Below are 144179 nucleotides of genomic sequence, written 5' to 3' on the forward strand. Positions count from 1 at the left end.
TGCAGTGCTGGTGTGCAAGTGCAACAAATACGTCAACAGCAGCTGCAATGGTAAGAAATAATTTAAGTTTTCAGTCTTGTGCTAAAGTTTGTTCATAAGATTGCTAGCTTGTACCTTCAACTTGACACAGCTACCAAACACTAAGCAAACCAGAGAGAATAATTGTGAAAATACTAAACAAAATTAAACAATTCACGTCTTTGGGGATGTAACATGCTATCAAAAGTTCTATCTGTCTGCACATGCGTAAGTTAAAGACCACATATCTTTTTCCAGCATTTAACCTTTAAAAGTGCATTGCGTAATACTGTAAAGAACATTCCCATAAAATAACTGATCATAAAACTTAGAAGAAATGATGCAGCAGTGTTCATGTTCCACAGGGATGCAGACGGCATTCCTACCACGTTGGGGAAGAGGCGGAAGCTGCGGCGTGGGTAGTTGTCGTCGTCATGGGTGGAAGCTGTGTGGCCGGAGGAAGGTTCGGATGCTGCAGTGGTAAGATAAATTTGCTGTATGATAAATCTGCTTATACTTGCTGACCTTAAACTTTTAAAATATCTGCATGTGTAACTAAAACATCCTTGTGCATACAAACACCTTAAGAGAACTGCTGCTGAGAGTACGTTCATCTTGCAGGGGGTGAGGAGCTGCCGAGACAGAGCTGTGATGTCGCCAGGATTAGATGAGGGCGGGAGATGAAGCGTCAGCGTGGGCAACTGTGGAAGCTGTAAATGGTAAGATGTGTTTTAGTGTTATCTGACTCTAATTACATGTCTTGGTCAGTTAAATATCTGCACGGCAGTGAAAATAAACAGCCATGTAGAAAAATAACTTGGATGTCTGTTACAAATACGATCATCTTTCAGGCGGATGCTGAGGATCGGTGCCGGAGTACAGACCTGAGACGCCGGGGCCTGTGTGGTTCAGTGCCCGTGGGAGCGTCGTCGGGGCCTGTCGGGGTCTTCGTCGGGGCCTGTCGGGGTCTTCGTCGGGCCTGTGTGGGCGTCGTCGTGGCCTGTGTGGGCGTCGTCTGGCCTGTGGGGGCGTCGTCGAGGTCTGTGGAAGCTGTGGTATTGCTGGCAGCTGCAATGATGTACAGTTTTGTTGACAGTGGTAATCTTGTTGGCATAATGGACTTGGTGCCTCTTCCTAAGTGATTTACTTGTCACTTTAATACTTTTATGTGAAAAATAGATATACTTACGGCATAATTGAAATTGTTAGTGTCATTAAGTACTTTGCAACAATTTCCTTAAGATATCATTGTCATAAGAGGCGTTAATGAAATAGACCAACAAGATTACCGCTCAGATTCCATGTCCAGTTATAGATGGCGAATAATTATGGAAAAAAATAGTTTATGTAGCAGATGAAATAACTGAAATAGCTTATCGGACTAGAGATCTGTCTCTTCACCGACACTGTTATTACAGGGAGGGACGTGTGAGCAGAAGTGCACTTACTGAGGTGGCTAGAACAGCAAAGAAGGTACTACGAGAGGAAGCCAGAGGACGAGATGAGCAAAGAATACAAGAAATCATGCCTATGACACAAGAGGTCAGAGATAAAATGAGTGGATAACTGAACCGGGATGCCAGAGCAGTGTTGGCATTTCATCACGCCAGGTACAGTTTAGTTATGGCTTTTGGTACAGGTATGGCATATGATTGATTATACTGTTTAATATAACGATTATACCGTTGCATACGTTGATCAGCAATTTAGTTTCGTCTCCAAAATGCTTACACGTCTCGGCCTTGACATCAGTCTATCTATTGCCAGACGCTATAATCCCGTAAGGGGTGGCCATTTTACTGAGTTATTTGTTTTACGGGGAGGGGCACTAACCCTCCACCAACCCACTTGACACGTAGGCAACAAGTGTGGTTTGGTTATATGGTTAACACCCAGCGTTGTAAATGGTTTCTTGGCTTACAGGAAACCATTTGGCTTGTCACTCAATATAAGGCACATGTAAAGGAAAGAAAAGCAATAAGAAGTGACAGGAAAGATGGGAGAAATAGGAAGAGAGGAGGGCAGGCACAGAAAAAGAATGATAAAGGCTAAGGAAGAAGTAGGCACCACTACATCAAGTGAATGGATGATGGTCGCCACCACCTACCACAGTCCTTGAAATTATTGAGTTAAATAAGATATAGTTTCAGTACAGTTATTAAAGAACTGGAAGTCCTCGCCATAAAGAGCATTTTCAACGTTCTTGGTCGTTAAATTGCAGTTATTTAGGAAGACTTTGCTTGTCAAATTTCTACTGCTACCTTTAAACTAAATTGCTAGTTTCTTGAATTTGTAGTTTTAATATATTAGAAAAATGTTGGAATCCAGCTGACATAATGAATGGCTGCATCTGACATGCTTATTCTATGGAGACGATACATTAATTTTAGTATGGCTCAAAATTGAATCCCCGTCTTGACTGATAAGTGCTATGGATGTGTAACACCGTAGTACTGTCGTAGTCTGTCTGAGCTACGTAATATGGCCGCGGAAAAAAAAATCTCCCAAATTGACGAATGAACTGTAGAAGTAAATAAAACATCTACTTGGCAGGTGGAGTGAAGGCTGGGATGCTGAAGAGAAGCCGATGGTGGAGGGACACTGGTGATGCTGACCGTGACCGTGGGAGATGATGCTGACAGCGACTGTGGGAGGGAACTCAATAAAGAACGTCATCTGAAGGGAAGATTAGGTAAGTACTTCGCAAAACACTACGTACAATGAGACAGTATAACAAGGGCAAAATATCTAGTACAGTAAGTGACAAAGCCAAAATAATGTAAACATATTTGACGATAAAATAAGTGTTGATATTTTCAACAAAGAGACAGTCAGAAATAACGAATACACTGATGTAAGTCCTGCTAATTTTATATGGCATTTACAGGAGGGAAATCATCCAGCTTGTACCACCTCAACATACTGCTCGGTGCCATTGATACCTCGTCTTGAATTTACCCCTCCGAGGATGCGCTGCCTACCCAGAAGTATCCTCATCTTTCTTATCCGGTAATGTACGAGGACTTTGAACCTCACAATATTTTAGTTGACTTAACACCAATCAGTCGTTAGTCAGGATATAGTAAATTTAGTTCACGACTCGGCTTAGCTCCAAACACTCGGCCTTCAGTTAATCATATCTAGGCTTTGGTCACCCCTTAGTCGTCGTCAGTTCTGTTATAGGGTCGTATCATTTTAAAAGAGCACCAAGGTGTAGACATGACCCATATTATTTACTTCTTGAAACGTAATGAATGCCTGGCTTTTCTGTATCGTTGCTGACTACACTATATCGTGGAATGCAGGCTGATCACATGAATTAAAGGTGTTTCATAAATAACTCTATAACCTTATGGACTTGCTTACACCTTTGTGCTTTTTTTAATAACTCAAGTCGTTTGCCTCTCTTGTCAGTTGGTTAGCTAAGTCCTGCCTCATCACTGGCCCTTTATAAATTTATATCACGTCCCGTCCTGATTACTTAACCATCTTCCCTCTTTGTTAGACCCCCAGCCAGTCAGGCAGTCACAGGCCCAGTCACTCCACAGTCACTGATTCCGCCTATCAGTACCTTTAACCAATTGACTCACTGATCAGCAGTCGGCACATCTAGTCAGTCTACATTCTAGTCGATCACATTCACTCTAGTCAGTCCACACACTTTATCACTTCAAACCCTTACTGATTCAGTGCACATCCATCACTCCAAGCCCTTCATGATTCACCCCACATTCTCCAGTACTCCAAACCCTTACTGTCTGTCAGTCTACAGCTTTAATCAGTCCACAGCCCCACTGACCCAGTCAGTCCACAGCCCTAGTGACCCAGTCAGTCCACAGCCCTAGTGACCCAGTCAGTCCACAGCCCTAGTGACCCAGTCAGTCCACAGCCCTAGTGACCCAGTCAGTCCACAGCCCTACTCACCCAGTCAGTCCACAGCCCTAGTGACCCAGTCAGTCCACACCCCTACTCACCCAGTCAGTCCACAGCCCTACTCACCCAGTCAGTCCACAGCCCTACTCACCCAGTCAGTCCACAGCCCTACTGACCCACCCAGTCAGTCCACAGCCCTACTGACCCACCCAGTCAGTCCACAGCCCTACTGACCCACCCAGTCAGTCCACAGCCCTACTGACCCACCCAGTCAGTCCACAGCCCTACTGACCCACCCAGTCAGCCCACAGCCCTAGTGACCCACCCAGTCAGCCCACAGCCCTAGTGACCCACCCAGTCAGCCCACAGCCCTAGTGACCCACCCAGTCAGCCCACAGCCCTAGTGACCCACCTAGTCAGCCCACAGCCCTAGTGACCCACCCAGTCAGCCCACAGCCCTAGTGACCCACCCAGTCAGCCCACAGCCCTAGTGACCCACCCAGTCAGCCCACAGCCCTAGTGACCCACCCAGTCAGCCCACAGCCCTAGTGACCCACCCAGTCAGCCCACAGCCCTAGTGACCCACCCAGTCAGCCCACAGCCCTAGTGACCCACCCAGTCAGCCCACAGCCCTAGTGACCCACCCAGTCAGCCCACAGCCCTAGTGACCCACCCAGTCAGCCCACAGCCCTAGTGACCCAACCAGTCAGCCCACAGCCCTAGTGACCCACCCAGTCAGCCCACAGCCCTAGTGACCCACCCAGTCAGCCCACAGCCCTAGTGACCCACCCAGTCAGCCCACAGCCCTAGTGACCCACCCAGTCAGTCCACAGCCCTAGTGACCCACCCAGTCAGTCCACAGCCCTAGTGACCCACCCAGTCAGTCCACAGCCCTAGTGACCCACCCAGTCAGTCCACAGCCCTAGTGACCCAGTCAGTCCACAGCCCTAGTGACCCAGTCAGTCCACAGCCCTACTGACCCAGTCAGTCCACAGCCCTACTGACCCAGTCAGTCCACAGCCCTACTGACCCAGTCAGTCCACAGCCCTACTGACCCAGTCAGTCCACAGCCCTACTGACCCAGTCAGTCCACAGCCCTACTGACCCAGTCAGTCCACAGCCCTACTGACCCAGTCAGTCCACAGCCTCACTGACCCGTGTGTCCACACCCTATGTTAGTCCTCATCATCAGTCAGTCATTGGTAGTAGGTCAGTTCAATCAATAAACTCGTCAGTGACTCACACCCACAACCAGTCAGTCGTCCTACACCCATGGACAATACACACCTTCAAAAACTCAAGTAGTCCACAGCCACTATCACCACAAACCCTTACTGATTGACTCCACAGCCTGCATCACTACATACCTTTACTGATTCAGTCCACAGCCTTGTAAACCCCTGTCAGTCCACAGCCTTGTAAACCCCTGTCAGTCCACAGCCTTGTAAACCCCTGTCAGTCCACAGCCTTATGATCTATCAGTCCAACCCCTTAGCCAATCAGACTCGCCAATTATATTTCACTGTCAGATCGTCAGTCTATGCCCAGTGTCACTCAGTCCACACCCTGTCACTGTCCACACCCTGTCACTCAGTTCACACAGTCACTCATTTCACACACCGTCACTCATTTCACACACCGTCACTCATTTCACACACCGTCACTCATTTCACACACCGTCACTCATTTCACACCCTGTCACTCAGTCCACACCCTGTCACTCAGTCCACACCCCGTCACTCAGTCCACACCGTCACTCAGTCCACACCCTGTCACAGTCCACACCCTGTCACAGTCCACACCCTGTCACAGTCCACACCCTGTCACAGTCCACACCCTGTCACAGTCCACACCCTGTCACTCAGTCCACACCCTGTCACTCAGTCCACACCCTGTCACTCAGTCCACACCCTGTCAGTCCACACCCTTACACAGTCCACACCCTGTCACTCACTTCACACAGTCCACTTAGTCCATCCTGTCACAGTCCACATCCTAGCAGCATCAGTCAGTCAGCATCAGTCAGTCAGCATCAGTCAGTCAGCATCAGTCATTTTAATCCTTCAGTCCACAGTCCATCCAGTCAGTCCACAGTCCAATCCAGTCAGTCCACAGTCCTGTCTACTCAGTCCACAGTCCAGTCTACTTAGTGCACAGTCCAGTCTACTTAGTCCACAGTCCAGTCTACTTAGTCCACAGCCAGAGTCTAGTCCAGTCCACATTCACAGTCCAGCTAGCCAGTCAGTTCACAGTTCAGTCCAGTCAGTCCACATCCACAGTCCACACCCTCAGTCCAGTCCAGCCAGTCAGTACACACCCACAGTCCAGTCCAGTCAGTCAGTCCACACCCTAGTCTAGTCTAGCCAGTCAGACCACACCCACAGTCCAGTCCAGCCAGTTAGACCACACCCACAGTCCAGTCCAGTCAGTCAGTCCACACCCCTAGTCTAGTCCAGTCAGTCCACACCCCCAGTCCTGACCCCCCCGTCAGTCCAGACCCCCCAGTCAGTCCAGACCCCCCAGTCCAATCCAGTCAGTCAGTCCAAACCCCCAATTCAGTCCAGTCCACACCCACAGTCCAGTCCAGTCCAGTTCACACCCACAGTCCAGCCCAGTCAGTCCACATCCCAGTCCAGTCCAGTCAGTCAGTTCACACCCCAGTTCAGTCCAGCCAGTCAGTCAGTCCACACCCCCAGTCCAGTCCAGTCAGTCAGTCCACACCCCTAATTCAGTCCAGTCCAGACCCACAGTCCAGAACAGTCCAGTCCAAGCCCACAGTCCAGTCCACACCCAAAGTCCAGTCCAGTCCAGTCCAGTCCACACCCACAGTCCAGTCCACACCCAAAGTCCACTCCAGTCCACACTCACACACACAATCCAGTCCAGCCAAGTCAGTCCACACCCTAGTCCAGTCCAGTCAGTCAGTTCACACCCTAGTCCAGTCCAGTCATTCCACAGCCCTAGTCCAGTCTAGTCCAGTCCAGTCCAGTCAGTCCACACCCCTAGTCCAGTCCAGTCAGTCCACACCCCCAGTCCAGTCAGTCAGTCCACATCCACAGTCCACTCCAGTTAAGTCTGCGTAATCCACACCCACAATTCAGTCCAGTTCAGTCCACATTCTCAGTCCACTCCCGTCCAGTTCAGTTAATCCAGACCCACCGTCCAGATGTTGAGTTAATCAGTTAATCCACACCTTCCATTCCACACACACAGTCCACACCCTCATTCCACACACTCAGTCCACACCCACAGTCCACACCCACAGTCAGTCAGTCAGTCCACACATTTAGCTGATTCAGGTAGACCACATCCTCAGTCTTCACTTCCTGTCACTATTCGTTTCTCCAGTTAGTCAGTCAGTACCTTTGTCAGTACAGGCCTAGTACTTGTATACGTTAACTGACTGTCATTATATTTACTGATTCAGTTGGTCCAGTTAAGCTTTACGCCCACGGAGAGACAACTCTGTGAAATGTTTGATTATTTAAACCATGTACTGAATTGTTATTTTCAGCTTCCTACCCTCCACCTGCCACTTACCACCTGCCACTTACCACCTGCCACTTACCACCTGCCACTTACCACCTGCCACTTACCACCTGGCACCCACCTGTCATCCACCTGCCACTTGCCACCTGCCACTTGCCACCTACCACCTGCCACCTACCACCTGCCACCTACCACCTGCCACCTGCCACCTGCCACCTGCCACCTACCACCTGCCACCTCCCACCTGCCACCTGCCACCTCCCACCTGCCACCTGCCACCTGCCACCTCCCACCTGCCACCTCCCACCTGCCACCTGCCACCTGCCACCTGCCACCTACCTGCAACCTCCCACCTGCCAACCTACCAGCCACCCACTTGCAACCCATTTGCCACCCACCTGCTAACCATTACCCACCTCCCACCTACCACCAGTCTGACTACCACCTACTCTTCCACCATCCACCTACCACGCACCTGCTACCTGCCACGCACCTGCCACCTGCCACTCATCACCACCTGCAACCTGCCACTCATCACCACCTGCAACCTGCCACTCATCACCACCTGCAACCTGCTACCCACCTACCACCACCTGCAACCTGCTACCCACCTACCACCACCTGCAACCTGCTACCCACCTACCACCACCTGCAACCTACCACCCACCTACCACACATCTACCACCCACCTACCACCCACCTACCACACACCTACCACCCACCTACCACCCACCTACCACCACTTGCAACCTGCCACCCACCTACCACTACCTGCAACCTGCCACCCACCTACCACCCACCACCCACCACCCACCACCCACCACCCACCACCCACCACCCACCACCCACCTACCACCCACCACCCACCACCCACCTACCTGCCACCACCCACCCACCACCCACCTACCACCCACCACCCACCTACCACCCACCACCCACCTACCACCCACCACCCACCTACCACCCACCACCCACCTACCTGCCACCACCCACCTACCTGCCACCACCCACCTACCTGCCACCACCCACCTACCTGCCACCACCCACCTACCACCCACCACCCACCTACCTACCACCACCCACCAACCACCCACCACCCACCTACCACCCACCACCCACCACCCACCTACCACCCACCACCCACCTACCACCCACCACCCACCTACCACCCACCACCCACCTACCACCCACCACCCACCTACCACCCACCACCCACCTACCTGCCACCACCCACCTACCACCCCCCACCCACCTACCACCCCCCACCCACCTTCCACCCCCCACCCACCTACCACCCACCACCCACCCACCACCCACCCACCACCCACCCCCCACCCACCCACCACCCACCCACCACCCACCCACCACCCACCACCCACCCACCAACCACCCACCACCCACCCACCACCCACCCACCAACCACCCACCACCCACCCACCAACCACCACCCAACCAACACCCACCACCCACCCACCAACCACCACCCAACCAACACCCACCACCCACCCACCTACCACCCACCACCCACCACCCACCCACCACCCACCTACCTGCCACCACCCACCTACCTGCCACCCCCCACCTACCTGCCACCCCCCACCTACCTGCCACCCCCCACCTACCTGCCACCCATCCACCCACCCATCCACCCACCCATCCACCACCCACTCACCCATCCACCACCCACCCACCCATCCACCACCCACCCACCCATCCACCACCCACCCACCCATCCACCACCCACCCACCTGCCACCACTTACCTGCCACCACCCACCACACAACTACCCCCATGTAACTTAACCACCTGCCACATGCCAACTACCACCCACCTGCCACATGCCAACTACCACCCACCTGCCACCTGCCACCCACCTGCCACCTACCACCCACCTGCCACCTACCACCCACCTGCCACCTACCACCCACCTGCCACCTGCCACCTACCACCCACCTGCCACCTACCACCCACCTGCCACCTACCACCCACCTGCCACCTACCACCCACCTACCACCCACCTACCACCCACCTGCCACCCACCTACCACCCACCTACCACCCACCTACCACCCACCTGCCACCCACCTGCCACCCACCTGCCACCTACTACCCACCTGCCACCCACCTGCCACCTACTACCCACCTGCCACCCACCTGCCACCTACTACCCACCTGCCACCTACTACCCACCTGCCACCCACCTACCACCCGCCACCCACCTACCACCCACCTACCACCCACCTACCACCCACCTACCACCCACCTACCACCCACCTACCACCTACCTACCACCTACCTACCACCTACCACCCACCTACCACCTACCACCCACCACCCACCACCCACCACCCACCCACCACCCACCTACCACCTACCACCCACCTACCACCTACCACCCACCACCCACCTACCACCCACCACCCACCTACCACCCACCACCCACCTACCACCCACCACCCACCTACCACCCACCACCCACCACCCACCTACCACCCACCACCCACCTACCACCCACCCACCACCCACCACCCACCTACCACCCACCACCCACCTTCCACCTACCACCCACCTGCCACCTACCACCCACCTGCCACCTACCACCCACCTGCCACCTACCACCCACCTGCCACCTACCACCCACCTGCCACCCACCTACCACCCACCTGCCACCCACCTACCACCCACCTGCCACCCACCTACCACCCACCTACCACCCACCTGCCACCCACCTACCACCACCTGCCACCCACCTACCACCCACCTGCCACCCACCTACCACCCACCTGCCACCCACCTACCACCCACCTGCCACCCACCTGCCACCCACCTGCCACCCACCTGCCACCCACCTGCCACCCACCTGCCACCCACCCACTTGTCACCCATCTGCCACCTGCCACCTACCTGCCACCTGCCACCTACCACCCACCTGCCACCTACCACCCACCTGCCACCCACCTACCACCCACACCTACCACGCTGTAACCCACCTGCCACCCACCTGCCACCTGCCACACCTGCCACCACCTGCCACCCAACACCTGCCACCCAACACCTGCCACTTAACACCTGCCACTTAACACCTGCCAATTAACACCTGCCACTTAACACCTGCCACTTAACACCTGCCAATTAACACCTGCCAATTAACACCTGCCAATTAACACCTGCCAATTAACACCTACCATTTAACACCTACCACTTAACACCTACCACCTGCCACCCACCCACCTACTACCTGCCACCCACCTACCCACCACCTGCCACCCACCTACCCACCACCTGCCACCCACCTACCCACCAGAGCCTTCCTGATCGCTGACAACTCTACTGATGAAGCCAGCTCAAAATAAAACTTACTTTTGTTTAATAAAATCTGGAAATCTTTTATCATACCTCAATTACCTCTGTCTTTATACCTGAAAACTATTTGATGTGGGGTTGGTGTGGATATTGTGGGGTTGGGATGGTTATATAAGGTGGGGTTGGGATGGTTATATAAGGTGGGGTTGGTTGAAAGGACTTTTATACTGAGGGAAGAATTGGATGTTGTGGAGGGTTGGGAGGGATATCGTGGGGTTGGGTTGGGATGGATATCGTGGGGTTGGGTTGGGATGGATATCGTGGGGTTGGGTTGGGATGGATATCGTGGAGTTGGGTTGGGATGGATATCGTGGGATTGAGTTGTTGGGATGGATATCGTGGGACTGAGTTGAGTTGGGATGGGTGTCGTGGGGTTGGGTTGGGATGGATATCGTGGGGTTGAGGTGGGTTGGATGTCGTGGGGTTGGGTTGGATGTCGTGGGATTGGGTTGGGCTGGTTTAGATGTCGTGGGGTTGGGTTGGGTTGAATATCGTGGGGATGGGATGGACTGGATTGGATACAGTGGATGGGTTGGACTGTGTATTACTGACTACTGGAATGGATATGCTCTATTCCCTATTCCCCTTCTCCCTCTTTCGTTTAGCTGCTGGCTTCTTCCTACTCCCCCACCCCTTGCACCTCCCTCTCCTTTTCCCTATTCTCCCTCCCCTCACCCCACACCCCCCAACCCCATCTCCCCCCTCACCCACTCCCCCCCTCCCCTCCCCCCTCACCCACTCCCCCCTCACCCACTCCCCCCCTCACCCACTCCCCCCCTTACCCACTCCCCCCCTTACCCACTCCCCTCCCCCACCCCACCCCTCACCCCCCTCACCCCCCTCACCCCACCCCTCGCCCCACCCCTCGCCCCACCCCTCGCCCCACCCCTCGCCCCACCCCTCGCCCCACCCCTCACCACACCCCAGGGCCCTCTCTAGGACTATTATAACTGATTCTTTCCTTTTACTCTGAAAATTTCCCACACTTTAAACACTTTCTCCTTGAATATTAAACCCCAGTTGGCTTCAGTACAGGTGGAGGAAGCAGACACTGATGAAAACATTATAACTAAAAACAAACTCTGTACCTGTGCAGTGTGATCTCCTCAGACTTTCTCCCGCAGGTGTGGTCACGTGGGAAGACAGCAGCCAGACCGACATTCCAGAGGCCACACTTCTCGCCACTCCATCCACATCTCCACTCCTCGCCTGTCTTAGCCACTCCATCGATGACACCACCACTACTCGCCTCTTCGCCATTCAGCCGATCAGAATTCGCCACCCTGCCCAGAGAGATGTCCATTTAAGTCCTGGATTATAAGACTTTGAAGAACTTTGGCCAGATTATATATGACATGGGTACAATAAAACTGGACCTCCACACACTGCCTCTCTTCGCCTTTCACCTGATGAGAAACCTGTCCTGGCCAGAAAGATCCTTGGTCTTGGAGGAAACACAAGAATTTGCATCGGATAAGTGACACTTGGGAATAATGAACCAACTAGTTAGGACTACGGTTGCTGACGCTTTTTATCCTATAGAGGAAAACACCTTGTAAAGATTGCCGGAATAAAGGACTGGACTGGTGTTGTTAAATACCTACTTAGGCTGACAACAAACAACAATATGGTATGAACTGCAGAGTTAGGATCCAGAGACAAAGCTTAATTCCCACTGATGTTTTACTTTGAAAATTTAATCTGAATAGGACACTTAACCATGTACAAATACTGTAACTGACCAGCTTATCTATACACATGCAGTAAATAATAGTAATTTTATTCCAGCCATTAGAGGAGATCCAGATACTTTACCTATTATCCCTGGACCTTACCTACCACATGGTTACTAAATAGGGGTGAATAGGACCAAAGGATAGTGACTCAGTACCCAGTGAGTCACACCTCCTTTCATTACCTATGGCATTCAAGCCTTCATATTAACTTGACACTACCTATGGCATTCAAGCATTCATATTGACAGCACTACCTATGGCATTCAAGCCTTCATGCTTTTAACTTAGCACTACTTATGGCATTCAAGGTTTCTTATATTTAACTTAGCACTACCTATGGCACTGAAGCCTTCATATTAACTTAGCACTACCTATGGCATACAAGCCTTCATGTTAACTTGGCGTCACCTATGGCATTCAAGCTTTCGTATATTTAACTTAGCACCGCCTATGGCATTGAAGCCTTCATATTAACTTAAGGTCCGTCCACACGAGCAGGCAATGCCTGACGGGCACTGCCTGCTGAGCGTACATCTCTCGCTTCTTTAGCAGTGTTACCAGATCGAGCAGTTTCTGGCGGCCATTGGTCACTACCGGGCACACTTGTTTTGTTGTCCACACAGCAAGCATTGCCTCAACAACTGGCAAGGGTGTGATAGATAGATTGCCAGTGGTTTCCCTGATTATGACGTCATCTACGCTCGTGCCCGCCAGTCACCTTCTAAATGTGTGAATTGGAATGTGATCTGGTATCAATGTTTGTCCGTCGGGCACTGCCCGCTCGTGTGGACGGGGCCTTAAGCACTACCTATATCCCCAAGCCTTCATATTAACTTAGCACTACCTATTGTATTCAAGCCTTCATATTAACTTAGCACTACCTATGGCACTGAAGCCTTCATATTAACTTAGCATTACCTATGGCATTCAAGCCTTCATACTTAGCACTATCTATGGCCCCACACCTTCATATTAACTTAGCACTACCTATGGCATTGAAGCCTTGATACTTTAACTTAGCTTCTTTGAGAACTGATAGTCTTTAGATCTGGCTTGATGAACTCTGATAAAGGTGCAGTATACCCACTTCAGTACCTCATTTGGACTTTGACGAAGGGGTAAACCTGACTGCACAATAGACTTGGAACTTTCACTGACAGGATGGCAAGAAGGCTTTGATAACAGCACTAGTGAAGGGATACATAGGAGTATCTGGATCTACTCTGAAATAGGACATGGGTAAAGAACACCATTACCTACACTGGATACAATAGCTGGTCAGACTTACATGCAGTGTGTCTGCAGTACACTCATTGCAGGTTTCCTTATCAAGATACCTTAAGTACACATGGGAAAAAACCTGAATGGAGAACACTAAGGTAAGAAGTACTATGAAAACTACCAACCAGCGAGATGACCTGGAGGGCCAGTGTACAGGAGCTTCAGCACCAGAGTATATATAAAACAGTCTGGCAGTAACATGAATAAACTGCAGGCACCAGAGGAAATAACTCTGGAGGATTATAAACAGCCGAAATAAGGCTATTACTGCTAGTCAAGGCAGTGCTAATTGCACTAAGTAATGAAGCTAGTCAGTCTTGTACAAATACTGTAGTTACCCATCAATAAACCATAGCTGACCAAAGTACTGGTTTTGATGTACTGGGGGAGGGGTCTGCACAAAGTCCGAAATAAGGGTTTTGCATCCGTAGATTTTACACAACAGCCCTAAAATATTGTAAGTTGAAATAGGGGTTTTACATCCGTAGAGTTTTTACACAACTCTGTCAGATTCTAAGTTGAAGTAAGAGTTTCTCATCCGTAGATTTTATACCAAACCATAAAAATATTCTAAGTTGAAATAGGGGTTTTACATCCGTAGAGTTTCTAGTTGAAACAGGGGTTTTACATCCGTAGAGTTTTTTAAGGTAAAGCATGTGGTGTACCCCCCCCCCCCTCTTTTGGTCACAGTTCCTGAGTTGAAGTAGGGCTTTTATATCCCTAGACTTTATACCCACTTCTCTGGTGGGTATAAAGTCTAAGTCCGAAGTAAGGGTTTTGGTGCCCTTAAGACTTATACCAGATCCAGTCACTCGAAAAAATCCTAAGTCCAAATTGGAGTGCTTTTTGGACTTAGGATTTTTCGAGATGGTGGAACTGGTATAAAGTCAAAGTTGAATTGTGGGTTTTTATACCCAAGAGTTTATACCAGCAAGTTAACTTGTGCTGGAGTCTACTGTGTACTCTGTTCCATGTCTTTGGCAACTAGAGTATATCACTGTATGCTTTCTTTGCATACTTTACTTTTTCTGTGATATTGTATTTTAGTCATTTGTAATACCATAAAGGGCAAAGTAAAGTTGATATACAGCTGATTCTTTTATTATCTTTAGTGTTTTACAAGAGTTTACAATTACAATACATTTACAAAGTATACAAGTAGCAATGGCAGCAGCTGTTAGGTTACTCTGGCAGAAGATTTTATATATTAAAGTATCTCAAAGTATATCACAAAAGTATTGGACTAGAGCAAATGTTTCAAGTATTATCAAAGTATATCAGTTAAATACGGGCAAGATACCTTTAGCAATTAATATTATGTAGTAGGTCCTATGTCTATCTCCAACTCGCTCCCTCGCTCCTACTCGCCCCTCTACCCTCTCTCCATCACGCTCACTCTAGAACGACAGAAAAAGAAAAAGCGCATAAAAAAAGTAAAGGTGGGGAAGAGAAAGAAGCACTAAAGCAGACAGACACTAACAGACAGACACACCATCCCAGCACGTTCGGCTGCGCTGAGGACAGGCAGACAGGACAGACGGAGAGGAAGATGGAAGTGGAAGGAAGTCCCCCCTTTCCCGCCTCCCCCCACCCCACCTCCCTCCCCAGACCCACCTACCTGCCACACCCAGCCTAGTATGCTGGGAACTAAACACACACACACACACACACACGCAAAAAAAAAAAAAAAAAAAAAAAATCACGCACACACAATCACACCCTAAAGGAAAATACAAAGAAAAATACAACCTGTCACCTGTCCTGTCCGGCGCTCCGATCTCCCTGCAGGCTCTCCGGTCTCCCCTGGTCTCTCGGCCGTCTCGTCTCTCCCTCGCAGCCGTCTCTGCATCGCCTGGGGAAATACAGGAACATCAAAGGTGCCTAAGGAATGCAATGCCTACCAGAGTAACGCTATACAGGTGCCGCCACAGCTGCTGCTACCCTCCCTACCACATCACCTATCAGTACAAGCTACAACACACGCTGCACCAGTTCCTCTGCAGGGCTTGCCATGTTCTCGAGCGGCCATCTCGTCGTCTACAGCTGCCATTTCTTCCGTAGTTGCCATCCCTTCTTCTGAGGTTGCCATCTCGTCTTCTGAGGTAGCCATCTCGTCTTCTGAGGTTGCCAGGTCGTCTTCTGAGGTTGCAACCTTGTCTTCTGGGGATGCAGCTTCGCCTTCCCCCTCGCCTGCAGTTGCCATCTCGCTGGCCAGGGTTGACATCTCGTCCTCCGGCGTTTCCATCGTTTTCTGTGGAGCAAATATCAATTAGGCCAAAGTACGCACTATATGCTACTGCTGAGCCTATGTCCCGTATTCTGGGTGGCATAGGAGGCTTCGTAGCGCATTTCCCTGAGAGATTTATTTTCCATAACACCAACATTATATTGCAAACTTACGTCAATGTCTTCTAACCCCAACTTGTCACCCAATTCCTTCCCATTCCACACATCCTTCCTTTAAGTTCTTCACAGCCATACTGTACCATCACCACACCCACACTACCACCACCACCACCACCACAACCACACTCCATCACAACCACACTCCATCGTAATACAACCACCAGCATAACATTATCACCACTACCACAACCACGTACTACCACCACCATCACAACCACACACCACCACCACCAACACCGCTGACATCACCACCGTCACAACCACCACACAGCTATCAGTGCTCTCGTGCAAAATTTGTCAGAGAGAGAGAGAGAGAGAGAGAGAGAGAGAGAGAGAGAGATTTGTGCGTGTGCGTGTGTGGTGCGTGTGCGTGTTTCGTGCGTGTGTGTGTGTGTGTGTGTGTGTGTGTGTGTGTGTGTGTGTGTGTGTGTGTGTGTGTGTGTGTGTGTGTGTGTGTGTGTGTGTGTGTGTGTGTGTGTGTGTGTGTGTGTGTGAAAATAACTCTTTTAACAATAAACAAAATGCATGACTAAGTGTACGATGTGAGAAAAGCTCAGAAAAAAATATTTCAAATTTCAAAAAGTTTAAAAATGGTTCAAATACCTTTTACTTGGGGAGAAAGCTATTATTTCCCACTCCTGTCGTCTGTCGTGTCGGTGTAAATATCCTTTGCTTGCCTGGCCGTGTAAATATCCTCTGCCTGCTTGGTCGTGCGAAAATCCTCTTCTTTCTTCGTGTCAATGGAAAAATTCAACCTGAGAGGTGGAGAGCAGAGGTGTGAGGGTAGGGGAGGTTTGACTGGTAGCAGGGAGTCGTGGGGGTAAGGGAAGAGGTGAGGGGGTAGGGAAGAGGTGAGGGGGTAGGGAAGAGGTGGGGGGTAGGGAAGAGGTGGGGGGTAGGGAAGAGGTGGGGGGTAGGGAAGAGGTGGGGAGGGTAGGGAACAGGGGAGGGGGGTTCAGGGAAGAGATGAGGGGGTAGGGAAGAGGTGAGGGGTAGAGGGAAGAGGTGAGGGGGTAGAGGGAAGAGGTGAAGGGGTAGGGAAGAGGTGAGGGGGGTTGAGGGAAGAGGTGAGGGGGGTAGAGGGAAGAGGTGAGAGGGTAGAGGGAAGAGGTGAGGGGGGTAGAGGGAAGAGGTGAGGGGGTAGAGGGAAGAGGTGAGGGGGTAGAGGGATGAGGTGAGGGGGGAAGGGGGAAAAGGTGAGGGGGTAGAGGGAAAAGGTGAGGGGGGTAGAGGAAAGAGGTGAGGGGGTAGAGGGAAAAGGTGAGGAGGTAGGGAAGAGATGAGGGGGGTAGGGGGAAGAGGGGACGGGGTAGGGAAGAGGGGAAGGGGTAGGGATGAGGGGAGGGGGTAGGGAAGAGGGGAGGGGGTAGGGAAGAGGGGAGGGGGTAGGGAAGAGGGGAGGGGGTAGGGAAGAGGGGAGGGGGTAGGGAAGAGGGGAGGGGGTAGGGACGAGGGGAGGAGGTAGGGAAGAAATGAGGGGGTAGGGAAGAGGTGAGGGGGGTAAAGGGAAGAGGTGAGGGGGGTAAAGGGAAGAGGTGAGGGGGGTAAAGGGAAGAGGTGAGGGTGTAGGGAAGAGGAGAGGGGGTTAGAGGAAAGAGGTGAGGGGGTGGAGGGAAAAGGTGAGGGGGTAGGGAAGAGGGGAGGGGGTAGGGAATAGGGGAGGGGGTAGGGCAGAGGTGAGGGGGGTAGACGGAAGAGGTGAGTGGGGTAGACGGAAGAGGTGAGTGGGGTAGACGGAAGAGGTGAGGGGATAGGGAAGAGGTGAGTGGGGTAGACGGAAGAGGTGAGTGGGGTAGACGGAAGAGGTGAGGGGGGTAGACGGAAGAGGTGAGGGGATAGGGAAGAGGTGAGGGGGGTAGAGGGAAGAGGTGAGGGGGGTAGAGGGAAGAGGTGAGGGGGGTAGAGGGAAGAGGTGAGGGGTAGAGGGAAGAGGTGAGGGGTAGAGGGAAGAGGTGAGGGGGTAGGGAAGAGGTGAGAGGGTAGAGGGAAGAGGGGACGGGGGTTGAGGGAAGAGGTGAGGGGGTAGTTAAGAGGTGAGGGGGTAGTTAAGAGGTGAGGGGGTAGTTAAGAGGTGAGAGGGTAGGGAAGAGGTGAGAGGGTAGGGAAGAGGTGAGAGGGTAGGGAAGAGGTGAGAGGGTAGGGAAGAGGTGAGGGGCTAGGGAAGGGGGACAGGAGTAGCGGGCATAGAGAAGGTGGGAGTTTAGAGATAGTGTGTACAATTAGCCACTGCTACGACGCCAAATCACAAAAATCTTCCTCTAGAAATATATCAGTGTGGTTGTTTGTAAATGTTGGTAAATTTAACAATGGTATTTAACATATTTTCCATCGGCTGTTTAATTAGCAAGGAGTGTTTGGGACTTTTCACAAACCTCAGGGCACCTTCGAAATAAACAGATGTTAATCAGGATTATTGTATCTCACTTGCCGGACGGGTGTGTGAATAATGAACTTATTTCTTAGTAGGGATTGTCACCGAAAAAAATAGTTTCTTTAGACCCAAGAGCACCAGCATTGTCAACAGCTGGTGTCATAGTGGAATTGCTGTACCGTGTAAATATGTAGTTATAATACGTCCACATCCACGTCATCCAATAGAGTACACGAATTATTTCTTTTAAGTAATTTCTTGGGGGGTGGGGGTACAGACAAACTTCACCCCCTCCCCCCGTAGTTCACACAACGCACGACGTCAGAACGCATGCCCTGATCAAGGAAGGGTGTAAATTACTATCTTAATGCAAATATGTGAACGGTACAGTCATGAGAGCCAACCTGAAAGCCATTATGGTCAAAGCCCCATCCTGTCACCGACCATGACTACCAAAATCTCAGTCAGTTATCGAGAAGGTGAATAAATCGGATAATGTCGGGGCAAATGATCATGTTAGTGCTAACCCATTCAGCCAGGAAACGTCGTTCATTTTATTCTTGCAACAGCCTGATGATTTTATTCAGCTTAGGGTACACTTCAAACTGAAGGAGTCAGATACAGTACTAATAAAATCTTTAGTACGAGAGGCTGCTCGTAAGCTGAAGATAATGGCTTGATAACAATAAGAATAAAATAAGAATGATGTCACTCTGGTTCAGGGGAATAAACGAATCTTTACCTAACCAAGGATTACGTAGTCAACACATATCGCACAGAAATAACAATGATCAGATGGACGTGTAGTTCTTACTTAAATGCTAGGCCTGGGTTTGGGGGGGAGGCTAGGTTTACTATTGACGAATTAAGAGGAGGGATTGGGCAAAAGTGTATTGTTGTGATGAGGAGGGATAGACTGAGGTGGTTAGGACATGTGAAGAGGATGGAGGATGACAACTGGGTGAGGAGAGAGAGGTGTGAACGTCGGAGGTTGGGCTGCGAGAGGCAGACCGGAAAAGGCCTGGGACGAGGTCATAGTGTGACTTCAAGGATAAGGGAGTGAATAGGGAGGCTGCAAAAGATTGTGCAGTGTGGAGAGCCGCCATTATGTGACCAAGGCCGACGACGCATGCAAGCATGTTAGATCCTTTATAAAAAGATACGACACGAACGATTCGATACAGGTGAGGTTCAGGGATCACCATTTTATATAATTTATCTCCTGCCATTTTTGCCTTCCATCTCTACAGTATCCCCGGCCATCCTATCGCGTTGACGAATAGGGGAATTTGGAGGAGGAACACGAACAACAGCAGTCTACCCTCCTCCTCCCTGCCAGACTTGCCTCATGCCCCTCCCCTACCCCCGCTTTCTCTCTCCCTCTCTCTCTCTCAATTTCCTATCTGTCTATCTCCACACTCCGACACGTCAGCTAAATATGACCCACCACCTGTTTAGTGGTTGTGTGTGTGTGTGTGTGTGTGTGTGTGTGTGTGTGTGTATCAGTATGTGCGTGAACTTGTGTGTGCATCATTGTGTGCGTGTTTCTGTGCTCGTATCTGAGTGTGCGTGTATCAGTGCCTGTGTGGATCAGTGCCTGTGAGTATCGGTGCCTATGTGTATCGGTGCCTGTGTGTATCAGTGTGTGCGTATATTAGTGTGCGTGCGTGCTCTGATCAGTGCCTGTATCAGTGTTTGCGTGAATAAATTCGTGCGTGCATTAGTGTGTGCCTGCTCCGTGTGCGCGTGTTTAGTGCGTACATGCCGCAGCGTGTGCGTGCATCGGTGTGTGCGTGCATCGGTGTGTGCGTGCATCAGTGTGTACGTACTGTGTACGTAGTCAAATTGTGTGTGTTCAGTGTGTACTTAGTCAAATTGTACTTGTTCAGTGTGTGCGTGTTTATTGTGTGTGTTCAGTGTGTACGTGTTCAGTGTGTACGTGTTCAACGTGTGCGTGTGTGTGTGTGCGTGTGTGTGTGTGTGTGTGTGTGTGTGTGTGTGTGTGTGTGTGTGTGTGTGTGTGTGTGTGTGTGTGTGTGTGTGTGTGTGTGTGTGTATCAGTATAAGCGTGAACATGTGTGTGTGCATCATTTTGTGCGTATATCTATGTGCTCATTTCTGAGTGTGTGTGTATCAGCGCCTATGTGTATCAGTGCCTGTGTGTATCAGTGCCTGTGTGTATCAGTGCCTGTGTGTATCAGTGCCTGTGTGTATCAGTGCCTGTGTGTATCAGTGCCTGTGTATATCAGTGCCTGTGTGTTTCAGCGCCTGTGTGTATCAGTTCCTGTGTGTATCAGTGCCTGTGTGTTTCAGCGCCTGTGTGTATCAGTGCCTGTGTGTATCAGTGCTTGTGTGTATCAGCGCCTGTGTGTATCAGTGCCTGTGTGTATCAGTGTGTGCGTATATTAGTGTGCGTGCGTGCTCTGATCAGTTCTTGTATCAGTGTTTGCGTGAATGAATACGTGCGTGCATTAGTATATGCCCGCTCCGTGTGCGCGTGTTTAGTCCGTACATGCCGCGGCGTGTACGTGCATCGGTGTGTACGTGCATCAGTGTGTACGTGCATCAGTGTGTACGTGCATCAGTGTGTACGTGCATCAGTGTGTACGTGCATTGGTGTGTGCTTGCATCAGTGTGTACGTGCATCGGTGTGTGTGTGCATCGGTGTGTGTGTGTGCATCGGTGTGTGTGTGCATCGGTGTGTGTGTGCATCGGTGTGTGTGTGTGCATCGGTGTGTGCGTGCATCAGTGTGTGCGTGCTAAGTGTGTACGTAGTCAAATTGTGTGTGTTCAGTGTGTACTTAGTCAAATTGTGCTTGTTCAGTCTGTACGTGTTCAGTGTGTGTGTGTGTGTGTGTGTGTGTGTGTGTGTGTGTGTGTGTGTGTGTGTGTGTGTGTGTGTGTGTGTGTGTGTGTGTGTGTGTGTGTGTGTGTGTGTGTGTGTGTGTGTGTGTGTTTATTGTGTGTGTGTTTATTGTGTGCGTGTTCAGTGCGCGCGTATTCAGTGTGTGCATATTCAATGTGTGCGTGATAGTGTGCGTTCTCAGTGTGTGCGTACTTATGTGCGTGCTGTGTGTGCGTATTTACTGTGTGCGTACACCAGTGTGTAACTCAAACTGTCTGCATGTTTTTAAGAGTGAAGGTATGAAAAAAATTAATGATGATAATGATGATGATGACTGAGGTGTCTGGCAGTAGATAGTAGCAGTAGATAGATGATGATGATGATGATGATGATGACTGAGGCATCTGGCAGTAAACAGTAGCAGTAGATAGATGATGATGATGATGATGATGATGATGATGATGATGATGATGATGATGATGATGACCGAGGTGTTTGGCAGTAGATAGTAGCAGTAGATAGATGATGATGATGATGATGATGATGATTTTTCTAGTTCTTTTTAATCCGGAAACTTTTATGTTATCAAGGAGGATTCTGTACTCTACTCCTTTCACCTTAACTTGGCCCAAATTTTCGTCCATTTGCAGCTTTTCACGTGTCTCAGTTGCGTCTTTGAAAAAGCACTTTTTCGTGACTAGCATAATATTCTATTGTTACAACTCAGCATTCGAGATAAAGAGATTGCAATTTAGGCCAAGTTAGAGTAAAATGAGTCTAGTGAAGGGGATGGGATGGAGGGAAGGAGTAGAGAGGTATACGAGAGAGGCGGGTGTACGTTGGGGGAGGGCAGCGAAATGGCAGTGTACAGGGCGACATGAAGGTGATTTGTTTGTGGCCACCCCTTACGGGTTTAAGGCGTCTGGCTATAGATAACTAGACAATTAAGGCTATAGATATAGGTGACGATACACGACTATTAAAATTACATCTATTTCCCTTATTTTCTACAATTTCTTTGGCCTACAACGCTTCCTGGCTGACCGTAAGATATCCCCGTGTCCTAATTTAGTCACCTTAATGGCAAAAACAGCAAAACCCAACACTTGCAGCAAGAGGAGAGGCCTACACACCATCACTACCCCCTAACCAGCAAAACGACGTCTATTGCCCTCATATGTTGAATCTATTTGACCTATGACACTTCCTGTTGGTAGCAAGATACCTCTGTGTCCTATCTGAATCATGTTAATGGCAAAAACAGAGAAATTTAACCCCAAATCAGTAAAATTTAACACTTACAACAGGAGACGGAGCCGACGCAGCCTCACCCTCTTATCGTCCGAGTACCACTGACTGACCAATGGAATGCCATGCTTGTTCAGCCCAGAAACTCGTGTGAAACTTTACCCAACTACTTTTACAACCGCTAGAGGGCACGGAGGCCCTCTCATCTTCAGGGTAACTCTAGTATTTTATTCTAGCTAATACAAGAGGCTATTATGCACCTGTGAGCTATTTATAAATGTCTGAGAGCGTTCATGCTGTAACTATTAACCCTCCAATGATCGTGACAACTCTAGTACTTTTTTTTTTATTAGACTCCAGACGATTTTATTCAGCTGGGCTTGGGTCTTAGGAGCCTGAGTGCACAAGAGAAAACCGTCGTAGAGGAAGCATCAGGGACCGTAACAAATAAAGTCAGAAATTATTCTTAGATGTTTACCATACTCTATTCACTTTCACTTTGTCTAATATTGCCATTTCCTCACCTTAAATGCTGAGCTGTAAGGATACATTAACACTAGAATATAGAACAATACTCTCTTTTCCCTAAATGGACCTACAATTACCATGTTTTCATCTTGAATGATGAGTTGTAACAGTAGATGAACACCAAAACATGATGCTAGTCACGAAGAAACGCTATATAAAGGATGTAGAGCCATACCATTGTCATTTCCTGGCACTGGGCTACGTGAAATGAGTAAAATGACCTACACAAGGATGGAAATCTGGCCCGTGTTGGAGGAAGACCGGTATAGTCACGAAAAGGTGTTATGGAATGGATATTGAACGTCACTTTAACTTAACCTAAAATTGCCATCTCTCTATCTTGAATGCTGAGCTGTAACAATAACCTGACATTAGAATATGATGCTAGTCACGAAAAAGTGCTGTTGAAGATATGTAGAGCCGTGTTATCGTCTTCTTCTGCCTGTAATTATGCTATGAGAAATAAGATCTCAGCCATGTTAAGTCTGATAAGCTATACATACAGCTTAATGGAACGCTCTGATAAAAATTACAACTATAAACTCATTCTACAACTCCCTAGCACATGTCCCTCGGCGATTTATTATGCTTATTACACCTTGCTCTCCTACTGTGCTGTATAAATACTTCAAGCTTTACCATAATCTGCATAAGAAACGTACAAAAGGATGTTAATCAGCCTTGTCCAAAAATATATCGCTAAGGAAGTCTTTGGTTGACTAGTGGGAGGTGCCTGTGTGTTACCATGGCAACCTCTCACACCACCAGTTACATACACACATTTTCCCACCAGCAAGTTCCATTAGAGAGTATTGTGTGTGTGTGTGTGTGTGTGTGTGTGTGTGTGTGTACAGTCATGCATATGCCTGCACATCTCACCGCAATGCTCCGCCAACACCCACAACACTTTTCTCCTTAATTTCTTACCACAGAGAACTCTTACATTCCTGGATCTTTTCAAAAACTTGGTTCGACGTCGTTCTTACATATTATGAAGGAAAAAAAGGTAACTGTTGATATAAATGTTCGTAAAAAAACATTATATATAAACTGCGGAAGATATATTCTTTTCACTTTCACTTGGCCCAGATTTTCGTTCTTTTGCAGCTGATTTCACGTAGTTCAGTGGCAGAAAGTACAATGCTATGGCTCTACAACCTTGCCTCAGCACATCTTCGTGACCAGCATCATCTTCCAGTGTTCATCTATTGCTACAACTCAGCATTCAGGACGGAAATAGGGGAGTTTTAGGCCAAGTTAGAATAAAAAGAGTATAGTGGACAATATTCATAGTCTTGCCTTGGTTAGAGTGTGTTACACACACACACACACACACACACACACACACACACACACACACACACACACACACACACACTCCTTTCCCCACCATCAAGTCCTACCTTAGAATACGTGTGTGTGTGTGTGTGTGTGTGTGTGTGTGTGTACAATCAGATCAGTGTGACGTGTGCGTGTGTGTAGTCATGTTAGTATATTTCACGTACATGTGTAGGTGTGTAAGTATAAACAGTCTTATCAGTATGACGTGTGTGCGTGTGTGTATGTGACGTACATGTGTAGGTGTGTATGTGCGTGTGTTTGACGTATATGTGTTGGTGTTTATGCGTGTGTATGTACTGTAGATGTATGCTTCGTGATGTGTGTGTGTGTATGTATGCATATATGTATGTAGTGTGTACACATTTGTGATATATGTATGTAGATGTGTGTGTGTGTGTGTGTGTGTGTGTGTGTGTGTGTGTGTGTGTGTGTGTGTGTGTGTGTGTGTGTGTGTGTGTGTGTGTGTGTGTGTGTGTGTGTGTGTGTGTGAAGTGTGCGTGTATATATGAAGTATTTGCGTGTGTGTATGTAGTGTGTGCATGTGTATGAAGTGTGTGGGTGTGTATGAAGTGTGTGCGTGTGTGTATGTAGTGTGCGTGTGTATGTATGTATGTACGTATGTAGGTGTATACACGTTATCTTATAGCTCTACATTTTCATACAATTATGCACTTGAGAGAGAGAGAGAGAGAGAGAGAGAGAGAGAGAGAGAGAGAGAGAGAGAGAGAGAGAGAGAGAGAGAGAATCGTCTAGTGGCAGCGAGAAACTCAAGGGGAAAAAAAGTCTACGCCAAGAGTGAGTTGCTGCTGTAGCGGTAGAAGCCATCCTTGCGAGACGGAAACAGAGGCGGGGAATGAACCAGCCTGACACAATGCTATTACAGGAAGTGAAATTCTGAGAAACAGGACAATGGACACATTCTGGTGACAGTCGGAACACAGGCGGGTAACAATGGCGGGGGCGGGGGAGGGAGTAGGGGGCGGGAATGTGGGCGGAGGTGATGGGCGGAGACGGGGGCGGGGTGAGAGTGAAGTCTTTTTACTCACGATTTCCCTATTTTTTACCTGCAGCATTTTTTTCGTTCCTAAAATAATTACCAAAACTGTTCACCAGGCTGAGCAAAATCATGTGTTCGTCTCCACGTATTTCAATTTGCAGTAGTACACATTATCGCCGCCAGATGCTGCAGTGGCTGTGATGGCGCTGTGTTGTGGACGATGGCGGGGCTGTGTTGTTGCTGATATACGCCTCCCATGACCTGCTGCTCGGCCTTATGCTCTCAGGCTCAGGATTTCACTCTCAAGGGAGATGTTGGTCACCAGTGGGGCCATAACACCTCGCCTCCTACCTACCGTCCGTCATTCCACAGCTCTCTCTCTCATAAACAAAACAGCATCAACCAACTATAACTCCCCGCCCCCGACCCACCACCTTCCATCATTCCACTCTCTCTCTCTCTCATAAACACAGACAAAACAGCAACCAACCATAACTCCTCGCCCTCCACCCACCTCCCGTCATTCCACAGCTCTCTCTCTCTCTCTCTCTCTCACTACCTTCCGCCATCCATCATCTCGTTGGTGCGGCTCGAGAAACTAATACACCAAAACTCAGTCCATTCTTTGGCCCTGCTTCCCAGTATTGTCGTTCTTGCTGAGAGCGTTTGCGTGCGAGTGAGTGCGTGTGGAATTGAGTGCGAGTGTGTGTGGAAGCTCACTGTCCTGGTTCAGAGTTAAGGCCTCGTTGTGGGACTTAATGATGTGGTTTTTGAAGGACTGGGAACTGATACAATGAGGCTAACGAGATATGCAATGACCTGGTTGACGTCAAGTGATGTAGGTCGATTTAACTTGCATGAGTAATTACTGATATTTGTCTGCCTGTCTATCTATCTACCTATTTATCTGTCTGTCTATCGATCGACCCATCCATGCCTCCATCTGCATATCTGTCTGTCTATTATGTATATATGTATCTACAGGCAAGGTGGCAGTGTGTGAATGGCAGGGTGGGATGGAGTGGAGTGGAGTGAAGTGGAGTGGAGTGGGATGGGGTGGGATGGGATGGGGTGTGGTGAGGTGGGGTAGGGTGGGGTGGGATGGGATGGGATGGGATGGGGTGTGGTGGGGTGGGGATGTATTATACAGGAAGTGATTATAACACCAACGCCACTGGCTCACCCAAACCCCCTACCGTGTCATGAACTGCCTCACTGTATACATAAACGGTCAGACAATACCCCAATTAATGAAGATAATTACGTAACGATGATCAGGCTAATACTTACTAAATACCTTCTAATGGCCAGTTACCCCATACGTGTGAAATTATCCATGTCGCGGAAAAATGGATCAACTATGGCAATTCCTCTCATGATTACCAATTATACAGCAATTTGGCAGATACTATTTAGCACACACGGCATTTCTGGCTTCCCCATTACTGACTTAATTGGGAGATAAAAGAGTGGAGGGCGTGAGAACAGAATGGAAAGTGGCTTCGTTATAAAAAGGGTTCGTTATAAAGTGCGTTAGTTATTGTGCTCGTTATAAAGTGGGTTCGTTATAAAGTAGGCTCGTTATAAAAAAAGGTTCGTTATAAAGTGACTTCATATAAAAAGGGTTCGTTATAAAGTAGGTTCGTTACAAAGTGGGTTCGTTATAAAGTGGGTTCGTTATAAAAAGGGTTCGTTATAAAGTGCGTTCGTTAGAAAGTGGGTTCATTATAGCAGCTTCATTATTTCTGCCGTGGATAGTAAAATGTAACATCCATCAATTCTATAACGTATTTATCTATTTATCAATTTATATTAATACAGAACTTGTCTTTCTATAGCCAGACGCCATGATCCCGTAAGGGGTGGCCGTTTGCCTTTGAATAAGTTGTTTTACGAGGAGGGGCACTCACCCTCCGCCAACCCACTTGCTGACACGTATGTAACACGTATGGGTTGGTTACATGCTTACCAACCAGCGCTGTAAATGGTTTCCTGGCTTACAGGAAACCAAAAGGCTTGTCACTCAATGTAAAGCCACCTGAAAAGGAAACGAAGATTAATAAAAACTGACAGGAGAGATGGAAGAAATAGGAAGAGTGGAGGGCAGATGCAGAAAAAGAATGATAAAGGTGAAGGAAGAAGTAGGCAGCACTACAACAACTGGATGGATGATGGTCGCCACCACCTACCACCATATGAAATCACTGAACAAAACTAAAAAAATAAAAAATAAATAAATAAAAGATAAAAAAGCCACAAACCATGAAAAATGTTATAGGAAATAGAAAAAGATGCAGGTTAGACATATGAGAACTTGGAGGTCATTTATATAGCGTCGGATATTTGTAACCCAGACTCCCTCTCTTATATCCTGAGTAACTCTTGTCCCCTGGTCTAGTTTTTTCTGTTGCCCATGAGGTAGTGCTGAGGGGAGGCGAGGGAAACAGCTGGACAAAGGTTGAGTTGAGGAACAAGTGTACTGGCACCAAACTTTACAATTTATGAGCTTAAACTTGTGTCGTATGTCCTCCTCACCTTCCACACACCCTCGTCTACACTCCTCTCGTCTCCCTTCTCCACTCCAGCTTTCTCACACACTTTCCTTCCCTCTCTTCTCCTTTCCTCTTCTTTCGTATGGTTTCCTTGTCTCTTCTTTTTCCTTTCCTGTCCTCGTTTCCTTTTCCTTTCCTCTTCCCTTCTTTCCTTTCATTTTCATTCCTCTCCCTATCCCTTCCTTGCTTTACTCTCCCTTCCTTTCCCCTTCTTTCATTTCCTCGTTTCCTTTTCCTGTTCTTTTTTTTCCTTCATTTCGTTTTATTCTCACTTCCTTCCCATTCTTTCCCTTCCTTTCCTCTTCTCTTCTTTCCCTTTCTTTCCTCTTCTCTTCTTTCCCTTTCTTTCCTCTTCTCTTCTTTCCTTTTCCTTCCTCTTCTCTCCATTCCTCTCCTTTCACAACACGTGAAAACAGAATCACTGCACTCTGCCGGTTGGCCCTTCCCGACCAACTTCTGTTCGACTGCATAACTACCTCTCTACTCAGTTCTCCTCTCCTCTCCTCTCTTTTCATCCTTTTGATTTTCTTATTCTCTTCCCTCCTCTCCTCAGCTCTCTCTTCCTCTCCTCTCCTTTCCTTTCCTCTCATCTCCCCTTCCCTCCTCGCCATCTGCTTTATTCAACTCCCCTTCCCTAACCTATCTAACCTTACATTCTACTCTCAATCTTCCTCAGCTGACAGAGCTTCCTTAACTCGCTACAGGCCTTCTGTCACGTACCAATTTCAGTACTATAACCTACTTTTAATTGTAATCGTGTGTTTTCGGTTAGCGCTGCGTAGCCAAAGGGAGGCCTCATGTAGTGATGCGGTTAATCAAATCTATGTTTAACACAACCGCTTCAAAAAATCTCTTCAAAGCTGACCAAAGTCGTCTGGAAGTAGCAAGAATAATATAAACAACACGTCCTCGTTGTTGCACTGTTCCGGTCTGTTTGACCGGGAAGATCCATCGACCAAAAGCAAGCAGCTGCCTCCCTGTGGCAGACAGTGCCCCGCCAAGGTTGGAACAGGGTTCTTTCACACGGTGATGCGCAGGGAAAATTGAGGAGGCATAGCCCCCAAAAGGAGGAGCTGTGTATAGAAGATATGTATGAGTAGCAGCCTCAGTCTAGACTTTGACTACTGGGCAAATAAAGTTGTGTCCCACGCATGGCTGTGCTGTGCAAGACTACTAAGGATTTCAGGGGCAGTGTCCAACTGTTTTTTTAAAATAACGTCTCAACAAAGCGTCGGACAAGGATTTAACTTTGGCAGTGCATGTTTGAGACCCCGACCTAATTTGTAAAATTAGGCTTTTGTACCAAATGTGTATGATTAAGGCATTTATAAGAGTAAATGTAGGGTAAACTTAGCTAAAATCGTCAGAGGCATGTAGCGAGGTTAGCTTCGGTCACGATACAAGCCCCGCCCACAATTCGGAACGTGACGTCGGTGTGACGTAGTAGTAATCACCGACGCAAGTGGCAATTCTGTCTTTATGTAAGCTGCTTCAGATTCAATGCCTCAGGGTTACTCATATTTCTGAGCTGCGGCTGATTTTTAGAGTGACTGTACATCCCTCCAGACTGCCTATTAGTACATAGTATATGCATCGCCCTCTTACACATATTGTGACGTCAATATGACTTATTCACTTCTGAAGAGTAGTAATCACTGCCTGAGCCGGCACCGCTGGGCGAGGTGATGTGGTGGCCGCCGACAGGCGAGACGTTACCAAACCGAAACTTCAGCGATGGCGTTCACAATGAACAAGTTTATTAAACAACTGCTCTATGTTACATGCACCGAGCATGTAGCAATGGCCGTATTGTCCACGTAAATGATAAGTAATTTCCTCCAAGTAAACCTTTTTTTCGCATACATTCTTCTCATATAAGGACCATACTGAATGTATAGTAGGGGTGAAATATTACTTCGGTGTGTGTGTGTGAGAGAGAGAGAGAGAGAGAGAGAGAGAGAGAGAGAGAGAGAGAGAGAGAGAGAGAGAGAGAGTACAGTATGTGGGGGGGGGGTTAGAAAGACAGAACTGCCACTTGCGTCGGTGATTACTACTACGTCACACCGACGTCACGTTCCGAATTGTGGGCGGGGCTTGTATCGTGACCGAAGCTAGCCTCGCTACATGCCTCTGACGATTTTAGCTAAGTTTACCCTACATTTACTCTTATAAATGCCTTAATCATACACATTTGGTACAAAAGCATAATTTTTCAAATTAGGTCGGGGTCTCAAACATGCATTGCCAAAGTTAAATCCTTGTCCGACGCTTTGTTGAGACGTTATTTAAAAAAAACAGTTGGACACTGCCCCTGAAATCCTTAGTATGTCACTCCCATGGTAGCACCCCCAGCGACAATGGTAACCTTTTGGCGGGGTAACGGATGCTACACCTTGGCCACGGGACTGCTAAGTATTTAGACTGTTTGTCCCAGCCTGCATGTGAGCTGGGAACTTATAATGAAAAGAAAAGTACAAAGCATATATTATGTGCATGTGAGGTCAGGCGCAGAGAGCATTACTGCGCCTCAGACCCCCTCAGTGCAGCTCCCCACCTCGCTCTGCCTGATGAAACGTACACACGCTTTGCATAATACACTGTGGGTCTCTCAGCAGGCACGGTATATAGTTCTTTTACTTTAACTTGACCCAGATTTTTGTCCTCTTGCTGTTTATGTAATTCCGTGAAAGTAAGACAATGCTACGGCTTTACATCCTTTCCATGGCACCTCTTCGTGACTAGCATAATAAAACTTAAACACTTTGCATAATACACTGCTCTCAGAAAACAGGGTATAGGCCTTTCCCCTTAACCTGGCCTTGATTTTCGTCTCTGTTCCTTATTCCACGTGGCTCACAGGCAGAAAAAGCCAATACTACGGCTTCCCATCTTTTCTACTGCACTTCTTCATGACTAGCACCATATTCTAGTACTAATCTCTTGTCAGCTCAGCACTGAAGATGGGAAGATGGCGATTTTAGGCCAAGTTACAGTGACCAGCTTCAATCGCCCCTGAGCGGCATTATGTGAGCAATATCCCAACCATTCCTCGGATGCAAACCTTTATGGGACCTATCTGCTTGGAACGCCGCAATCCACAAGTCCACCAGGCGCCATCTGGTTATCAATTTCTAGAGTACGAAAAACTGTTTGAACTGTCACTCACTGTAGTCACCTTAAGGCTGCACTACATCGAATGAGTGGATGGTGCGTGCCCCCAGCCATCACACTTAACCCCCTTTCACCCTCTTCTCCTTCCATCTTCCATAATTTCTTGCGCCTCATACCCTCCCCCCCCCACCACGCTTTCATATTACCTTATCACACTTCACCAGACCTCACCCTTACCCACCCTCATCCCTAACCCCCACCCTCATCCCTAACCCCACCCTCATCCCTAACCTCACCCTTACCCCCACCCTCATCCCTAACCCCACCCTTACCCCCACTCTCATCCCTAACCTCACCCTTACCCCCACCCTCATCCCTAACCCCACCCTTACCCCCACCCTCATCCCTAACCTCACCCTTAGGCCTACCCCCACCCTCACCCCTGACTCCACCCTTACCCTCACTCTCATCCCTACCCCCACCCTCATCCCTAATCTCACCCTTACCCCCACCCTCATCCCTAACCCCACCCTTACCCCCACCCTCATCCCTAACTCCACCCTTACCCCACCCTCATCCCTAACCTCACCCTTACCCCACCCTCATCCCTAATCTCACCCTTACCCCCACCCTCATTCCTAACCCCACCCCTAACTCCACCCTCATCCCTAATCTCACCCTTACCCCCACCCTCTCATAACCCACACCCCACCCCACCCTCATCCCGAACCTCACCCTTACCCCCACCCTCATCCCTAACCCCACCCTTACGCCACCCTCATCCCTACTCTCACCCTTACCCCACCCTCATCCCTAATCTCACCCCTAACCCCACCCTCATCCCTAATCTCACCCCTAACCCCACCCTCATCCCTAATCTCACCCTTACCCCCACCCTCATTCCTAACCCCACCCTCACTCCAACCCCCACCCTGACCCTCACCCTCAACCCTACCATCACCTTCACACGTCCATCACCCCCACCCTCAGCTCTACCCCTCATCATCACCCCCACCCTCACCTTCACTGCCACCCCCACCCACAGCCTCACTACACCCCCATCTTCGCCCCCACCTCCACCCTCACCTCACCCCCATTCAATCCCTCCCCACACCCTGCCCCCTTACCCCCCCATCCTAGGTCATCTACTTTAATATAAGGTTTAGTCAGGTCATGCAACTCTGCTCACCTTGCTCTCTCTCTCTCTCTCTCTCTCTCACACACACACACACACACACACACACACATACACTCTCTCCCCCTCTCTCTCTCTCTCTCTCTCTCTCTCTCTCTCTCACACACACACACACACACACACACACACACACACACTCTCTCTCCCTCCCTCCCTCTCTCTCTCTCGATCACACACACACACACACACACACACACACACACACACACACACACACACTCCCTCCCTCTCTCCCTCTCTCTCTCTCTCTCTCTCTCTCTCTAACACACACACACACACACACACACACACACACACACACACACACACACACACACACACACACACACCATACAAAAGCACAACCATACCACAACCACAACAGTAACAACCACGTCCGCATCAAAACTACAATAACCACAACACCCACACAAACAAACATGACGCAATAAATACAGCAAGTGCCTGATAACGACGAAGGGCGGGAAGGAGTGTAATCAGGCACGGTAAGATAAGCTAACACAAAGGGAGAATTACGGTACAAGCATCTATACTCTTTTTACTCTAACTTGGCCTAAAATTGCCATCTCTCCATACTGAACGTTGTAACAGTGGCTCAACTCCAGAATACTGATGCTAGTCAGGAAGAAGTGATATGGAAAGGATGTAGAGCCATAGCATCGTCTGTTTCTCTCATTATGCAACTTGAAATAAGCTGCAAAAGGACGAACATATTGGCCAAGTTAAGGTGAAAGATCTATAGTGAGATGGATATAAAACTATCTATCTATCTATTGCCAGACGCCTTAATCCCGTACGAAGTGGCCACAAACAAATCGCCTCCATGTTGCCCTGTCCCCCGCCATTTCACTGCCTTGTTCCCAGCTCACACACCCCTCTCTCATATACCTCTCCACTCCATCCCTCCATCTCATCCTTGGCCTCCACTTCCCTCTCCCCCTCCACCTCACTCACACTCTCTCCTCGTCAGTCTCTCACTACACACCCCTCTCTCATATACCTCTCCACGCCATCCCTCCATCTCATCCTTGGCCTCCCCCTCCCTCTCCCCCCCTCCACCTCACTCACATACTCTCCTCGTCAGTCTCTCACTCTCCATCCTCTCCACATGGCCAAACCACCTCAATGTGTTTCTCCTAACGCTCCCTATCACATCCACACCACAACACTAGTTATAGAATGTAGATACTACGTAGCAATATTCTATACCCATTTCCTACTTCATCTACTATGGTTGAATGTACTGAGAAATATTTTGAGGTGGTCTGGCCATGTGGAGAGGATGGGGAGACTGACTGGAGGAGTGTGTATGAGTGAGGAGGCGGGGGAGAGAAGGAAGGGGAGACCAAGGATGTGATGGAGGTATGGGGTGGAGGGAAAAGTGAGAGATGGGTGGCGGGGGAGAGGAACAGGAGGAAGGGGAGACCAAGGATGTGATGGAGGGATGGGGTGGAGGGAAAAGTGTGAAGTGGGTGGCGGTGGAGAGGAACAGGAGGAGGAGGAGACCAAGGATGAGATACACGGATGGAGAGATAAATGAGTGGGGGAATACAGTTAAATATGGATGGTTAGCGATCATTTAGCAGAGTCCCTTAAATGCAAAAGGACGAAAATTTCCGCCAATTTAAGGAGAGGGGACGAAAATTTCCGCTAATTTATGGTGAAGGGACGAAAATCTGCGCCAATTTATGGTGAAGGGACGAAAATCGGCGCCAATTTGAGGTGAAGGGACGAAAATCGGCGCCAATTTAAGGTGAAGGGACAAAAATCTGCGCCAATTTAAGGTGAAGGGACGAAAATCTGCGCCAATTTGAGGTGGAGACGAAAATCTGCGCCAATTTGAGGTGGACAAAAATTTCCGCCAATCTGAGGCGATGGGACGAAAATCTGCGCCAATTTAAGGAGAAGGGACGAAAATCTCCGCCAAATTAAGGTGAAGGGACGAAAATCTCCGCCAATTTGAGGTGGAGACGAAAATCTGCGTCAATTTAAGGCGAAGGGACGAAAATTTCCGCCAATTTAAGGTGAAGGACGAAAATCTCCGCCAATTTGAGGTGAAGGGACGAAAATCTCCGCCAATTTAAGGAGAAGGGACGAAAATCTGCGCCAATTTAAGGTGAAGGACGAAAATCTCCGCCAATCTGAGGTGAAGGAACGAAAATCTGCGCCAATTTAAGGAGAAAGGACGAAAATTTCCGCCAGTTTAAGGTGAAGGACGAAAATCTCCGCCAATTTGAGGTGGAGGGACGAAAATCTCCGCCAATTTGAGGTGGAGGGACGAAAATCTCCGCCAATTTGAGGTGCAGGGACGAAAATCTCCGCAATTTAGGGTGAGGGGACGAAAATCTCCGCCAGTTTGAGGTGAAGGGACGAAAATCTCCGCCAATTTGGGGTGAAGGGACGAAAATCTCCGCCAATTTGGGGTGAAAGGACGAAAATTTCCGCCAATTTAAGGTGAAGGGAGTATTGGTGGGGTATGCAGAGCCGGCCTAGCCTGGCCTCGTCTGATAAGGGGTACAGGGAAGCGACTCACAGCTCTCACTCACGCCTAAGCCTGTGCAAGTGCCCTCAAGGATTTATTCATGGCGAGAAACTTGGCTCAACTCCTGGATTTTCTTTTTTCCTTCTGACTATTCCCGGTGCAGTAAATTGAGCTTGTGAGAGAGCTGATTTATTTCTTGATATGACATGAACTGCTGAGTCTCTGGGAGTGTTTTTCTGTTTTTTTTCTGATGAAAATATGGAGGAACACGCTTAAGGTTTGTTTGTTTTTTCGCTTGTGACGACACCTGCTAGCTGTGTATGCGGGCGTACTGTCGTGACGCAGGAACCAGTGCAACGTATTTTGTTGCCACTCTGTGCATGCTTTAAATTTCGGTCAAAATGCTATCACACGAACCAAATGAGATGCCGACGACACCTGCGATGTCTTGATGGTCTGACAACAATCACCTCCAATCAAGTCACTTACTTTCGCCCTATTTTCGTCCGTCACTGGCGCTATTGGACGTCCTGAACGCAGATCATCGTCGACGACCGTTCTGCAGCCTTGAATCGTGAAAAGCAATCGAAACACTGCGCTTTTCCCATGTCTCCGCAGCCAAAACCTCGCTAAAGCATCTGCTGTGTTTCAAAGGTCGTTTTGCCGAGTCTGATGCAAAATATAATGCAAACCCTCTGTTCCTTTAAAGAATCCATTTTCGAAGGACAAGAAAATCGCTCTTGATACTAAATGCAACCGTTTATAGTGAGCTGCGAAACGTGAGGGAGGGCAGTGACCAACGTGACACCTTTGGGGAGTAGTAGGACTGTGCCTTAGACTCTGTGCATCATACTCTGTGCATCATACTCTGGGCATCATACTCTGTGCATCATACTCTGTGCATCATACTCTGTGCATCATACTCTGTGCATCATACTCTGTGCATCATACTCTGGGCATCATACTCTGTGCATCATACTCTGGACATCATACTCTAGGACATTTGTATATTTAGACTCGCAACTACATGTGTGTGTGTGTGTGTGTGTGTGTGTGTGTGTGTGTGTGTGTGTGTGTGTGTGTGTGTGTGTGTGTGTGTGTGTGTGTGTGTGTGTGTGTGTGTGTGATGTAATTAATATATTCTGTCACATCTTCTGTTAAGGTTACGTTCGTCCACCAAGAGAGTGGAATTACTTAATCGAAAAATCAGTGCATACGATACAGAAACTAATATGGAAATCTCTCTCTCTCTCTCTCTCTTTCTCCTTTCAGGTTTATTTCGATGATTGTATGTTTTGGTTTTATACCTTGATTTCATATATATGTCCCTTTCTGACTTCTCTCTCCACTACACGAGAGAGAGAGAGAGAGAGAGAGAGAGAGAGAGAGAGAGAGAGAGAGAGAGAGAGAGAGCACTGACGTAACACCCTGCACTGTCCCACTTACCCCGTTCCGTGCCACTGAATTTAACATTTTCGTGCTGGCTAAACTAACCCAAATATCTGCCACATATTAAACACGTCCCTTCTTCTCACATCCCTCTTCGTTTGGGATCTTTTAAAACTGTGTAATGGACACTTGAATTAGCATTTATTTTCCTCCGTCATTTCACTTTAGCAAGCTGGGCAGAAAAATGGCAAATGAAATTCAACACAGAAAAATGTAAAGTACTTCATATTGGAAGTAACAATGTCCATGCAAATTACAAAATGAACAATATTCAGTTATCAAGTACAGACAGTGAAAAGGATCTTGGTGTGATAATATCAAATGACCTAAAACCAAGCAAGCAGTGTACCGATGCGGTTAAAATTGCAAACAAGCTAGTGGGTTTTATTGGAAGAACTTTCGAGTTCAAATCGGAAAAAGTCATACTTGCCTTGTACAACCCGCTAGTGCGCCCCCATCTTGAGTATTGTGTGCAATTCTGGTCTCCGTACTACAGAAAGGACATTGAAAAATTAGAGAAAATTCAGCGAAGAATCACAAAAATGATACCACGACTTAGAAACAAACCATATGAGGAACGCCTTGAAGAACTTAAATTATTTAGCCTAACGAAGCGCAGGTTAAGAGGGGACCTTATTGAAGTTTTCAAAATCATGAAGGGATATGACAACTTAGACATGAAATAAATATCTTGATATAGACCGGTCGAGTCAAACCAGAAGTAATGGCTGCAAAATTATGGGAAAGCGATTCCAATCCCACGAAGCAAAATACTTCTTCTTTAACAGAGTTGAAAGCGATTCCAATCCCATGAAGCAAAATACTTCTTCTTTAACAGAGTTGTAAATATCTGGAACAGATTACCCTCAGATACCGTGAACAGTATCTCAATTGAGACATTCAAAAACAAATTATACAAGTATTTGCACGAGAATCCTCAGCTGACTCTTTTTCTGTTCGAATAAGTTGCTTTTATAGCTACGGTACATGTAAGTTCATGCCCCTTTAGTCTACAAGACACCCCGTAAACAATGTACCCGTACATAGTGTTGCGTCACGATATTATACATTTCCAATTTATTCAGTGCAAACAAAACAATATAAGCACAGATTAGGATCTGCACAGATAACCCTGAGTTAACGGTCACTACTCTTACTTTCGACCTGTGATGGGCTGTGGATCACTGAGAGTCCCTGTTAGTCAAGCGACCATCATCGGGATTTTTTTGATGTACCAGGGGTCACTGCTTCAGGATGAAACTTGTGTACTTGTCCCATATGGGAGAGTTCTCTGTCTCAGTGAAGTGAACGGAGCTAGGGCCTGATTGACTGCTGCCTACCTTAAAAGCGCCAGTCAAGGCTGCCGCACCACCCCTAAACATCCACACTGTGCAGTCCCCTCATGTCCACAGGACACCCCATAAACTTAACATAGCGTCACGTCACGTCATTATACGTTTTTCGATTTACCCAAAGCAAATGAGGTAATATACAGTAAGCACAGATTAGGATCTGCACAGATAACCCTGAGTTAACGGTCACTACTCTTACTTTCGACCTGTGATGGGATGTGGATCACTGAGGGTCCCTGTTAGTCAAGTGACCACCATCGGGATTTTTTTAATGTACCAGGGGTCACTGCTTCAGGATGAAACTTGTGTACATGTCCCACATAGGAGAGCTCCTTGTCTCAGTGGAGTGAACGGAGCTATTGCCTGATTGACTGCTGCCTACCTAAAAAGTGCCAGGGAGGGTTGCCGCACCACCCCTAAACATCCACTCTGTGCATTGCACATCCACACTGTGCACTGTGCAGTCCCCTTTTATCTAAGACACCCGTCTTATATTTTTTTCAATCTCCCCAGTGCAAAGAAAGCAATATAAGCACAGATTAGGATCTGCACAGATAACCCTGAGTTAACGGTCACTACTCTTACTTTCGACCTGTGATGGGCTGTGGATCACTGAGGGTCCCTGTTAGTCAAGTGACCACCATCGGGATTTTTTTAATGTACCAGGGGTCACTACTTCAGGATGAAACTTGTGTACTTGTCCCACATGGGAGAGTTCTCTGTCTCAGTGGAGCAAACGGAGCTAGGGCCTGATTGACTGCTGCCTACCTTAAAAGCGCCAGGCAAGGCTGCCACACCACCCCTAAACATCCACACTGTGCAGTATGTAGCTTCCACATTATGTCCACAGACTTCCCATTAACTCAATGTACCGGTTTATAATGTCATGCCATAACTATTATTTTATTTGTTTACTTTCTCTTTCAGGTTACTCTATCGGGTAGCTTATAGATAAAGTATTATAGAATGTGACTTTTCCTTTCCAGTGTTTCCTATAAAATTTCCATGTCAGTTTTTCCATGCTGCATGGTGGTTTTTCTCACTTTTTCCTGGAGGGTTTGGTGGTGGGGGAAGCCTTCTTGCTTTACAATCCTTATCCTTCAGCATGTAGAGTTAGATCTTGTTGTCATAGTTTTCTCTAACAAGCAGCCTCGAAAGGACCCTAAGGTCTGTTGCTGTTTGCTTTCCTGTGTAATCCTGTGTAATATATCTAAAAACGTCCGTGAGGCACAACATGCATACCTTAGACGAAAGTATGGTTCCTTGACCAACTCTTCAACACATACAAGCTTCCCATAGCTGGATAAATATAGTTAGTTTTACGCCTAGTGTCACACCTCTGTATACTACAATTGTCCTGTGTGTGTGTTGGGGGGGGTCCTCACATACAGCTCTTCTCAACAGGGTGGAGTCAATGGCTTTTAGTTTCATTAATGTTCCTCCTCTTACTGACTCCCTTCAAACTCTGTCTCTCTGATGCACTGTTGCATCTTTATCTATTCTCTATCGCAATTTCAATGTCACTGCTCTTCAGAATTGTCTTCTTGCATCCCCCCTCCATCACGTCCATATGGACGGTGGGTGTTAGCGCCTAAGTCATGAATGTGGAGGTGTATGGAACGTAGGAGGACTACTGGGCCTTGAGAACGGGCTGTGAAGCCTATGCCCAGAGATGGATAAAAAAAAAAAAATACAGTGGGCGCGTAGCACCCATCTGGAAACAAACTTTCGCTGCAGGTCTTCTCTCTGATGCAAGAGTTAACCATTACCCCCAGTCCATCATGTATGCAACAGGTCAACTCAGGAACTGTCTTCCTCTGTCTACATCTCTTTCTGCCTACGAACTTCAGTCTTTTAAATGCAGTGTGTCTGGGCATCTCGAAATGAACGGTACTCTCTCTCTCTCTCTGCCCATTGATGTAAGCTCACGCCCTGACGGGGTAGCATAGTAACGTGGGTCGTGGTGAAAGCAGTGTTGCCAGCACCAGGTTTTCCCGTCCATCTGGGCTACTCGTATCGTGCTTTTGAAGGGCAAGTCGCTGCCTACAAAGATGTTGCCGCAATTTGCCTCGCTTTGGGTTACTTCTGAAATATTACATCACAGCGACAGTTATTAAACCATTATTATGTTTATTTACTTAAGATGGATGGTCTCTTCCACTCACGTATGGTTTTTGTACCTGCAAAGTATAATGTATGCCAGGTGCCTGATACTGCAGTTTACGTGTTTAAAAAAGGTGGAAAACTCTGGCACTTAATGACTATATTGAAGCGTCTGTGGAATAAAGATTACTTTATATCATTTCTGTGACTGGTTGAAGCATGACTTGTATTACATTATATTTAAATACGTAAATGCTGCCCATCATCAAAGTTTATGCCATACTTTCTAATTAAAGCATCATTCATATTCAAAGTCTGGATTTTTCACACTACTGATACACTGAAGGGTTCACAGGCTTACACAGGCCTAGGGGGACCAAAGGATCCTGTTCATAAGCTGCAGTGTACTTCTACGGTCAATAAGGAGATCAAGGACAGATTGTAATGTCTGGCCTACTTATGAAGCATTGATGCAGTATTCGAGGGCTGTGTGCCGTGGATTGGCCGCATTGTCTCTTGCCAACCCCGTGTATGAGGATCCTCATTCCACAGCAGTACAGAGGAAAGGCACATTTGCACCCACTAGGCACCCTCTCACGATGAAGTGGACAAATTACGGGTCGACAGAAGTGTACCAGATGCCTGTTGTGGGAACAGGATATAGGAATGTAGGCTATGTAAGTGAAGAATCTTCGGTCAGCAGCGCAATATATCCATCAGAACAAGGAAGGAACAACAATGCCTGTCAGGGCAGACACGGTGATAAAGATGCAACTGATCAAGTGGACTGTTTCAACAATAATAATAACACCGATTGCTTCAGTAAGGAAGAACTGAAGAAAGAGTCCACAGGTTCTTTACGCCAAGCTAGTTTACAACAAGACAAGAAGTTTACACAACAGAACAGTGAGGCAGGCGTCCAGTGTATGAGGGAAACAAACAAACTACTTACAAGAAAACCTGATGGAGAAGACAGTGGTCCAGAGACGCAGCCAAGCCTTAATGACGAGGCTGATGCACTTGACGGAGGCTGGGGCTACTTGGTCATGCTGGGCACCTTCACCGTCATGGTTAGTGGCTTTACCTGCATCCCTTTGGCCTGTGTTATGCTAGGCTGGATTAGGCTGGGTTAGCTTATATTAGGACAAGTTAGGGGTTAGGTTATGGGTGATTTGGCTTGATCACGCAGACAGGCAATTTAAATTATATGTGTTTTGTGGGAACTGATTAAATGAGATTTCGTTAGGTTTGTTTAACTTAGATTTGGTTACAACTGGCTTGGTTAAGTTAGGTTTTAGTATGGTTAGCTTAGATCTGGTTATATTTGGCGAGGTAACGTTAGGTTTTAGTATGGTTAGCTCCGATTTGGTTATATTTGGCGTGGATACTTTAAGTTTTACTATGGTTAGCTTAGATTTGGTTGCATCTAATTTGGTTACGTTAGGTTTTAGTATGGTGAAGTTAGAATTACAGTAGTAATATCTCATATATATATATATATATATATATATATATATATATATATATATATATATATATATCTATATATATTGCCAGACGCCTCAATCCCGTTTGGGGTGGCCACAAACAAATCGCCTCCAAGTCGCCCTGTCCCCTGCCATTTCACTCCCCTGCTCCCAACTCACACCCCCCTCTCTCATATACCTCTCCATCCCATCACTCCATCTCATCCTCGGCCTCCCCCTCCCTCTTTCCCCCTCCACCTCACTCACATACACTCTCTTCGTCAGTCTTTCACCCTCCATCCTCTCCACATGGCCAAACCACCTCAGTGTGTTCCTCATAACGCTTCCTATCACATCCACATCAACACCACAATGCTCCTTTATATCCTCATTCGTCAGCCTGTCTCTCCATGTGACTCCACAGGCTCCTCTTAAGTAACTCATTTCCACTGCTCTCACTCTTGACTTGTGACCTTCTAACAACGTCCAAGCTCCATTTCCGTACGTTAGAGTTGGTATCACAATACTGTTATGTAGTAACTTTTTCACTTCCATGCTCACTTCCCTGTTTCTTATCACTGCTTTCAAAGAACCAGCAACCTTTCTTCCCTGCTGTACCCTTTCAAGCACTTCACCCTCCAAACCTCCATCCTTACTCATCACACTACCCAAGTACTTAAACGTACTCACATTTTCCAATTCCTCACCATCCAACCTCGCTGTACATTCACTGACTTCACCTCTCTCAAAGACCATCACTTTACTCTTCCCTACATTCACCTTTAGATTCCGTTTCTTACACACTCTCCCAAACTCATCCACCAAGCCTTGCAGCTCTCCTTCGTCTTCACTCAACAACACAGTATCATCTGCAAACAACAGTACAGGAGTTTCCCAAACACTATCCTCTCTCACCATGGCCACTCCAACATCCACTACCCTACCTTGTACCTCTTATTACCCCATCCATGTACAGATTGAACAACCATGGAGACATGACACATCCCTGTTCAACCCAACCTTCAAAGAGAAAAATTCACTTAGTTCACCATCCACACGCACTGCAGCCTTCGCACCATCGTACATACTCTTCACAGCATTCAACAACTTTCCATCTACTCCATATATTCTTAACACTTTCCACAATCCTTGTCTATCCACCCTGTCATATGCTTTCTCCAAATCCATGAATGCCGCATACAACTTCTTTCCCTTCTCTAGAAACTTTTCCACTAAAGATCTAAGAATGAATATCTGATCTACACAACCTCTTCCCTTCCTAAAGCCTCCCTGTTCTTCTCCAACTAATTTCTCTGTTCTTTCTCTAACTCTGTCAATAAGTATCCTACCATACACTTTTCCTATTATACTAAGAAGACAAATGCCCCTATGGTTACCACACACTTCTTTTTCCCCTTTTCCTTTGTACAAGGGAATAATTATACCTGACTTCCAATCCTCCGGGACTCTATCTTCCTCCCAGGCCAATCTGCACATCTTCCACATCCATGTGACATGTAGAGAGGTGTATGGTATGTAGGAGGACTACTGGGCCTTGAGAGCAGGCTGTGAAGCCTATGCCCAGAAGTCGGACACATAAAAAAAAAAAAAAAAAAAATTCTACTATTATCTCTCCCCCATGCTTCAGCATTTCACCACACACTCCATCAATTCCTGGGGCTTTCCCCGATTTAACTTTCTTCATTGCTTCCACAACTTCTATCCTACTGATTTCTTCCTGTCTTCTCACCTCCCTCCTTCTCCCAGCCATTCCCCAGCCACTTATACTCGCATTACTTCCATCCTCTATGTTCAACAATTCCTTAAAGTGTTCTCTCCATCTGCTCACTTTTTCTCCCTTCTCCACTAGTAATCTACCATTTTTATCTTTCACTCCCCTGCTAACTTCACTTCCACCCTGTCTTACTCTTTTCACCTCTCTCCAGAACATTTTCTTACAGTCCCTCCACTTTACACTCAAATTTCTTCCAAATTCCTCATCCACTCTCTTCTTACTCTCTCTTACTAATCTTTTCACCTCTCTCTTCCTTTCTACATATAACTCTCTTCCGCCTCTCAACCTCTTCCACGCCTCTATTTCTCATCCATTCATTGTATGCTTTCTTCTTTTGTGCCACAGCCTGTTTCACCTCTTCAGTCCACCACGCTGTTCCTTGCACCCCCCTCCGTCTTCTCTTCCTTCCACACACCACATCACATGCTGCACATATTTCTTCTGTAAATATTCTACACACACCTTCCACGTCTCCCATCTGCTCCAATTCATATTTGCCCAATCGTTCCTCCACTTCTCTCTTATACTCTGCCTTTTTCTCATCCTCCTGTAACCTTTCCACTCTCCTTGCAACTACTCCTTCCTCTCGTCTTTCCCTTCTTCTATTCCTCCAACTTTCTTGTACTTTAATTCTGGCCATCACCAAGCAGTGGTCAGAAAGTCCACTCCGCCAGCCTTTATACACTCTTGCATCCATTACACATCTTCGCATCCTTTCATCCACACACACATAATCAATCTTTGCCTTCCTTTCATTCAGTTCACCACCCACCCTTCTCATCACTCGCCATGTATACCTGTGAATCATTTTATGCCTGAAGAGGGTATTGGCTATCACCAACCCCCTCCCAGCACAAATGTCCACTAACGCACTCCCATTCTCATCTATCTCAGCAGGCACACCCCACTCACCAACTATTCCATCCACCTTCACATTCCCAACTTTACCATTCATATCACCAATCAAAAACACTCTCTCATTCCTTCCAAACTTTTCCATGCAAACTTCTACATTTGTCCAGAACTCTTCTCTCACTCTTCTAGCACGATCTTGCGTTGGCGCATACACACACACAATCGCTCACATATATATATATATATATATATATATATATATATATATATATATATATATATATATATATACATATAAATATATACATATATATATATATACATCATCATCATCATCCGTTTAAGTGTCCACTGCAGGACCGGCCTATCCCGACCGAAGTGGGGATCATACAGCCTATGTATCTCTACCACGTGGCTTAGGCTGTCTGGCAGAGATTGTATGTTGGCTGAGGTGCTTGTACCTGTAAGTGTGATTGTAGTGTTGGAGTGATTGGACGTGTGTGTAGCCTGTGAAGCAAGTGTAATCGGCCCGTGCAAGCCGACTGGGTGCAAGCATACTTCATAATATGCGACACTGGTTCAAACACAGCACCCCTTATGTCCTCCAAAGCAGTACATGGATGGAAGAACGCTCCCAAATTTTATTACCCTGGCGGGATGAGAACCCTTGTTCTCCCATGTATGAAAACACACACTCTACTACTGTACCACAGAGGCTCCATATATATATATATATATATATATATATATATATATATATATATATATATATATATATATATATATATATATATATATATATATATATATATATATATATATATCCTATCAATCAGTTTAACCATCTATACCTCCTTTTTTCTACATCTAGGCTAAAACTGACAGATAATTATAAGCTGAAAAACGTACCTTCATTATAGATAAACAGCATATTACCCAATGCAGACAATTCCTAGCTACCGCTGCTTTGAAACAGCAGGATGTCAGCATGACAGATGAGTTATTTGAGAGGCATATGTGGAGTTACATGGAGTGACAGACAAATGAATAAGTGAAGTGCCTTGGTGTTAAAGTGGGTGTTACTGAATGCGTTAAGAGAATACTCTGAGATGGTTTGGTCATGTGGCGAGGATGGAGACTGGAAGATTGACTATAGCTTATTCAATCTGTTCTGTGGAGAGGCGACCCTTAAGTTTTTGAAATGTGGCAGCTGATTGGCTGTCAGAGTGCGTTCATTATTAACGATCTATTTTAAAATATTTTTATTATAAGAGTTCCAACAACCGTCTGACGATAAGTTTGCCCAAATAAAATCTTATACACAGTTATCTGCACAGATTAATATAAAAACGGGGCCTTACAAAACTTATCAGATGGTCTAGATACGTGTGAAATTTTGAATTCTAGGAACAAATCAAAACAAGTCCAGGTAGAGTTTTATGAGTACCTTGGTCTTCCCACCATTTTTAGGAAATAAAGGTAAATAATGTAAATTCTGCGACATTTTGTAAAATCTAACCTACTAAAGCAATGGTTTGGTTGAAATATTTGTCAGAGGAATTGCCTGAAGACATCTAGTTGACATATCGCTCATGGTTAGAATATACTGATAGACCTGAGGATGTCTTTAACAGGGTCCAACTATATTCACGAACATTAGCAAATGGATCTTAAATTGGAGGAAGTGGTATCAAAGATGCAACAGGAACAGGTTGACAACTCTTATCTACATGTTAACACAAATGACATGTCTTGTTCACAACATATCAACACATTCCTGGACAGAAGTGCCATCGATATGAACCTATGTTTTCATCACACCAAAATGACTTACAGTGGTGCTATGAACAGATTTACTTATTGCCTAACCATCTCGAAACTAGTATCTGGTGTAGTTTCTCCCACACACACACACACACTGTCAGCAGCAGCACAAGAGAGTCTCCACATCAGAAAGAGACATTCAGACAGTTCAGCTTAAGACTCCCTCACTCAAAGTATTCTCAACTAAAGCTTAAACCTCAGGGTAAAATTTCCGTACCAAACTCAATCTATGTATTACCTTACAATGTGAGTAGTCCCAACAAACAGACCGCTATCCATTTCTGATCTCACCCTGCCCTATCTCCCCTTTCTGCTTCAGACACTTCCTTGTTCAGCCACGCTCTTCATGGTCTGTATTTTCTATATAATGCTTCTTTACCAAACAGAGCATCGGTAGCACCCTCGGAGCATGCTTCGGTATTCTGTTCTCGGATTTCCTGCTCAACCTGGGCACGTCCTCGCTACTCACCACCTGGATCTTCAATCTCTGCGTAGTCCTTGGGAGCCTTTCATCTACACTTGTGCCTTCGTTCACTGACCTGATGGGATACCGCAAGATAACCTTCATAGGAGGAGTGCTGTGCGGTCTGGGAATGGTCTTATCAGCCTTTGCCTCGTCTGCTTACACTCTCCTTTTTACATTTTCTATCTGTATTGGTAAGTATATTATTACTGAAAACAAAGACTTTCTGGATTAGTATAACGGTGCTCCATAAGAAATAATATCTTTTCAACTGTTTTCTTCAAGTATATTCATGAAAACTGTTGTTTCAGGACTTGGAGGTGGAGTTTGTACTACTTCATGTTCTCTCATCTTACCACTCTACTTCAAGCGGCTGCGTGGCAGAGCTTTTGCTGTGTTGTACTGTGGGGCTGGCATGGGAGGAATAGTGGGTCCGCCCCTCGTCACCTTCCTTCAGGACCATTTTGGCCAAAAGGGCGCCACTATCATTGTGGGAGCCATCTCGCTAAACATTTGTGTGGCTGCGATGGTGTTTCACCCCGTGGAGTGGCACAGTGCAAGGCCATCACAGGCTGTGACAACGCTGAGATGCCGAAATACCTCCACCAGGACACTGACAGAAACACTGAAGAAAGCAACTCACACTGTCAAGGAGAATTTCAAAGCACTCAAATCTATGCGAGTTTTGATTCTGGCCGTCACACATGCACTGTTGACTAGTGGTTGTGTTCAGATTTCTCCATTCATACCAATCGTAATGAAATTTCGAGGCTATACCCAGACTGAAGCATCGTGGTGCATGTCCCTGGCCCACATGACCAGCGTGGTGAGTCGTATGGTGGTGGCCTCCCTCACAGACTGTTCCTGGTTCAACAAACGAGTCTGCTACATGGCTGGCATCGCTGGCCTGAGCTTCTCCATTCTAGGTATGAAAACTACAGTATACACATTCTAGGTTATGCGTAAGATATATGTTCTGTAATATCACAGCATCTTACATATATTTTTAAAGTGTGTGTGGGTGTCTCTCTGTCTGTTTGTCTGAGGGTGGACTATTTAAAGGGCTTCGGATGCGTCTAACTTTTTTTTTTCTTTTACGGGGAATTCAGTGGTGTAGTTTGAAGTTGGTACAGCGGCAGTACTGATGGCCAAAAGTATCAAGTCAGCATGGTGGAGCATGATGGTTAATTAGTGAAAAGATTTTAACTACCGTACTTTTTTCATCTACATCAATACTGCAATTTAAAAATCTATATAATAAAGTCAAGCTGTGTATGTGTATGTATGTCTGTGCATTTTTTTTTTTTTTTCACGAGAATGGTAATAAATATCGACCTGATTCTTTCTGCATTAGGTCGGGTAAGTCTAGGCAGTGTCAGCAAACTATAATACAAATTTTTGGGCGATTGCGCGCGACGAGATGGAGCAAAATGGTTGAAAATCTCAACAGGTGATAGTGTCTGTGCGTCTGTTCGTTTCTTCCACGAGAAAGGTAATAGCGGTGGCAGAATCTCAAGAGAGGCGGCTTGCAGTCCTGACAGACCCGGGTTCGAATCCTGGCTGGGGCAGGAAACAGTTTATGGATTTGAATTTCATAAAAAGCAGACTTTTCTGATCTACCAGAAGACCTGCCGACATGTCATAAAAATATCCCCACTAATACCAATACAGCAGTCCTGTATGAGACAGCCCTAGCATGTATTCAATATGGACGGTGGGTGTTATCAGCCTCTAGTGGTAAGGGTCGACAACTTTTGAAATACATACTTTCAACAGGAAAGCAATTTATATGGTTAAGGCAAGCCTTGTACTTCTGCCATTACGCGTATTTATCTTTATCAAATGCCATATAGAGTATAAGCAGAGCACTTGTTACAACAATACATGCTGTAGTACATGACAGAGGCCATGAAACTTATGCAGCATTGTCTTATATTCTGCTCCCCTCCCTCCCTCTCATCATTAGAAACTATTGGGATAAAAAGTCATGCCACATTTCATGATTTTGTCTAAGAAATCTGAAAAGCAGTCCACTGAATTTGTCGCAAACAACACAAGCTTTTATTTGGTCCCAGATCAGTGTCACTAGTGTCTTGCTTTGGATTCAAGAACTAATGGAGAGAAATCAAGAAAGGCTGCTGGACTCTTGTTACTGAAGATGGTATATCAGTGATCATAAAGGGTGGCATGAGAAGTGTGCTGAACTTCAGCAGCTTTTTCTGAACTGGTTTTGAAAGCAAATTCTATATCAGAATGGGACCAGGTCTACATGTTAAGTTTCCCCATGTCTGGATGATTATGTATATTTTCTTTCATTCCATTATAACTAACCTAACCCTCAATCTAACAACCAAACCAAACCCTAATCTAACATTCGGTATGCTCAACCAACCTACATCCTCCTGCAATAGAAAAAGCACCAATCGTGGCTATGTACAGGAGTCTGATTCCTTGATTCCCTAAGATATAGCGTTTTCAGTCTCTGATTTAGGTGTGCCGTCATTCCAGCCTTCAGTGTGGTGTGGGATTTAACCCTGATAAACCTGGCCCTTACCTTGTGGGGTGTGTCCGTTGGCATCTGCAACACACTAGCCATTCTCATCGCCATCCACTACTTAGGGCAGCGCCTCTACGTCGACTACGTTAGTGTGATGGGCACCTTCACTAGCATCTGGTTCCTTCTGAATGGCTCCATCTTTGGTGAGTCCTTGGCATCATTACCTGTGTGACAATTCAAAGCATTTTAGGGTGTTACTGGAAGTGGGTCTGGGCACCGTGTAACACCACCTGTAGCAGTGTGTCCTATACACTACACCTCAGTATCTTCTTGTATGCTATTGATGCAACCCACCTGGACAGTACAAGCAGCATACATGAAAGAACCCAAAAAATAATAATTAATAGTAAATAAATAAATCAATTTATTTATATATATATATATATTGTTACATAGCCTATGATTTCATCATCCTTTGTATAATTCTAACATACAGTATGCTGCATGTTTGATCACGATTCGCCTCGTGGCTTCCATAGTGACCAGGCTTGCGTGTTCTACCTCACTCCCCCCTTCTCCCCCTTATAGTAGAGTAAGTCGTTCTTTCTGTTGTTCAGAGCAGGAGTGTCAACTCTTCATCCTCTGTGCCCTTATTTGCACGTCCTTCGTGCAAGTTGAATCAAGCTCTGCCGGCCCCCTATATAATGAGCTCAGTCTCTGCATTAGTTGCCACTTAGATCTACTCCTCATTTTGTTCACATCTCTGTCCTCCCCTGTATAGTGTATTATTATTGTGAGTGCTCAGGAAGTCTCCAACCATCTAGCTGCTGTATAGTTTGAGTATAAGTTTTGTTATATTTTTTTCTTGTACTGTATAGCCTAAGGCTTTGGTTTGCGGGCCTGGTAAGGTTTTTGTGATTCATCTAAAGCTTTTAATGTCAGCCAGTAGTAATAATATTTTGTATCTGTAATAATATATCTTGCATTAACTGAGCATTATTCGGTTTTCTCATTTTATCAGGGCTGACTTAGATAAATTTACTCCTGCTAATTTCGTGTTAATAGAGGCTATTGCAGTTAACCATATATTTAACCTGTTTTTGCCATTACATTATCCTTATGAGTCCTGAATGTTTAGTTGTTAGTTTGAGCATTAAACTTTAACTTGTAATTTTACCTAACTCTTTTGTTTTGAACCTGCAACGTTGCAGGAGTGTAGTGATTTTAGTATTCTCACTTGAAGTGTTCATTATCTCTGTCTGTTCCGTAACATAAATTTGGCGACCTCTTGTCAGGATATTCAGGATATTATCATGAGGATATTGCTTGATATTTTGTGACTGTGATTTATTCATGATGTCTACTATTACTACTCTTGATGAAGCCAAAGATTTTTTGTCAAATGTGCAAACAGTGTGTGATGTTGAAAACAGAACAAAGAATGAACTTAAGCTTGTTGCTCAACAATTGGGAATTGCTGTTCGCTCTCATATAGTCTAAAGATCAAATTGTTGACATGATTAAGAAAAGCTTGTTTAATGTAACTCCTCCAGATGAGCAAACGCAGATTGAAATAGCTAAGTTACAGCTAGCCCTGCAGGACGCAAAAGCTAAGGAGGCTGAGTCTCAGGCTCGTATTCAGGAGGCACAGGCACAAATTGAAATTGCTAGGATTCAGGCAGACCATGAGTATCGCATGAAACAAGGTGGAACTGGATCATCTAGCTCTGATGATTTTGATGTGGCTAAAAATGTTAAACGTGTCCCTCCATTTAATGAATCTGATTTAACAAAGTATTTTCAGTTGTTTGAGAGGGTAGCTACAGGTTTTAATTGGCCCAAAAAGTATTGGCCAGTACTCCTTCAGAGTGTTCTCACCGGTAAAGCTCAAGTAACTTATGCATCTTTGCCTCAGGATCAATCTGATAATTATGATGTAGTTAAGAGCTTGATTCTTAAGGCCTATGAGCTTGTTCCTGAAGCCTATAGAGTAAAATTTAGGACAACTTATAAGCAAGATAAGCAATCCCATGTTGAGTATGCAAAAATCAAAGAAGATCTGTTAGAGCAGTGGTTAAATTCTAAGAATGTAAATTCTGATTTTGATAAATTTAAGCAGATGATTTTGCTGGAGGACTTCAAAAGGTGTATTAATAAAGATGTAAGCCTATATCTTGATGAGAATAGATAATTTGTCTGATGCTGCAGTTTTAGCTGATGAATATGTTCTCACTCACAAGAGATATTCTAAAGAAAAAAGGAAAGCTGAGAGTAAGTACGTTGCCTCTACTCAGAGTACAGGTAACAGGAAGGAGAATAAAGATGATGTTTCTCAGGAAGTAAATACCAGCTTCACCTCTAGATTTCAGAAAAGTAAATGCACTTATTGTAGTAAGCTTGGTCATACTACGGAGAAATGTTTCAGGAGACAGCGTGATGTGAACAAAAAGGAGTCTTTAAATATTCAGTCAATTGGTCTAGTGTCCACCCTTGAGAGTTCACAGAATTCTTTAACCGAGTTAACTGAACCTGCTTTGAGGGGTAAATTAAATTCTCATGATGAAGCTCCTCTTTTGAGCAGTAACATGGGTGACACTCTCAAGAGTTCATGTGCTAATTTCCTGTCTGATGGTTTTGTCAGTCCTCTGGACAGTAATGACAGGAAATCAGTTAAAATATACCGTGATACAGGTGCCTGCCAATCCCTTATGCTGACCAGTGTTCTAGGCTCTAATGTTAATTCCTCTGATGAAACTGTAATCTTACAAGGTGTAGGGAATAATTACTTCTCTGTCCCTTTGTGCAGAGTGAATTTAGAATCTGGTTTTGTTAATGGTTCCGTTATGGTTGGGTTGGTTGAGACACTCCCAATGTCAGGTGTAACTTTCTTACTTGGAAATGATATTGGTGGAAGTCAAGTGTGTCCAGCTCCTCAGTTGTCTAGTGAACCAGTGACTGCGACCCAGGATTGTGATATCCCTGATGTGTTCTCCGCATGCGCTGTCACTAGGGCTAAATCTAAAGTTACTGGTGACTTAGAGGATAATGATGATGATGATGTTATCCTAGCTGACACTTTTCTTGCTAAATTTGGACCACTCACCAGATGAGGCAGTACCCCGTAGTGTTGATAATTTGTCTCGTCAAGAGTTGGTTGAGTTGCAGGTTGCTGACCCTGAGCTGAAAGGTCTAGCTAACTCTGCTTGCAGTGAGGAAGAGTCAGCTAGTGCTTCTACTTGTTATTATATAAAGTCAGGAGTACTTATGAGAAAGTGGAGACCCCCAACAGCATCAGCCGACTGTGAATGGGAGGTTGTACATCAAGTTGTCATCCCTCGTGTTTGTAGGCAGGATATCATTAGAGTGGCTCATGATTCCAGTTTGGCAGGACACCTTGGAGTGAGGAAGACTGTGGCACGCATTTTGAAACACTTCTACTGGCCAGGTATCTTTAGGGATGTTTCCTGGTATTGTAAGTCTTGTCACACCCGTCAAGTTGTAGGGAAGTGTAATCAGACCGAAAAGGTTGCACCTCTAGTTCCCATTCCTCCTTTTGAGGCGCCATTCACCCGTGTGTTGGTGGATATTGTGGGCCCTCTTCCTGAGACTTCTTCAGGATTTTCTTATGTGTTGACCCTGATTGATATGGCTACTCGTTATGCTGAAGCCATTCCACTTAGAAATATCTCAGCAAAGAATGTGGTTAAGGAAATGCTGGGGTTCTTCACCAAGTTTGGTCTGCCCAAGGAGGTACAGTCAGACCGGGGAAGTAATTTCATGTCAAATGTTTTCAAGCAGTCTCTGAAAGAGTTGGGCATCACCCAGATCATGTCTTCAGCTTACCATCCCCAGACCCAAGGAGCGTTGGAGAGATATCATCAAACACTCAAATCAATGCTCAGGAAATACTGTTTGGAACATCAGAAAGACTGGGATAAAGGTCTTCCATTCGTTGTATTTGCTGCAAGAGAATCTCCAAATGAATCAATGGGCTTCTCACCCTTTGAACTACTGTTTGGCCATGAAGTAAGAGGACCCCTTAAGCTACTCAAGGAATGCTGGCTGTCGGAGGAAGATGATGTCAACCTGCTGGAGTATGTGATGAAGTTCAAAGAACGGCTGTCTACTGCTTTACAGCTGGCGAGAAAGAATTTAGGAGCTGCTCAGGAGAAGATGAAGACTTGGTATGATAAGATGTCCAGGTTATGCCACTTTCAGCCAGGAGATCAGGTTTTGATTCTGCTACCGGTGCATGAACAACCTCTTCAAGCCAAGTTTAGTGGTCCTTATTTCGTGGAGAAGAAACTCAGTGATGTCAACTATGTCCGCGCCACACCAGATCGTAGAAAGAACAAGCAACTTTGTCACATCAACATGCTAAAGTTATATCACAGGCGGGACGAAAATAACCCAGTCTGCACTGTAGCTGTTCCACCCGAGTCTGCAAGTGAAGTTCTCCCATGCAATATGAGCCTGAGTGATAGTTTGGGGAAGAATCCTGATATCATGAATGATCTCCAGACTAAGCTTTCTCATCTAGCTCCTGAGGAAAGGCAGGAGTTTTCGGCATTACTGCAGGAGTACCCGCAAGTGTTCCGTGCCACTCCAGGAAGAACCACTGTGTTGATGCATGATGTCGATGTTGGAGACGCAAAGCCAATTAAACTGCCTCCTTACCGTGTGGACCCAGTGAAAGTTCCTCTCATCCAGAAGGAGCTTGGCTACCTGTTGGACCACAAGATGATTGAGCCCTGTCAGAGCGAGTGGAGTTCTCCTGTCACTCTAGTCCCTAAGCCAGGTGGGTCACAGCGGCTTTGCATCGACTACAGACGTGTTAATCAGATAACCAAAACAGACACTTACCCTCTCCCTCGCGTGGAAGATTGCATAGACAAGATCGGAAAGGCTAGGTACATAAGTAAGTTTGATTTGTTAAAGGGATACTGGCAAGTACCTATGATTGAACGTGCTAGGGAGATCTCATGTTTTGTAACACTAGGAAAGACTTTTGCATGTTCTGTAATGCCATATGGTATGAAGAATGCACCAGCCACTTTTCAGAAGCTCAAGAATGTTGTAACAGAGGGTTTGGCAGGGTGTGTTGTTTATATTGATGATGTATTAATCTTCAGTGACAACTGGAAAGATCACCTATGCCATGTCAGTAAATTTCTTGAACGTTTGGTTCAGGCTAATCTTGTAGCTAATTTATCAAAGTGTGAGTTTGGTCAAGCTAAATTTCAGTACCTTGGGTACGTAATTGGTGATGGACACGTTGCACCACCAGGAGCTAAGGTTCAGGTTATAAGTGATCTTCCCAGACCTAAAAGTAGGAAAGAGCTACAAAGATTTTTGGGAATGGTAGGTTATTACAGGAGATTTGTTCTTAACTTTTCAATTCTTGTATCACCACTTACAGACCTACTGAAAAAGGGAGTTAAATTTGTCTGGACCGATAACTGTGAATCCTCTTTCAGTAAACTTAAAGCTATCCTATTAAGTCAGCCAGTGCTCGCTACTCCAAATTTTGCTAAGCCTTTTAAGATGGCTGTTGACGCAAGTGATACAGGAGCTGGGGCTGTTTTGCTGCAAGAGGATGATCAGGGTATTGAACACCCTGTATGTTATTACAGTAAGTTCACTCCACCTCAAAAGAATTACTCAACTATTGAGAAAGAGCTTTTGGCCTTGATTTTGGGTTTACAGCATTTTTCATTTTATTTGTGTTCTGGTTTTGACCCCATAGTCATTTATACCGATCATAACCCACTGAAATTCCTTAGTAAGTTTAAAGATAAAAATCAGAGATTGACAAGGTGAAGTCTACTTCTTCAGGAGTATTCATTAGACATACAACATGTCAAGGGGAAAGAAAATGTTATTGCAGATTGCTTATCTAGACTTTAGACAGATTGTTTTAGAGTAATAAGAAATTTCCTTTGTAAATTTCTTTTTCTTTGTGGGGAGGTGTTACATAGCCTATGATTTCATCATCCTTTGTATAGTTCTAACGTACAGTATGCTGCATGTTTGATCACGATTCGCCTCGTGGCTTCCATAGTGACCAGGCTTGCGTGTTCTACCTCACTCCCCCCTTCTCCCCCTTATGGTAAAGTAAGTCGTTCTTTCTGTTGTTCAGAGCAGGAGTGTCAACTCTTCATCCTCTGTGCCCTCATTTGCGCGTCCTTCTTGCAAGTTGAATCAAGCTCTGCCGGCCCCCTATATAATGAGCTCAGTCTCTGCATTAGTTGCCACTTAGATCTACTCCTCATTTTGTTCACATCTCTGTCCTCCCTTGTATAGTGTATTATTATTGTGAGTGCTCAGGAAGTCTCCAACCACCTAGCTGCTGTATAGTTTGAGTATAAGTGTTGTTACATTTTTTTCTTGTACTGTATAGCCTAAGGCTTTGGTTTGCGGGCCTGGTAAGGTTTTTGTGATTCATGTAAAGCTTTTAATGTCAGCCAGTAGTAATAATATTTTGTATCTGTAATAATATATCTTGCATTAACCGAGCATTATCCGGTTTTCTCATTTTATCAGGGCTGACTTAGATAAATTTACTCTTGCTAATTTCGTGTTAATAGAGGCTATTGCAGTTAATCATATATTTAACCTGTTTTTGCCATTACATTATCCTTATGAGTCCTGAATGTTTAGTTGTTAGTTTGAGCATTAAACTTTAACTTGTAATTTTACCTAACTCTTTTGTTTTGAACCTGGAACGTTGCGGGACAGTAGTGATTTTAGTATTCTCACTTGAAGTGTTCATTATCTCTCTCTGTTCCGTAACAATATATATATATATATATATATATATATATATATATATATATATATATATATATATATGTGTGTGTGTGTGTGTGTGTGTGTGTGTGTGTGTGTGTGTGTATCTGGTTATACATTAGTAGGAAGAATAAACTGTCAAGGTGGGGTGCTCAAAAGCACACCATGTTGATATTAATGTACAAGCAAAGTACAAGAGAATGATCAGGTATAACATCCAGAATAAACAACAGAGGAGAAGGTACTAAGAAACCACCGTGATGAAATCATAAATGTATCCTTTATCGTCAGTTTGTACATACATGGTGATCCGTTAGTAGCGCTCCACTAGAAACTTGCCTGGAGGTGTATTGTGCTGTAGGTGCGGCTCAGTCTGCTGGTGTGGGCGTGGGAGTGGCAGTGGGAGCAGGAAATGAATATATGATGCAGGGTCGATACTGATAACGCTGACTGAGCCGTCCCTGGAACACAAGAAATCGTCTGACGGGCTGGAAGGAGGAGCGTTACATATGGGCCACCCTCTAAACCAGAGGTGGGCAACCTGCGGCTCAGGAGCTGCAGGTGGCTTTTTTAGGACACTTTTGCGGCTCCAGGAGCTTCATAAAAAATCATTTATTCTTTCAGAACGAAGGTAAGGCAACACTAGATTTTAATTCAACTTCGAAAAGATCCATAGGCATCAATCGTTATGATTTCAAGAAATGCAAGCCATATGTCTTTCCTAAGCTGAACTTATGCAGAGAGAGAGAGAGAGAGAGAGAGAACGGTTAGGGCCGAGGTTTGACTGGTCCAGTTCCTGTCAGTTCCCTGATGCTCCACTACTGCCGGCATTGTCGCCAGGTTACCTACTTTGCCACTAGAATTTTAGAAGCACTGTAGATTTCGGTTTATGAGACAATTTTTTGTAATTGTGGCTCCGAGAGTACGACATTTTTGTGAAACTTTAAAATGGCTCTTCTAGCTTTAAGGGTTGCTGACCTCTGCTCTAAACTGTCTGTCTTGGCCGACACTGTGTAACTTGGTACCAGTCAGTCTGTGTGTAACTCATGTCTCCCTCATGGCAGGTGCGGTGGCTGATGCTACGGGCTCCTACACGGCAACTCTCTCACTTCTGGCTGCCACTCAGTTTGTCTGCTTCATCCTGTGGCTGTTCATGCCGGCTGCTGTTGCTCATGACGCCCGTAGTGAGCACCAAGAGGCTGCCTGAGTTGTACTCATGTGGCTTCCAGGAGTTGCTTACACCATGTCTTTAGTGATTTGGTTTTGCACATTATACCTGAACATCCTCTTTGTTTATTTTTGATGGAAATTATGTCAATACTAAAGTGATATGAATACCATACAGGAGAACGTCAGGATGTAAAGGTGTATTATGCAACTTAAAGGATTCCACTGCAACCGTTTCTTAGCGACTGTATTTTGGACATTACAGCTCAGTATCCTCTTGTACACTGTTCATGTAGATGTCTGGTGGTATGGTTGGTAGAATGCTAAGGTGGCAGCACCACAGTTCTAGTCCAAGAGGTGGATAGCGATTTTTCTACCATGAAGACAGTACCAGGGGCGTTGACTGATTTCCTGTCTTTACATGTTTTGGACTAACAGCAGCCTAAATACTACGCAAGAAAATGTTGGGGTATAAAGTGCAAAATACATCACTAAAGAAGAGGTGCGATGATGCCTCGTGTGGCAGTATGAATAAGGCCACACCACCACCAAGTACATGGGGTCAGCTGGCACAAGTGAAGGCTGTCCACAACCATCAAACTCACACTACGCCATACCACGATGTACTATGACCAGCTTCTGTTTGACTGTCTGTTGTACTGCCATTACTTTGCTGTCACTTCCATTCTGGCTGTGAACAAAATCGAGTGTAAAGTCTATGAGAAAGAAGGACACTCTGATGCTGGAGGAAGAGCGCATTGGACAACACAATACTGGCAGAGGATTATCGGCAAACTTTTGCTTTTGACAGAGAGTGAAGGGCTACATACACCCGTCCCTTAGTCCACAAAGACACTGAGAGTAGTCAGGCATCTGTTGCCACACTGCTTCAAGTTGTAATATTCGCATTTGTTTCTGCTTAGTTGTCTTTCTTATTCGGACCTTTCAGCATATATATATATATATATATATATATATATATATATATATATATATATATATATATATATATATCTATTTGTATCTGTATCTACCTATATTAATTTATATCTGTCTAGCTATATATATCTATCTACCTCTATACGGTACATAACTAATATTGTGGAGGCTCTGAACACAAGTCACATAAGAGATCAAATCCTACAGTATAACAGTTTAGGTGTGGTCTAGCTGATGGGTACTGGGCTGGCTGGGACATGATGCACAAAAAGGAAATAAAAGGGGACAAAAAGGAGCCTGAACAGGGCCTAAAAATGTTTTTAAATTATGGTATGATCAGGTAATATCGCATAGTATCTTGTCAGTCAAAGAAAAGATTGCTGGAGCTTCCCTGGGGACTAGTTTGGACTAGTTTTCAGTTGGATACAGTAAGTTAAGTGACTCAGAGACAAAGGTGATGGTAGGCCGACCACTGTCACTAAACAGCGTCCAGCAATATTTGTCGAATCACTCTTGTTTCTCTTCAGTCACTCTTTACATCATGAACTACGGCCGTCTCACTCCTTCTGCCGGTAATGTTTAGTTCTGTCTGGCGTCAGGTGGTGATGGGGGTGCCGAGGGAATCCTACATACTCCTTCACATAGAGCTATAGTATGTAGCTCTAAATACTGAGGGAATCCTACATACTCCTTCACATAGAGCTATAGTATGTAGCTCTAAATGCTGAGGGAATCCTACATACTCCTTCACATAGAGCTATAGTATGTAGCTCTAAATGCTGAGGGAATCCTACATACTCCTTCATATAGAGCTGTAGTATGTAGCTCTAAATGCTGAGGGAATCCTACATACTCCTTCACATACAGCTATAGTATGTAGCTGTAAATGCTGAGGGAATCCTACATACTCCTTCACATAGAGCTATAGTATGTAGCTCTAAATACTGAGGGAATCCTACATACTCTTTCACATAGAGCTATAGTATGTAGCTCTAAATGCTGAGGGAATCCTACATACTCCTTCACATAGAGCTATAGTATGTAGCTGTAAATGCTGAGGGAATCCTACATACTCCTTCACATAAGGCTGTAGTATGTAGCTCTAAACAATATTTTATAAAACTGAAAAGTACAAATATCCCTTTTCTGATAATACCTATAAATACAGTAGAGTAATAATAAACCATCAGCCGGCGCGACCACCATCCTTCTTGCTGGAAGTTTGCTCTCATTCAGCCATCCCAAAGAAGGGTGACCATTCCCAACCCTCTAACTATCGTCCAAGTGCTTTAACATCCTGTGTCTCAAAAGTTTTTGAGACGCAAAAATTCTAAAGAATCTTTCCTATCACAATCTTTTTGATCGTCAGTACGTGTTCCGTCAAGGACTCTCCACTGGCGATCTTCTCACCTACTGTACATTTCAGACTCCTGGTCATCCTCCTTTCGGGACTTTGGGAAAAGCTTTGCCATTGCACTTGACATCTCAAAGGCTTTCGATCAAGTCAGGCATAAAACTTTAACTTCCAAACTGCCCTCTTACGGTCTCTATCCTTGTATCTGTGCCTACATCTATAGCTTCCCCTTTGGTCGTTCTGTAGCTGTTGTTGTAGACGGCCATCGTTTTTCTCCTAGATCTGTCAACAGTGGTGTTCCTCAGGGCTCTGTCCTGTCACCAACTCCCTTTCTTTTATTCATGAATGACCTTCTAAGCAGTAAATGTAACCCTATCCACTCATATGCTGATGACTCCACCCTTCACCTTTCCATTCAGTTACCACAACGTCCATCTCAGCAGTTACTTCAACAAACAAGGGATGAGGCTATGGCACACCCAATGTCTGACCTCGCTCGTATCTCTGACTGGGGTATAAATAATCTTGTTGTTTTTAATGCATCAAAGACTAACTCCTTACACCTATCAACCCAACAAAATCTTCCACAGGAGTACCCACTAATGTTTAATAATACCCAGCTAAATCCTGCATCATCCTTAAACATACTTGAGGTTTCATTCTCTCAGGACATATCTTGGTAAGATCATATTAAATCTCTTGTAAAATCTACTTCCAAGAGATTAGGTGTGCTAAGCCGACTCTGTACCTTCTTTACCCCTGCACAGCTGTTGACTTTATACACGGCTTTTATTCCCCCCTGTGTAGAGTACAACTCTCATGTGTGGGGAGGCTCCGCACATACAACTCTTCTCAATAGGGTGGAGTCTAAGGCTTTTTGTCTCATTAACTCTCCTCCTCTTACTGACTCCCTTCAACTTCTGTTTCTTCGCCGCACTGTTGCATCTTCATCTCTTTTCTGTCGCTACTTCAATGGTCACTGTTCCTCTGAACTGTCTGCATGCATCCCTCCACCTCTACGACGCGTGCAAGAGTTAACCGTTACTCCCAGTCCTTCATTTATGCAACAGGTCAACTGTCTCCCTCTGTCTGTATTGCCTTCTTCCTATGATCTCCAGTCTTTCAAACGTAGTGTGTCCAGACATCTCGAAAGGAACGGATCTTGAATTTGGCTCTCTGGTGTATTGTATTTGTTTTTTTCTTGGAAGGAACGGCAGGCTCCTGGCCTTTGGTTCATCTTCTTTGCGTAAAAAAAATCGGCGTCCATTACTCTGTTTAAACTCAGCGTCCAAATAAAGTTGAATGTGGCGCCCAACTGATTTGTTTTTCTCAAATAAAATGTCAAAGCACCTAAATGAACTACGCCGCTAACGAAGATCACCGAAGAGAGAGAGAGAGAGAGAGAGAGAGAGAGAGAGAGAGAGAGAGAGAGAGAGCAATGACGTAACACCCTGCACTGTCCCACATACCTCATTTCGTGCCTCTGAATTTAACATTTTCGTGCTGGCTAAACTAACAAAAATATTTGCCACAAATTTAACACGTCCATTATTTTCACATCCCTCTTCGTCTGGCATCTTTCAAAACTGTGCAATGGAGACTTGTACTACTATTTATAAATCTCTCAACCTATTTCGTGGTTGTAGGTGGTAGCGAGTATCATCCACTCACCTGATGTAGTGCTGCTTACTTCTCCCTTCATATTTATCGTTCTGTGTCTACCCTCCTCTCTCCCTAACTCTTCCTTTCTTTCCTGTTACTCTATGTTACCCCTTCCACATTCACTATCTATTACTTCATCCACATTCACTATTATCCCTTCCACATTCATTATCTATCACTCCTTCCACATTCACTATTACTCCTTCCACATTCACTATTACTCCTTCCACATTCACTATTACTCTTTCCACATTCACTATTACTCCTTCCACATTCACTATTACTCCTTCCACATTCACTATTACTCCTTCCACATTCACTATTACTCCTTCCACATTCACTATTATCCCTTCCACATTCACTATCTATTACTCCTTCCACATTCACTATTACTCCTTCCACATTCCCTATTACTCCTTCCACATTCACTATTACTCCTTCCACATTCCCTATTACTCCTTCCACATTCACTCTTACTCCTTCCACGTTCACTATCTATTACATCTTCCACATTCACTATTACTCCTTCCACATTCACTATTACTCCTTCCACATTCCCTATTACTCCTTCCACATTCCCTATTACTCCTTCCACATTCACTATTACTCCTTCCACATTCACTATCTATTACTCCTTCCACATTCACTATTACTCCTTCCACATTCACTATCTATTACTCCTTCCACATTCACTATTACTCCTTCCACATTCACTATTACTCCTTCCACATTCACTATTACTCCTTCCACATTCCCTATTACTCCTTCCACATTCACTATTACTCCTTCCACATTCACTATTACTCCTTCCACATTCACTATCTATTACTCCTTCCACATTCACTATTACTCCTTCCACATTCTATCTATTACTCCTTCCACATTCCCTATTACTCTTTCCACATTCTATCTATTACTCTTTCCACATTCCCTATTACTCTTTCCACATTCATTATTACTCTTTCCACATTCTATCTATTACTCATTCCACATTCTATCTATTACCCTTTCCACATTCCCTATCTATCCTCACTTATACAATTTCCTCAAACCCATGAAGGCAGCCTACAACTTCTTTCCCTTCTTCACTATACATAAGGCAACAGAACAAACTGGCGGGGATTTCCAAACATATTTAAGATGGATTTGCAGCCGTAACTTGGGATTTGTTCTTTGGAGGAGGAACTAGAAAGATGGGAATGTTCTGCATGTTCTCCTCTGTGTTATAAGGACGATCATTTGTGCTCTCGTAACTAAGATTGGATTCTTTTTGTAGGATTAACTGGAGACTTGGATTCTGCACACTTCCTTCCTTAATCTTCCTGCAAAAAGAACTCATGGGTATGAGAGGGAGTGCATCGTATTTTTACTTATTTATTTCTATCCCAGTAAAGGAGGGTATGGGATGAGGGGCTGAGAGAGGAAGTCAGGATTTGGAGACTGGGACTATACAGGCTTGAAAACAGCCATTAACTAAAAAGGAAAGAAAGAAAGAAAATAAAAGTGTGTGAAGGACATATGGGAAACTGTCTTATAAAGCTGTATGTATGTATGTATATATGTACCCTACGTATGGTTTTTGTACCTGCAAAGTATAATGTATGCCAAGTGCCTGATACACACTGCAGTTTACGTGTTTAAAAAAAGGTGGAAAACTCTGGCACTGAATGACTATATTGAAGCGTCTGTGGAAAAAAGATTATTTTATATCATTTTTGTGACTCTGGTTGAAGCATGACTTGTATTACATTATATTTAAATACGTAAATGCTGCCCATCATCAAAGTTTATGCCATACTTTCAAATTACAGCATCATTCATATTCAAAGTCTGGATTTTTCACTCTACTGATACACTGAAGGGTTCACAGGCTTACACAGGCATAGGGGGACAAAAGAATCCTCTTCATAAGCTGCAGTGTACTTCTATGGTCAATAAGGAGAGCCAGGAAAGCTTTTAATGCTCGGCCTACTTATGAAGCATTGATGCAGTATTCGAGGGCTGTGTGGCGCGGTGTGGCCGCATTGTCTCTTGCCAACCCCGTGTAAGAGGACCTCACTCCACAGCAGTACAGAGGAAAGACAAAGTTGTACCCACTAGGCACCCTCTAACGATGAAGTGGACAAATTACGGGTCGACAGAAGTGTATCAGATGCCTGTTGTGGGAACAGGATATAGGAATGTAGGCTATGTAAGTGAAGAATCTTCGGTCAGCAGTGCAATATATCCATCACAACAAGGAAGGAACAACAGTGCCTGTCAGGGCAGACACGGTGATAAAGATGCAACTGATCAAGTGGACTGTTTCAACAATAACACCAATTACTTCAGTGAGGAAGAAGTGAAGAAAGAGTCCACAGGTTCTTTACGCCAAGCTAGTTTACAACACGACAAGAAGTTTACACAACAGAACAGTGAGACAGGTGTCCGGTGTGTGAGGGAAACAAACAAACTACTTACAAGAAAACCTGATGGAGAAGACAGTGGGCCAGAGACGCAGCCAAGCCTTAATGACGAGGCTGATGCACCTGACGGAGGCTGGGGCTACTTGGTCATGCTGGGCACCTTCACCGTCATGGTTAGTGGCTTTACCTGCATCCCTTTGGCCTGTGTTTTGCTAGGCTGGATTAGACTGGGTTAGGACAGGTTAGGACAGGTCAGGTGTTACGTTATGGCTGATTTGACCTGATCAAGTTGACAGGCAAGCTAGATTACGTGTTTTGTGGGAACTGGTTAAATGAGATTTCGTTACGTTTGTTTAACGTAGATTTGACTACATTTGGCGTGATTACGTTAGGTTTTAGTATGCTTAGCTTAGATTTGATTACATTTGGCGAGGTTACATTAGGTTTTAGATTGGGTAGTTGAGATTGTTACATCTGGCGTGATTACATTAGCTTTTAGTATGGTTAGCTTAGATTTGATTGCATCTACTTTGGTTACGTTAGGTTTCAGTATGGTGAAGTTAGAATTAGTTACATTTGACGTGGTTATGTTTCAGTGAGGTCAGGTAACGAGACCTTTCGTGTAATCACATCTTCAGGAGCGAAAGCGCTCGGGACATTTTCATCTTTTCCATTCTTTGAGGATATAGGCATATCTATGAATCACACGTAACCATATTATTTATTTGCATATTTGCATGCATGTACACACACACACACACACACATACACACAGTACATGTACAGAAAATCCTGTTGCCACCCACCAAACCTTTCTTTACCTGACTTGCGTAATCTGCTTCCTTCATTCCCCCGACACTGTCTCTTTCTCTCTCTCTTTCTTTATATATATATATATATATATATATATATATATATATATATATATATATATATATATATATAAACAGAGAGAGAGAGAGAGATAGAGAGAGAGACTTATATATATTTAAATATATACTTATATATACTGTATATAGCTGCCTATCAATCAGTTTAACCATCTATACCTCCTTTTTCTACATCTAGACTAATGCTGACATAATTATAAGCTGAAAAACGTATCTTCATTAATAAATAACGTATTACCCAATGCAATCAATTCCTAGCTATCGTTGGTTTGAAACAGCAGGATAAATATCTGCATGACAAATGAGTTATTTGAGAGGCATATGTGGAGTTACATGGAGAGACAGACAAATGAATAAGTGCCTTGATGTTAACCCGAGGCGTTCCGTTGATGTATGGGTACGTTGCAACATTTTGCATTTGCCAGTCCCATCGACGTACTGGTATGTCGCGCAATTGCAAGGTTCATAATTTGCACAATTTTCAATTTTTGCGCGATTTTTCGTACGTATACACGGGACACCTTCCTCCATTCCTCTACAAGATGCCAAGCAGGGACAATGCCTTACACCGCATAACCTCCCCCCCCCCCACACGCCACTATCTCGGCAATTCACCTGTTACCAGTGACCTGGCCAATAAAGACATTCAGGACCAGAGTGATTCCCCAATCGATGACAATGTGGAGGACAAAGTTTACATAGCATTAGAGGAAGAAACAGTCAGAAACGATGATCAGGTAATGTGGCAAAAGAAGGTCAGGTATGGTGATGAGTTAGTGAGTGAAACAACGCTGATAATGCCTATATTACTGTTTGAAAACCAATATACTCTCGTACTACATATAAATTCGTACCAAGTAAATAAATAAATATTATTTATGAGTGGTGTGAAATAGTTACCCACCCATAGAACTCGCTTTCTTTGGTGCCATCCTGTTAGAAAACCCAGTCAGGTAAGGAGGTACTGCTACCTGGATCGAGTATTTTAAACCTCAGGTGAGCGATTTCTCTATGAAATTTCGATGTTTCTCACCAAAAGCGGAGGTTTTAGCCAAAAAAAAAAAAAAAACATTCGAAAATATCTCGGGATTGGGGGGTGTCGGAGGTGCGAAATAGCTCGGGACCTTATGGGTTAAAGTGGGTATTACTGAATGCGTTAAGAGAATACTCTGAGATGGTTTGATCATGTGGCGAGGATGAAGAATGGAACACTGACCATAACTTATTCGATCTGTTCTGCGGAGAGGCGAGCCATAAGTTTTTGAAATTTGGCAGCCGATTGGTTGTCAGAATGGATTCATTATTAACGATCTATTTTAAAATATTTTTATTATAAGAGTTCCAACAACTGTTTGACAATAAGTTTGCCCCCAAAAAATCTTATACACAGTTATCTGCACCCCTGTCCACTCCATCGCTCAATCTCATCCTCGGCCTCCCCCTCCCTCTCCCCTCCTCCACCTCACTCACACACACTCTCCTCATCAGTCTCTCACTCTCCATCCTCTCCACATGGCCAAACCACCTCAGTGTGTTTCTCCTAATGCTTCCTATCACATCCACATCCACACCACAACGCTCCTTTATATCCTCATTTGTCAACATGTCTCTCCGTGTGACTCCACAGGCTCCTCTTAAATAACTCATTTCCACTGCTCTCACTCTTGACTTCCAAGCTTCACTTCCATACGTTAGAGATGGTATCACAATACTGTCATGTAGTAACTTTTTCACTTCCATGCTCAATTCCCTGTTTCTTATCACTGCTTTTAGGGAACCAGCAACCTTTCTTCCTTGTTGTACGCTTTCAAGCACTTCACCCTCCAAACTTCTATCCTTACTCATCATACTCCCCAAGTACTTAAACGTACTCACGTTTTCCATTTCCTCACCATACAACCTCACTGTACATTCACTGACTTTACCTCTCTCAAAGACCATCACTTTACTCTTCCCTACATTCACCTTTAGATTCCGTTTCTTACACACTCTCCCAAACTCATCTGCCAAACCTTGCAGCTCCCCTTCGTCTTCACTCAACAACACAGTATCATCTGCAAACAACAGTACAGGGACTTTCCAAACACTACCCTCTCTCACTAAGGCCACTCCAACATCCACTACCCTACCCTGTACCTCTTTTATACCCCATCCATGTACAACTATGGAGACATGACACATCCCTGTTTCAACCCAACCTTCAAAGAGAAAAATTCACTCAGTTCACCATGCACACGTACTGCAGCCTTAGCACCATCATACATACACTTCACAGCATTCAACAACTTCCCAACTACTCCATATATTCTTAATACTTTCCACAATCCTTGTCTCTCCACCCTGTCATATGCTTTCTCCAAATCCATGAAGGCCATATACAACTTCTTTCACTTCTCTAGAAACTTTTCCACTAAAGATCTAAGAATATCTGATCTACACAACCTCTTCCCTTCCTAAAGTCTCCCTGTTGTTCTCCAACTAATTCCTCTGTTATTTCCCTAACTCTGTCAATATGTATCCTACCATAAACTTCTCCTGTTACACTAAGACGACAAATGCCCCTATGATTACCACACACTTCTTGTTCCCCTTTTCCTTTGTACAAGGGAATAATTATACCTGACTTCCAATCCTCCGGGACTCTACCTTCCTCCCAGACCAATCTGCACATCTTCCACATCCATTCTACTACCATCTCTCCCCAATGCTTCAGCATTTCACCACACACTCCATCAATTCCTGGGGCTTTCCCCAATTTGACTTTCTTCATTGCTTCCACAACTTCTATCCTACTGATTTCTTCCTGTCTTCTCACCTCCCTCCTCCCAGCCATTCCCCAGCCACTTATACTCGCATTACTTCCATTCTCTATGTTCAACAATTCCTTATAGTGTTTTTTCCATCTGCTCACTTTTTCTCCCTGCTGCACTAGTAATCTACCATTTTTATCTTTCATTCCCCTGCCAACTTCACTGCCACCCTGTCTTACTCTCTTCACCTCTTTCCAGAACATTTTCTTACAGTTCTTCCACTTTACAATCAAATTCCTTCCAAGTTCCTCATCCACTCTCTTCTTATTCTCTCTTACTAATCTTTTCACCTCTCTCTTCCTTTCTACATATAACTCTCTTTTCCACCTCTCAACTTCTTCCATGCCCCTATTTCTCATCCATTCATTGTATGCTTTCTTCTTTTATGCCACAGCCTGTCTCACCTCTTCATTCCACCATGCTGTTCCTTGCACCCCCTTCCATCTTCTCTTCACCCCACACACATCACATGCTGCATATAATTCTTCTGAGATCCACGTCCCCCATCTGCTCCAATTCATATTTACCCAATCTTTCCTCTACTTCTCTCTTATATTCTGCCTTTTGCTCATCCTCTTGTAACCTTTCCACTCTTCTTGCAACTACTCCTTCCTCCTGTCCTTCCCTTTTTCTATTTCTCCATCTTACTTGGATTTTGATTCTGGCCACCACCAAGTAGTGGTCAGAAAGTCCACTCCCCCAGCCTCTATAAGCTCTTGCATCCATTACACATCTTTGTATCCTTTCATCCACACACACATAATCAATCATTGCCTTCCTTTCATTCAGTTCACCATCCACCCTTCTCATCACTCGCCATGTATACTTGTGGATCATTTTATGCCTGAAGAGGGTATTGGCTATCACCAACCCTCTCTCGACACAAATGTCCACTAACCACTGCCATTCTCATCTATCTCAGCAGGCACACCCCACTCACCAACTATTCCATCCACCTTCACATTCCCTACTTTACCATTCATATCACCATTCAAAAATACTCTCTCATTCCTTTCAAACTTTTCCATGCACACTTCCACATTTGTCCAGAACTCTTCTCTCACTCTGCTTGCACGATCTTGCACTGACGCATACACGCACACAATTGCCCACATTTGTATTCCAACTTTCAATCTTACCTACACAATCCTTGACCCAACTGATCCATAGTCTCTTATGTTCTTCTTCCATCTTTTACTCACAACAATACACACTCCTTCTTTTGCCCTCTCATTCTCACCTACTCCTGCACATATACCCCATCCATACTCCCATTCTCTCACACTTTCTCCTCTCCATTTAGTTTCAGTTACTCCACATACATCCACTTTAGCACTCTCAAGCACCTGGACAATCTCTCTTTCACCTCATCATTTGCACCCCTTGCATTCCACGCCGCAATCCGTACCACGTCCTTTGTCCTGTCCTTGGTCATCATATTTTGGTCCGTCCTTGTCCGAGGTTTCTTGTTCGTCTTTTTACTTACGGTAGCTGTTTTCTGGGGAGGGGCTCTAACCCTCCACCAACCCTTTTAGTCGCTTCATACAACAAGCAGGGATACTGAGGGAGTATTCTCGAAAGCCCCCCTACCCCCAGGGGTAGGTTCAAATATTTTTCGAATGAATTGCCTGAAGACATCTAGTTAACATATCAGTCATGGTTAGAATATACTGATAGACCTGAGGATGTCTTTAACAGGGGCCAGCTACATCACAAGCACAGGCAAATGGAGCTTAAAATGGAGGTAGTAGTATCAAAGGTGCAACAGGGACAGGATGACAACTTTTACCTACATCTTAGCACACATGACAAGTCTTATAATATTCACAACATATCAGCACATTGCTGGAAAGAAGTGCCATGGATATGAACCTATGTTCTCATCACACCAAAGTGACTTACAGTGGTGTCATGAACGGATTTGCTTATTACCAGCCCACAGACTCGAAACTAGTATCAGGTGTACAGTCATAATATTAACTATCGTTACCCTTCAGAGCTATGCACTATGACACAACCATGAAGTGTTGTGGAATGACAGGACAGGAACGTTTGTACCTCAAACCCGTCAATGTCGGTTACGTGAGACTGATATTAGAATATGTGCTAGAGGTAATAAAAACTAATTAGATCGTTTGGCCTCTGTGCATAGAGACAATACTCTTTATTATCCGGCACCGAATTCATTAAATAAAAATATAACCCAATGGTCTGAAGTCGGCAACACACATGCAGACGGGCAATGAGTATGTGCACCCATGCCAGACGTATGATAGTACTTCAGCCGATACATGCCAAATTAGTAAATTTCGGTGTAATAATGATATGTATTGCTTTCTACATATGATAAATGTTGAGTAGAAGGAAAATAATAATACGTGTTCAGTTTCATTGCTTTAATATTTTGTATACCCACCTCCTGCGTCCAAAACAGCCCCTAGACATCTGAAGCATCCATGTGAAGCATTTTAACAACCCATCTAAAGCAAACAAATGAACTCGTGCACCCCTACTATACTATAATTAAAAAAAAAAAAAACAGTCGATGCCTATAGATTTATTACCCTCCAAAATAATTTACTTGTTGTATATTATAGATAATAAGTGTTGAATAGAAGGAAAATAATAAACCTGCCGAGTTTCATTATCGATCCCCGGCGGGGCGCTCAGGGTAACGCAAACTCGTCCTATATATTTCCCTGCCATATGGCTCATTCTTGCTCATTATTCCAGCTCTTTAATGGGATTGTGATGTGGCAACACTAGATAGGGGAGGGGCGAACAGCAAGGACCCGCCCACATAGCCCAGCTAACGTTCGTTTAGCATCGAGCATTCCTGGGGTAACGATACTTTTTCTTATGACTTTACTTTCTCGCACATAAACACTGTCAGCAGCAGCACAAGAGACTCTCCATATCAGAAAGTGACATTCAGACAGTTCAGCTTAGGACTCTCCATCACTCAAAGTATTCTCAACTAAAGCTTAAACCTCAGGGTAAAATTTCCATAATAAACTCAATCTATATATTACCTAGCAATATGCATAGTGCCAACAAAAAGACCACTATCCATTTCCGATCTCACCAAGCCCTATCTCCCCTTTCAGTTTCAGAATCTCCTTGTTCAGTCACACTCTTCATTATATTTTCTATATAAATACCTCTTTACCAAACAGAGCATCACTAGTGCCCTCGACGCATGCTTCGGTATTCTGTTCTCGGATTTTCTACTCAACCTGGGCACGTCCTCACTGCTCACCACCTGGATCATCAATCTCTCCGAGGTCTCATGGTACCTTTCACCTACACTTGTGACTCTGTTCACTGACCTGATGGGATACCGCAAGATAACCTTCATAGGAGGAGTGCTGTGCGGTCTGGGAATGGTCTTATCAGCCTTTGCCTCGTCCGCATATACTCTACTTTTTGCATTTTCTATCTGTGCTGGTAAGTATATCATTACTCAAAACAAAGACTTTCTGGATTAGTATAACGGTGCTCCATAAGATATAATATCTTTTAAACTGTTTTCTTTCTGTATATTCATGAAAACTGAGGTCACTGCTTTGTTTCAGGACTTGGAGGTGGAGTTTCTTATGCTTCATGTTGTCTCATCTTACCACTCTACTTCAAGCGACTGCGTGGCAGAGCTTTTGCTGTGTTGCACTGCGGGTTTGGCATGGGAGGAATGGTGTGTCCACACCTCATCACCTTCCTTCAGGACCATTTTGGCCAAAAGGGTGCCACTATCATTGTAGGAGCCATCTCGCTAAACATTTGTGTGGCTGCGATGGTGTTTCACCCCGTGGGGTGGCACAGTGCTGGGTCATCTCAGGCTGTGACAAGGCTGAGATGCCGAAATACCTCCACCAGGACACTGACAGAAACACTGAAGAAAGCAACTCACACTTTAAAGGAGAATTTCAAAGCACTCAAATCTAAGCAAGTTTTGGTTCTGGCTGTCATTTCTGCGCTGTCGTCTAGTGGTTGTAGTCAGATTATTCCAATAATACCAATTGTAATGAAACTGCGAGGCTATACACAGGCTGAAGCAGCGTGGAGCATAACACTGGTCTACACAATCAGTATGGTGAGTCAGATGGTGGTGGCCTCCCTCACAGACTGTTCCTGGTTCAACAAACGAGTCTGCTACATGGCTGGCATCGCTGGTTTGAGCTTCTCCATTCTAGGTATGAAAACTACAGTAAACACAGTCCAGGTTACGTGTAACTTATATGTTCTGTAATATCACAGCATCTTATATATATTTTTAAAGTGTGTGTGGGTGTCTCTCTGTGTATCTGTAAGAAGGTGGGCTATTTAAAGGGCTTCAGATGTGTCTTTTTTTCTTTTTAATGGGAAAATTAACAGTGTGGTTTAAAGTTGCTACAGCGGCAACCCTGATGGCCAAAAGTATCAAGTCAGCATGGTGGAGCATGAAGGCTAATTACTGAAAAGATTTTAACTTCCTTTTTCAACCACATCAATACTGCAACTTGAAAATCTATATAATAAAGTCACGCTGTGTATGTGTGTGTATGTCTGTGCATTTGTTCGTTTAATGTTAATATATATCGACCTGATATTTATTGCATTAGATCATGTAAGTCAGGGGAGTGTCAGAAAAATACAATCAAAGTTTTTTGGAGATCGCGCTCGATGAAATGGCGTGAAATGGTCAGAAATCACGACACACTATAGTGTCTGTGTGTCTGTTCGTTTCTTTCATGAGAACGGTAAAATGTATTGATCTAATTCTTTTTGCATTGAGTCAGAGTAAGTCCAGGGAGTGTCGGAATAAAATTGGCAATTGTGCACGACACAATGGTTGGAAATCGCAACATGCAGAAATATGTAAAAATAATTATTCTACTTTTTGGTCAGAAATGACCATTGTGGGTTCAATAATGATATGGAAACAATGATAATGCTATTTCGAAGCTTTTGTGTTGGAAAGGTTATTGCTCTGTTATCCTGCTTTTGTTTTTTCTTGGAGAGAACATTTTGCAGGTTCCTGGCCTTCACTCCCTTCTTCCATCGAAAAAAAATAAAAAAATAAGTTAGCCCCACAAACTTTTTCAGGCAAGCACTAGTCACTCTATAAAACCAACATGGTGAATCTTGGTGGCTGGGTGGAAGAGTGGTGGGCACTTGGGTTAGGTAGGTGGACGGATGGATGAGGTGGGCGGGAGAGTGAAGTGGATGGGCAGGGTTGGGTGGGTAAGTAGGGTGGTAGGGTTGGGCGAGTAGGTAGGTGGGCAGGGTTGTGTGGGTAGGTGGGTGAGCAGGGCTGGGTGGATAGGTGAGTGGGCAAGGTTGAGGGGGTGGGTGTAACGGGGCAAGCGGGGTCAGCGTGGGTGGGGGTGAGTGAATGGGCAGCATGGGTGGGTGGTTAGGTGAATGCAGTAGAGTAGGTGGGTGGGTGGATAGTGGGAAAATAACTCCATGGCAAGAATAGGTCCATGGTAGGAATAAATCTATGGACAATACAACCCTGGGTATATAGGCCAAAGTGGGAACATACAGTAAGTCTAATGGATAAAATGAGATCCCAGGGGGTCTCGTCTCTTTTCGTGAGTAGCAATGGATTTTAATTGTCAACATTATTATTATTTTTTTTATGCGAGGAAGAAGGAACCAAAGGCCGCGAGCCCGCAATTATTGTTCCTTCCAAGAGAAAAACAAAATACAAGAGAGAGCCAAATTCAAGATCTGATCATTTCAAGATGCCAGGACACACTCCATTTGAAAGACTGGAGATCATAGGAAGCAGGAAATACAGACAGAGGGAGACAGTTCCAGAGTTGACCTGTTGCATAAATGAAGGACTGGGAATAATGGTTAACTCTTGCATTAGAGCATTAGAGAGTTGGACAGAAAAGGGATGAGAGTTTGCTGCTAGACGGGTGCTATGCGCCCGTCGTAGAGGTGGAGGAATGCATGCAGACAGTTCAGAGGAACAGTCACCATTTAAGTAGCGATAGAAAAGAGACAAAGATGCAGTAGTGTGGAGAAGACAGAGGTTGAAGGGAGTCAGTAAGAGGAGGAGAGTTAATGAGACGAAAAGCATTAGACTCCACCCTATTGAGAAGAGCTGTATGTGCGGAGCCTCCCCACACATTAGAGTTGGGCTCCACACAGGGGCGGATAAAACCCCTGTATAGAATCAACAACTGTGCAGGGGTAAAGAAGGAATGGAGTCGGCTTAGCGCACCTAATCTCTTGGAAGCAGATTTTACAAGAGATGTAATAAATTATGATCTTTCAAAGAAAAGTCCCGAGTAAATGAAACCCCAAGAATGTTCAAGGATGATGCAGGATTAAGCTGAATATTATTAAACATTAGTGGGTATACGTGCAGAAGATTTTGTTGGGTTGATAGGTGAAAAAACTGAGTCTTTGATGTATTAAAAACAACCAGATTATTTTTACCCCAGTCAGAGATATGAGCCAAGTCAGACATTAGGTGTGCCATTGCCTCATCTCCTGTTTGTTGAAGTAACTGCTGAGATGGACGCTGCGGGAACCGAATGGAAAAGTGAAGGGTGGAGTCATCAGCATATGAGTGGACAGGGTTAGATGTACAGCTTAAAAGGTCACTGATGAATAAAAGAGAGTTGGTGATAGGACAGAGCCCTGAGGAACACCACTGTTGATTGATCTAAGAGAAGAACGGTGGCCGTCTACAATAGCAGCTACAGAACCACCAGAAAGGAAACTAAAGATGAAGGCACAGATAGATGGATAGAAACCGTAAGAGGGCAGTTTGGAAATTAAAGATTTATGCCAGACTTGATCGAAAGCCTTTATGTCAAGTGCAATGACAAAGCTTTGCCAAAGTCCCGAAACGAGGATGACCAGGAGTCTGAAAGGTAGTTGAAAAGATCGCCAGTGAAGCATCCCTGATGGAACCCATATTGACGATCCGAAAGTAGGTTGTGATAGGAGAGATGCTTTAAAATTTGTCTATTAAGAACTGACTCGAAAACTTTTGAGATACAGGATGTTAAGGCAATTGGACGATAGTTACAGGGTTGGGAATGGTCACCTTCTTTGGAACTGGCTGAATGAGAGCAAACTTCCAGGAAGGACAGACATTGACGAAAGAGTTTACCTAGGCAGGGTGTAAGCACAGAAGCACAGTTATTGAGAACAACAGGAGGGACTCCATCAGGACCATATGCCTTGTTAGTACTGAGGCCTGTGATGGCAGAAAATACATCAGCTGAAGAAACTTTAATGTCAGCCATGAGGAAGTCAGAGGGGGGAAGTGATGGAGGAACAGCACTGGAATCGTCTAAGGTAGAATTGGAGGAGAAAGTTTGAGCAAAGAGATCTGCTTTATCAGTAGAAGAAATAGCTACAGAGCCATCACAGTAGAAAAGAGGAGGGAAGGATGATGAGGTTAAGTTGTTAGAAAGGTTTTTGGCAAGGTGCCAGAAGGAGCGGGAAGAATTTAACAGAAAGAAAGAGTAAAAAAAACACTAGTTATGAGATTTGCCTGTACTTATATAACTACGCAGAACGAAAAATTTTACCTGGTACTTGTAAGGGAAATTTAAAAGTAGGTGATGGTACAGAGGCGTTCGTAAGTGGGGATATACTTCTGCCTGTGTATGGTCAGAAACAATTATCTTCTAAGTTCCATCTGAAGAAAACTAACAACTGGTGAAATATAACGAAAACCCCATCTTTACGAGCGAGTGTCTCAGATGGTTTCATTTTTCCCGCAAGTATTCATCATAGCTTTGGGGAGATACGGTACTTGTCTGTCTGTCTGTGCTTTGGTGCCGTCTCGCAGCCGGTTGTGGAATTTTCTGGCCCACTGTAACCACTGTGAACATTAACAAAATCGTGTACCATTATCATTGCTGCATATTTTGTATGACTGATGTTGCGTCTGATCATGTATGCACATATAGGTAAACACATACAGGCACGCATACATACATACAGAAACAAACGCCCATTTACGAACACACACACACACACTCGCACATATGCACAACCACAAACATGAAAACGTTGATAAGGCAGTGCAGGCAGTGTGACAGTTATATATTTTGGAGATGATTAATGTTAGCCTCTAGTGTTAAGGGTTGACAATTTTTGAAATACATACAGTACATCCAGCATGCATACAATTTATACATGGGTTATACAGTGTAACCTTTGTACTTCTGGCATTATGTATACTCACCTTTCTCAAATGCCATATAATGTATAAGCAGAGCACTTGTTACGAGAAACCACAGTACATGATTGAGACCATAAGACTGATGCATCACTGTCTTATATTCCACTCCCCTCTCTCCCTTTCACCATTACTGTAGAAACTATTGGGAACAAAAGGCATGCCATCTTAAATGATTTGCTCTCTATGAAATTTGAAAAGCACTCTGCAAAATTTGCCACGGGCGAAACTGTAGCTTTTATCTGGTCCCAGATCAGTGTCACCAGTGTCTTGCTTTGGATTCAAGAACTAACGGAGAGAAATCAAGAAAGGTTGCTGGACTCTTGTTACTGAAGATGGTATGTCAGTAATCATAAAGGGTGGCATGAGAAATGTGCTGAACTTCAGCAGCTTTTTCTGAACTGGTTTTGAAAGCAAATTCTAAATCAGAATGGGACCAGGTCTACACATAAGTTTCCCCATGTCTGGATGATCATGTATATTTTCTTTCATTCCATTATAACTAACCTAACCCTCAATCTAACAACCAAACCAAACCCTAACCTAACCTTCAGTATATTCAACTAACCTACATCCTCCTGCATTAGAAAAAGCACCAATCGTGGCTATGTACAGGAGTCTGATTTCTTGATTCCCTAAGATATAGCGTTTTCAGTCTCTGATTTAGGTGTGCCATCATTCCAGCCTTCAGTGTGGTGTGGGATTTAACCCTGATAAACCTGGCCCTTACCTTGTGGGGTGTGTCCGTTGGCATCTGCAACACACTAGCCATTCTCATCGCCATCCACTACTTAGGGCAGCGCCTCTACGTCGACTACTTTAGTGTGGCGGGCACCTTCACTAGCATCTGGTTCCTTATGCATGGCTCCCTCTTTGGTGAGTCCTTGGCAGCTGTACCTGTGTGACAATTCAAAGTATTTTAGGGTATTACTGGAAGTGGATCTGGGCACTGTGTAACACCACCTGTAGCAGTGTGTCCTGTACACTACACCTCAGTATCTTCTTGTATGCTATTGATGCAACCCACCTGGACAGTACAAGCAGCATACATGAAAGAACCCAAAAAATAATAATGAACCCCTTCGCGCATGGTAAATTTCAGTTTCACGTTCCACAACACATCAGCTTTCTCCAGTCCCCCTGCTGCCCACCACGCACTGCAAAAAAAGTATATTCTCAGCTTATTTTCACCACCCAAACATATTTATTTTGCCACAAAACCTACATATTCCTATTCGTCAATGTTTGTTCCAAACGATAAGCAAAAAAAAAAAACACACACACACACACACACAAAAAACACACTATACATATGTCAGGGTGGTATGAATAAACATTCGGGAACATTCATCTCAATTCCCAACATCATAGCTCGAATGTTTACTAACCTATCTGCACATGTTATACCTTCATTTGAAAGAGAATTTTATTAGCTTTCTAATGAGTTTGATGGCATTTTCATAAGAGGTATGATTCTCGAGTAATAAGCTAAAAAGTAAAACTTATTTCTGACAGACTATAGTTTTTATTCAGGAGGCTCGTGAAAAACTTTTCTTAGCAGTGTTATGTTTTTATTTTATCAACTTATGCAGAATTTCACGGGCTTTCATTTGATATCAGAATGGTTCTCCTATGCCTCATAGTTTTAAAGAAAAATGCAAAAAATTACGGTGTACCCATGCCGTGTCATGACTGTAGGGCGGTTTCTCGCTTCCCTCTAAGTTCCTGTACGTATTTTACCAATTCCGTTTACACTAGATATGCACACTATAGTCACATGATTCACTGTCACTATTTTTATAGTTGAATACTCACATTTGGTGCAGGGTAAAGGCAGTGTAGTTGATTAGAAACAGTACCATATTCTTTGCTGGGCCAACAGCTGATAACGACCAGGAACGCTTCACAAACACCTAATTTCCTATTGCAAACACCAAATCTAATCACAACAGTGCCCAAAAACAATACATAAGCACTAATGGTATAGTGAATTATGTTACACGGGCGGGATGAAGGTAATAGAGATTTAAAGGGACAAAACTGCACAAAACCTTCCCCATTCACAGCTCATTTGGTACTTAAAGACCTGTCTGCTCTCTCGTGGGTATCGGGACCCAAGGTTGCCAACTCATTACTTTTGACGAGAGCCAAACAAGCTATGACGCCTCCAAAAATGATGCATATCAACCAAAAACCTTTATTGGCAAATATTTTATGGTTTTATGACGCTAAAGGCGTCACTGCATATTTGCAAGGAATGACCCTAATGACGCCTAAAGCGTCACCGTGTACGAAGCGGTTAATGATGAAACATACACATACACACACATATATATACCTGTATATATATATATATATATATATATATATATATATATATATATACTCCATTGGAGCCCAGTGTCCAGAGTATTGGACAGAACTGGGATTTATCAAGTCTTCATAAAGTAGGGAACCCCCGGGCAGGGACCTATGAGCTTCGCGACTATGAGTCAATAGGCGGAGGGCGGTATGCTTAGTGCCCTCCCAGTGCAATGCCTCGCCCAGTATCCCTGGGATCCAATGGGATATATATATATATATATACGTTATATATATATATATATATATATATATATATATATATATATATATACGTGTGTGTGTGTGTGTGTGTGTGTGTGTGTGTGGTCATACATCTGTAAGAAGAATAAACTGTCAGGGAGGAGGTGCTCAGAAGTGCACCATATTGATATTAACGTATATGCAAAGTACAAGAGAATGTTCAGGCATACAATCCACAATAAACAACAGAGGAGAAGGTGCTAAGAAACCACTGTGATGAAATCATAAATTTTAAAATTTTTCGTTAGTTTATAAATACATGGTGATCTGTTAGTAGCACTCCACTAGAAACTCGCCTGATGATGTATTGTGTTGTAGGTACGGCTCAGTCTGCTGGTGTAGACGTGGAAGTGGCAGTGGGAGCAGAAAATGAATAAATGACGCAGGGCAGACACTGATAACTCTGACTGAGCCATCCATGGAACACGAGAAATCATCTGACGAGCTGGAACGGGGAGCGTTACATATGGGCCACCCTCTAAACTGTCTGTCTTGGCTGACACTGTGTAACTTGGTACCAGTCAGTCTGTGTGTAACTCATGTCTCCCTCATGGCAGGTGCGGTGACTGATGCTACCGGCTCCTACACGGTGAGTCTCTTACTTCTGGCTGCCATTCAGTTTGTATGCTTCATCCTGTGGCTGTTCATGCCGGCTGCTGTTGCTCATGACGCCCGTAGTGAGCACCAAGAGGCTGCCTGAGTCATGGAGTCACATTCATGAGGATTCCAGGAGTTGCTTACACCATTTCTTTAGCGATTTGGTTTTGCACATTATACCTCAACATCCTCTTTGTTTATGTTTGATGGAAATTATGTCAATACTAAAGTGACTTAAATACCTTACAGGAGAACGTCAGGATGTAAAGATGTATTATGCAACTTACAGGATTCCATTGCAACCGTTTCTTAGTGACTGTATTTTGGACATTACAGCCCAGTATCCTCTTGTACACTCTTCATGTAGATGCCTGGTGATATGGTTGGTAGAACGCTAAGGTGGCAGTTCGAGAGTTCTGCGCATCACAGGTCTAGTCCAAAAGGTGGATAGAGATTTTTCTACCATGAAGACATTACCATGGGCGTTGATTGATTTCCTATCTTTACATGGTTTGGACTAACAGGAGCCTAAATACTACGCAAGAAAATGTTGGGGTATAAAGTGCAGAATACATCACTAAAGAAGAGGTGCGATGATGCCTCGTGTGTCAGTAAGAATAAGGGCCACACCACCGCCAAGTTCATGGGGTCAGCTGGCACAAGTGATGGTTGTCCACAACCATCAGACCCACACTACGCCATACCACAATCTACTATGACCAGCTTCTTTGACTGTCTCTTGCACTGCCATCACTTTGCAGTCACTTCCATTCTGACTGTGAACAAAATGGAGTGTAAAGTCTATGAGAAAGAAGGACACTCTGACGCTGGAGGAAGAGCACACTGGACAACACAATACTGGCAGAGGATTATCGGCAAACTTTTGCTTTTGACAGAGAGTGAAGGGCTACATACACCCGTCCCTTAGTCCATAAAGACACTGAGAGTAGTCAGGCATCTGTTGCCACACTGCTTGAAGTTGTAATATTCGCATTTGTTTCTGCTCAGTTGTCTTTCTTAGTCGTACCTTTCAGCATATATATATATATATATATATATATATATATATATATATATATATATATATATATATTTATATCTGTATCTACCTACATTAATTTATATCTGTCTAGCTATACCTATATATATCTATCTACCTCTATACAGTATATAACTAATATTGTGCAGGCTCTGAACTCAAGTCACAAAGTAGATCAAATCCTACAGTATGACAGTTTAGGTGTGGTCTAGCTGACAGGTACTGGGCTGGCTGGGAAATAAAAGGGGACTAAAAGGAGCCTGAACAGGGCCTAAAAATGTTTTTAAATTATGGTATGATCAGGTAATATCGCCTAGTATCTTGTCAGTCAAAGAAAAGATTGCTGGAGCTTCCCTGGGGACTAGTTTGGACTAGTTTTCAGTTGGATACAGTAAGTTAAGTGACTCAGAGACAAAGGTGATGGTAGGCCGACCACTGTCTCTAAACCGCGTCCACCAATGGTTGTCGAATCACTCTTGTTTCTCTTCAGTCACTCTTTACATCATGAACTACGGCCGTCTCACTCCTTCTGCCGGTAATGTTTAGTTCTGTCTGGCGCCTGGTGGTGATGGGGGTGCCGAGGGAATCCTATATACTCCTTCACATACAGCTATTGTATGTAGCTCTAAATGCTGAGGGAATCCTACATACTCCTTCACATAAGGCTGTAATATGTAGCTCTAAACAATATTTTATAAAACTGATAAGTACAAATATCCCTTTTCTGATAATACCTATAAATACAGTAGAGTAATAATAAACCATCAGCCGGCGCGACCACCATCCTTCTTGCTGGAAGTTTGCTCTCATTCAGCCAGTCCCAAAGTAGGGTGACCATTCCCAACCCTCTAACTATCGTCCAAGTGCTTAACATCCTGTGTCTCAAAAGTTTTTGAGACGCAAAAATTCTAAAGAATCTTTTCTATCACAATCTTTCTGATCGTCAGTATCTGTTCCATCAAGGACTCTCCACTGGCAATCTTCTCACCTATTGTACATTTCAGACTCTTGGTCATCCTCCTTTCGGGACTTTGGGAAAAGCTTTGCCATTGCACTTGACATCTCAAAGGCTTTCGATCAAGTCAGGCATAAAACTTCCAAACTGCCCTCTTACGGTCTCTATCCTTGTATCTGTGCCTACATCTATAGCTTCCCTTTTGGTCGTTCTGTAGCTGCTATTGTAGACGGCCATCGTTTTTCTCCTAGATCTGTCAACAGTGGTGTTCCTCAGGGCTCTGTCCTGTCACCAACTCTCTTCCTTTTATTCATGAATAACCTTCTAAGCAGTAAATGTAACCCTATCCACTCATATGCTGATGATTCCACCCTTCACCTTTCCATTCGGTTACCAAAACGTCCATCCCAGCAGTTACTTCAACAAACAAGGGATGAGGCTATGGCACACCTAATGTCTGACCTCGCTCGTATCTCTGACTGGGGTAAAAATAATCTTGTCATTTTTAATGCATCAAAGAATAACTCCTTACACCTATCAACCCAACAAAATCTTCCACAGGAGTACCCACTAATGTTTAATAATACCCAGCTAAATCCTGCATCATCCTTAAACATACTTGAGGTTTCATTCTCTCAGGGCTTATCTTGGAAAGATCATATTAAATCTCTTATAAAATCTGCTTCCACGAAATTAGGTGTCCTAAGCCGACTCCGTACCTTCTTTATTCCTGCACAGTTGTTCCCTTTATACACGGCTTTTATTCACCCCTGTGTAGAGTACAACTCTCATGTGTAGGGAGGCTCCGCACATACAGCTCTTCTCAATAGGGTGGAGTCTAAGGCTTTTCGTCTCATTAACTCTCCTCCTCTTACTGGCTCCCTTCAACCTCTGTCTCTTCGCTGCATTGTTGCATCTTTATCTCTTTTCTATCGCTACTTCAATGGTCACTGTTCCTCTGAACTGTCTGCATGCATCCCTCCACCTCTACGACGCGTGCGTAGCACCCGTCTAGCAACAAACTCTCATCCCTTTTCTGTCCAACTCTCTAATGCAAGAGTTAACCGTTACTCCCAGTCCTTCCTTTATGCAACAGGTCAACATTAGAACTGTCTCCCTCTGTCTGTATTTCCTACTTCCTATGATCTCCAGTCTTTCCAACGCAGTGTGTCCTGGCATCTCGAAAGGAACGGATCTTGAATTTGGCTCTCTGGTGTTTGTATTTGTTTTTTTCTTGGAAGGAACAGTTTGCAGGCTCCTGGCCTTTGGTTCATCTTCCTTGCGTAAAAAAAATCGGCGTCCATTACTCTGTTTAAACTCAGCGTCCAAATAAAGTTGAATGTGGCGCCCAACTGATTTGTTTTTCTCTCTCAAATAAAATGTCAAAGCACCTAAATGAACTACGCCGCTAACAACAAAGATCACCGGAGAGAGAGAGAGAGAGAGAGAGAGAGAGAGACAGAGAGAGAGAGAGAGAGACAGAGAGAGAGAGAGAGAGAGAGAGAGAGAGAGAGAGAGAGAGAGAGAGAGCAATGACGTAACACCCTGCACTGTCCCACATACCTCATTTCGTGCCTCTCAATTTAACATTTTCGTGCTGGCTAAACTAACAAAAATATCTGCCACAAATTTAACACGTCCATTATTTTCACATCCCTCTTCGTCTGGCATCTTTCAAAACTGTGCAATGGAGACTTGTACTACTATTTATAAATCTCTCAACCTATTTTGTGGTTGTAGGTGGTGGCGAGCATCATCCACTCACCTGATGTAGTGCTGCTTACGTCTCCCTTCATATTTATCGTTCTGTCTACCCTCCTCTCTCCCTACTTCTCCCTTTCTTTCCTGTTACTCTATGTTACCCCTTCCACATTCACTATCTATTACTTCATCGACATTCACCATCTATTACTCCTTCCACATTCTCTGTCCATTACTCCTTCCACATTTTATCTATTACTCCTTCCACATTCACTATCTACTACTCCTTCCACATTCACTATTACTCCTTCCACATTCACTATTACTCCTTCCACATTCACTATCTATTACTCCTTCCACATTCCCTATTACTCCTTCCACATTCACTATTACTCCTTCCACATTCTGTCTATTACTCCTTCCACATTCCCTATTACTCTTTCCACATTCTATCTATTACTCCTTCCACATTCATTATTACTCTTTCCACATTCTATCTATTACTCATTCCACATTCTATCTATTACCCTTTCCACATTCCCTATCTATCCTCACTTATACAATTTCCTCAAACCCATGAAGGCAGCCTACAACTTCTTTCCCTTCTTCACTATACATAAGGCAACAGAACAAACTGGCGGGGATTTCCAAACATATTTAAGATGGATTTGCAGCCGTAACTTGGGATTTGTTCTTTGGAGGAGGAACTAGAAAGATGGGAATGTTCTGCATGTTCTCCTCTGTGTTATAAGGACGATCATTTGTGCTCTCGTAACTAAGATTGGATTCTTTTTGTAGGATTAACTGGAGACTTGGATTCTGCACACTTCCTTCCTTAATCTTCCTGCAAAAAGAACTCATGGGTATGAGAGGGAGTGCATCGTATTTTTACTTATTTATTTTTATCCCAGTAAAGGAGGGTATGGGATGAGGGGCTGAGAGGGGAAGTCAGGATTTGGAGACTGGGACTATGCAGGCTGGAAAACAGCCATTAACTAAAAAGGAAAGAAAGAAAGAAAATAAAAGTGTGTGAAGGACATATGGGAAACTGTCTTATAAAGCTGTATGTATGTATGTATATATGTACCCTACGTATGGTTTTTGTACCTGCAAAGTATAATGTATGCCAGGTGCCTGATACACACTGCAGTTTACGTGTTTAAAAAAAGGTGGAAAACTCTGGCACTGAATGACTATATTGAAGCGTCTGTGGAAAAAAGATTATTTTATATCATTTTTGTGACTCTGGTTGAAGCATGACTTGTATTACATTATATTTAAATACGTAAATGCTGCCCATCATCAAAGTTTATGCCATACTTTCAAATTACAGCATCATTCATATTCAAAGTCTGGATTTTTCACTCTACTGATACACTGAAGGGTTCACAGGCTTACACAGGCATAGGGGGACAAAAGAATCCTCTTCATAAGCTGCAGTGTACTTCTATGGTCAATAAGGAGAGCAAGGAAAGATTTTAATGCTCGGCCTACTTATGAAGCATTGATGCAGTATTCGAGGGCTGTGTGGCGCGGTGTGGCCGCATTGTCTCTTGCCAACCCCGTGTAAGAGGACCTCACTCCACAGCAGTACAGAGGAAAGACAAAGTTGTACCCACTAGGCACCCTCTAACGATGAAGTGGACAAATTACGGGTCGACAGAAGTGTATCAGATGCCTGTTGTGGGAACAGGATATAGGAATGTAGGCTATGTAAGTGAAGAATCTTCGGTCAGCAGTGCAATATATCCATCACAACAAGGAAGGAACAACAGTGCCTGTCAGGGCAGACACGGTGATAAAGATGCAACTGATCAAGTGGACTGTTTCAACAATAACAACAATTACTTCAGTGAGGAAGAAGTGAAGAAAGAGTCCACAGGTTCTTTACGCCAAGCTAGTTTACAACACGACAAGAAGTTTACACAACAGAACAGTGAGACAGGTGTCCGGTGTGTGAGGGAAACAAGCAAACTACTTACAAGAAAACCTGATGGAGAAGACAGTGGGCCAGAGACGCAGCCAAGCCTTAATGACGAGGCTGATGCACCTGACGGAGGCTGGGGCTACTTGGTCATGCTGGGCACCTTCACCGTCATGGTTAGTGGCTTTACCTGCATCCCTTTGGCCTGTGTTTTGCTAGGCTGGATTAGACTGGGTTAGGACAGGTTAGGACAGGTCAGGTGTTACGTTATGGCTGATTTGACCTGATCAAGTTGACAGGCAAGCTAGATTACTTGTTTTGTGGGAACTGGTTAAATGAGATTTCGTTACGTTTGTTTAACGTAGATTTGACTACATTTGGCGTGATTACGTTAGGTTTTAGTATGCTTAGCTTAGATTTGATTACATTTGGCGAGGTTACGTTAGGTTTTAGATTGGGTAGTTGAGATTGTTACATCTGGCGTGATTACATTAGCTTTTAGTATGGTTAGCTTAGATTTGGTTGCATCTACTTTGGTTACGTTAGGTTTCAGTATGGTGAAGTTAGAATTAGTTACATTTGACGTGGTTAGGTTTCAGTGAGGTCAGGTAACGAGACCTTTCGTGTAATCACATCTTCAGGAGCGAAAGCGCTCGGGACATTTTCATCTTTTCCATTCTTTGAGGATATAGGCATATCTATGAATCACACGTAACCAAATTATTTATTTGCATATTTGCATGCATGTACACACACACACACACACACACACACACACACACACACACACACAGTACATGTACAGAAAATCCTGTTGCCACCCACCAAACCTTTCTTTACCTGACTTGCGTAATCTGCTTCCTTCATTCCCCCGACACTGTCTCTTTCTCTCCCTCTTTCTTTATATATATATATATATATATATATATATATATATATATATATATATAAACAGAGAGAGAGAGAGAGAGAGAGAGAGAGAGACTTATATATATTTAAATATATACTTTTATCTACTGTATCTAGCTGCCTATCAATCAATTTAACCATCTATACCTCCTTTTTCTACATCCAGACTAATGCTGACATAATTATAAGCTGAAAAACGTATCTTCATTAATAAATAACGTATTACCCAATGCAGTCAATTCCTAGCTATCGTTGGTTTGAAACAGCAGGATAAATATCTGCATGACAAATGAGTTATTTGAGAGGCATATGTGGAGTTACATGGAGAGACAGACAAATGAATAAGTGCCTTGATGTTAACCCGAGGCGTCCCGTTGATGTATGGGTACGTTGCAACATTTTGCATTTGCCAGTCCCATCGACGTACTGGTATGTCGCGCAATTGCAAGGTTCATAATTTGCACAATTTTCAATTTTTGCGCGATTTTTCGTACGTATACACGGGACACCTTCCTCCATTCCTCTACAAGATGCCAAGCAGGGACAATGCCTTACACCGCATAACCTCCCCCCCCCCCACACGCCACTATCTCGGCAATTCACCTGTTACCAGTGACCTGGCCAATAAAGACATTCAGGACCAGAGTGATTCCCCAATCGATGACAATGTGGAGGACAAAGTTTACATAGCATTAGAGGAAGAAACAGTCAGAAACGATGATCAGGTAATGTGGCAAAAGAAGGTCAGGTATGGTGATGAGTTAGTGAGTGAAACAACGCTGATAATGCCTATATTACTGTTTGAAAACCAATATACTCTTGTACTACATATAAATTCGTACCAAGTAAATAAATAAATACCATTTATGAGTGGTGTGAAATAGTTACCCACCCATAGAACTCGCTTTCTTTGGTGCCATCCTGTTAGAAAACCCAGTCAGGTAAGGAGGTACTGCTACCTGGATCGAGTATTTTAAACCTCAGATGAGCGATTTCTCTATGAAATTTCGATGTTTCTCACCAAAAGAGGAGGTTTTAGCCAAAAAAAAAAAAAAAACATTCGAAAATATCTCGGGATTGGGGGGTGTCGGAGGTGCGAAATAGCTCGGGACCTTATGGGTTAAAGTGGGTATTACTGAATGCGTTAAGAGAATACTCTGAGATGGTTTGATCATGTGGCGAGGATGAAGAATGGAACACTGACCATAACTTATTCGATCTGTTCTGCGGAGAGGCGAGCCATAAGTTTTTGAAATTTGGCAGCCGATTGGTTGTCAGAATGGATTCATTATTAACGATCTATTTTAAAATATTTTTATTATAAGAGTTCCAACAACTGTTTGACAATAAGTTTGCCCCAAAAAAGTCTTATACACAGTTATCTGCACCCCTGTCCACTCCATCGCTCAATCTCATCCTCGGCCTCCCCCTCCCTCTCCCCTCCTCCACCTCACTCACACACACTCTCCTCATCAGTCTCTCACTCTCCATCCTCTCCACATGGCCAAACCACCTCAGTGTGTTTCTCCTAATGCTTCCTATCACATCCACATCCACACCACAACGCTCCTTTATATCCTCATTTGTCAACCTGTCTCTCCGTGTGACTCCACAGGCTCCTCTTAAATAACTCATTTCCACTGCTCTCACTCTTGACTTCCAAGCTTCACTTCCATACGTTAGAGATGGTATCACAATACTGTCATGTAGTAACTTTTTCACTTCCATGCTCAATTCCCTGTTTCTTATCACTGCTTTTAGGGAACCAGCAACCTTTCTTCCTTGTTGTACGCTTTCAAGCACTTCACCCTCCAAACTTCTATCCTTACTCATCATACTCCCCAAGTACTTAAACGTACTCACGTTTTCCATTTCCTCACCATCCAACCTCACTGTACATTCACTGACTTTACCTCTCTCAAAGACCATCACTTTACTCTTCCCTACATTCACCTTTAGATTCCGTTTCTTACACACTCTCCCAAACTCATCTGCCAAACCTTGCAGCTCCCCTTCGTCTTCACTCAACAACACAGTATCATCTGCAAACAACAGTACAGGGACTTTCCAAACACTACCCTCTCTCACTAAGGCCACTCCAACATCCACTACCCTACCCTGTACCTCTTTTATACCCCATCCATGTACAACTATGGAGACATGACACATCCCTGTTTCAACCCAACCTTCGAAGAGAAAAATTCACTCAGTTCACCATGCACACGTACTGCAGCCTTAGCACCATCATACATACACTTCACAGCATTCAACAACTTCCCAACTACTCCATATATTCTTAATACTTTCCACAATCCTTGTCTATCCACCCTGTCATATGCTTTCTCCAAATCCATGAAGGCCATATACAACTTCTTTCACTTCTCTAGAAACTTTTCCACTAAAGATCTAAGAATGAATATCTGATCTACACAACCTCTTCCCTTCCTAAAGTCTCCCTGTTGTTCTCCAACTAATTACTCTGTTATTTCCCTAACTCTGTCAATATGTATCCTACCATAAACTTCTCCTGTTACACTAAGACGACAAATGCCCCTATGATTACCACACACTTCTTGTTCCCCTTTTCCTTTGTACAAGGGAATAATTATACCTGACTTACAATCCTCCGGGACTCTACCTTCCTCCCAGACCAATCTGCACATCTTCCACATCCATTCTACTACCATCTCTCCCCCATGCTTCAGCATTTCACCACACACTCCATCAATTCCTGGGGCTTTCCCCAATTTGACTTTCTTCATTGCTTCCACAACTTCTATCCTACTGATTTCTTCCTGTCTTCTCACCTCCCTCCTTCTCCCAGCCACTTATACTCGCATTACTTCCATTCTCTATGTTCAACAATTCCTTATAGTGTTTTTTCCATCTGCTCACTTTTTCTCCCTGCTGCACTAGTAATCTACCATTTTTATCTTTCATTCCCCTGCCAACTTCACTGCCACCCTGTCTTACTCTCTTCACCTCTTTCCAGAACATTTTCTTACAGTTCTTCCACTTTACAATCAAATTCCTTCCAAGTTCCTCATCCACTCTTTTCTTATTCTCTCTTACTAATCTTTTCAACTCTCTCTTCCTTTCTACATATAACTCTCTTTTCCACCTCTCAACTTCTTCTATGCCCCTATCTCTCATCCATTCATTGTATGCTTTCTTCTTTTATGCCACAGCCTGTCTCACCTCTTCATTCCACCATGCTGTTCCTTGCACCCCCTTCCATCTTCTCTTCACCCCACACACATCACATGCTGCATATAATTCTTCTGAGATCCACGTCCCCCATCTGCTCCAAATCATATTTACCCAATCTTTCCTCTACTTCTCTCTTATATTCTGCCTTTTGCTCATCCTCTTGTAACCTTTCCACTTTTCTTGCAACTACTCCTTCCTCCTGTCCTTCCCTTTTTCTATTTCTCCATCTTACTTGGATTTTGATTCTGGCCACCACCAAGTAGTGGTCAGAAAGTCCACTCCCCCAGCCTCTATAAGCTCTTGCATCCATTACACATCTTTGTATCCTTTCATCCACACACACATAATCAATCATTGCCTTCCTTTCATTCAGTTCACCATCCACCCTTCTCATCACTCGCCATGTATACTTGTGGATCATTTTATGCCTGAAGAGGGTATTGGCTATCACCAACCCTCTCTCGGCACAAATGTCCACTAACCACTGCCATTCTCATCTATCTCAGCAGGCACACCCCACTCACCAACTATTCCATCCACCTTCACATTCCCTACTTTACCATTCATATCACCATTCAAAAATACTCTCTCATTCCTTTCAAACTTTTCCATGCACACTTCCACATTTGTCCAGAACTCTTCTCTCACTCTGCTTGCACGATCTTGCACTGACACATACACGCACACAATTGCCCACATTTGTATTCCAACTTTCAATCTTACCTACACAATCCTTGACCCAACTGATCCATAGTCTCTTATGTTCTTCTTCCATCTTTTACTCACAACAATACACACTCCTTCTTTTGCCCTCTCATTCTCACCTACTCCTGCACATATACCCCATCCATACTCCCATTCTCTCACACTTTCTCCTCTCCATTTAGTTTCAGTTAAATCACATACATCCACTTTAGCACTCTCAAGCACCTGGACAATCTCTCTTTCACCTCATCATTTGCACCCCTTGCATTCCACGCCGCAATCCGTACCACGTCCTTTGTCCTGTCCTTGGTCATCATATTTTGGTCCGTCCTTGTCCGAGGTTTCTTGTTCGTCTTTTTACTTACGGTAGCTGTTTTCTGGGGAGGGGCTCTAACCCTCTACCAACCCTTTTAGTCGCTTCATTCAACAAGCAGGGATACTGAGGGAGTATTCTCGAAAGCCCCCCTACCCCCAGGGGTAGGTTCAAATATTTTTCGAATGAATTGCCTGAAGACATCAAGTTAACATATCAGTCATGGTTAGAATATACTGATAGACCTGAGGATGTCTTTAACAGGGGCCAGCTACATCACAAGCACAGGCAAATGGAGCTTAAAATGGAGGTAGTAGTATCAAAGGTGCAACAGGGACAGGATAACAACTTTTACCAACATCTTAACACACATGACAAGTCTTATAATATTCACAACATATCAGCACATTGCTGGAAAGAAGTGCCATGGATATGAACCTATGTTCTCATCACACCAAAGTGACTTACAGTGGTGTCATGAACGGATTTGCTTATTACCAGCCCACAGACTCGAAACTAGTATCAGGTGTACAGTCATAATATTAACTATAGTTACCCTTCAGAGCTATGCACTATGACACAACGACGAAGTGTTGTGGAATGACAGGACAGGAACGTTTGTACCTCAAACCCGTCAATGTCGGTTACGTGAGACTGATATTAGAATATGTGCTAGAGGTAATAAAAACTAATTAGATCGTTTGGCCTCTGTGCATAGAGACAATACGCTTTATTATCCGGCACCGAATTCATTAAATAAAAATATAACCGAATGGTCTGAAGTCGGCAACACACATGCAGACGGGCAATGAGTATGTGCACCCATGCCAGACGTATGATAGTACTTCAGCCGATACAGGCCAAATTAGTAAATTTCGGTGTAATAATGATATGTATTGCTTTCTACATATAATAAATGTTCAGTGGAAGGAAAATAATAATACGTGTTCAGTTTCATTGCTTTAATATTTTGTATACCCACCCCCTGCGTCCAAAACAGTCCCTAGACGTCTGAAGCATCCATGCGAAGCATTTTAGCAACCCATCTAAAGCAAACAAATGAACTCGTGCACCCCTACTATACTATAATTAAAAAAAAAAAAGAAACAGTCGATGCCTATAGATTTATTACCCTCCAAAATAATTTATTTGTTGTATACTATAGATAATAAGTGTTGAATAGAAGGAAAATAATAAACCTGCCGAGTTTCATTATCGATCCCCGGCGGGGCGCTCAGGGTAACGCAAACATGTCCTATATATTTCCTTGCCATATGGCTCATTCTTGCTCATTATTCCAGCTCTTTAATGGGATTGTGATATGGCAACACTAGACAGGGGAGGGGCGAACAGCAAGGACCCGCCCACATAGCCCAGCTAACGTTCGTTTAGCATCGAGCATTCCTGGGGTAACGATACTTTTTCTTATGACTTTACTTTCTCGCACATAAACACTGTCAGCAGCAGCACAAGAGACTCTCCTTATCAGAAAGTGACATTCAGACAGTTCAGCTTAAGACTCTCCATCACTCAAAGCATTCTCACCTAAAGCTTAAACCTCAGGGTAAAATTTCCATAATAAACTATCTATCTATCTATCTATAGCCCGACGTCCTAATCCCGCAAAGGGTGGCCGCAGACAAAACGCCTCCAAGTCACTCTGTCACCCACCATTTGACTCCCCTCCCCCCAACTCACCCCCCCTCCCTCATATACCTCTCAACTCCATCCCTCCACCTCATCCTCGGTCTACCCCTCCCTCTCCCTCCCTCCACCTCACCTACATACACCCTCTTAGTCAGTCTTTCATTCTCCATTCTCTCCACATGTCCAAACCACCTCAGTGTATTTCTCCTAATCTTTTCAACCACATCCACATCTACCCCACAACGTTCCTTCACTTCTTCATTCGCCAACCTGTCCCTCCACGTCACTCCACATGCTCCTCTCAAGTAACTCATTTCCACTGCTCTCACTCTTGACTTGTTCCCCTCTTGCAATGTCCACGCCTCGCTTCCATATGTCAGGGTGGGGATCACAATACCATCATGCAGTGACTTCTTAACTTCCATACTCACCTCCCTATTTCTCATCACTGCTTTCAGTGTACCAACAACCTTTCTTCCCTGCTGTACCCTTTCACGTACTCAATTTATATATTACCTAGCAATATGCATAGTGCCAACAAAAAGACCACTATCCATTTCTGATCTCACTCAGCCCTATCTTCCCTTTCAGTTTCAGAATCTCCTTGTTCAGTCACACTCTTCATTATATTTTCTATATAAATACCTCTTTACCAAACAGAGCATCACTGGTGCCCTCGACGCATGCTTCGGAATTCTGTTCTCGGATTTTCTGCTCAACCTGGGCACGTCCTCACTGCTCACCACTTGGATCTACAATCTTTCCTCAGTCTCATGGTACCTTTCACCTACACTTGTGCCTTTGTTCACTGACCTGATGGGATACCGCAAGATAACCTTCACAGGAGGAGTGCTGTGCGGTCTGGGAATGGTCTTATCAGCCTTTGCCTCGTCCGCTTATACTCTCCTATTTGCATTTTCTATCTGTATTGGTAAGTATATCATTACTCAAAACAATGACTTTCTGGATTAGTATAACTGTGCTCCATAAGATATAATATCTTTTCAACTGTTCTCTTTATGTATATTCATGAAAACTGAGGTCACTGCTTTGTTTCAGGACTTGGAGGTGGAGTTTCTTATGCTTCATGTTGTCTCATCTTACCACTCTACTTCAAGCGACTGCGTGGCAGAGCTTTTGCTGTGTTGCACTGCGGGTTTGGCATGGGAGGAATAGTGTGTCCACACCTCATCACCTTCCTTCAGGACCATTTTGGCCAAAAGGGTGCCACTATCATCGTGGGAGCCATCTCACTAAACATTTGTGTGGCTGCGATGGTGTTTCACCCTGTGGAGTGGCACAGTGCTGGGTCATCTCAGGCTGTGACAAGGCTGAGATGCCGAAATACCTCCACCAGGACACTGACAGAAACACTGAAGAAAGCAACTCACACTTTAAAGGAGAATTTCAAAGCACTCAAATCTAAGCAAGTTTTGGTTCTGGCTGTCATTTCTGCGCTGTCGTCTAGTGGTTGTAGTCAGATTATTCCAATAATACCAATCGTAATGAAACTGCGAGGCTATACACAGGCTGAAGCAGCGTGGAGCATAACACTGGTCTACACAATCAGCGTGGTGAGTCGTATGGTGGTGGCCTCCCTCACAGACTGTTCCTGGTTCAACAAACGAGTCTGCCACATGGCCGGCATCGCTGGCCTGGGCCTCTCCATTCTAGGTATGAAAACTACAGTATGCACAGTCCAGGTTACGTGTAACTTATATGTTCTGTAATATCACAGCATCTTATATATATTTTTAAGGGGTGTGTGGGTGTCTCTCTGTCTATTTGTCAGAAGGTGAGCTATTTAAAGGGCTTCAGATGTGTCTAACTTTTTTCTTTTTAATGGGAAAATTAACAGTGTGGTTTGAAGTTGCTACAGCGGCAACCCTGATGGCCATAAGTATCAAGTCAGCATGGTGGAGCATGACGGCTAATTACTGAAAAGATTTTAACTTCCTTTTTCAACCACATCAATACTGCAACTTAAAAATCTATATAATAAAGTCACGCTGTGTATGTGTGTGTATGTCTGTGCATTTGTTCGTTTAATGTTAATATATATCGACCTGATACTTATTGCATTAGATCATGTAAGTCAGGGGAGTGTCAGAAAAATACAATCAAAGTTTTTTGGCGATCGCGCTCGATGAGATGGCTTGAAATGGTCAGAAATCACGACACACTATAGTGTCTGTGTGTCTGTTCGTTTCTTTCATGAGAACGGTAAAAGGTATCGACCTAATTCTTTTTGCATTGAGTCAGAGTAAGTCCAGGGAGTGTCGGAATAAAATTGGCAATTGTGCACGACACACTGGTTGGAAATCGCAACATGCAGAAATATGTAAAATTAATTATTCTACTTTTTGGTCAGAACTGACCATTGTGGGTTCAATAATGATATGGAAACAATGATAATGCTATTTCGAAGCTTTTGTGTTGGAAAGGTTATTACTCTGTTATCCTGCTTTTGTTTTTTCTTGGAGGGAACATTTTGCGGGTTCCTGGCCTTCGGTCCCTTCTTCCATCAAAAAAAATAAAAAAATAAGTTAGCCCCACAAACTTTTTCAGGCAAGCACTAGTCACTCTATAAAACCAACATGGTGAATCTTGGTGGCTGGGTGGAAGGGTGGTGGGCACTTGGGTTGGGTGGGTGGACGGATGGATGGGGTGGGTGGGAGAGTGAAGTGGATGGGCAGGGTTGGGTGGGTAAGTAGGGTGGTAGGGTTGAGCAGGTAGGTAGGTGGGCAGGGTTGTGTGGGTAGGTGGGCGAGCAGGGCTGGGTGGATAGGTGAGTGGGCAAGGTTGAGGGGGTGGGTGTAACGGGACAAGAGGGGGCAGCGTGGGTTGGGGGTGAGTGAGTGGGCAGCATGGGTGGGTGGTTAGGTGAGTGCAGTAGAGTAGGTGGGTGGGTGGATAGTGGGAAAAAAAGTCCATGGTAAGAATAGGTCCATGGTAGGAATAAGTCTATGGACAATACAACCCTGAGTATATGGGACAAAGTGGGAACATACAGTAAGTCTAATGGATAAAATGAGATCCCAGGGGGTCTCGTCTCTTTTCGTGAGTAGGAATGGATTTTAATTGTCAACATTATTATTATTATTTATTTTATGGGAGCAAGAAGGAACCAAAGGCCGCGAGCCCACAATTATTGTTCCTTCCAAGAGAAAAACAAAATACAAGAGCCAAATTCAAGATCCGATCATTTCAAGATGCCTGGACACACTGCATTTCAAAGACTGGAGATCATAGGAAGAAAGAAATACAGACAGAGGGAGACAGTTCCAGAGCTGACCTGTTGCATAAATGAAGGACTGGGAGTAACGGTTAACTCTTGCATTAGAAAGCTGGACAGAAAAGGGATGAGAGTTTGCTGCTAGACGGGTGCTACACGCCCGTCATAGAGGTAGAGGGATCCAAGCAGAAAGTTCAGAGGAACAGTGACCATTGAAGTAGCGATAGAAAAGAGATAAAGATGCAACAGTGCGGCGAAGAGACAGAGGTTGAAGGGAGTAAGTAAGAGGAGGAGAGTTAATGAGACGAAAAGCCTTTGACTCCACCCTATTAAGAAGAGCTGTATGTGTGGAGCCTTCCCACACGAGAGGTGTGCTCCACACAGGGGCGGATAAAACCCCTGTATAGAGTCAACAATTGTGCAGGGGTAAAGAAGGAACAGAGTCGGCTTAGCACATCTAATCTCTTGGAAGCAGATTTTACAAGAGATGTAATATGATCTTTCAAAGAAAAGTCCCGAGTAAATGAAACCCCAAGCATGTTCAAGGATGATGCAGGATTAAGCTGAATATTATTAAACATTAGTGGGTATACCTGTAGAAGATTTTGTCGGGTTGATAGGTGTAAAAACTGAGTCTTTGATGTATTAAAAACAAACAGATTATTTTTACCCCAGTCAGAGATATGAGCCAAGTCAGACATTAGGTGTGCCATAACCTCATCTCGTTTGCTGAAGTAATTGCTGAGATGGACGTTGTGGGAACCGAATGGAAAGGTGAAGGGTGGAGTCATCAGCGTATGAGTGGATAGGGTTAGATGTACAGCTTAGAAGGTCATTGATGAATAAAAGGAAGTGAGTTGGTGATAGGACAGAGCCCTGAGGAACACCACTGTTGATAGATCTAAGAGAAGAACGATGGCCGTCTACAACAGCAGCTATAGAACGACCAGAATGGAAGCTAGAGATGAAGGAACAGACAGAAGGATAAAAACCGTAAGAGGGCAGTTTGGAAATTAAAGATTTATGCCAGACTCGATCGAAAGCCTTTGAGATGTCAAGTGCAATGGCAAAGCGCTCACCAAAGTCCCGAAAGGAGGATGACCAGGAGTCCGAAAGGTAGGTGAGAAGATCGCCAGTGGAGCGTCCCTGACAGAACCCATATTGACGATCAGAAAGTAGGTTGTGATAGGAAAGATGCTTTAAAATTTTTCTATTAAGAATTGACTCGAAAACCTTTGAGATACAGGATGTTAAAGCAATTGGACGATAGTTACAGGGTTGGGAATGGTCACCCTTCTTTGGGACTAGCTGAATGAGAGTAAACTTCCAGCAAGAAGGACAGACAAAGGCGAAAGAGTTTACCTAGGCAGGGTGTAAGAACAGAAGCACAGTTCTTGAGAACAACAGGAGGGACTCCATCAGGCCCATATGCCTTGTTAGTACTGAGGCATGTGATGGCAGAAAATACATCAGCTGAAGACATTTTAATGTCAGCCATAAGGAAGTCAGAGGGGGGAAGTGATGGAGGAACAGCACCGGAATCATCTAAGGTAGAATTGGAGGAGAAAGTTTGAGTGAAGAGATCTGCTTTATCAGTAGAAGAAATAGCTACAGAGCCATCAGAGTAGAAAAGAGGAGGGAAGGATGAAGAGGTAAAGTTGTTAGAAAGGTTTTTGGCAAGGTGCCAGAAGGAGCAGGAAGAATTTAACAGAAAGAAAGAGTAAAAAAAAAACACTACTTATGAGAACGGCCTGTACTTATATAACCGCACAGAACGAAAAACTTTACTTGGTACTTGTAAGGCAAACTTAAAAGTAGGTGATGGTACAGAGGCGTTCGAAAGTGGTGATATACTTCTGCCTGTGTATGGTCAGAAAGAATTATCTTCCAAGTTCCATCTGAAGAAAACTAACAACTGGTGAAATATAACGAAAACCCCATCTTTACGAGCGAGTGTCTCAGATGGTTTCATTTTTCCCTCAAGTATTCATCATAGCTTTGGGGAGATACTTGTCCGTCTGCCTGTGCTTTGGTGCCCTCTCGCAGCCGGTTGTGGAATTTTCTAGCCCACTGTAACCACTGTGAACATTAACAGTAACAAAATCGGGTACCATTATCATTGCTCATATTTTGTATCACTGACGTTGCGTCTGATCATGTATGCACACATAGGTAAATACATACAAGCACACATACATACATACACAAACAAACGCCCATTTACGAACACACACACACACACACACACACATATGCACAACCACAAACATGAAAACGTTGATAAGGCAGTGCAGGCAGTGTGACAGTTATATATTTTGGAGATGATTAATGTTAGCCTCTAGTGCAAAGGGTTGACAATTTTTGAAATACATACAGTACATCCGGCATGCATACAATTTATACATGGGTTATACAGTGTAACCTTTGTACTTCTGGCATTATGTATATTCACCTTCCTCAAATGCCATATAATGTATAAGCAGAGCACCTGTTACGAGAAACCACAGTACACGATTGAGACCATAAGACTGATGCATCACTGTCTTATATTCCACTCCCCTCCCTCCCTCTCACCATTAGAAACCACTGGGAACAAAAGGCATGCCACCTTAAATGATTTTCTCTCTATGAAATTTGAAAAGCACTCTGTTAAATTTGCCACAGGCGAAACTGTAGCTTTTATTTGGCCCCAGATCAGTGTCACTAGTGTCTTGCTTTGGATTCAAGAACTAATGGAGAGAAATCAAGAATGGTTGCTGGACTCTTGTTACTGAAGATGGTATGTCAGTCATCATAAAGGGTGTCATGAGAAATGTGCTGAACTTCAACAGCTTTTTCTGGACTGGTTTTGAAAGCAAATTCTATATCAGAATGGGACCAGGTCTACACATTAAGTTTCCCCATGTCTTGATGATTATGTGTATTTTCTTTCATTCCATTATAACTAACCTAACCCTCAATCTAACAACCAAACCAAACCCTAATCTAACATTCGGTATGCTCAACCAACCTACATCCTCCTGCATTAGAAAAAGCACCAATTGTGGCTATATACACGAGTCTGATTCCTTGATTCCCCAAGATATAGTGTTTTCAGTCTCTGATTTAGGTGTGCCATCATTCCAGCCTTCAGTGTGGTGTGGGATTTAACCCTGATAAACCTGGCCCTTACCTTGTGGGGTATGTCCGTTGGCATCTGCGACACACTAGCCATTCTCATCGCCATCCACTACTTAGGGCAACGCCTCTACATCGACTACTTTAGTGTGGCAGGCACCTTCACTAGCATCTGGTTCCTTCTGCATGGCTCCCTCTTTGGTGAGTCCTTGACATCATTACCTGTGTGACAATTCAAAGCATTTTAGGGTGTTACTGGGAGTGGGTCTGGGCACTGTGTAACACCACCTGTAGCAGTGTGTCCTATACACTACACCTCAGTATCTTCTTGTATGCTATTGATGCAACCCACCTGGACAGTACAAGCAGCATAAATGAAAGAACCCCAAAAATAATAATGAACCCCTTCGCGCATGGTAAGTTTCAGTTTCGCGTTCCACAACACATCGGCTTTCTCCCCTCCCCCCGCTGCCCACGACGCACTGCAAAAAAAAAGTGTATTCTCAGCTTATTTTCACCACCCAAACATATTTATTTTGCCACAAAACCTACATATTCCTATTCATCAATGTTTGTTTTAAATGATAAGCAAAACACACACACACACACACACACACAAAAACACACTATACATATGTCAGGGTGGTATGAATAAACATTCGGGAACATTCATCTCAATTCCCAACATCATACTTCGAATGTTTACTAACCTATCTGCACATGTTATACCTTCATTTGAAAGAGGATTTTATTAGCTTTCGAATGGGTTTGATGGCATTTTCATAAGAGGTATGATTCTCGAGTAATAAGCTAAAAAGTAAAACTTATTTCCGACAGACTATAGTTTTTATTCAGGGAGCTCTAGTGAAAAACTTTTCTTAGCAGTGTTGTTTTTATTTTATCAACTTATGCAGAATTTCATGGGCTTTCATTTGATATCAGAATGGTTCTCCTATGCCTCATAGTTTTAAAGAAAAATGCAAAAAATTACGGTGTACCCATGTCGTGTCATGACTGTAGGGCGGTTTCTCGCTTCCCTTTAAGTTCCTGTAAATATTTCACCAATTCCGTTTACACTAGATATGCACACTATAGTCACATAATTCACTGTCACTATTTTTATAGTTGAATACTCACAGTTGGTGCAGGGTAGAGGCAGTGTAGTTGATTAGAAACAGTAGCACAATCTTTGCTGCACCAACAGCTGATAACGACCAGGAACGCTTCACAAACACCTAATTTCCTATTGCAAACACCAAATCTAATCACAATAGTGCCCAAAAACTATACATAAGCACTAATGGTATAGTGAATTATGTTACACGGGCGGGATGGGGGTAATAGAGGAGATTTAAAGGGACAAAACTGCACACAACCTTCCCCATTCACAGCTCATTTGGTACTTAAAAACCTGTCTGCTCTCTCGTGGGTATCGGGACCCACAGTTGCCAACTTATTACTTTTGACGAGAGCCAGGCAAGCTATGACACCTCCAAAAATGATGCATATCAACCAAAAACTTTTTTTGGCAAATATTTTATGTTTTTATGACGCTAAAGGCGTCACTGCATATTTACAAGGAAAGACCCTAATGACGCCTAATGCGTCACCGTGTACAAAGTGATTAATGGTGAAACACACACACACACACACACACACACACATATATACCTGTATATACATATATATATATATATATATATATATATATATATATATAAATAAAATATATATATATATATATATATATATATATATATATATATATATATATATTCCATTGGAGCCCAGTGTCCAGAGTATTGGACAGAACTGGGATTTTTCAAGTCTTCATAAAGTAGGGAACCCCCGGGTAGGGACCTATGAGCTTCCCGACTATGAGCCGATAGGCAGAGGGCGGTACGCTTAGTGCCCTCCCAGTGCAGTGCCTCACCCAGTACCCCTGGGATCCAATGGGATATATATATATATATATATATATATATATATACACACACGTGTGTTTGTGTGTGTGTGTGTGTGTGTGTGTGTGTGTGTGGTCATACATCTGTAAGAAGAATAAACTGTCAGGGAGGAGGTGCTTAGAAGTGCATCATATTGATATTAACGTATATGCAAAGTACAAGAGAATGTTCAGGCATACAATCCACAATAAACAACAGAGGAGAAGGTGCTAAAGAAACCACTGTGATGAAATCATAGATTTAAAATTTTTCGTCAGTTTATACATACATGGTGATCTGTTAGTAGCACTCCACTAGAAACTCGCCTGATGATGTATTGTGTTGTAGGTACGGCTCAGTCTGCTGGTGTGGACGTGGAAGTGGTGTCATGTAGTGACATTTGTCTTGGGAATATAGAGAAGTCTCTCACACAGAGCGGAATATAGAATCTCGCTCCCTCTCTCTCTCTCTCTCTCTCTCAAATTGCCAAGCCCTTCTCCCGTCACCTGTCTCCTCTGAGGCCTGTCTACTTCTCTCTTGCCTGTTCTGTGGCTAATCTCTGTCTCGACCTCTCTGTTCTAAGGCTAACCTCCGTCTGAGCTCTCTTTCCTAAATTCTGGTGTAGCACGTGTGTTCCTCGTGGATGGAAAGTTCCCGTAGCCTGTGTGTGAGCATGTGTGTATGTGTGTATATGGCCACTAGACGCTGTCTCAAGCACTCCTCGCGTCAGAGTGTGTAAGCATGTTTAGCACTGCTCGATTCTCGCAGACACAACACCTCTCATCATCTGACTCCCTGCTTCTATCTATCTATTTATCTATCTATCTATTATGATTTGCAATTATAATATGGAGACCTACCACATTGCTCGGCCGCGCAAAAATGGCGTACCATCGACATTTAATAGTTCTAATATATAAATACATACTATATACACATTATAATGAACTTATAAGCTAATTAAGTGAAATACATAATATTGTAAAAGTAACATAATTGTATGAATATTGTATACATATATTATTCATAGTAAATAGTGATTATTTAGTAATATTACATTTTAAATAAGTTGTATACATATTTGAATAAATGCAATGGTTGTTGTATAACACTTTGTATGACGTGCATGTACAACAGACGTACGCATATAATTGTGCAATGGTAATATTGCTAGGTTATACATTACATATTGAGTTATCACTTTAGTAATGTCTAATACTTCACCTAACTTGTATGATGATACTGGTAATACAGAATTGTGCTATAATTGTATGACTTATCTTGTGTTAATGCATAATTGTGTTGGCCTTATAATTGTAGTTACATTTTGTTAATGCAACTATTACATAAGTGTCTTGGCCTTATAATTGTAGTTAAAGTTACATAAAGTTACATCTTGTTAATGCAACTGTTACATAATGGTACATATTGTTTGTAGTTACATAATTGTACTTAAAGTTACATAAAAGTTACATCTTGTTAATGTAACTGTTACATAAATGGTACATATTGTTTGTAGTTACATAATTGTAGTTAAAGTTACATAAAAGTTACATCTTGTTAATGCAACTGTTACATGATTATAATATGGAGTTACATAATTGTAATAACTGCAGTCCTAACATATGCTGCGATCGATGATAGTGATGATGTGTCGTGCCACTTGTATGTGGAGACAACAATTTGCTTTTTTGTTTGTAGTTTATGTGGTATTTTGGCATATGTAGTAACACTTACACTTATTTTCATTTGTTTGTTATGTGATCTTACTCTATTTCTCTTTTTTCTTTCTTACTTTTTCTTTCTTTCTTTTCTTTTTTTTTTTTTTTTGTATGTATTGATTTTCTATAGTTTGTTTTTCTTCGCTTGTGTACGCTTTTTTTCCATGTTGTTCATGGTTGCATAATTGCTGACTAATTTCCTTGGGATACTTTTTTAAAGTTTAGTTTATATTGCACAGAGATTACCGAAAATGATATTATATAGTCCCATATTTTGTTTTTTTATATAAAAAATATATACACTATATACAGTATTAACTATACACACTGACTTGTTCACCTGTACCTATCGTGGGTAATATGTGTGTCAGCACTGTGTGGAAATCATTGTCTTCACGATTGTGTTGAAGATGTTCACTCTTGCTAACGGAATTTGTGTTGGCCATTTTTTTTTTTTCCTAGTTTATCTTGTAACTTAATTTATATGTTTCCACTAGGTAGCTTTAATTAATAAATGTTAAATACAGTTCTTTTAATCGCTCACTGAGTAACTAAGATGGTATATTTTCTTTATTACTTGTAGATGTAATAATGTATAGCTGTATGTATGTAACACGTATTTTATGTAGGTATAAATGGTAACACTCGTTTGTAGTAAATAAATGTTATATTTATTGTTGGTGATTATTTAATGTTTGAGTTATGCTGATAACTGAAGTATGTGCATTTAAGCAGTAACTATACAGCACGTTTTATATGTTTGTGCAGAAGCTTACTGTCTATCACTGTGTATTGTATGAATGAAGTAACTATGTAACTCACTAATTTTTACCGTGGTGGAAATGGTGTGAGTGGTGTTGCACGTGGTGATAGCGTTGTCCTTCGCGGGTTGATTAACGTGTTGTCGTCTCAGCACAGGGTGACGTCGGCTTCCCACACTGGTAGCTGTGGTGAGTGAATGAGTAGCGATGAGTAACTTGCGTGAAGACGGGTGAGTAAGACGAGTTGTAAATATGGACTTAGTGTTTTGCTGCGTGTATTGACCTCTGCACTCCTGCGTAAGCGTTGGGGGTTGGGTGGATGTAGCAGAGAGAGGAGGGTGAGGTCTGGTGGTTATGAGTTGTGAGTCGTCTCTCACTCTTCGTTTGTTTGTTTGTTTGTTTTCTTTCTTTCTTGATGTATTCTTGGTCCTTTTTTCTTGTGATTTACTCGTTGTAGGATGAAGACTGCCGCTTCTTGTAGGTGCGTGTAGAAGATTATACAGATGACGCAGAGTCGTTAATTGTAGTTGATTGTAGATGGTTGTAGTTCGCTGATTCGTCGTAGAAATTGCAATATTGTATCAATATTTTGTTAAACTACTTGCAAGGCGTCGTGTGATCTCTTGACCTCTGCATCAGCATGATGATCTGGGAGACGGAGGGGGCTGGATGGAGAGAAGCGTCAGGAGCTGGTTGTGTTGTTGGTTGAGAGAGATATTCTTGATTTCAATCTTGATATTTTGTAGGAATTTAATGTTGATTCGTAGACGAGGTTCGTATACGTCCGCTGCTACCAAATGTCATGTATGACATTTGTCTTGGAAATATTAACAAGTCTCTCACACGGACGAGTATAAGTCCCGGGTAGCTACCTCCCTGTCTCGCTATCTGTCTCTCTCTCAAATTGCCAAGCCCTTCTCCCGTCACCTATCTCCTCTGAGGCCTGTCTACTTCTCTCATGCCTGTTCTGTGGCTAATCTCCGTCTCAGCTCTCTTTCCTAAATTCTGGTGTAGCAGGGGTGTGTCACGTGTGTTCCTCGTGGATAGCCTGTGTGTGAGTGTGTATGTGTGTATATGGCCACTAGACGCTGTCTCAAGCATTCCTCGCGTCAGAGTGTGTAAGAATGTTTAGCACTGCTCGATTCTCGCAGACACAACACCTCTCATCATCTCACTCCCTGCTTCTATCTATCTACTGTATTTATCTATCTATCTATTATGATTTGCAATTATAATATGGAGACCTACCACAGTGGCAGTGGGAGCAGAAAATGAATAAATGACGCAGGGCAGACACTGATAACTCTGACTGAGCCATCCATGGAACACAAGAAGTCATCTGACGAGCTGGAACGGGGAGCGTTACATATGGGCCACCCTCTAAACTGTCTGTCTTGGCTGACACTGTGTAACTTGGTACCAGTCAGTCTGTGTGTAACTCATGTCTCCCTCATGGCAGGTGCGGTGACTGATGCTACGGGCTCCTACACGGCGAGTCTTTTACTTCTGGCTGCCACTCAGTTTGTATGCTTCATCCTGTGGCTGTTCATGCCGGCTGCTGTTGCTCATGACGCCCGTACTGAGCAGCACCAAGAGGCTGCCTGAGTCATGGAGTTGTATTCATGTGGCTTCCAGGAGTTGCTTACACCATTTCTTTAGCGATTTGGTTTTACACCTTATATCTCAACATCTTCTTTGTTTATGTTTGATGGAAATTATGTCAATACTAAAGTGACTTAAATGCCTTACAGGAGAATGTCAGGATGTAAAGATGTATTATGCAACTTAAAGGATTCCATTGCAACCGTTTCTTAGCGACTGTATTTTGGACATTACAGCTCAGTATCCTCTTGTACACTGTTCATGTAGACGCCTGGTGGTATGGTTGGTAGAACGCTAAGGTGGCAGTGCGAGAGTTCTGCGCATCACAGTTCTAGTCCAAAAGGTGGATAGAGATTTTTCTGCTATGAAGACATTACCAGGGGCGTTGATTGATTTCCTGTCTTTACATGTTTTGAACTAACAGCAGCCTAAATACTACACAAGAAAATGTTGGGGTATAAAGTGCAGAATACATCACTAAAGAAGAGGTGCGATGATGCCTCGTGTGGCAGTAAGAATACGGGCCACACCACCGTCAAGTACATGGGGTCAGCTGGCACAAGTGAAGGCTGTCCACAACCATCAAACGCACACTACGCCATACCACAATCTACTATGACCAGCTTCTGTTTGACTGTCTGTTGTACTGCCATCACTTTGCTGTCACTTCCATTCTGACTGTGAACAAAATGGAGTGTAAAGTCTATGAGAAAGAAGGACACTCTGATGCTGGAGGAAGAGCGCACTGGACAACACAATACTGGCAGAGGATTATCGGCAAACTTTTGCTTTTGACAGAGAGTGAGGGGCTACATACACCCGTCCCTTAGTCCACAAAGACACTGAGAGTAGTCAGGCATCTGTTGCCACACTGCTTCAAGTTGTATTATTCGCATTTGTTTCTGCTCAGTTGTCTTTCTTAGTCGTACCTTTCAGCATATATATATATATATATATATATATATATATATATATATATATATATATATATTTATATATATATATATTTATATCTGTATCTACCTACATTAATTTATATCTCTAGCTATATCTATATATATCTATCTACCTCTATACGGTACATAACTAATATTGTGGAGGCTCTGAACACAAGTCACATAGATCAAATCCTACAGTATGACAGTTTAGGTGTGGTCTAGCTGATGGGTACTGGGCTGGCTGGGACATGATGCACAAAAAGGAAATAAAAGGGGACAAAAAGGAGCCTGAACAGGGCCTAAAAATGTTTTTAAATTATGGTATGATCAGGTAATACCACCTAGTATCTTGTCAGTCAAAGAAAAGATTGCTGGAGCTTCCCTGGGGACTAGTTTGGACTAGTTTTCAGTTGGATACAGTAAGTTAAGTGACTCAGAGACAAAGGTGATGGTAGGCCGACCACTGTCACTAAACCGCGTCCAGCAATGGTTGTCAAATCACTCATGTTTCTCTTCAGTCACTCTTTACATCATGAACTACGGCCGTCTCACTCCTTCTGCCGGTAATGTTTAGTTCTGTCTGGTGTCTGGTGGTGATGGGGGTGCCGAGGGAATCCTACATACTCCTTCACATAGAGCTACAGTATGTAGCTCTAAATACTGAGGGAATCCTACATACTCCTTCACACAGAGCTATAGTATGTAGCTCTAAATGCTGAGGGAATCCTACATACTCCTTCACATAGAGCTATAGTATGTAGCTCTAAATGCTGAGGGAATCCTACATACTCCTTCACATAGAGCTATAGTATGTAGCTCTAAATGCTGAGGGAATCCTACATACTCCTTCACATAAGGCTGTAGTATGCAGCTCTAAACTATATTTTATAAAACTAAAAAGTACAAGTATCCCTTTTCTGACAATACCTATAAATACAGTAGAGTAATAATAAACCATCAGCCGGCGCGACCACCATCCTTCTTGCTGGAAGTTTGCTCTCATTCAGCCATCCCAAAGAAGGGTGACCATTCCCAACCCTCTAACTATCGTCCAAGTGCTTTAACATCCTGTGTCTCAAAAGTTTTTGAGACGCAAAAATTCTAAAGAATCTTTCCTATCACAATCTTTCTGATCGTCAATATGTGTTCCGTCAAGGACTCTCCACTGGCGATCTTCTCACCTACTGTACATTTCAGACTCCTGGTCATCCTCCTTTTGGGACTTTGGGAAAAGCTTTGCCATTGCACTTGACATCTCAAAGGCTTTCGATCAAGTCAGGCATAAAATTTTAACTTCCAAACTGCCCTCTTACGGTCTCTATCCTTGTATCTGTGCCTTCATCTATAGCTTCCCTTTTGGTCGTTCTGTAGCTGCTGTTCTAGACGGCTATCGTTCTTCTCCTAGATCTGTCAACAGTGGTGTTCCTCAGGGCTCTGTCCTGTCACCAACTCCCTTTCTTTTATTCATGAATGACCTTCTAAGCAGTAAATGTAACCCTATCCACTCATATGCTGATGACTCCACCCTTCACCTTTCCATTCAGTTACCACAACATCCATCTCAGCAGTTACTTCAACAAACAAGGGATGAGGCTATGGCACACCCAATGTCTGACCTCGCTCGTATCTCTGACTGGGGTAAAAATAATCTTGTTGTTTTTAATGCATCAAAGAATAACTCCTTACACCTATCAACCCAACAAAATCTTCCACAGGAGTACCCACTAACGTTTAATAATACCCAGCTAAATCCTGCATCACCCTTAAACATACTTGAGGTTTCATTCTCTCAGGGCTTATCTTGGTAAGATCATATTAAATCTCTTGTAAAATCTACTTCCAAGAGATTAGTTGTGCTAAGCCGACTCTGTACCTTCTTTACCCCTGCGCAGTTGTTGACTTTATACACAGCTTTTATTCACCCCTGTGTAGAGTACAACTCTCTTGTATGGGGAGGCTCCGCACATATAACTCTTCTCAATAGAGTGGAGTCTAAGGCTTTTTGTCTCATTAACTCTCCTCCTCTTACTGGCTCCCTTCAACCTCTGTTTCTTCGCCGCACTGTTGCATCTTCATCTCTTTTCTGTCGCTACTTCAATGGTCACTGTTCCTCTGAACTGTCTGCATGCATCCCTCCACCTCTACGACGCGTGCAAGAGTTAACCGTTACTCCCAGTCCTTCATTTATGCAACAGGTCAACTGTCTCCCTCTGTCTGTATTTCCTTCTTCCTATGATCTCCAGTCTTTCAAACGTAGTGTGTCCAGACATCTCGAAAGGAACGGATCTTGAATTTGGCTCTCTGGTGTATTGTATTTGTTTTTTTCTTGGAAGGAACAGTTTGCAGGCTCCTGGCCGTTGGTTCATCTTCCTAGCGTAAAAAAAATCGGCGTCCATTACTCTGTTTAAACTCAGCGTCCAAATAAAGTTGAATATGGCGCCCAACTGATTTGTTTTTCTCAAATAAAATGTCAAAGCACCTAAATGAATTACGCCGCTAACAAAGAGAGAGAGAGAGAGAGAGAGAGAGAGAGAGAGAGAGAGAGAGAGAGAGAGCAATGACGTAACACCCTGCACTGTCCCACATACCTCATTTCGTGCCTCTCAATTTAACATTTTCGTGCTGGCTAAACTAACAAAAATATCTGCCACAAATTTAACACGTCCATTATTTTCACATCCCTCTTCGTCTGGCATCTTTCAAAACTGTGCAATGGAGACTTGTACTACTATTTATAAATCTCTCAACCTATTTTGTGGTTGTAGGTGGTGGCGAGCATCATCCACTCACCTGATGTAGTGCTGCTTAATTCTCCCTTCATATTTATCATTCTGTGTCTACCCTCCTCTCTCCCTAACTCTTCCTTTCTTTCCTGTTACTCTATGTTACCCCTTCCACATTCACTATCTATTACTCCCTCCACATTCTATCTATTACTCCTTCCACATTCACTAATACTCCTTCCACATTCTATCTATTACTTCATCCACATCCACTATCTATTATTCCTTCCACATTGTATCTATTACACCTTCCACATTCACTATCTATTACTCCTTCCACATTCATTATCTATTACTCCTTCCACATTGTATCTATTACACCTTCCACATTCACTATCTATTATTCCTTCCACATTCATTATCTATTACTCCTTCCACATTCATTATCTATTACTCCTTCCACATTCACTATTACTCCTTCCACATTCACAATTACTCCTTCCACATTCACTATCTATTACTCCTTCCACATTCACTATTACTCCTTCCACATTCACTACTACTTTCACATTCACTATTACTCCTTCCACATTCACTATTACTCCTTCCACATTCACTATTACTCCTTCCACATTCACTATTACTCCTTCCACATTCACTATCTATTACATCTTCCACATTCACTATTACTCCTTCCACATTCACTATCTATTACTCCTTCCACATTCACGATTACTTCTTCCACATTCACTATTACTCCTTCCACATTCACTATCTATTACTCCTTCCACATTCACTATTACTCCTTCCACATTCACTATCTATTACATCTTCCACATTCACACTTACTCCTTCCACATTCACTATTACTCCTTCCACATTCCCTATTACTCTTTCCACATTCCCTATTACTCTTTCCACATTCTATCAATTACTCCTTCCACATTCTATCTATTACCCTTTCCACATTCTCTATCTACCCTCTCTAATACAATTTCCTCAAACCCATGAAGGCAGCCTACAACTTCTTTCCCTTCTTCACTATACATAAGGCAACAGAACAAACTGGCGGGGATTTCCAAACATATTTAAGATGGATTTGCTGCCGTAACTTGGGATTTCTTCTTTGGAGGAGGAACTAGAAAGATGGGAAGGTTATGCATGTTCTCCTCTGTGTTATAAGGACGATTATTTGTGCTCTCGTAACTAAGATTGGATTCTTTTTGTAGGATTAACTGGAGACTTGGATTCTGCACACTTCCTTCCTTAATCTTCCTGCAAAAAGAACTCATGGGTGTGATAGGGAGTTCATCGTATTTTTACTTATTTATTTTTATCCCAGTAAAGGAGGGTATGGGATGAGAGGCTGAGAGGGGAAGTCAGGATTAGGAGACTTGGACTATGCAGGCTGGAAAACAGCCATTAGCTAAAAAGGAAAGAAAGAAAGAAAATAAAAGTGTGTGAAGGACATATGGGAAGCTGTCTTATAAAGCTGTATGCAAATATGTATGTATATATGTACCCTACGTATGGTTTTTGTACCTGCAAAGTATAATGTATGCCAGGTGCCTGATACACACTGATGTTTACGTGTTTAAAAAAAGGTGGAAAACTCTAGCACTTAATGCCTATATTGAAGCGTCTGTGGAATAAAGATTACTTTATATCATTTTTGTGACTGGTTGAAGCATGACTTGTATTACATTATATTTAAATACGTAAATCTTGCCCATCATCAAAGTTGATGCCATACTTTCTAATTAAAGCATCATTCATATTCAAAGTCTGGATTTTTCACACTAATGATACACTGAAGGGTTCACAGGCTTACACAGGCCTAGGGGGACAAAAGAATCATGTTCATATGCTGCAGTGTACTTCTACGGTCAATAAGGAGAGCAAGGAAAGATTTTAATGCTCGGCCTACTTATGAAGCATTGATGCAGTATTCGAGGGCTGTGTGGCGCGGTGTGGCCGCATTGTCTCTTGCCAACCCCGTGTAAGAGGACCTCACTCCACGGCAGTTCAGAGGAAAGACAAAGTTGTACCCACTAGGCACCCTCTAACGATGAAGTGGACAAATTACGGGTCGACTGAAGTGTACCAGATGCCTGTTGTGGGAACAGGATATAGGAATGTAGGCTATGTAAGTGAAGAATCTTCGGTCAGAAGTGCAATATATCCACCAGAACAAGAAAGGAATAACAGTGCCTGTCAGGGCAGACCCGGTGATAAAGATGCAACGTATCAAGTGGACTGTTTCACCCATAATCATAACACCGATTGCTTCAGTGAGGAAGAACTGAAGAAAGAGTCTACAGGTTCTTTACGCCAAGCTAGTTTACAACACGACAAGAAGTTTACACCACAGAACAGTGAGACAGGTGTCCAGTGTGTGAGGGAAAGAAACAAACTACCTACAGGAAAACCTGAAGGGGAAGACAGTGGGCCAGAGACGCAGCCAAGCCTTAATGACGAGGTTGATGCACCTGACGGAGGCTGGGGCTACTTGGTCATGCTGGGCACCTTCATCGTCATGGTTAGTGGCTTTACCTGCATCCCTTTGGCCTGTGTTTTGCTAGGCTGGGTTAGGACAGGTCAGGTGTTACGTTATGGCTAATTTGACCTGATCAAGTTGACAGGCAAGATAGATTACGTGTTTTGTGGGAACTGGTTAAATGAGATTTCGTTACGTTTGTTTAACGTAGATTTGACTACATTTGGCGTGATTACGTTAGGTTTTAGTATGCTTAGCTTAGATTTGATTACATTTGGCGAGGTTACGTTAGGTTTTAGATTGGGTAGTCGAGATTGTTACATCTGGTGTGATTACATTAGCTTTTAGTGTGGTTAGCTTAGATTTGGTTGCATCTACTTTGGTTACGTTAGGTTTCAGTATGGTGGAGTTAGAATTAGTTACATTTAACGTGGTTAGCTTTCAGTGAGGTCAGGTAACGAGACTTTTCGTGTAATCACATCTTCAGGAGCGAAAGCGCTTGGGACATTTTCATCTTTTCCATTCTTTGAGGATATAGGCATATCTATGAATCACACGTAACCAAATTATTTATTTGCATATTTGCATACACACACACACACACACACACACACACACACACACACAGTACATATACAGAAAATCCTGTTGCCACCCACCAAACCTTTCTTTACCTGACTTGCGTAATCTGCTTCCTTCATTCCCCCGACACTGTCTCTTTCTCTTTCTTTATATATATATATATATATATATATATATAGAGAGAGAGAGAGAGAGAGAGAGAGAGAGAGAGAAAGAGAGAGAGAGAGAGAGAGAGAGAGAGAGAGACTTATATATATTTAAATATATACTTATATACAGTATACTCAATACAGCTGCCTATCAATCAGTTTAACCATCTATACCTCCTTTTTCTACATCCAGACTAATGCTGACATAATTATAAGCTGAAAAACGTATCTTCATTAATAAATAACGTATTACCCAATGCAGACAATTCCTAGCTACCGTTGGTTTGAAACAGCAAGATAAGTATCTGCATGACAAATGAGTTATTTGAGAGGCATATGTGGAGTTACATGGAGAGACAGACAAATGAATAAGTGCCTTGATGTTAACCCGAGGCGTCCCGTCGATGTATGGGTACGTTGCAACATTTTGCATTTGCCAGTCCCGTCGATGTACTGGTATGTCGCGCAATTGCAAGGTTCATAATTTGCACAATTTTCAATTTTCGAAGGATTTTTCGTACGTATACACGGGACACCTTCCTCTATTCCTCTACAAGATGCCAAGCAGGGACAATGTCTTACACCGCATAACCTCCCCCCCCCCACACGCCACTGTCTCGGCAATTCACCTGTTACCAGTGACCTGGCCAATAAAGACATTCAGGGCCAGAGTGATTCCCCAATTGATGACAATGTGGAGGACAAAGTTTACATAGCATTAGAGGAAGAAACAGTCAGAAATGATGATCAGGTAATGTGGCAAAAGAAGGTCAGGTATGGTGATGAGTTACTGAGTGAAACAATGCTTATAATGCCTATATTACTGTTTGAAAACCAACATACTCTCGTACTACATATAAATTCGTACCAAGTAAATAAATAAATACCATTTATGAGTGGTGTGAAATAGTTACCCACCCATAGAACTCATTTTCTTTGGTGCTAGCCTGTTAGAAAACCCAGTCAGGTAAGGAGGTACTGGTACCTGGATCGAGTATTTTAAACCTCAGGTGAGCGATTTCTCTATGAAATTTCGATGTTTCTCACCAAAAGCGGAGGTTTTAGCCAAAAAAAAAAAAAATCGAAAATATCTCGGGATTGGGGGGTGTCGGAGGTGCGAAATAGCTCTGGACTTTACGGGTTAAAGTGGGTGTTACTGAATGCGTTAAGAGAATACTCTGAGATGGTTTGGTCATGTGGTGAGGATGAAGAATGGAACACTGACCACAACTTATTTGATCTGTTCTGTGGAGAGGCAAGCCATAAGTTTTTGAAATGTGGCAGCCGATTGGTTGTCAGAAGGGATTCATTATTAATGACTTATTTTAAAATATTTTTATTATAAGAGTTCCAACAACTGTTTGACAATAAGTTTGCCCCAATAAAATCTTATACACAGTTATCTGCACAGATTAATATAAAAACGGGGCCATACAAAGTTTATCAGATGGACTAGATACGTGTAAAATTTTGAATTCTCGGTGCAAATCAAAACTTGTACTGGTAAAGTTTAATGAGAACCTTGATTCTTCTCCCAAGTTTAGACAAATTAAGGTAAATTATGTAAATACTGCAACACCATAAAAGGCACAGGAGAAGATGTAATAGTATCAGATTTACTGATAGATGCAGGAGAAGTTCAGAACCGACTAGCCCACTTTGGGGGCATGATGGTTCAGTGGTAGAGCATCTGACTCGTGACTGCAGTCATGAGTTCGCGCCGCACACGGGTAAACTGTCTTGCAAGGAGAGGTAGCGTTCTCCTGTCATTTAACTGGTTGCAGCAGCCGTGGCTCAGTGGGTTAGGGTGCTCTGACCAAAGGGTTGGAGGTTGGAGTCCACCTAAGGGCCATTGGTGGATATTAGGAAAAGCATCCAGTCATAAAGTGCTACTTGCTCCAAAACCAAATTCACCTACCCAAGGGCAATACCTCAGCCCTTATCGATAAGAGGAGACATGGGGTGAAGTGTATATATATATATATATATATATATATATATATATATATATATATATATATTGTTACATAGCCTATGATTTCATCATCCTTTGTGTAATTTTAACGCACAGTATGCTGCATGTTTGATCACGAGCGTGTTCTGCCTCAGTCCCCCCCTTCTACCGTTATAGTAGAGTAAGTCGTTCTCTCTGTTGTCCAGAGCGGGATTGTCAACTCTATGTCCCCATGGCTTCATTTGCGCGTCCTTATTACAAGTTGTATCAAGCTCTCCTGGCTCCTATATAATGAGCTCAGTCTCTGCATCATTGCCACTTAGATCTGCTCCTCATTTTGTTCACATCTCTGTCCTCCCCTGTACAGATATTATTATTGTGAGTGCTCAAGAAATCTCCAAACATCTAGCAGCTGTGTGTAATTTGAGTATAACAGTCATTGCATTTTTTCCTTGTACTGTATAGCATAAGGTGTTGATTTGTAGGCCTAGTGAGGTTTTTTGTAATTTATGTAAAGTTTTACTATCAGCCATTTTTGATAATAGTTTGTATCTGTAATAATTTATCTGGCATTCACTGAGTATTATCTGGTATCTCATTTTATCAGGGCTGACTTAGATAAATTTACTCTTGCTAATTTCGTGTTAATAGAGGCTATTGCAGTTAATCATATATTTAACCTGTTTTTGCCATTACATTATCCTTATGAGTCCTGAATGTTTTGTTGTTAGTTTGTGCATTAAACTTTAACTTGTAATTTTACCTAACTCTTTTGTTTTGAACCTGGAACTTTGCGGGACAGTAGTGATTTTAGTATTCTCACTTGAAGTGTTCATTATCTCTCTCTGTTCCGTAACAATATATATATATATATATATATATATATATATATATATATATATATATATATATATATACACAGGCATACCCCAGTTTAACAATCCAATTGGTAATGGAAGTTTATAGTATGTAGGACTACTATGCCTTGAGGGCAGGCTGTGAAGCCCACGCCCAGAATCAGACAAATAAAAAAAAAAAAGTAAAAACTTACCACAAGGTGGCGTATCGTATCTCGGGGTAGATTTAACTTGTAAAGTATAGGGATGCGTTTTTGAGCCTAGGGTTTCCCCCCCAAACACGTCCTAAACCCATCCAAATGAGTCAAAAAAAAAAAAAGTTTAAAGCTAATCTAAATGGCCTAACAGCTGCAAAAGAAGGTAACCTAAGCCTAAAACCAGTGCCCCTCTCACTTGTACCCAGTAACTGTCACTGGAGAATGCGATCTCTGACTCGTATTCAAACTCAGTAGAGAAGAAGTGGCAGGATTGTATACAGTCCCACCATCAGACGGTCCTGGGACCATTAAATAAAAATCTATTATGCATAATATTAATGTATGAATGACGCACAATCGTCCAATGTGCAAGTTGTTGTGACGGAGAATCGCTGATGTTTGACGGGGAATTCTCTTGACAGGGAATGCGATCGATGATGGAATTGGGAAAGCCTTTTCAACGGCCTCTCTTAGTTGTTTTTGTTACTCATCTGGTTGCTAAGTTCCTTATTTTCTTCTTTCTTATTTTCCCTAGAACAACGTTTTCCCCTGAACAACCCGAATGTATTATCAATCGACGATGAGATAGGGATAGCCTTTTCACCAGCCCCTCTTCCAGTAGTTTTAGCTGCTGTTCTGGTTGTTGAGCTCCTTTATTTTCTTCTCTCTTATTTTCCAACATTTATTCAGAAATTCCTTTGTATTTTCAAAACGTTTTCCTGTGAACAGCCCCAGTGGAAACACACGATTTATCGGTCACAGCTTTCATCAATGCACGAAATAATTACTCTCTAAGGTTTTCATAATTGTTACTACAAAAAAGCCTCATTTTTCGCTGCTTGGATGTTCCGCCAAAACCATGTGAAATGCGAAACGTCAAAGTGTGAAGTTAGGAATCAATGGGAAAAATAGAGGAGCGTTCCAGTGGGACATGTACCTACCCTATCAGAAAGTACTATATCACCAAACAGGCCCTACCCAAAATTAAATGAAGAATGGTTACTAGTGCTAAAACAGCATAACACAATAAACATATACCTGAAAAGACATTAAAGCTGTTATAAAGAGCTGCAACACCAAAAATCCTTACCAGAAATAAAGTGAAGACTGGCTTGAGTGGCAAGTGAGGGTGTGTCGAGGGTAGATAGGCTAGTTACTAGGTGACATGGGCCTCTCTGGGGAAGCCCCATCACCTAGGCCGAAGCCCTCGAAGTCGAACTCAGGCTCTGGCCCCTCCACTTCCTCTCTGTCCACTTCTCCTCTGTCATCCACCCCTGCTGGCACGTCCAAGTCTTGCAGAATAGCAGTCACATTCTGTCTCTCATGAAAATATCATGTGATCCGGGCTTGTTTCTGCTCCTCTATGTTTCTGTTGTAGATGGCCATCACTTGAGACTTCAGATCACTCAAGATAGATAGGATGTTGGTAGCCTCAGGCATAGTCCTGATGTATGCATCGAAGGTGGTTGCCATGTCAGTTATGGTGGACAGGGTCACAGACAATTTCTGCATACTCATTTTGCCCTCTGCAGTGTGCTGTGGCCTTTCAGTCTCCACTTGAGTTCATCTCTTCCTCTGTTTTATCTACCACACATAAGTCTAGGTCATAGTGTGTCAAGTGTTGTCTTACAGCCGTTTCGACCACCTCTGCTGCGTCTTGGCTTGTGTTTCTGATAGCTTCCACAGTGGCTGCCAGAGTGTCTTCTTCTCTCTGCCACTCACCACTCACAGTCAGGTGAGGGAAAAGCTTCTGCCATACGTGTACTATAGTGGCTGGGGTAACTCATTTCCAACATTCGACCATGATATCCACTGCATTATTTATGTTGAAATCCTTCCAAAACTGACTTATTGTCTTGGCAGGTCGAGAATCGGCAGGTGGTGGCAGGGGTGTGGGTGCACTAGAAGACTGGTCTGGCCTTGAGGATGGGTCCGGTCTGGACTCCTCTGGACTAGTTTCTGACTGTTCTGGCCTGGGAGATATTGCTGCTGGTGTAGCCTCTGGACTGCTGGGAAGGTCCTGAGACTCTGGCACGGCTGCGGCTGTGCGGTGCGGGTCGTCGCCGCTGTCAGAATCTTCCTCTTGTTCCTGAATCTGGTGCAGAATTGTGTGGTCACTTGTCTCTTTCCTAAGTCTGTCATGCGCCTTAGAGTAGAACATATTCTTAATGTTGGCGATGATCTCTTGGTCTAAGGGTTGGAGTTGTGAAGTTTTGTTGGGTGGTAAGAATACAACATGAATGTCAGGGTAATGGTTGGCAAGATATTTGGCATGTACTCTTGCAATATCCATAAAAAGGACAATCTTAATTGCCAGATTCATTTTCCTGCAGTGCTTCTGTGCATCGGGAACAAAATACCAGTCGAACCACTCGTGCAACAGACTTTCTACCATGTAGCTTCGCAGTGTGACCTCCCAGTAAACGATGATGTTTTTCATGTTGCAGTGTCTGTAGGGCCGAGGTTTATGGAATCTGTGGATGATTAGTGGCTTCATCTTGCGTGAGCCAGAAGCGTTGCAGGTCAGTAAGACGCTCAACCGCTCTTTATTCATGTTCGTGCCGACTCCCTGCTTCTGTGCCTTTGTCAGGTATGTGTATCTTGCCGACTGCTTCAAGAAGATGACGGTCTCATCACAATTATAGACCTGGTGCCATGAATACCTGCCCTCCTCAACAATCTTGCATGCCTCCTCCAGCCAGCAGCCACATCAACATCAGCAGAGGCCGCCTCACCGTGGTAAACCACGCACCTCACCTCGCACCTTTTCTTAAACCTGAAGAGCCGCCCTGACGAAGCTCTGAACGTGGGTGGTGGGTTTATATTCTTCCCGCAAACTGTGGCGTATATCCTCAGTGCCTTGTCCTTGATGATCATGGTAGAGATGCTCACACCCGCCTGGCTCTGGCTGTCAAGCCAGCGGACAAGGTATCCTTCTGTTATGGCCATGACACGCCTTACCACAGACGAGCCCACAATCACTGTCTTGTTGGACGGGAAGAACTTGGTCCAGATCACAACCTTTGGACAATTATTGGCATAAACACACATGCATAACAGCACCCAAAAATCATTACACAGAATAATTTGATGTTTAATTTTTTTATAAGGCAACAATTAAACAGTACACCCTTGAGGGTATAATGTACAGTGACTTTATAAGTACAGTAACCAACGTTGAGGACAATGAAAAAAGAAGCAGGAGAGGAGTGTTGGTGGGACCTGAAGGAAATGGCAAGAGACAAATATTGGTGCAGAGAGTTCATTGAGGCACTCACCTGCTTTTTGAGAGTTTCCCTGTTCTTCCTGAGGGTCCTTATAGTGATTTCAGGAGCCCCTGTTATGCAATGTATTTCAGGGGCTGTCAACCCCTCCTCAGTGAGCTGCAAAATCCTTGCCTTGTCGGTCGCTGAATACTGGTGATGTTTCTGGCCAACCCTATATGCGCGCTTATCCTTAGGCCGCTGCGATCCCCCTTCACTATCACTCTCAGCTCGTCGCTCTGTGTGCTGTACTTCACTGGCGCGCTGCATCTCAAATGTCGAAGCGCGGTCGTCCAGGTGTGGGTCGGGAAGCCACGAGCCATGAGGCGAACACAGCAAAAAAAAAAAAAAAGACAATGGCATGTGGGTCTGTAGTACCACAGCTGTACTGGTAGAGGGCAGGGTGGTCGCAAGGTGGCCGCCAACAAACGAGCATTGGCATGCGTCGTCGGCTGCCGGCTGGAATCATTGAAATGTTGTGAAATTCACGAAATGTGAGACAACTAGGAAACTTTTTTCTTGTGCGAAAAGTAAGGCGTTGAAGTAAAATGCATAAAAAAAAAGAGGATTTACTGTATTTATTTACCATTATTATTATTATGTATTCCATGATAGGTTAGATGACAGTTCAATGGTCATACACGATATATTCTTTGTTGGGTGGCTTAGTTGTCCACACTGTTTTGTACTTCACCTGATGGGTGAGAATCCGTACCCCAAATGACAGTGTTCCCTCCATCAATCCAAGTCTAAGAACAGTTTATAAATCAACCTAAACAAAATTTAACTCTAAAATATCATCAAAATCAGAAAAAAAATTCAAAATCCATCACAAAATTGAGGGTAGGCCTACGATGGGTGGGGTAGGCTGGTATTTCTACCCCCCATCACTATTCCAGGGTATGGCAACAAAGGGTATTGCAAATTGGGGTTTGCCTATATATATATATATATATATATATATATATATATATATATATTACCAGACGCCTTAATCTCGTACGGGGTGGCCACAAACATATCGCCTCCACGTCGCCCAGTCCTCCGCCATTTCACTGTCCTGCTCCCAACTCACACCCCCCTCTCTCATATACCTGTCCACTCCATCGCTCCACCTCATCCTTGGCCTCCCCCTCCCTCTCCCCTCCTCCACCTCACTCACATACACTCTCCTCATCAGTCTCTTATTCTCCATCCTCTCCACATGGCCAAACCACCTCAGAGTGTTCCTCCAAATGCTTCCTATCACATCCACATCCACACCACAACGCTCCTTTATATCCTCATTTGTCAACCTGTCTCTCCATGTGACTCCACAGGCTCATCTTAAATAACTCATTTCCACTGCTCTCACTCTTGACTTCCAAGCTTCACTTCCATACGTTAGAGATGGTATCACAATACTGTCATGTAGTAACTTTTTCACTTCCATGCTCAATTCCCTGTTTCTTATCACTGCTTATAGGGAACCAGCAACCTTTCTTCCTTGTTGTACGCTTTCAAGCACTTCACCCTCCAAACTTCTATCCTTACTCATCACACTCCCCAAGTACTTAAACGTACTCCCGTTTTCCATTTCCTCACCATCCAACCTCACTGTACATTCACTGACTTAACCTCTCTCAAAGAACATCACTTTACTCTTCCCTACATTCACCTTTAAATTCCGTTTCTTACACACACTCGCAAACTCATCTGCTAAACCTTGCAGCTCCCCTTCTTCTTCACTCAACAACACAGTATCATCTGCAAACAACAGTACAGGGAGTTTCCAAACACTACCCTCTCTCACCAGGGCCACTCCAACATCCACTGCCCTACCCTGTACCTCTTTTACTACCCCATCCATGTACAACCATGGAGACATGACACATCCCTGTTTCAACCCAACCTTCAAAGAGAAAAATTCACTCAGTTTACCATCCACACGCACTGCAGCCTTAGCACCATCATACATACACTTCACAGCATTCAACATCTTCCCAACTACTCCATATATTCTTAATACTTTCCACAATTCTTGTCTATCTACCCTGTCATATGCTTTCTCCAAATCCATGAAGGCCGCATACAACTTCTTTCCCTTCGCTATAGAAACTTTTCCACTAAAGATCTAAGAATGAATATCTGATCTACACAACCTCTTCCCTTCGTAAAGTCTCCCTGTTCTTCTCCAACTAATTCCTCTGTTATTTCCCTAACTCTGTCAATAAGTATCCTACCATAAACTTTCCCTGTTACACTAAGAAGACTAATGCCCCTATGATTACCACACACTTCTTTTTCCCCTTTTCCTTTGTACAAGGGAATAATTATACCTGACTTCCAATCCTCCAGGACTCTACCTTCCTCCCAGACCAATCTGCACATCTTCCACATCCATTCTACTACTATCTCTCCCCCATGCTTCAGCATTTCACCACACACTCCATCAATTCCTGGGGCTTTCTCCAATTTGACTTTCTTCATTGCTTCCACAACTTCTATCCTACTGATTTCTTCCTGTCTTCTCACCTCCCTCCTTCTCCCAGCCATTCCCCAGCCACTTATACTCGCATTACTTCCATTCTCTATGTTCAACAACTCCTTAAAGTGTTCTCTCCATCTGCTCACTTTTTCTCCCTTCTCCACTAGTATTCTACCATTTTTATCTTTCACTCCCCTGCTAACTTCACTGCCACCCTGTCTTACTCTCTTCACCTCTTCCCGGAACATTTTCTTACAGTCCCTTCACTTTACAATCAAATTCCTTCCAAGTTCCTCATCCACTCTCTTCTTATTCTCTCTTACTAATCTTTTCATCTCTCTCTTCCTTTCTACATATAACTCTCTTTTCCACCTCTCAACTTCTTCCACGCCCCTATTTCTCATCCATTCATTGTATGCTTTCTTCTTTTATGCCACAATCTGTCTCACCTCTTCATTCCACCATGCTGTTCCTTGCACCCCCTTCCATCTTCTCTTCACCTCACACACCACATCACATGCTGCATATAATTCTTCTGAGATCCACGTCCCCCATCTGCTCTAATCGTTCCTCCACTTCTCTCTTATATTCTGCCTTTTTCTCATCCTCTTGTAACCTTTCCACTCTCCTTGCAACTACTCCTTCCTCCTGTCCTTCCCTTTTTCTGTTTCTCCATCTTACTTGAATCCTAATTCTGGCCACCACCAAGTAGTGGTCAGAAAGTCCACTCCCCCAGCCTCTATAAGCTCTTGCATCCATTACACATCTTTGTATCCTTTCATCCACACACACATAATCAATCATTGCCTTCCTTTCATTCAGTACACCACCCACCCTTCTCATCACTCGCCATGTATACATGTGGATCATTTTGTGTCTGAAGAGGGTATTGGCTATCACCAACCCTCTCCTGGCACAAATGTCCACTAACACACTCCCATTCTCATCTATATCAGCAGGCACACCCCACTCATCAACTATTCCATCCACCTTCATATTCCCTACTTTACCATTCATATCACCATTCAAAAATACTCTCTCATTCCTTTCAAACTTTTCCATACACACTTCCACATTTGTCCAGAACTCTTCTCTCACTCTGCTTGCACGATCTTGCGTTGGCGCATACACGCACACAATCGCCCACATTTGTATTCCAACTTTCAATCTTACCTACACAATCCTTGACCCAACCGATCCATACTCTGTTACGTTCTTCTTCCATCTTTTACTCACAATTATACACACTCCTTCTTTTGCCCTCTCATTCTCACCTATTCCTGCACATATATCCCATCCATAGTCCCATTCTCTCACAGTTTCTCCTCTCCATTTAGTTTCAGTTACTCAACATACATCCACTTTAGCACTCTCAAGCACCTGGACAATCTCTCTTTCACCTCATCATTCGCACCCCTTGCATTCCACGCCGCAATCCGTACCACGTCCTTTGTCCTGACTTGGTCATCAAATTTTGGTTTGTCCTTGTCCGAGGCTTCTTGTTCGTCTTTTTACTTACGGTAGCTGTTTTCTGGGGAGGGGCTCTAACCCTCCGCCAACCCTTTTAGTCGCTTCATACAACAAGCAGGGATACTGGGGGAGTATTCTCGAAAGCCCCCCTACCCCCAGGGGTAGGTTGAAATATTTTTCGGATGAATTGCCTGAAGACATCTAGTTAACATATCAGTCATGGTTAGAATATACTGATAGACCTGAGGATGTCTTTAACAGGGGCCAGCTATATCACGAGCACAGGCAAATGGAGCTTAAAAAGGAGGAAGTAGTATCAAAGGTGCAACAGGGACAGGATGACAACTTTTACCTACATCTTAACACACATGACAAGTCTTATAATATTCACAACATATCAACACATTCCTGGACAGAAGTGCCATCGATATGAACCTATGTTCTCGTCACACTAAAGTGACTTACAGTGGTGTCATGAACAGATTTGTTTACTGCCTGCCCACAGACTGGAAACTAGTATCTGGTGTACTTTCTCCCACATACTGTACACACACTGTCAGCAGCAGCACAAGAGACTCTCCTTATCAGAAAGTGACACTCAGACAGTTCAGCTTAAGACTCTTCCTCACTCAAAGCATTCTCAACTAAAGCATAAACCTCAGGGTAAAATTTCCATAATAACCTCAATCTATATACAGTATTACCTAGCAATATGCACAGTGCCACCAAAAAGACCACTATCCATTTCTGATCTCACCCAGCCCTATCTCCCCTTTCAGTTTCAAAATCTCCTTGTTCAGTCACACTCTTCATTATATTTTCTATATAATGCTTCTTTACCAAACAGAGCATCACTGGTGCCCACGAAGCATGCTTCGGTATTCTGTTCTCGGATTTTCTGCTCAACCTGGGCACGTCCTCACTGCTCACCATCTGGATCTTCAATCTCTGCGCAGTCTCATGGAACCTTTCACCTACACTTGTGCCTTCGTTCACTGACCTGATGGGATACCGCAAGATAACCTTCATAGGAGGAGTGCTGTGCGGTCTGGGAATGGTCTTATCAGCCTTTGCCTCGTCCGCTTATACTCTCCTATTTGCATTTTCTATCTGTATTGGTAAGTATATTTTTACTCAAAACAAAGACTTTCTGAATTAGTATAACTGTGCTCCATAAGATATAATATCTTTTCAACTGTTCTCTTTATGTATATTCATGAAAACTGAGGTCACTGCTTTGTTTCAGGACTTGGAGGTGGAGTTTCTTATGCTTCATGTTGTCTCATCTTACCACTCTACTTCAAGCGACTGCGTGGCAGAGCTTTTGCTGTGTTGCACTGCGGGTTTAGCATGGGAGGAATAGTGTGTCCACACCTCATCACCTTCCTTCAAGACCATTTTGGCCAAAAGGGCGCCACTATCATTGTGGGAGCCATCTCGCTAAACATTTGTGTGGCTGCGATGGTGTTTCACCCTGTGGAGTGGCACAGTGCTGGGTCATCTCAGGCTGTGACAAGGCTGAGATGCCGAAATACCTCCACCAGGACACTGACAGAAACACTGAAGACAGCAACTCACACTTTAAAGGAGAATTTCAAAGCGCTCAAATCTAAGCAAGTTTTGGTTCTGGCTGTCATTTCTGCGCTGTCGTCTAGTGGTTGTAGTCAGATTATTCCAATAATACCAATCGTAATGAAACTGCGAGGCTATACACAGGCTGAAGCAGCGTGGTGCATAACACTGGTCTACACAATCAGCATGGTGAGTCAGATGGTGGTGGCCTCCCTCACAGACTGTTCCTGGTTCAACAAACGAGTCAGCTACATGGCCGGCATCGCTGGCCTGGGCCTCTCCATTCTAGGTATGAAAACTACAGTACACACAGTCCAGGTTACGTGTAACTTATATGTTCTGTAATATCACAGCATCTTATATATATTTTTAAAGTGTGTGTGGGTGTCTCTCTGTCTATTTGTCAGAAGGTGAGCTATTTAAAGGGCTTCAGATGTGTCTAACTTTTTTCTTTTTAATGGGAAAATTAACAGTGTGGTTTGAAGTTGCTACAGCGGCAACCTTAATGGCCAAAAGTATCAAGTCAGCATGGTGGAGCATGACGGCTAATTACTGAAAAGATTTTAACTTCCTTTTTCAACCACATCAATACTGCAACTTATAAATCTAAATAATAAAGTCACGCTGTGTATGTGTGTGTATGTCTGTGCATTTGTTCGTTTAATGTTAATATATATCGACCTGATACGTATTGCATTAGATCATGTAAGTCAGGGGAGAGTCAGAAAAATACAAAGTTTTTTGGAGATCGCGCTTGATGAGATGGCGTGAAATGGTCAGAAATCACGACACACTATAGTGTCTGTGTGTCTGTTCGTTTCTTTCATGAGAACGGTAAAAGGTATCGACCTAATCCTTTTTGCACTGAGTCAGAGTAAGTCTAGGGAGTGTCGGAATAAAATTGGCAATTGCGCACGACACACTGGTTGGAAATCGCAACATGAAGAAATATGTAAAATTAATTATTCTACTTTTTGGTCAGAAATGACCATTGTGGGTTCAATAATGATATGGAAACAATGATATTGCTATTTTGAAGCTTTTGTGTTGGAAAGGTTATTACTCTGTTATCCTGCTTTTGTTTTTTCTTGGAGGGAACATTTTGCGAGTTCCTGGCCTTCGGTCCCTTCTTCCATCGAAAAAAAAAAAAAAATAAGTTAGCCCCACAAACTTTTTCAGGCAAGCACTAGTCACTCTATAAAACCAACATGGTGAATCTTGGTGGCTGGGTGGAAGGGTGGTGGGCACTTGGGTTGGGTGTGTGGACGGATGGATGGGGTGGGCGGGAGAGTGAAGTGGATGGGCAGGGTTGGGTGGGTAAGCAGGGTGGCAGGGTTGGGCAGGTAGGTGGGTGGGCATGGTTGGGTGGGTAGGCGGGCGAGCAGGGCTGGGCAGGGCTGGGTGGATAGGTGAGTGGGCAAGCTTGAGGGGGTGGGTGTAGCGGGGCAAGTGGGGGCAGCGTGGGTGGGGGTGAGTGAGTGGGCAGCATGGGTGGGTGGTTAGGTGAGTGCAGTAGAGTAGGTGGGTGGGTGGATAGTGGGAAAAAAAAGTCCATGGTAAGAATAGGTCCATGGTAGGAATAAGTCTATGGACAATACAACCCTGAGTATATGGAACAAAGTGGGAACATACAGTAAGTCTAATGGATAAAATGAGATCCCAGGGGGTCTCGTCTCTTTTCATGAGTAGGAATGGATTTTAATTGTCAACATTATTATTATTCTTTTTTATGCGAGGAAGAAGGAACCAAAGGCCGCGAGCCCACAATTATTGTTCCTTCCAAGAGAAAAACAAAATACAAGAGCCAAATTCAAGATCCGATCATTTCAAGATGCCTGGACACACTGCATTTCAAAGACTGGAGATCATAGGAAGAAGGAAATACAGACAGAGGGAGACAGTTCCAGAGCTGACCTGTTACATAAATGAAGGACTGGGAGTAACGGTTAACTCTTGCATTAGAGAGCTGGACAGAAAAGGAATGAGAGTTTCCTGCTAGACGGGTGCTACGCACCCGTCATAGAGGTAGAGGGATCCAAGCAGACAGTTCAGAGGAACAGTGACCATTGAAGTAGCGATAGAAAAGAGATAAAGATGCAACAGTGCAGCGAAGAGACAGAGGTTGAAGGGAGCCAGTGAGAGGAGGAGAGTTAATGAGACGAAAAGCCTTAGACTCCACCCTATTGAGAAGAGCTGTATGTGCGGAGCCTCCCCACACATGAGAGTTGTACTCCACACAGGGGTGAATAAAAGCCGTGTATAAAGTCAACAACTGTGCAGGGGTAAAGAAGGAACAGAGTCGGCTTAGCACATCTAATCTCTTGGAAGCAGATTTTACAAGAGATGTAATATGATCTTTCCAAGATAAGTACCGAGTAAATGAAATCCCAAGCATGTTCAAGGATGATGCAGGATTAAGCTGAATATTATTAAACATTAGTGGGTATACCTGTAGAAGATTTTGTCAGGTTGATAGGTGTAAAAACTGAGTCTTTGATGTATTAAAAACAAACAGATTATTTTTACCCCAGTCAGAGATATGAGCCAAGTCAGACATTAGGTGTGCCATAACCTCATCTCGTTTGCTGAAGTAATTGCTGAGATGGACGTTGTGGGAATCGAATGGAAAGGTGAAGGGTGGAGTCATCAGCGTATGAGTGGATAGGGTTAGATGTACACCCTAGAAGGTCATTGATGAATAAAAGGAAGTGAGTTGGTGATAGGACAGAGCCCTGAGGAACACCACTGTTGACAGATCTAAGAGAAGAACGATGGCCGTCTACAACAGCAGCTATAGAACGACCAGAATGGAAGCTAGAGATGAAGGAACAGACAGAAGGATAAAAACCGTAAGAGGGCAGTTTGGAAATTAAAGATTTATGCCAGACTCGATCGAAAGCCTTTGAGATGTCAAGTGCAATGGCAAAGCTTTCACCAAAGTCCCGAAAGGAGGATGACCAGGAGTCCGAAAGGTAGGTGAGAAGATCGCCAGTGGAGCGTCCCTGACGGAACCCATATTGACGATCAGAAAGTAGGTTGTGATAGGAAAGATGCTTTAAAATTTTTCTATTAAGAATTGACTCGAAAACCTTTGAGATACAGGATGTTAAAGCAATTGGACGATAGTTACAGGGTTGGGAATGGTCACCCTTCTTTGGGACTAGCTGAATGAGAGTAAACTTCCAGCAAGAAGGACAGACAAAGGCGAAAGAGTTTACCTAGGTAGGGTGTAAGCACAGAAGCACAGTTCTTGAGAACAACAGGAGGGACTCCATCAGGCCCATATGCCTTGTTAGTACTGAGGCATGTGATGGCAGAAAATACATCAGCTGAAGACATTTTAATGTCAGCCATAAGGAAGTCAGAGGGGGGAAGTGATGGAGGAACAGCACCGGAATCATCTAAGGTAGAATTGGAGGAGAAAGTCTGAGTGAAGAGATCTGCTTTATCAGTAGAAGAAATAGCTACAGAGCCATCAGAGTAGAAAAGAGGAGGGAAGGATGATGAGGTAAAGTTGTTAGAAAGGTTTTTGGCAAGGTGCCAGAAGGAGCAGGAAGAATTTAACAGAAAGAAAGAGTAAAAAAACTCACTACTTATGAGAACTACCTGTACTTATATAACCGCATAGAACGAAAAACTTTACTTGGTACTTGTAAGGCAAATTTAAAAGTAGGTGATGGTACAGAGGCGTTCATAAGTGGTGATATACTTCTGCCTGTGTATGGTCAGAAACAATTATCTTCCAAGTTCCATCTGAAGAAAACTAACAACTGGTGAAATATAACGAAAACCCCATCTTTACGAGTGAGTGTCTCAGATGGTTTCATTTTTCCCTCAAGTATTCATCATAGCTTTGGGGAGATACTTGTCCGTCTGTCTGTGCTTTGGTGCCCTCTCGCAGCCGGTTGTGGAATTTTCTAGCCCACTGTAACCACTGTGAACATTAACAGTAACAAAATCGTGTACCATTATCATTGCTCATATTTTGTATGACTGACGTTGCGTCTGATCATGTATGCACACATAGGTAAATACATACAAGCACACATACATACATACACAAACAAACGCCCATTTACGAACACACACACACACACACACACACACACACACTCACACATATGCACAACCACAAACATGAAAACGTTGATAAGGCAGTGCAGGCAGTGTGACAGTTATATATTTTGGAGATGATTAATGTTAGCCTCTAGTGCAAAGGGTTGACAATTTTTGAAATACATACAGTACATCCAGCATGCATACAATTTATACATGGGTTATACAGTGTAACCTTTGTACTTCTGGCATTATGTATATTCACCTTCCTCAAATGCCATATAATGTATAAGCAGAGCACCTGTTACGAGAAACCACAGTACACGATTGAGACCATAAGACTGATGCATCACTGTCTTATATTCCACTCCCCTCCCTCCCTCTCACCATTAGAAACCACTGGGAACAAAAGGCATGCCACCTTAAATGATTTTCTCTCTATGAAATTTGAAAAGCACTCTGTTAAATTTGCCACAGGCGAAACTGTAGCTTTTATTTGGCCCCAGATCAGTGTCACCAGTGTCTTGCTTTGGATTCAAGAACTAATGGAGAGAAATCAGGAATGGTTCCTGGACTCTTGTTACTGAAGATGGTATGTCAGTGATCATAAAGGGTGGCATGAGAAATGTGCTGAACTTCAGCAGCTTTTTCTGGACTGGTTTTGAAAGCAAATTCTATATCAGAATGGGACCAGGTCTACATGTTAAGTTTCCCCATGTCTTGATGATTTTGTATATTTTCTTTCATTCCATTATAACTAACCTAACCCTCAATCTAACAACCAAACCAAACCCTAATCTAACATTCGGTATGCTCAACTAACCTACATCCTCCTGCATTAGACAAAGCACCAATCGTGGCTATGTACAAGAGTCTAATTCCTTGATTCCCTAAGATATAGCGTTTTCAGTCTCTGATTTAGGTGTGCCGTCATTCCAGCCTTCAGTGTGGTGTGGGATTTAACCCTGATAAACCTGGCCCTTACCTTGTGGGGTGTGTCCGTTGGCATCTGCAACACACTAGCCATTCTCATCGCCATCCACTACTTAGGGCAGCGCCTCTACGTCGACTACTTTAGCGTGGCGGGCACCTTCACTAGCATCTGGTTCCTTCTGCATGGCTCCCTCTTTGGTGAGTCCTTGGCATCATTACCTGTGTGACAATTCAAAGTATTTTAGGGTGTTACTGGAAGTGGGTCTGGGTACTGTGTAACACCACCTGTAGCAGTGTGTCCTATACACTACACCTCAGTATCTTCTTGTATGCTATTGATGCAACCCACCTGGACAGTACAAGCAGCATACATGAAAGAACCCAAAAAATAATAATGAACCCCTTCGCGCATGGTAAGTTGCAGTTTCACGTTCCACAACACATCGGCTTTCTCCCCTCCCCCTGCTGCCCATGACGCACTGCAAAAAAAGTGTATTCTCAGCTTATTTTCACCACCCAAACATATTTATTTTGCCACAAAACCTACATATTCCTATTCGTCAATGTTTGTTCTAAATGATAAGCAAAAAAAAAACACACAAAAAAAAAAACACTATACATATGTTAGGGTGGTATGAATAAACATTCAGGAACATTCATCTCAATTCCCAACATCATTGCTAAAATGTTTATTAACCTATCTGCACATGTTATACCTTCATTTGAAAGAGAATTTTATTAGCTTTCGAATGGGTTTGACGCATTTTCATAAGAGGTATGATTCTCGAGTAATAAGCTAAAAAGTAAAACTTATTTCTGACAGACTATAGTTTTTATTCAGAGAGCTCTAGTGAAAAACTTTTCTTAGCAGTGTTATGTTTTTATTTTATCAACTTATGCAGAATTTCATGGGCTTTCATTTGATATCAGAATGGTTCTCCTATGCCTCATAGTTTTAAAGAAAAATGCAAAAAATTACAGTGTACCCATGCCGTGTCATGACTGTAGGGCGGTTTCTCGCTTCCCTCTAAGTTCCTGTACATATTTCACCAATTCCGTTTACACTAGATATGCACACTATAGTCACATGATTCACTGTCACTATTTTTATAGTTGAATACTCACCTTTGGTGCAGGGTAGAGGCAGTGTAATTGATTAGAAACAGTACCATAATCTTCGTTGGGCCAACAGCTGATAACGACCAGGCACGCTTCACAAACACCTATTTCCTATTGCAAACACCAAATCTAATCACAACAGTGCCCAAAAACTATACATAAGCACTAATGGTATAGTGAATTATGTTACACGGGCAGGATGGGGGTAATAGAGGAGATTTAAAGGGACAAAACTGCACACAACCTTCCCCATTCACAGCTCATTTGGTACTTAAAAACCTGTCTGCTCTCTCGTGGGTATCGGGACCCACGATTGCCAACTCATTACTTTTGACGAGAGCCAGGCAAGCTATGACGCCTCCAAAAATGATGCATATTAACCAAAAACTTTTTTTGGTAAATATTTTATGGTTTTATGACGCTAAAGGCGTCATTGCATATTTACAAGGAAAGACCCTAATGACGCATAACGCGTCACCGTGTACAAAGTGGTTAATGGTGAAACACACACACACACACACACACACACACACAGATATATACCTGTATATATATATATATATATATATATATATATATTTCATTGAAGCCCAGTGTCCAGAGTATTGGACAGAACTGGGTTTTTTCAAGTCTTCATAAAGTAGGGAACCCCCGGGTAGGGACCTATGACCTTTGCGACTATGAGCCGATAGGCGGAGGGCGGTACGCTTAGTGCCCTCCCAGTGCAGTGCCTTGCCCAGTACCCCTGGGATCCAATGGGATATATATATATATATATATATATATATATATATATATATATACACGTGTGTGTGTGTGTGTGTGTGTGTGTGTGTGTGTGGTCGTACATCTGTAAGAAGAATAAACTGTCAGGGAGGAGGTGCTCAGAAGTGCACCATGTTGATAATAACGTATATGCAAAGTACAAGAGAATGTTCAGGCACACAATCAACAATAAACAACAGAGGAGATGGTGCTAAGAAACCACTGTGATGAAATCATAAATTTAAAATTTTTCGTTAGTTTATACATACATGGTGATCTGTTAGAAGCACTCCACTAGAAACTCGCCTGATGATGTATTGTGTTGTAGGTACGGCTCAGTCTGCTGGTGTGGACGTGGAAGTGGCAGTGGGAGCAGAAAATGAATAAATGACGCAGGGCAAACACTGATAACTCTGACTGAGCCATCCATGGAACACAAGAAATCATCTGATGAGCTGGAACAAGGAGCGTTATATATGGGTCACCCTCTAAACTGTCTGTCTTGGCTGACACTGTGTAACTTGGTGCCAGTCAGTCTGTGTGTAACTCATGTCTTCCTCATGGCAGGTGCAGTGACTGATGCTACGGGCTCCTACACGGCGAGTCTGTTACTTCTGGCTGCCACTCAGTTTGTATGCTTCATCCTGTGGCTGTTCATGCCAGCTGCTGTTGCTCATGACGCCCGTAGTGAGCACCGAGAGGCTGCCTGAGTCATGGAGTCGTATTCATGTGGCTTCCAGGAGTTGCTTACACCATGTCTTTAGCGATTTGGTTTTGCACATTATACCTCAACATCCTCTTTGTTTATTTTTGATGGAAATTATGTCAATACTAAAGTGATATGAATACCATACAGGAGAACGTCAGAATGTAAAGGTGTATTATGCAACTTAAAGGATTCCATTGCAACCGTTTCTTAGCGACTGTATTTTGGACATTACAGCTCAGTATCCTCTTGTACACTGTTCATGTAGATGTCTGGTGGTATGGTTGGTAGAATGCTAAGGTGGCAGCACCACAGTTCTGTGCACCACAGTTCTAGTCCAAGAGGTGGATAGAGATTTTTCTACCATGAAGACAGTACCAGGGGCGTAGATCAATCTCCTACCTTAATTTTCTACATTAACCTTCTCACTTAACATATGGAAGTGAAGCCTGGACTCTGCTGGAAGGACACAGGCCAAGACTGAGACAATTCAGAATAATAACTCTGAGGATCGTATGGAGTTAGGCTGAAAGACAGACAGAGGCGAAAGGGTATTGTGGTGTTGATATGGATGTTTTAGATAGTATTAGAAGTTCCCTCAGATGCCTGGCCATGCTGAGGGAAAGTTGGAGAGACTGAACAGGGAGAAAGCAAGTGAGTCAAGTGATGGGGAGAGAAGGAGAATGAGGACGAGAATGAGGGATGGGGTGGAGAGGTATATGGGATGGAGGGATGGGGTGGAGGGGTATATATATGGGATGGAGGGATGGGGTGGAGAGGTAGCCTATATGGGATGGAGGGATGGGGTGGAGAGGTATATATATGGGATGGAGGGATGGGGTGGAGAGGTATATGGGATAGAGGGATGGGGTGGAGAGGTATATATATATGAGATGGAGGGATGGGGTGGAGAGGTATATTTATATGGGATGGAGGGATGGGGTGGAGACGTATATGGGATGGAGGGATGGAGTGGAAAGGTGTATGGGATGGAGAGGTAAATCAAAGAGAGTGATGAGTCGGAAGGAGGGCAGCGTGAAGGCGAAGGACAGGGTGACATGGAGGCGATTTCTCTGTGGCTACCTCCTTTATAATTAATGTCACTTACTCTAGATAAATATAGAGCCTAAAATAAAGAACTATAGTTTACATTTCAACTCCTAAGTGGTTCATTTAGGCACGACACTTAATTGCAGTCAGAGAGAGAGAGAGAGAGAGAGAGAGGAGAGACAGGAGGGGGAGGACACAAGAAGACCAAGTTACATGTTATAAAAATTCCCCTGCTGAGAGAGAGAGAGAGAGAGAGAGAGAGAGAGAGAGAGAGAGAAAGGAGAGACAGGAGGGGGAGGAGACAAGAGAGACAAAAGGCCTCCGGAAGCCACAAGTTTAATTAAGAAGATTAAAGGATTCCCCGTCTGGAGGCTGTCGAGAGGTAGGTGTGTGTGTGTGTGTGTGTGTGTGTGTGTGTGTGTGTGTGTGTGTGTGTGTGTGTGTGTGGAGGATATTATGACCAGATATTCACAAGTCAAAATTGAAAAAAAGAAAAAAAAAACATTAATTTCAGCATACGAAAAATAAACAGCACAATAAAATGTTCTTAAAATCTAATTACAAGAAAGAAAAAATTGTTACAAAATATTGATATGGAAAAAAATGTTGCCAATATTAGATAATTTAATACTGGAACAAAATATCTGACTGAAAATGTGAGGTGGAGAAAAATAGTGAGGCTTATCATTATTACCAAGCCTCAAAACTCATGAATACACGAGAATAAAGAGATCAAACATTTTTAATATGAAAGACACACACACACACACACACACATACACACACACACACACACACACACACACACACACACACCACAGAGAGAGAGAGAGAGAGAGAGAGAGAGAGAGAGAGAGAGAGAGAGAGAATATACACCTAACACCTTGACACAATATTCGTAAATGTGGACAAGGAAAATCTATCTATTTCCAGACGCCTTCATCCCGTAAGGGGTGGCCACAAACAAATCGCCTCCATGTAGTCCTTTCCCCCACCATTTCGCTGCCCTCCAACCTGCACATCCCCCATTTTTTTAAAGACAAGTTAATACTTTCTTGTATGGTATTTGTGCATATTCTATCCAGACTGCCAATGCTATACTCTCATTACTTGAACTTGGCCTAAAACTGACATCTCTCCATCTTCAACGCTGAGCTGTAGCAATAAATTCGCCCTTAGTACGATGCTAGTCACGAGGAAGTGCTATGAAAAGCATTTAGAGCCACTGCATCACCTTCTACACAATAAATTCACCCTTAAATATGATGCCAGTCACGAGGAAGTGCAATGAACAGCATTTAGAGCCACTGCATCACCTTCTACACAACAAATTCACCCTTAAATATGATGCCAGTCACGAGGAAGTGCCATGAAAAGCATTTAGAGCTACAGCACCATCTCATACACTGTGCTACGTGAAGTAAGCCCCAAGAGGACGAAAATCTGGGCCAAGTAAAGGTGAACTGACTAAACCCCTTATACGGTGCAAGACTTTTTCCGTCCTGAATAAAACTGCCAATGCTCGTCAAATCCAGCATGCTTCCTATACACTGAGAATGAGTTATAGAAATCATGTTAAACTTTTTTGATACGCATGAGGGAGTGAGTTGGGGGGAGGGCAGTCATATGGTGGGTGACAGAGCGACTTGGAGGCGTTTTGTCAGCGGCCACCCTTTCCGGGATTAGGGTGTCGGGCTATAGATAGATAGAGATGATTTCACTGCTGAGGCTAACAGTCCACAGATAGAATGAGATATCTAAGTCTACAGTACGAGCAACTATTCTCTTTTACTCACACTTGGCCTAAAATTGCCATCTTTCCACCTTGAATAATCGAAGTTGTGATAATAGACTAACACCACAATACGTTGCTAGTCACGAAGAAGTGCAATGGAAAGGATGTAAACTGTAGCACTTTTTTTCTTACCATCAGCTACATGAAATAAGATGCAAAAGAACGAAAATCTGGGCCAAGTTAAGGTAAAAAAGGTAACAACAGAGTAACTAACACCACAATATGTTGCTAGTCACGAAGAAGTGCAATGGAACGGATGCACCCTGTTGCATTTTTTTTTTTTTACCACTCAGCTACATGAAATAAGGTGGAAATGAACGAAAATCTGGACCAATTTAAGCTAAAAAAAGTAACAGACTAACACCAAACTATGTCGCTAGTTACGAAGTGCAATGGAAAGGATGTAGACTGTAGCACTTTTTTTTTAACCACTCAGGTACATGAAATAAGGTGCAAAAGGACTAAAATCTGCGCCAACTTAGGGTAAAAAGGGTATAGTGAGGTGGTGGTTGTGTTCCTGTGCCTATAGTGACGGACAGTGCTATGAGAGGCATCAGTCTTGGCGTCTCTCCTAATTTACTTTCCATGGACAGAACCCGAAGCTACCGACACTGATGACACGGATCTGTGGCTTAAGGAAGAGTCTATTTATCTATAGACCTAAGCTGCTTCCCCCAAAGAAAGAGAGATAGCCGAGACAGGACGACACACTCCCAATTCACTCATCCACACACACACACATTTATTTCTATCTTAGCCCCAAGCTGAGATGGGACAGATCCTCACCGCATCACACCGCACGAGGGTCAACTGCGCAGTGGAATCAGCGATATCCTCAGCAGGGCCTGATAGAAGAGCTGGTTTACCCCTGCCACATCATACTGAACCCATCGCCTTACCCAATGAGCATAGATAAATAATGACAAGGAACTGGTCATCATCCTGGACTCACGATGGTGTACTATGAGCAGTATAAATGGTCACCCCTCCTGCTTTTCTTCCCGTGGACTGAACCCGAAATTAGGGGCAATGACGGCAATGATGCATGGTCGAATTTAGTACTCTGGAGGATGGAGAGGGGACGTAATTGCTAACGGGATGACCACTTGTCTGATTTGATGCTCAGCCACAGCCATAGTCTTCAAAATCTATTACCAAATCCCCATTTTCATCTAAACGATTCTTTGGTAACATTATGTAAGAGATTTAGTGTATATATTATGGTGAATAGCATCGTTCTTTCATTATAGGTAAGTAATGGTTTGTAGAGACTAGAAGGAGTGCACACCTCCTTCTTCCCCTCCCCACAGTTCGTGCGTGTGATGCATGGTCAGATAGCCATGAGTGTCTGTTGCTGTGGATTCACCTAACTGGTTTTAAAGGCCATGGAGAGAGAAGCAACAGAGGGGATGATAGCACACAGAACCATTAAGAAGTGTAGGCCAGAGGGTGTGAGTCTTGAGGGATGGGGGTTGGATATATGAAGAAGTTTAGGGGGAAGTGAGAAACAAGATGCAGGAGAGAATGTGGTGGGCAGTGTTAATGAGCTGAAAGGTCTCTCTCTCTCTCTCTCTCTCTCTCTCTCTCAACACACACACACACACACACACACACACACACACAGTCTAATATGCAGATGTTGGAGCATTTATTCCCTCTCTCATTAAGCTGCAGCTGGTGGCAAGACTTACTCAGATTCAGGGAAGGCCGGCGTGGTGGGTAACATGCATAAAATTACCATCTGGCTTCATTCCACGACCATCTCCTGCCCGCCCTTCCCTAGTACTACACGTTTGTGAGGTGGTAAGCGGTGGCGACCATCATCCACTCACGTGATGTAGTGCAGCTTACTTTTTCCTTCACCTTCATTTTTTTTTTTTCTATATCTAACCTCCTCTCTGTTTCTCCCATCCTTCCTGTCACTTTTATTCTTCTTCTTGCCACTTCATGTGGATCTACACTGAGCGACAAGCCTAATGGTTTCTTGTACCCTAGCAAATCATTTAAAGCGCTGGGTGATAACCATATACCGGGGCGAGGTGCTTCCTATGGTGCCCGAGTTAACTGGGCAGAGAGAAGTAAATGTGGCGTCCATCCGGGAACCAAACCGCCACACTTTACCCCGCGCCTTGCCACACCGAACAGCCCTGGAGGGACGGTTGCTTGCCTGTGGTTGATGGGTCAAGCATGCTTGGCCTGAAACCGGGGTTATTCAAAAACAAAAGCAACGCGTCATGACTCTTACATCGTACGTCTTCCTTCCTTACTTTTCGTTTGTCCTTTCCATCCGTCCGTCCAGCCTTCCTTCACTTTTTCCTTACCTTTCCTTCCTTTCGTGTATAGGCGTCATAACTGGTCGAGTAATGAGTAGGTCTCTATTACTGTTCACACCTCTACCTTCAATGACGCCACGGGGATGGCTACCAAAATTAGGCTCACACTCTAAATTTGCGCTCAGAAAGTGACAGAAAGTCGCCAGGCACAAAAGTATCTGTAAAATGACTAAAGAATAAGGGAAGACTGTTAAAACCTGATATAGATTTGTAATGAACCGTAACTATATAGAAGAAAATATATATGACCAAAACACGATTTTTCTATTTTTTTTACGTGGCGAAGATCCCTAACACAATTCAGCTCAGATGATGGCTAAGTGTAGTCAGACTGGCGGCTCGATCTGACTAACAACCAAGGAGACTCATCAAATTTCAGACAACCACAACTTAGTATTCAAGTTATGAGTGATAGTTCCCTCGGGTAAAAGTAAACCTAACCTACCTACCTACCTTTCTGTCTATCTATTTACCTATCTATCTATCTGTCTGTCTGTCTGTCGGTCTGTGTCTGCCTGTGTCTGTCTGTCTGTTTGTCTATCTACTGTATCTATCTATTCACCTATCTATCTATGTCCGTCTGTGTCTGTCTATCTGTCTGTCTGTCTGTCTATCTATTTACCTATCTATCTACCTGTCCGTCTGTGTCTGTCTGTCTGTCTGTCTGTCTACCTATCTATCTATCTATCTGTCCGTCTGCCTGCCTGCCTGTCTGTCTCTCTGTCTATCTACCTATAATGATACACACCAACAGTCAGTGGCTAAACACGAATGTAGAGGCGGGTGGTGTCCAGCGTAGGAGTGGCCTTCGCTGGCTGGACGCAAAAACCATGTATTGAGTTGGTCCCGTGAAAAGCGTAATAATGAAGGCGGGGGCACGTGAAAGGAAGCGAGGCTGAGGGGGCGAGGGAGGCAGGATATACGGGTTTACGAGAAAGGGATCGAGGGAGGCAGGATTTACCGGTTTACTAGAAAGGTAGCGATGGTGAGAGAGCGAGGGAGGCGAGATTTACGGGTTTACGAGAAAGGGAGCGAGGCTGAGGGAGCGAGCGAGGCAGGATATACGGGTTTACGAGAAAGGGAGCGAGGGTGAGGGAGCGAGCGAGGCAGAATTTACGGGTTTACGAGAAAGGGAGCGAGGGTGAGGGAGCGAGGAATAGGAAGGGAAGCAGGATTAAGAATATTCATGTGAAATGGTGTGAGGCTGGGAGAGGGAGGCTGAGGGAGCTGGAAGGGGGGCCGAGTGAGTGTGAGGGAGCGGGGGTGAGGGAGGGAGGATGAGGGAGGGAGGGAGGGAGGATTCAGGGGGTCACGGGGAAGGGAGAGGATTGAGAATTGGATGCCACAAAGCCTCCCATACCACACTATAAACGACCGTCAATGTTCTCGACCCTGTCTTCGACACACTTCCTTCCTCCCCGGCCCAACATTCCTTCCCCTTTTCCTCCTTCCTCACATTCTTTCTTCCCCCTCCCATTTTCTCCCCTTGGGCAAACATTCCTCCCTCCTACACACTCTCCTCCGCCCACTTCTTTCCCTTTTTTATTTCTTCTACATCTTCTTCTCCTCCTCCTCCTCTTCCTCCTCCTCCTCCTCCTTTTTCTTCTTCTCCTTGTATAAAACCTATCTATCTATATAAAGCTAGACGCCTCAATCCCGTAAGGGGTGGCCACAAACAAATCGCCTCCATGTCGCCCTGTCCCCCGCCATTTCATGAGTTATATCAAAGATTACTGCCTTTGCTCAACTGCCTGCATCCCTCTCCCATAACTGCGGCCGTGCAGCATCAATCAAGATACATTCCCTCATTTCTGCCTAGCTTTTTAATGCAACAGTTCACCAATACTCCCAGTTCTTCACATAGGCAACTGGTCGACTTTGCAACTGTCTTCCCTAAATTTCCCCCTGTGCCTATCAGTGTCAGTCTTCTAATCCTTCACTCCAGTGACGCCTATATATTGTAATTGGTACTTCAAACAATGTTATTCAGCTGGGTTAGATGATAGCCTTCGATTATAGCTTTCATCAGGCTTGGATTATAATTACACTACTTAAGGCCAACTACAATTTCAATTACAATTACTTAAGTTTCAATTAAATACGGGTACTTCTTTACCAAACAGGCGCGGCGATTCCACCTGTAAAACAACTCACGAGCTCAAATTAAGTAGGTTTGGCACATACGCAACAGTTACCATGACTTGTGACTGCAAGAAGTTATTAGAAAAAAACAAAATATACCTTTTGCGGGGCCCTATGGGAAACAATGATTTACCCTAACCTAACCTATCCAAACCAAACCTAATCCAACCTAACCTCTCTTGTGTTTGACAGCCAAATGTCGAATTTAAAAATGCGCGTTAGTAACGTTAATATGGACTGCTACTGGTAAACCTCCGTGGAATATTTACACATTCCAAACCCTCATTTATAGCTTTCAGAGGTATGTTTATAAATCTGCCCAGTAGCTGTGGTAATCCAGGAACAGTAACACGCAACCTGTGAATGGCATTAGAATAGAAAGTATGGACAGGCCGCGCCCGTGTGGTAAAGAATTGATGAATTATAATTACTGTTCAAAATATTCTCAAATTAGTTTCATTTTCAGTTATATGAAGCTTAAGAGTAATTACTGAAGTAACATGTAGATCGTTTCTCGTGTTTCATGTTAGTTTACATTTCCTGGGATGTGTTCCGACGATCTGTTCCTGGTGATTACCGTACTTATATTCCTACGTTTACACGCACATTTATAGTTTATCAATAACTCCCCGTTCTCAAAAGTAAATATACATATTCATACACGCGCACAAAGCAAACTTACCTTAATTAAGATCGCAATAACGCCGTAAGATGATAAATAGATCCTATACATCACCGCCACGACCACCACCTACACATTGTATTGCTCCCACAATGCCTTGCGTTTCAGCGTTGCCAAAGTCAGCTAAACTTGCTATAAAACGCTAGACTCAAAGCCACAAAATACATAAACTGCTCCATAAACGTCAAAAAAGTGTTATAATCCCTGGAACAATGTTTGAAATGTGTAAAAAAAAAAAATATTATTCTATTATTCCTAAATTTCTTTCCGCTTGACGTTTAAAATTCGACGCTAAAGTTCAGTAATTTGATCTAATGGAAAGAGCGCTAGCTTTGGCAACTGTTGTGTTATGTTTACGAAATTACGAGCCCAATATATTTATTGTCTAATTTCTCAATATATGCGTATTGTGGCAGAAATATAACGTTCCAGTATATGTTTAAACTTATCTGATCTAGTAATGCACAGTTAAAGTTTTTTTTTTTCACAGTATCAACACAAAAAATCCCGTCACTACTACTACTACTACTACTGTTCTGTTACTACTATTCAATGACGCAGAGACGGTGAGAGGGTATGGCTTAGTTTGAATTTTCGGTTTATTTAATGTGTGCACAGTGTTGTAAAGGATCCTCACAACAGCAACTACAACCACTACTACGACTACTACTGCTGTTGCTGCTGCTATACTACTTTTATTTACGAAATTATACAACATCAGCACAAATAGTTACGGAACCCCTTAAGTACGAGGACACTTATATTATTAAAAGTGTGCGCTACATTGTAAGGAGACCCTATTTTTGTGTTATTTGTAAGAAAAATCCTTATTATTTTCATTAGCTTGCATCCCAGATTATATTACACTCAGCAGTGATACAAAAGCTCAGTTCATGGGGCACTTGTGACTGATGTGAGTAGCCTGCATCCAACGTAACATTACAGTGCGTAGGGTCTAGATCTATGGTGGATGAAGTTTGCATATCCAGTCTGCCTCTGGATACATATGAGTACTGTACATGTGTAGCTCCAGTCCTCCCACCATCCCAACGAGTGTAGTGTTGGGTGTAAAATGACTATTGTGTTATATACCTCTTATATCTATCCATCTATCTATATATTGCCAGACGCCATAAGCCCGTAAGGGGTGGCCATTTGACTTTGAGTTATTTGTTTTACGGGGAGGGGCACTAACCCTCCACCAACCCACTTGCTGACACGTTGGGAGCACGTATGGTTTGGTTATATGGTTACCACCCAGTGTTGTAAATGGTTTCCTGGCTTACAGGATTTCTGAACAACAAATTATAGTTATAATTACAATCTGGAGAGCTACTGTATATGAGAGAGGGGGGAAGGTGTGAGCTGGTAGCAGGGCAGTGAAATGGTGTCGGACAGGGCTACATGGAGGCGACTTGTTTATGGCCACCCCTTACGGGATTGAGGCGTCTGGTAATAGATAGATAGATAGACAGATAGATAGATAGATAGACTTTTTTTTTCAGTAGTGAGTTACAAATACAGTGTTACTTAAAATTGTGTAATTAAATATAAACTTTATAATTATAGTCACTAATTGATGCAAACCTGGCCGTTATTAACCCCCTCCCCACCACAAGAGGTATCCCCGAAGCTAAATTTCAAAACAAGAAATCAATATAATCAATAACATCAATCAAAAGGAAGGGTAAATCAACACAATCAATAACATCAATCAAAAGGAAGAAGGAATCAACACAATAACATCAATCAAAAGGAAGAAATAATCAATAGAATCAATAACATCAATCAAAAGGAAGAAATAATCAATAGAATCAATAACATCAATCAAAAGGAAGAGCAAATCAACACAATAACATCAATCAAAAGGAAGAAGGAATCAACACAATAACATCAATCAAAAGGAAGAAGGAATCAACACAATAACATCAATCAAAAGGAAGAAGGAATCAACACAATCAATAACATCAATCAATAGGAATCAATCAATCAATAGACCTGGGGTTGGAAGGGTTATCAATTTTCGTGAGGTAAATGCAGACTAGGTATAAGGTGGCTGGTAGTAGTAGTAGTAGTAGTTGTAGTAGTGGCAATAGTAGCTGAAGTAGTAGTAGTAGCAGTAGTAGTGGTAGTAGTAGTAGTAGTAATAAAATAATAATAGTAGTAGTAGTAGTAGTAGTAGTAGTAGTAGTGGTAACAGTAGTTGAAATGTAGTAATAGTAGTAGTAGTAGTAATAGTAGTAGTAATAAAAATAATAATAGTAGTAGTAGTAGTAGTAGTAATGGTAATAGTAGTTGAACTAGTAGTAGTAGCAGTAGTAGTAGTAGTAAAAATAATAATAGTAGTAGTAGCTGTGGCAATAGTAGTTGAAGTAGTAGTAGTAGTAGAAGTAGTAGTAGTAGTAACAGTAGTAGTAGTAGTAGTAGAAGTAGTAGTAGTAGTAGCAACAGCAGTAGTAGTAGTAGTAGTAGTATCAGCAGCAGCAGTTGTTGTTGACATTGCTGTTGTTGCCAGTTCACCCCAAATGCAAAAAGCTCACTGAAAGATAACTTGCCCCTCTCCTGCAGTCCACCATCTTCCTTCTGGGGGATAGGGAGAGAGCTGAGGGACGTCTGTATACCCGGGCAGGTCCACCACTCGCTCACTACGGGTGTCACCACGTGAAGGCACCTCTCTCCATCGCCCACGGTGGAGATAGCGCCCCATTAAGTTGTCCACGCGAAAGGAGATAGGAACTTAGGTAATTAGATTCGTTCCTCTGGCAACTTTCCTCATAAAGAAAGTTTGCCCATAAGTACTTCAGGGTCGTAAAAAGGAGAGAGAGAGAGAGAGAGAGAGAGAGAGAGAGAGAGAGAGAGAGAGAGAGAGAGAGAGAGAGAGAGAGAGAGAGAGATCAAATGAATGAGAAAGGAATGTGGCACAAGGAAGATGCTGTAGACGGAGAGAGAGAGAGAGAGAGATTATACTGCATCCATTACCATATATATGTATGTATAAATCCATTTCTAAGATCACTGAGGGTACATAGGAAAAAAACCCAGAAAGAAAATACATATATAAAAGAAATAGTTTATCAATAATGGGGAATAGGTGAAAAAAAAAATGGCGTCCTGGCTCTATGTGAATTAATGGATTTTTTTTTTTTTTTAATTATTTCATTACAGTTTGCCTTCTCTGACATGAATACAATTTTTGGGAAGCGAATAAAGTCACATATATACAACGCCTCACTTCCTCTGCCTCGGGGTACTTCTCTCGTGTTGTGGGGACGGCTCTGGCAGCTTTATCAGTCCCTATCTGTATTATTTATCCGTTTCCTGCTCCCGCTGTCACACCCACGCCCACACCAGCAGGCTGAGCCGTTCCCTCAACACATTTAGCTTCCAGTACAGCGTGTTCTCTTCAGCCTCACTTGCCCATCTTTACCTTCCCGTCTTTCTCTTCTGTTATTATTTCCCCTTTCCTTCCTCCTCTTTTGTTCCGTCGTCCCTTCTCCTCCTTCTTTCCTTCTCTTCCTTTTTCACTTTCCTTCCTTCTCTCCTCCGCTTTCTTCTCTTCCTTCTCTCCTTCCTTCCTTCTCTTTCTTCTCTCCTTCTCTTCCTTGTCTCCTCCTCTTCCTTCTTCCTTCTCTTACGTTTCTTTCCCTTCCGTCTTTCCTTCTTTTCTTTCTCTCCTCCTCATCCTTCTCTCCTTCTCTCCGTCATTCCTTCTCTTCCTTCATCCACTGCTTCCCTCTTCCTTCCTGTTGCTGCCCTACACAGCCTGCCACGTCCCTGCCTCACAATAGGGCCGTAATGAGATGCGGGACGCCCTGCCAATGGACCCCACTACACCAAAACGCTGGCATTCGTGACGGAGGCCACAACACTGAGGAGGCAAATGCTGTCAAGTTTTTTTCAGTAGTCTAAGCATTCACTCGTGTCGAAAGTTAAGGCTATGTTAAGTCTGTTGTTCCGAACCTGCGTTGACGGTAAAAGCTATGTTATTTTCTTCTCTTATCGTAGCCTTGCTTCATCTGGGTGAAAGGTAAAGGCTATGTCAAGTTCGTTTACCTGAACCTGCAGCTGTGTCAGAAGCTGTGGTACCGTAAGCAAATACAACAAAACTGTTGTCCATTATACCTCGCTGTCCTCTTGTTATACTCAGACTATGTCCATGTTAAGCAATATAACTAACGTACAAGGGAACATTCAAGAGTAATAACAAAGTAAATCGCTTACGAAGAGGTACTACTGAAGCCTCCGGTATTAACCGAATGAACGATTGACAGTATTTTGTATATATATATATATATATATATATATATATATATATATATATATATATATATATATATATATAAATATATGGATACACACATGGGGACTTTCTATCACACACACACACACACACACACACACACACATGAGGTTCTCCTCGTCTCTTTTTGTCTGTCTGTCTGTCGCACACACACACACACACACACACACACACACACACACACACACACACATACACACGTGGCTTCTCCTCGTCTCGTTCTGTCTGTCTGTCTGTCACACACACACACACACACACACACACACACACACACACACACACACAGGTGCAGCTCTGACACAAGTGCTACGGTACACAATACACAGGCCTGGGGGGGCCATCCAGTGTCTATGTTGGGTGTAGAGGAGGTGTTGTGTGTGGGTGTGGTGTTGGTAAGGTGTATGTAGTGTATGTAGTGTTGGCAAGGTGTATAATGGTTGACATGGCAGGCTCCGTGACACCTTTTCCTGAGCGATTTAGTCTGCATTTCGCACCTTAATTTCTTTCATTGGGAGAGGAGGTTTTGATGGATCCCTTACTTAGAGATTTAGTTTGCTTTGGCACCTTATCATTCTCTCTCTCTCTCTCTCTCTCACGTCTATCTGTCTGTCTGTCTGTCTGTCTGTCTGTCTCTCTCTCTCTCTCTCTCTCTCTCTCACTCTCTCGGGAAAGGTATCTGACACTAATGGAACCACTGCAGGCTTCTCTAACTCACCTCCATCTACCCTTCAGTAATTTCCAAACCAAACTTATCCCTACCTACAATTCTGCTTCACTATGGATGTGTGATTTGGGGGAGAAATAATCAAATATTCGTTTAAGAGAGAGTATATCACATTTAATACTAGAGAGAGAAGACGTGGGACGAAAATAACATGACTGAGATAGATTCAGAATTATTGATGAGTTGAAGATACAGAACTATTGATACAGAACTATTGATACAGAATTATTGATACAGAATTATTAATAAAGAACTATTGATACAGAACTATTGATATATAATTATTGATATAGATTTATTGATACAGAATTATTGATACAGAATTATTGATGATAGAGGTGGATACAGAATTATTGATGAGTTGATGAAAGGCTCCCAGTTAAGCAGGGTATATAATAATGCACCATATTGACCCTGTATGCTTTCCCTGCTCGACAATTCTTCTCTCTTGTATAGTCGCGGCGCACGAGTCTGAAGGTGTCATTATCGTACCCTGGCAACCTGCTTGTCAATAGTGCGTACAATTTCGTATCATATTATACACGAATCATATTATACACGAACATATTATACACGCATATATTATACACGAATATATTTATTATACACGAACATAATATCCATAAAACACACGCTTATCATATACACGAAATCAGATGCACTGTTGACGGGTAGGTTGTCAGGGCACGATGATGACCCTTCAGACGCACGCCACGACTATAAATTCAAAATGTTTATCTAAGACTGAATTAAAATGCTCAGGCTATAGCAAGACCACAATATATAACGTACCCAGGCTGCTGATTTCCGTCTGTGTACCATGTCTCCATTTTTTCTTATCCAGGAAAGACGAAAATACTCAGGTTATAGCCAGACCACAATATATAACGTACCCAGGCTGCTGATTTCCGTCTGTGTACCATTTCTCCATTTTTTCTTATCCAGGAAAGACTAGGTTAGGTTTGTCATAGTACCAGGTTGGGTTAGTTTCTCAGCTATATTAGTCTGTTAGGTAAGGTTATGGTGGCTAAGTTAGGATGAAAAAAGTAAGAAAAATGGAAGTGATCATCCTAGGAAAACCAAGCGTGTCATGTAGTGCAAGAATGGTATATAGAGGGGAAATCTGCACCCAGGATGAAGGAGATAATTGGCGATATTTTTACAGCGAAACACTAAGTCGTAGCAGTGAGGACGCGCCAGGACGATGATCAGTGTTGGTAAGTGTTCCTAGCTTTCTCTTCTTTCTCTATTAATTTTTGTGTGCTGTGTGTCTGTAATGTGTCTGTACGATGTCTGTAATTTGTAATGTGTCTGTAATGTGTCTGTAAGATGTGTCAATTTGAGAAACTTGAAGTAATTTTGAGCCAAATTTTGAGTGAGTAAGGCTTTATCAACATGTCATTTGTCAATCGTTACAGACCTGCAGTTACTAATTTATCTTATGGGCTAAAATGATCCTTTTCGTCATTTACCAATCAGATCATCAATATAGGTGGTGGCGACCATCATCCACTCACTTGATGTGGTGCTGTCTACTTCTTCCTTAGCTTTTATCATTCTTTTTCTGTGCCTGCCCTCCTCTCTTCCTATTTCTCCGATCTTTCCTGTCACTTCTTATTGCTTTTCTTTCCTTTACAGGTGGCTTTACATTGAGTGACAAGCCAAATGGTTTCCTGTAAGCCAAGAAACTATTTACAACACTGGGTGGTAACCATATAACCAAACCACACGTGCTCCCTACGTGTCAACAAGTGGGTTGGTGGAGGGTTAGTGCCCCTCCCCGTAAAACAAATAACTCAAAGTCAAATGGCCACCCCTTACGGGATTATGGCGTCTGGCAATAGATAGGTAGATAGACAGACCATTAATACCTGCAGCTCACTATTTTTTTGTATTAATAACAGAACAGGGGAAAAAAACAAATGCATAAAAGAGAATTAGACAATTGTAACATTTTTAAAACTCAAAATTAACGCTTGAATAATATGAAGTTTCTAAAAAATCTCATGGGAAAACTTGTCTGTCTACCTTTCTAGCTATTTATCTATCTATCAGTCTCTCTCTCTCTCTCTC

At 43.6% G+C, this 144179-nt stretch overlaps 3 protein-coding genes across 3 annotated transcripts; all 3 read left to right on the top strand.

The window, feature by feature from the left end:
* The first annotated feature begins 62663 nt into the window (after nt 1-62663).
* Nucleotides 62664-78153, top strand: LOC145415331 (monocarboxylate transporter 12-B-like). Its single transcript, XM_080284608.1, has 5 exons — nt 62664-63128; nt 69832-70030; nt 70231-70845; nt 75534-75725; nt 78011-78153. The coding sequence occupies exons 1-5, from the start codon at nt 62664-62666 to the stop codon at nt 78151-78153; spliced, it is 1614 nt and encodes a 537-aa protein (XP_080140734.1).
* A 5227-nt stretch (nt 78154-83380) lies between these two features.
* LOC145415332 (monocarboxylate transporter 12-like) lies at nt 83381-102835 on the top strand. The gene is made up of 5 exons (XM_080284609.1): nt 83381-83845; nt 91114-91312; nt 91513-92127; nt 96815-97006; nt 102690-102835. The coding sequence occupies exons 1-5, from the start codon at nt 83381-83383 to the stop codon at nt 102833-102835; spliced, it is 1617 nt and encodes a 538-aa protein (XP_080140735.1).
* Nucleotides 102836-116267: 13432 nt separating this feature from the next.
* Nucleotides 116268-129084, top strand: LOC145415333 (monocarboxylate transporter 12-like). The gene is made up of 5 exons (XM_080284610.1): nt 116268-116291; nt 120777-120975; nt 121176-121790; nt 126497-126688; nt 128942-129084. Exons 1-5 carry the CDS (start codon nt 116268-116270, stop codon nt 129082-129084), a joined length of 1173 nt encoding a protein of 390 aa, XP_080140736.1.
* Nucleotides 129085-144179: the final 15095 nt, after the last annotated feature.

The sequence above is a fragment of the Coenobita brevimanus genome, chromosome 102 (genome assembly GCF_032717465.1).
Source record: "Coenobita brevimanus isolate Jiangsu-jjx chromosome 102, ASM3271746v2, whole genome shotgun sequence".
Classification (NCBI taxonomy): Eukaryota; Metazoa; Arthropoda; class Malacostraca; order Decapoda; family Coenobitidae; genus Coenobita; species Coenobita brevimanus.

What these genes read in the sequence shown, in the direction of transcription:
- LOC145415331 (XM_080284608.1), top strand. Translation starts at nt 62,664, where the DNA reads ATGAAGTGGACAAATTACGGGTCGACAGAAGTGTATCAGATGCCTGTT. An exon ending in TGGGCACCTTCACCGTCATG is followed by an intron (nt 63,129 to 69,831) that starts GTTAGTGGCTTT and finishes TTTACCAAACAG; the next exon opens with AGCATCACTAGTGCCCTCGA. An exon ending in TATGCATGGCTCCCTCTTTG is followed by an intron (nt 75,726 to 78,010) that starts GTGAGTCCTTGG and finishes CCCTCATGGCAG; the next exon opens with GTGCGGTGACTGATGCTACC.
- LOC145415332 (XM_080284609.1), top strand. Translation starts at nt 83,381, where the DNA reads ATGAAGTGGACAAATTACGGGTCGACAGAAGTGTATCAGATGCCTGTT. An exon ending in TGGGCACCTTCACCGTCATG is followed by an intron (nt 83,846 to 91,113) that starts GTTAGTGGCTTT and finishes TTTACCAAACAG; the next exon opens with AGCATCACTGGTGCCCTCGA. An exon ending in TCTGCATGGCTCCCTCTTTG is followed by an intron (nt 97,007 to 102,689) that starts GTGAGTCCTTGA and finishes CCCTCATGGCAG; the next exon opens with GTGCGGTGACTGATGCTACG.
- LOC145415333 (XM_080284610.1), top strand. Translation starts at nt 116,268, where the DNA reads ATGTCGAAGCGCGGTCGTCCAGGT. An exon ending in CGAAGCGCGGTCGTCCAGGT is followed by an intron (nt 116,292 to 120,776) that starts GTGGGTCGGGAA and finishes TTTACCAAACAG; the next exon opens with AGCATCACTGGTGCCCACGA. An exon ending in CATAGGAGGAGTGCTGTGCG is followed by an intron (nt 120,976 to 121,175) that starts GTCTGGGAATGG and finishes GCTTTGTTTCAG; the next exon opens with GACTTGGAGGTGGAGTTTCT.